Source organism: Acomys minous (genome assembly GCF_964271855.1).
Source record: "Acomys minous genome assembly, chromosome: 8".
In the NCBI taxonomy this organism is placed as follows: Eukaryota; Metazoa; Chordata; class Mammalia; order Rodentia; family Muridae; genus Acomys; species Acomys minous.
Genome location: NC_140489.1, coordinates 59,111,682 through 59,238,097, shown reverse-complemented (window position 1 = coordinate 59,238,097; position 126,416 = coordinate 59,111,682). Strand labels below are relative to the sequence as shown.

At 41.5% G+C, this 126,416-nt stretch overlaps 1 long non-coding RNA gene across 1 annotated transcript; it reads left to right on the top strand.

The window, feature by feature from the left end:
* The first annotated feature begins 16,908 nt into the window (after nt 1–16,908).
* Nucleotides 16,909–117,503, top strand: LOC311603329. Its single transcript, XR_014781049.1, has 5 exons — nt 16,909–17,306; nt 77,035–77,099; nt 106,434–106,578; nt 116,526–116,624; nt 117,412–117,503. It is a non-coding gene; the product is annotated as an uncharacterized lncRNA (long non-coding RNA).
* The last annotated feature ends 8,913 nt before the right edge of the window (nt 117,504–126,416 follow it).

The following is a 126,416-nucleotide window of genomic DNA, read 5'->3' as shown; positions in this document are numbered from 1 at the left end:
GTTATGTAATTTGAATTTAAGGTGTCAGGTTGATGGGCTGAGAGTAGGCAGTGAGTCAGAAGCCATTTCTGTTTCACTCAATTAAGAAAAAACAGTGCATGCACTAAAATACAACACAGACTTCATGAAACGCAAGCAAAATGGAATAGGAAAGAGGGAAGACAAGGACCGAGGAGGAAGACACTAGGATAATAGAATGTTCTCATAGCTGGAAACAGCTGTGTAAGATAAGGGAGGGAGATTTCCATACCTCTTTCCAGGTCTGAAGAATCTCTGGAAAATTCTGTCATTGCTATATACGTCCCATGAGAGTCTGGTACTTATTTCACCATCTTCGTAATCATCACCTTTGTAACTGGGATGACAGGGCGCTGGCACACTGGAACACTGCAGGCTCAAGGAGGTGGAGAGAAACTGTGTGTTGACGTACATGTGTAGTGCTCAGAGGACAGCTTGTGGAGTTGCTCTCCATCATGTGGATTACGGGGATCAAACTCAGCTCACCAGACTCCTTGGCAGAGCACCTTTACCTGCTGAGCCATCAGCCTCCAAAGCAGACCAGGTTTGAAGGGTGGTGCCTCGAGGCTTGGATACCCTGGTGGAGGCCTAGACTGTGTTAAATAGGACAGTTTCACCCCACAATTAAAAGTATTTTTTTTTAACATTTCATTTATTTGCTTTACTAACTCTTGTGTGTTGAAGCCCATAATCTTGTTTACAAAATGAGGAAACTATTATTTGTGAACGTTAAAGCAAATGCCAGGCTCTGTGGTTCTTACATTTCTCTTAAATGACATTATAGTTTTCTATGCTATGTTGTAGGATCAGTTTTGATTACAGAATTTGGTCTTCAATTTAATGGTGTAATGGGTGTAAAATTGGGCCTGTATTGGGTTTACTAAATATACATTAACTGAATATACATTTACAGCTATGTATTGAGGCATAGGTAGATTGGAATTGAATGGTTATAAGCTGGTAAACCATTATAGTGGGGACTTGTTTTAATTCCTTCAGGATTACTTGTTAATGATATTTTCTTGAAGGTAAATCAGATGTGGAAAGACAAAAACTACAGTAGCACAATGTAGTTTTTATTAATGTTTATCCTTTTATTACTGGAATATAAATAGTCTTCTCGTCTTGCCAAGAACTTTGACTCCTTTGCTTATGGAGTTCTCTCTCTCTCTCTCTCTTTCTCTCTCTCTCTCTCTCTCTCTCTCTCTCACACACACACACACACACACACACACACACATCATAACTAATTGGTTTATGTGTTAGATTATCTGACGTACAAGGGGAAAACTACACACACACATACACACACACACACACACACACACACACACACACACACACACACACACACACACCCCAAAGTTGGCTTCTATAAGCTGAATGTCTGAGTAACATTTTTCATGGGAGAACACTGTATTTTTTACCATTGTAGTCTACAATTCAATCCATTTGCTCCCTGCTGTTGGCGCATGACTTGAAACAGAGTTTTTCCTCAGGCTGCACTCTGTGTATACATATGTAAGACTGTCTTAAATGCCTCCAAGGCTTAATTAGTGGAACATTACAGGAACATGGGAAATCCCCCTGTGGTGGGTTCTCTATTATACTGCCGTGCCTGACATGATTCAAACATGGTTTCTCCACTTTACCGAAAAGCTGCTGTGTAAGGTGGCTGTGAATTAATGTGGGCCTCTTCAGATTCACATAGCAATGCAGGCACAGTATAACTAACAGATTCTGTTTGCTTAAAACCCTTGTCACTTTTGTGGTCAGGGCCCACGGAGGGTCCACAAAGCATAAGGACCAATCCTGCCCACAGGACAGTACAAAACTGCAGAAATTTTAATGATACGACTCCTCTATGCCAAAGCTTTTATGATGTCAGAACCAGCACACAATCAGTTGTTTATTTCATTAAACCACTGTGCAGGAGGGTCGTGGAGAGCTGTTCTGAATTTGTTGGGGAGTGTTGGGTTTCCAGCATGGGTCTACCACTCACTAGCTGGGAGATCTCGGGCCAAGGTGCTTTGCTCAGCTTCTCTCCGTTAGCATTTCTTCATCACATGGCGAGAACAGTAATTCCCATCTGAAAGGGAGTGAGAAACTTGAATGAGATAGTGTAGACAAAGCGCTAGAGCAGCCTTAGTAACAGGCATTGCTGATGGCGTCCCTGCTCCTGTGAGCCTTTCATGTGCTTAACTGGTCCCTGGAGACTGAGGGCCCAAGTAAACTCGGATTACAGGCACTTTCAGCTGCGCCTGTGCTGGTGATCCGTACTCAGCTCCTCATGCTTGTCAAGAGGGACTCCCCCACACTCGCCTCCTTGTGGCATTCTTTTACTCTCCTCACCTGCTTGCCAGAGTCAGACACAGCAGCCCATGTCAAGCCGTGTTCGTAGAGTCAGGGGATTCCGCTAGAGCCAAGGTATCACTGGGATTGTCTTGGCCAGGCATGAAGGCTTCACCTCTAGCACAGGATTTGAAAATAATGGCGTGACTTGGATTCTCTGAGTTTAAGGCCACATCTCTTCCATGCCAGGCATACAGAAGTTTGTTGCTTACATTGAGGAATTCGTCTGTTAAAAAAAAAAGGTGACTGGATGGCAGAACCCAGAAAGGGCAGAGGACTTCTTAGTCCTGAGCATCCAAAACCACCGTTATCCTCTGGGTTATACTTACCTTCTCAGGTCCTAATGTAGCAGTCCAAGGCAGCACCTTCTCTCTTTTACAGACACGACCACTTGTTGAGCACTAGCCATCCTCATTCTAAACCTTTAACGCCAGTGCAGTTGAGTTATCTGACTATATTCCTGCAATTGTCTTGGTTTTAGGTCGTGCATGATACCCAAACGTATCTGCTCTGTTTTTAGTCCCTCTCAGCAAATACCATAATTGATAAAAAGTAACATTTACCCATGTCCCTAGTCTCCTTACATCCAGGTGTGATCTGCAGAATCTCAGTAAGCAGGAGCTTCTGAGACTGTGCCCTGAATTCCTCTCTCTCTCTCTCTCTCTCTCTCTCTCTCTCTCTCTCTCTCTCTCGTCTACCTTTGACACACAGGCTCTTGCAGCCCAGCTTTTATTTGTGAAGAAGAAGAGCCAATACCCCAGAGCTTTTCTATTCAGAGAGTGATTCATAATCTGGCAGGTTAGCATTCATCACAAAATCAGGCCTTCTCCCTGACTTCTAGATCAGAAACTTCTTTAAAAACAAAACAAAAATCGACAACAATAACCAACATTTCTGGAGCTGTGGGCATTCTGTTTTGAAGACATTAATCCTTTCTGAGTTTCATTTTCCAGCTGGTACTTCTACATGCAGCCATTATACCTAGGGCTCAGGGACAAGGGGCGTGGAAAGATTGTACCAGCCAGAGGAGCAGGATGCCTGCTGCTGATTCTAGACGTGACAGGGACACAGCACCCATGAAATCTCAATGCTGTGGCTGTCTATACAAGACCTGCTCAAAGACAACACCAGATGGCACACCGACACGGATGGAGGAAACTCAGACCTTGATCAAGAGCTACAGCCAACCAATAGCGCTGAGAGAAGAATCTGTTTTCTCTAGGAATGAGGTCACTGATAGGACACAAATGGTCAGCTTTAAATCTATGTGCATATGAGCAGCACTAAGTGGACTCAATAGGTTTGGTATATAGACACCAAATAGATTTGGTAGATAGATTGAGGTGGATAAAATAAGTATATATACATATATGTATATATACTTTAAATAATTATATATGTATATACGTACTTTAATTATATATATACACACATATATATCAGAGATCATAAATTTGAGAGATGGGAACATGAGAGGAGTTAAAGAGGGGAGGAAGGGGATGGAAATGATGTAAATACACTATTCATATTAAATTCTCAAAAAATTAAAAATTTACAGTAAAAAATGTAAATTTTAACTTCACATTTGTGAATTCTATTGTAAACAGTGCCACATTTTATCACTGTCACTCACAGTAATGTTACGTTTATAACTCTCCTGGAACTGGGAAGGATCACTGTCAATATCTCAACAGTTTGGGGGTGCCCCGGTGTCGGGAGATGAGAACTCATAATGTGTGCCAGCTCTCTGGGTTAGGACACGACATTTTGCATTTGAGGGTGAATTTCCCTTAGAAACATTTTTAACCAGAGCCTCAGGTGATTCAAATACACATTAAAACCAGATGATCCAACAACAGGGAAAGCGCTGGGTTTCCCAGTGGACACATGGAACATGGATGCCCTGGTAACTGGTCCTCTGATCTCAGAACTGTTACATAAAGGACTGAAGAAGCCTTTTTTTGTATGTCACCATAATTTGGAGACTATTTGTTATAATGTTTCAGTCACTTATCATATGAAATGCAGTTTTGTTATCTTGATTATAACTGGACTTAGCAAGTGTACCATCAGAATTCTGACCAGAAGTAGGATTCAGCTTGAATGGTTTTAATAAAGAGATTTTATTTTATTTGTTTTTTTTGAGACAGGGTCTCTCTGTGTAATAGTTCTGACTTTTTATTTTATTTTATTTTACTTTTACATATGCATTTATATTATTACACATATACACAATAGACTACATATAGCAAGAAGGACCACAAAACAATTAGGAATTATATTAATGTTTTATTCATAGTGTTTTGCCTATTTGTATTTGGGTAGCCTTGGAGAAAACATCATTCCCATCTTGATGAGTCTACAACTCTGAATGTCAATCAGTATCTATCATATCTCATCTCTATCAACCTAAACACTTCTATCTAGACCTAAAAACATCTTAATCCCTGAGCAACTAAGCTTAATTGAAAAACTAAACTATCTGGTCTTCAAGATTCTTCACACACATTAAATATATTGCTCCTCTAATAGAAGGTTGTACCCATATAGTTCAAGTATAATACAAGGTTTACTTCCAATGCCTTGTAGGTGCTAATGCAGGCTGTTTAGGATAATTAAGTAATACGAGTTAATTGTTAGTTGATCAACTCATGGTCATGTCAATTACTAGTCTATTTTCATCACAAGAATATACTCCTAGGTTTAACAGATGGGATTCTATAGATAGATACAGCAAAAAAAAGTTCTGACTTTTTAAACAAAAGGTAGGCTCAGGGTTAACTGTGTTACCCCTTTTCAAGGGAAGGAGACCGCCTGATTGGTGGAGGAAATCGGGTGTGTGTGTGTGTGTGTGTGTGTGTGTGTGTGTGTGTGTGTGTTAGAACGTGAATATGTTGGTGTTTAGGGGGTGGTACTTATAGCTCGGAAGAGACTGAAGGAAAGGAGTGAGGGGAGAAGAACAAACCCATGAGTTTATTCTGAGACAGGAAGGAAGGAGGCGCCAACATCAGTCTGGTTGAGTGCCGGGGAGAGGGTAAGCATGCGGGGGCTCTTGGCTTCTTTCGAATAGGAGGTGCGGCTTTGTTCTCAGTGAGAGGGGCTATTTCCTGTACTAGTCTGAGGAGATCGTGTATAAACTGGGGTGACTGCAAGTACTTTGAAAATCTCTACTGCTTTGTTTTGAGAAAATGGTCAAAGTATCCCCTCCCCCACGCCAAACCGGAGACAGGGTTTCTCTGTGTAGCATTTGCTGTCCTGGAACTCTCTTGGTAGACCAGGCTGACCTCAGATTGCCAGAGATCCGCCTGCCTCTGCCTCCCCAAAGTACCATTCTTGTCTGTCACGAAGTCATGATTTCTGGCAAGGAGTTTCCGACCTTACAGGTTGGTAGAGACTTTCCTCCGAGTGTAATAGTGAAAATTACATCCTACCTTAAACTATTACCTAGTATTTGTGACATCCAAGTTTCATTACTAGTTCTCCATCTATGGCCAAAATGTTGCATCCTGTACCAGGGCTTAGGCTCATGTGTTCATCTGGTTGATTCACAGCACAGCAGAGTAGCTCGCTTTTGGCTTACTCATTCTACCTCCCGGGAACTTACCTGTGGGAACTGAGTGGGAAGTGCTGTGACCAGAGCAGAGGGCCCGCACACTCTGTGTATTGCATGCCAGACAGCCTGGGAAGACGGGCCTTCTACCTACTCAGCCAGCTCCAGTGGGAAATGTTCAGCTCCCTGGGATGCTGCCACTTTATAATCATCTCCACACTAACGGGCTTTTGCTGGCCAAACCATCGGGCCAGCCTGTGGCTTCTCCTCAGCAGCTGCTTTAAGGACAGGATTTCTTTTGTAGAGACAATGGTTTTCTCTGTGTTTGAATGAATGGATTTGAGATCTCTCTTCTAGTGTTGAATTATTTATCCAGTAAAAAAAAAAAAAATGAAGCCAGGACATAACAGTCTTGATTTCTGGGCAAATTTTGACTCTGTTCATAGGACAAGTTAGCCCCACTTTGTATTTGGTGTATTATATGCACTTCAGATTTTTTTAAAAGGTGAAAAAAGTTGTGTGTGCGTCTGTCAGTTAAAGGTGCACAGGTGAGTGCAGTTGCGTGTGGAGTCTAGAAGAGGGCATCACCCCCTCTGGAGATGGATTTGCAGGCATTTGTGAGCTGCCTGATGTGTGTGCTGGGAACTAAATTTGGACTCAGTGCAAGAGCAGTATCATCTCTTAGCTGCTGGCCCATCGTTCTACTTCCTGGGTTTGTTTTGTTTTAATGCTAGAATACATGAGCAGATGGTTTTGGAAACACTGTTTAATATTTTCAATAATATTTGCATCAGAGTAAATTTAATTTTTAATATATTAGACATGTGGGCTTTTTGACATTAATAAAGCAAATAATTTAATGTAAGTTCTTGATCTATTTTCTTCTGCTACTAACTGCAGGAATAAAATAATTGGTCCTCCTTGGGATAATTGCCTTGCTGTAGAATGTTTATCTTCCATTTTTATTTCCTGTTTTCCTGCTACTGTGATGGGATCAGATCTAGGGCCTTGCACTCACTAGGTAAGCACTCTGTCACCTTCCCAGTCCTTTATGTTCTATTAGATATGAAACAGAACTGACTCCGATGTCCATCAACTGTTGAGTGGATAATGGGAATGTGGTACATGCACACAGCGGACTTTTATACAGCCATAAAGAAAAGTGAAAACTTGAAGTCTGCAGGAAAATGTGTGGACCTGCAAAACATTCTACTGAGCCAGGTAGTCCAAGCCCAGAACAACAAAGAGCCATATGTTTTCTCTTACTGCTGTTAGGGCTCTGATTCTTTATTTTTGTGTGTTTACCTTGGAATATGCTGGGAAACCAAGGCACTAAAAAGGAAACAGATGGTTCTCTTAAGGCAGAAGAGACAGTGACATACAGGTTAAATAAGTGATGAGAAGGTATACTGAGGGGTGAAAATGGTCAAGAAGGGAGAGAAGTAGGGGACGGGAGAGACAAGGAAAAGGGATGTAAAGCAAAGGAAATTTGAGGAAAATCACTTGGTAGACCCAACAGGAAGCATAAAAAGGACTGTGAAGCCCTGTAAGACTACACAGCGCAGCTCACAGAAGCAATGGTTAAACAGAAACCCCAGCGTAAGTATGGGACCCCTTTATAGGAGTTGCTTGTCAGAGAGACCTTCAAATCAACACAGGCTCTTTCCTGTTGGTTACCTACCAGAAATAGCTGCTGGTGTATACGGCAGATGATGGTGCATACTTTGGATGCGAGGCATAGAAAGTCAAGCTGGACCTGGACTGGAGGGTTCTTCCTTGCTGGCTGGCTCTCATGGTGCTGGGTGATGCAATTCAGACCATTAAGGGATACAGGAGTCTGGGCTTTAATCCAGCTGTAAACTCTACAAACTACAGCCAGGCGAAATGTGCCGGCTAGTGCAGTGATGGCACAGCTGCTATGGGAATAACCACCTGCCCCTTAATTGAATTTGGGGCTTTGATTAAAAGAAGAAATCCATACCTAATACTGTTAACTGGCAAAAAAAAAAAAAAAAAAATGGTCCATGACTGAAAAGGTCTTAGGCCACGAGGGGTAGGAACATAAGGAGGCTGCTTAGCTGAGTTGACACAGCATCAAACGATTTCCTAAATATCTATGTTTATACAGTAAACAAAGGATATCCTTATCCTTAAATGGAGAAACCTCTCCATGCAGGAAACAGAGATAAATTTAAAAAAAAAATCCCTTGGCTATTCAAGATGCTGAGAAGAAAGGACAGTTGAGGGTGCAGCCCTACACAAGATGCTTATACAGCTCCCTTAAGGCTCCGAGAGCATAGCTGAAGAGAGGGCATAAGAAATGTAAGAGAGGGCTGGAGTGGATTGGAAGTGGGGCTCCCCTTTTCTGAGGACTGGGGCACGGGATGAAAGGTGGGACTGGGAGGTGACGAGGGATGGAGCTATGACCAGTATGTAAAGTAAATTAATTAATAAATAATAATAATAAAAAAGAATGTATCTCAGAACTTGAGAGGCAGAGGCAGGCGGATCACTGTGAGTTCGAGGCCAGCCTGCTCTACAAAGCGAGTCAAAATGCCATCTCCTGGGCATGGCATGGTCATAGCAAGCAGGAACTAACAGCAACTGTGCATATTGTCACTCAGTCCACAGATGGCAATGTCCTTCTAACTCCCAGCTGTGGAGGGAGAGGGAACACGTGGAGCTTTACCACTTTTGCTGTGGATCCATCGGCAGCCTACAGAGTCTGGGAGAGCGTAAAGCATAATCCCCATGTATTCACCCACTGGAGAGCCCACCTGGCTCTTTTGGTTACTTCCAAGTTCAAGATCACACAGACAGTCCTGGCTAAATTCTGTAGGATACTCCACAAAATGAAAGTCAGTAAGCGGGGAAAGGATCCGTAATGAGGAAAGAGGCCTGTTGGGGCGAGAAGAGCTAGGTGAGGGTCAGGGGAAGAATGAACAAAATATGAAGTGTGTATGTGTGCAGTTGTGAAAAAACAAATTTTACTGTAAAAAAAAAAAACCCTCCAAAAACAAACAAAAAACCAAGAGGAAATTTCCAGGTGATAAATATGTAATTAAACAGATCACATTTCCTGTCATCCAGGATGACACATGCCTGTAATCTCAGTTCTGAAGACACAAAGGCAAAAACTATTGTAAATTTGAGGCTAGCCTGGGCTATATTGCAAGAGTTTTAGGACAGCTTGACCTATATCAGGAGACTCTGTCTCAACAAATAAGCAACAAAACAATCAATCAATTATAACAAACAACCAAAACAACAGAATAATCAGTAACCTCAGTGACAGAATCAATTCTCCCAAAACAAAACAAAAAAACGGAAAACCGAATCCTGGTCACTGCTTTCACCAGACCCTCTGAGAGGGTGGCTTGGGAAATGAAAAAATGGAAGGAACAAGAAAGAAATGAGCATGCAGCATGCGCTGCTGCGGTGTGTTTCCGTCTTATCTTACAGCCATCAACAATGTGCATGCTTTGGGGCTTGTCAAATTGCTACAGAAGAGATGCCAAGTGCTGAACAGATTCAATTTTAATACAGCAAAGATATTTTATTCAAGCCTAAGAGCTGGTACAGTCTGATTTCCAAAACTCAGAAACACACCTGCTATCTGAAGTAGGACCCGAGGGCTACATGGTGTACTGTAAAGCTGATTACATTGGCAGGATTACATTCTGGTTAATTTCTGTGCTGCCAGTAAGCCCAGCATCTTCACTACCTGTGCTAGCTACAAATGGAAAACTCTGTCTTTCAGGGCAAGGGACGTGGTTGAACTAGTTTGGAACATTCTTAAGTGAAGTGGTTTGGGACGAGGTCCCTAGAGATGATGGGTCGTGGTCAGGGTCTCCTTTATCCTCAGCGGAAGCTTCTGGAGGTTCTGTGGTGAGACTTTGTGCATAGGCCAGGGTCTGTTGTTGCTATCAGCTTTTGTGTGTGATTGTTGTGGAAGAAGTGGTTTGGCTCTTCAGCTCACCTCCCTCAGGGCCGAGAGATGACTGAAAAGGAGGGCCCCGGGGATGCAGAAGAGGTAGGTGTGTACTGGAATTGCAAAGAAGGACGATGATTCTGGAAACAGGCTGCTTGCAGGATGGAAAGAACTGTAATTAAAGTTAACTAAGACTTGATACCCTATGAGCATATACAGAGGGAGGAGGCCCCCTCAGTCACAGTCATAGGGGAGGGGAGTAGGGGGAAAGGGGGAGGGAGGGAGGAATGGGAGGATACAAGGGATGGGATAACAATTGAGATGTAATATGAATAAATTAATAAAATATCTTTTAAAAGTTAACTGCACGCTCGAGCGAGCACTGCTTTCTGACGGTGGAGGGTGTCCTGGGAGAGAGAGAGAGAAAGCAACGGGCAGGGGTGAGGGGCCTGAGGAGAAGAGGTAGAGCCACAAGTGTGCTGCAGCAAACTGGGGTGGGGGTGGGGCAAGGCAGATTTACAGAGTGACGTCATGCATATTGAGGCAGGATAGAAATATGAAGAACTGTGGGACATGATGACTAAAGCAGCCCCTCACTCTGGGGTATGGTTTTAGCTTCACATCCGTAGAGTGGCGAAAACTCCAGCACAAATAACAAGTGCTGAAGGCCTCTCTCCCATTCCAGCTATAAAGCTGCAGTTTTTATGGGCGTCTCACTGGCAACCTCCTTCACAGGGAAAGACATGTCTCAGTTACATGAGCAACCCTAGTGGCTCCTAGTTTTACGGTGTCGGATTATAATCCTGTCCAAGGGAACCACCCTATAATCTCACTTACCAAAAAGATAAAGAAATAGAAAGAAAAGGTTTCCTAGCAACCCTTTGAGATGCTACTCGAGAGCCATGGAAATGATACGCATTGTTAATGCTAATTGCAAGTGTCCTTCAAGGAGCCCACATGCACTTGGGTATGTCTTACTTCCTTTTCGAGTGCTTCTTTTTCTCCTAACTTTTATGCTTGAAGTCTGTATTATAAAATATCTTTAATACTTCTTCATATTGACTAGTATTGACATCTTACAATTTTTAAAAATATTATGCTTCTTTATGTGTGTAGGTGTCTGTGTGTGTGTGTGTGTGTGTGTGTGTGTGTGTGTGTATGTAAATGCCCTGGAAGTCAACAGCCTCAAATCTCCTGGGGCTGGCCTGTCATGGGTGCTGGGAACCACACTCTGCAAGAACAGCAAGAACTCTTAGCCACCAAGCCAGCTACTCAGTGCACTAAAGCTTGTTTCTATTTCAAAGCCACAAAGCATAAGGTTTGTCCTGAGTTAAGGCCTCTAAAAGGCTAAAGGTGCTCTTTAGGCTGCTGAGGGTGACAGTGTGGAGCCGTGCCTCTGTTTCCTCACCGCTGACCCTAGGACATTAAAAAAAAATTATGTATATAGTGTTCTGTCTGCATGTACATCTGCATGCCAGAAGAGGGCATCAGATCATATTATAGATGGTTGTGAGCCACCATATGGTTGCTGGGAATTGAACTCAGGACCTCCAGGAGAGCAGTCAGTGTGCTTAACCTCTGAGCCATCTCTCCAGCCCAACCCTAGGATATTCTATGAAATGACTTTTGCATTTTTGCTTGACAGAAAAATTCCCATGTGTTCTGGTGCTGTTTGCTCATGTAAAGGATGAAAAGGGTGCTTTTTATGAAATGGCACTTGATTAATGAATGATATCTTTAATTTCTGGATTGGCAAACAACTTAATGCAATGAGATGAGGTAGAGGGTAAAGGCTATGGGAGACTGAATGCATATCAGTCAGACTGGGGAATATGGTGGCCATAGAGATGTGGCTATCTCACCCTGACGCGTCATTTCTTCATAGAGTAAAACCTTCTGTTTTGGAGGAAAACTTCTTCCTTCCTTCCTTCCTTCCTTCCTTCCTTCCTTCTTTCCTTCCTTTCTTCCTTCCTTTCATCACTTTACAGCCTGATCCCAACCTCCTCCCTCCTCTCCTCCCAGTCCCACCCTCATGCCCTTCTACCCACATTACTCACCCCCCCTACTTCTTTTCAGAGAAGGAGAGGCCCTGAAAGTGTACTCACCCTGGCACCTCAAGTCACAGCAGGACTAAGCATATCCTTTCCCACTGAGGCCTGACAAGGCAGCCCACTAGGGGAAGGAGATCCAGAGGCAGGCAACCGAGTCAGAAACAGCCTCTGTCTAATTGTTAGAGGACTTATATGTTGATCAAATTGCACATCTGCTAAATATGTATAAGGGGTTTAGGCCCAGCCCATGCATGCTCTTTGACTGGTGGTTTAGTCTCTGTGTGTACCCATGGGCCCAGGTTAGTTTACTCTGTAGATCTTGTGGTGTCCTGGATTTCTCCGGCTCTCCCTCTATCCTTCCTCCTACTCTTCCACAGAATTTCCCAAGCTCAGCCTATTGTTTGGTTGTGTGTTTCTGCATCTGTTTTCATCGGCTGCTGGATGGAGCCTCTCAGAAGACAATTGTGCTAAGCTCCTGTCTGCAAGCATAGCAGAGCATTATTAATAGTGATAGGGGTTGGCTCTCTACTATGGGGTGGGTCTCAAGTTGGGTCACTCAGTGGTTTGCCATCCTGAGGGGACATTTTTAAGACAGGGCATTTATGGAGAGGTGAAACAACAGGATGCTCTAAGGGAAGGTGAAAATACTACAGGGAAGCTCCTTTTGTCTGAAAGTAAACAACTCAAACTAACTCTAGGAAGTCCCTGAAACTGACAAGATTTGATAGAGCAAGCCCCCTCCTTTCCCAAGAGTGTATAAGCTTTAAAGACTGCTGAGAGAAGACTTTCAGATAAACAACAGCCTAAAAGAAGTCCAGCAGCTTCCAGCCTAGAAGGAACAAGACAGATGAGCTGCCTGGAAGAGAGGTTAAGACCAAGTGAGCCACCTGGAAAGGATGTTCTTCAGTCTGTTGAGCTCCCAGCTGGGCTCTGGTGATGCAGCTGTCTTTGAGTCATTTCTGCTCCTATAAGTATCCCCAACAAAACTCATGGTTCACCAAGTCAGACTTTGGTGGTAGCTGTACTTTGGTCTGTTGTCAGTTCTCTGTCTGGGGCGAGCAGACGTTGGTCGTGTTTCCTTGGGCACTGTGGTCTGAAGGGGTGCGTTTCCCTCCAGAGTCATCAGGCTGAATGATATCACTAAGGCTAAGAGATGGTGCCTTCTGCAAGTGGTTAAGTCATGAGGCCTGTCACCATGCATAGGGCAGTGGCCATTGAAAAGGACGTATGAGAAGGAGTCCAACCTCTCTTTTTGCTCTCTTGCCCTTTCTCCTTCTATCATGTTGAAGACACAGTAAAAGTAGAAAAGTAAAGAGTGACCCCCACCAGATAGCAAATCTGTTGAATTCTTGATCTTGTAATTTTGTTTCCCAAACTGTAATTAAAAAGGTTTTGCTGATATTTTGTTATAATGGCACAATCAGGTCAAGACACTGTAGTAAAAGACAGAGCAAAAGTACTTTGGATTGATCCTAGGGTAGGTCAGCTTGGAATTATGTTTATTATCCTTTCAAATAACTTTTTTCCTTTCAAGGAAAGCGAGGCCCACATCCAGATGATACAGCCTTAGCATGTGAAGAACTCTAAGATGAAAGTCCAGGCTGGGTGGAGACAGGGATGCTGTGGATGCAGAGAAGAGAGTGTAAATAGAATCCCAAGAACACAGAAAAAACCCAGAAAATAAAAGCAAAGATTTCATTAGAGGTTGCAGTGGGGTTCTGAGAACCCAAAGAGGTTGGATTGCATCTACCAGCAGAGGCCTGGAGCAAGGAAGGGGCGAGACTGATTTTATATTCCCCGGAACAGGTGGGGAATGCAGACATAGAATAGGGAGACATCTGTTGAGGCCCCCAGGAGAACTGTTAGAGCCACCATGGAAGACCTGGTGTTTCTCACTCCCCTTGCATGGCACGCCACGAGCTACCATCAGCGCTCTTGCGAGCTTTCACTCTCTGTCTACTGTGCTCCCGTGATTAGGCAGAAGACCCTACATTCTCACTTCTTACTCAGTGATACAGCTATCCCTGCAGTTCTCTGTGCTGAAATGTAGCCAGTTTTCAAAAAAAAAGTTAATCAATTATTTTAAGATAACATTTCCGTTGCCCCACTAATGAGCTTCTCCAGTTCATAGTAAAGATAAAAGTAAGCTTTGGGCTATACTTTTGTCTAATATAGTTGAACATAAAAACATTTTACGTGAGGAATTCTGAAAACTTTTCCAGTAATGACATCTTTTTTCCTTTTTTTTTTTTTTTTGAAGATGATGCCAGTTTTATTAAAATAGAAATAGAAATGACAACAATTGGTATATTTACTGGGTAAAGTGTGTATTTTCCATTATAGCTTACAAATATCTTCTAACCACCAGTGTATTTTCTGCTTCTACAAGTGACTTGTAGATTCCACATATAAACGAGACCATGTAGCATTTGCTTTTTTGTGCTTGACTTCTCTCACTCAGCTTAGTGTTCTTCAGCTTTCATTCACGCTGCCACAATGACAGAACGCCCTTCCTGTTTGAGGTCTGTAGTCTTCTATTGTATGTGCCACATTTTCTTTCTTCTTCTTTTTATCAATGGACATTTAGGTTGCTGGTGGGAACAGTGCTGCAGTAAGTATGAAAATGCAGACATCCTCAACACACTGTTATACTTTCTGTTGATATATAAAATACATATTATTAAAGAGAAAAACAAAGTTGTAATATTCTTTTCCTTATTAGACAGATAAATTTCCTAATACAAGGGGAAAAAAACCTTTTTGGGGCTGATGTAATTTTCTTTTTTGGCTTCCACTGTCTGAATTTATTCCTTGTATTAATGGGAGTTTTTCTTCAAATTAGAAATGATTGATAGCTTCCCAGCTTGCCGTGCAGCTATAACGAAGACATGTCACTAAGACTTGGCCAAACATGCGTGTCTGTGCCAGTCTCCAAATTTGGAGATGGCAGCAAAGAGGGGCAGAGAAGGAGGGGGTTCTTTGGCCAACAGGAACAGTGACAGCAGTGTTCACTTTACAGGGCAGTGGGGACAGCACTGTACAGGTTGTGTAAGTCAGGCATTTTCGGCATAGCACTGTTGCTCTGGTTAGTGTGTGTGTGTGTGTGTGTGTGTGTGTGTGTGTGTGTGTGTGTGTGTGTGTGTGTGTGTGTATGTGTCTTTTAAAACATGCGTGATTGTTTTGCCAGCACCCCACGTGAGCAACTGGTACCTGTGAAGGTCAGAAGAGGACATTGGGTCTCTTGGAGCCAGAGTTACCGATGGCTGTGGCCAGCATTGGGAATTAAACGCCAGTCTTCTTCAAGAGCAGCCAGTGCTCTTGACTGCTGAGCCACGTCTGCAGCCCCTCCCACAGTGTAGTTTTTGTGGTGGCAGACTGGCTTCCTGGTCCCTCTTGGTTCTGCTCACTTTCTGACCTTGGCTTTACTACTCTCCCCTACAACTTTGCTAACTTCCCAGGGTCTTCTAGTAAATTCCGTTTCTCTTCAAATAAGCCAGAGAGAGTCTGTTCCTACTGTGTATTGTGTTGGTGCACTACATTGGCTTGAGAAGAGCTTGGCTTTTTCTTTCAAGCTCTGTAGCTCATAAGAGTTACCACCAGCTCTGATTTGTTAATGCTGAAGGGACTTCTAAGATGAGGGACTTTTCAGCGAGAAAGCTGGATATGTCCCTCTACTGAGCTGGCTGACCTTAGTAGGTGGCCTTGACCATGGCTCAAACCTGCTATGTCTATCAAACGGACACCTTGTTGCTGTAGAAGTCCAGTTAGATGGGTAATGTGAGAACATGCTGCATCATGTAAAGATCCATAGACCCACACAAAAGCAAGGTGACAATACGGGTGAGAGTTCTGCAGGAATCCTCTGACCTCTTAGTCATTGACAGAGTGTGAGTCCAGGAGCATCGACGTGAGCACAGTCTGGTAGATTACGTACTATACGCTGACTTGCAGGCGGGGTCTCATGTAGCCTAGGCTGGCTTTGAATGCTCAAACCTCCTCCCTCCATCTGTCTCCCAAGTACTGGAATTACAGGTTTGTATTAGTATGAATAGCAGAAAATCTTTTTTTAAATACAGATGTTCTGTAGCTTTAGTGGTAGAGCACTTGCTTCTCACGCATGAGATTCTAGGCTCAATCCCTGCTGCCATCTCAAAAAAAAAAAAAAAAAAAAAAAAGAACTAAAAAATATAGAAGCCCAGCCTCCATTCTGACTTATTGTGTAAATATCCCTGGAGAAGAAGCAAAGCCACTTCGGTCCTGGGATTAATCCACGTTAAAATTCAAGGTTTCTGCCTTTGGAAGAGAAGGCACGGGCACCACTGCCTGCTCTTCTCACTGTGTCCTCAGCACTGGAGAGCCCATTTGTAGTCCTTGCTCCCTGTAGCCCCTTCTGTACTTTCCACGCCCTCCACGCCTGTTCAATCCTAAGTACACTGTGGATTTGGAATGGGTTAAAGGCATTAAACATTTCATTAAGCCAGAGCCCAAAAGACCCAATTGTCTCTAGAAATGCTCTTTGAGACACACCCAGGTATGCCTTCCTAGATTTATAAACACTCTTATAGACATTCTCAACTCTATCAAATTGACAATCAGTGTTAGCTGTCACGTGACTGGGGATGGGTTGTGGTCAAAGGCCCAGCGACACTGCTTATCACCTACGTACCTGTAGAAACTAGATGCTCAGTTGCCACTCCAGGCCCACGGAGTGAGGTGCATTGGCCCTACATCTCACGAGCATCTTTTTACAACTAAGTTAACACCAAATGGGTTCCCTGCCAGCATAATGGGTTTTTTTTACTACAGTTCCTTCCCTCCTCCAGGCTCACAACAGAGATTCAGGACACAGAACAGTGTACCAGGCTTTGTTGTTTGTTTTATTTTTGAATGGGGAGAATTGGAGGAAATGGCAGGCAGAGCGAAGAACTAACCCTTCTCTGAATTGAATAGGATGTCCCAAACTTAGGCTTCCTTGGCAGTACTGCCATGCTGGGATCATCGTACTGCCACGATGTTAGACCTCTCTACAGGCGGGCAGACCCAAAGGAACAGAAGGGCAGAGCCGAGCTGCCAGGTTTCTATTTCTAGCCCATTGCTTTCCTGCCTTCTAGCTCTTGCTTTATAGCAAGTCAGGTCATCTCCCTAAGCAGCTCCACCTGGACATTTAGGTGTCAGGGTTGTGTTTCTCCCCAGCAGTAGAAGTCTCTGAGAGGACGTCTGTCTACAAATCACATCGAAGAGGCAGCCCGGGTGGCCTCAGGCTCTGCGATGATGCCTCATGGACTCTGCCCCGGGGAAATCCCTCTTTATCCTTCCCAGCTGACTGCTTCCACAGCTGCTGAGTTTGGGGAACCCAGCTGGTGGCCACATCTGCATGGGAACTTCTGGAGGCAGGAGCCAACTGGTGAGTCGGGCATTTCTGAGGGGAGAGGGTTGCCTTTTGCTCCTCGAAAAGATCTTGTTACTAGGAGTCATCCTCACTGGACAGGCTGCTCCCCCCCCCCCCCCACACACACACTCATAGGTTCCTCACCTCCATTACATGGAGCCACTGTGAATTCAGACTGGTTGCCTTAATGCCCAACAGTGAGTTGTTAGTGATATGCAACACTGGGCATTGAACCCCAGTGTGTCTAGCATGGTCTACCGCTTAATTGGCCATAATAATTTTATTATCTAGGTTTTAAAATGAGACAATTGGCAGGGTTTTTTTTTTCTTCCCAAAGTGCTTCCAGGTTGATTACATATGTAAAGGAGAGGGGATATGTGATATCTATATACCCAGTAACTGCTTTTTCAAATGACATTCATTCCTCTTTATTTTATTTGAAAGTGTAGGGAGTTCAATGTAGTTCAAGGAAAGCATTGTGGTAAACAGCCAGATTAAATGTGAGCCCTGTAAAGAGCAGCAGCTTGCAGAAATATTGCTATAGATACTAAGACCAAATCCTGCCTCGGTACGAACCACACATAATTGAATCATGTTCAATAGAAGGCCATTACAAAACCGAACTTATTTGCAATGCTAATGTGGGGAAGACAGCTGTCACGGGGAATTAAATATGATCATTCAGAGCTTGAATAAATGAGGCGTCCATTATCTCCTGGCTGTGTTGCAGGCTGCTCGAAGAACACAAATAAATGATACTGTTGCAGGGACCAGCCCATGGTTTTGTCTTTTAAGTCCTGGAAATATGAGAGCTCTGGAGGTGGAGGCAGGGAGACAGCGATACAGAAAAAAGACTTGGCAGATAGATACAGGCAAGTAGGCAAAGAGTTTTTTGCCCCCCCCTCCCCCTAAGGACACCATGAATGCACAGACATAATCAAAATTCTATTTCCTGATGCCTGAAATAGATTTTAATTCTATTAAAGATTTTTGTCAAGATTCATCCCATCTCCCTAAGACTCAAATCAGCCAACTCACAAAGGAGGCTGAGTGTGAAAGGGCAGAGTAGGGAGTAAACAAAGCTAATCCTTTTGTCCCTTCCCCAAGGCTTCCCTCCCATCCAGACGGATAATAAACATAACAGGACTTTCTCATGGATAATCAACCTGCCAACAAGCATAAAGGGTACTTGGATCAGCTCTAGTTTAAAAAATGCCATTAATTGTCCAATTAACAGAAAGACGGTTTTCCTTTTATTAGATCTGAGCAACCTGCCTACAAATAAGTTTTCTTGTGCTAATAACATGAGATACTGAACTGTCATCTTTTGACACATAATAAAGTTAGGGACTTTTTTTTAAAAAAAAGCAATTAAATATAAGGCCATTTCTTGATAGACTATCGAATGCAGGTAATTCTAGAACCAATGTATGAGCTTACAGTGCACTGTGTTTGGGAGGAAAGCAAGGCTCTGTGAGAAGAGGCCAAAATGACATGCTTAGGGATCATAGCTGCTGGGCTAAAACAGCTCCTTGGAAGTAAAGGAGATCATCAAAAGTCTCTGCTCCTGTGTTTAAAACTTTATTCTTCCCTGTAAGCTGCCATCCAGATTAGTACACACACACACACACACACACACACACACACACACACACACGAATGGTAGTGAAAAGTGGGAAGTCTCTTTGTATCAGTTTTTGTATATTGCAAGAAATGTAGCATTGAGGGTTTTTTGGGGTGTATTGTGGTATATGAATTACATTTATGAAATATATAAATTCAATTCAAAAAGGTCTTGTATTTGTAGCTTCAAGGAGCTTTGAGTGTCAGTGAATTCTTCCTGACAAGTATGTTTCAGGTCCTTGCATGACATTTTAGAAATGCAACGCAGTAGGAATGCTTAATGGGAATCCCAAGAATTGGCACCGTGACTGAGCTTATGTAGAGGTTTTCCTCCCATACGCACAAAATATCTCTCCTTTCTAGCTGTGTGTGTGTGTAACTATAAATTTTGATGATTAAAATTTATTTTTTGGAAGCATGTCTGTAATCCTAGCACTGGGGGAATTAATGTAAAATTGTGAGTTAAGGGCCAGCCTCAGTTACATAGTGAACTTCAGACCAGTTGGGCTACATGAAACCCTGGCTCAAAACAAAAACCAAATAACAACAAAGATAAACCAAAAATAAACTGCATAAACAAACAAAAATATCTATTCACTTGAAATAAGACTATTGGGATACTTAGACTGTTAGATAAAGAAGATTAAACTCAAGATTTTAAAGGAATTTTCTAGAATCCCAACTTGGAAAGAAGGTTGAGAAGTCATGAATACCCATATTGTGAGAGCAACTCAGATGCCATCATGTACTTGGAAGTTCTTTCTTACTAGATGCTTGAACACTTTAGTAAACATCTGTATTTATAATAAAACCCTCAAGCAATATAATGTTCAAATAGCAATTGAAAACACCTATAATCCTAGCTTTCCAGAAATGCCACTGATAGCTTTCTTAATTTCACCTCAGTACTTTTTATTTTATACATGTAAATATTCACTTACATTTCCTGTTTTATATAACCAATTTAGTGTAGATTGAGTGTATTTACCTAACATGTTAAGGTGTTTAAAAATTTTCAGCACATATTAATTATACATCATAGGCTTCATTATGACATTTGAACACTCATATATAATGTATTTTGATCATATTAGTTCACCATTACCCTGTCATGTCTCCCTCCCACTCCCCCTGAATCTTACTCTTTTCCCAACTAGTCCTCTTACAGTGTCTTTTTTGGTAGCTCAATGAATTGTTTTATAGAAGCATGGGCATCTTACTGGTAAAAACCGGAGTTTGATCCTCATTATGGTAGGGAAAAAGGACAATATTTATGGCAACTTAAAGACTGGAAAACTATGGTCTATTGCCAAAGCCCTGCCCCTTTCCCTCACCTGTTTGTGTCAATGAAGTTTTCCTGGGATGCAACCACACTCACTTGCTTAGGGATTGGCCATCTGCTTTAGTGTGACAGTGGCAGAGTTGAGTAGATGCAACAAATTGTATTGTTTGGTGAGTTGAAAATACGTTGCCCTTTACAGAAGAAGTTGGCTGACTTTTGACTTAACCCATCATTTTTCTGGGTGTGAGGATTGTTTTTTATTTTTATACTATGAAAACAATATTGCAGAGCCAGCAAGATGGCTCAGTGGGTTAAAGCTCTTGTCACCAAGCCTAATGGCCTGAGTTTGAGCTCTGGAACCTAAATTGTGGAAGTAGAAAATCAACTCTCCCAAGTTGTCCTCTGACATACTGTGGCACACGTATGTACACACACACACACACACACTGTAACAAAAGCAATGCTACAATAAATGTGCTGCCATCTCTTCTTGGTGTATCCATCCTCTGTCTCTTGTCCTGCTTATAGGGATGGATTCCATTCCAGAGGCCTTGGGCCATGTGTATCATTGTTAATTCTGGGGTCTAGAGCCTGAATAGGTAAGGTTTACAGTCACAAATCACCGATGGGAGAGTTAGGTGATGTACATGAAAGTCTGCTGGGAGTTGACAGTCAAAAGCTAGTCCGTAGTTGGTCTTGGATATTACCATGTGTACTTTTTTCCCTTTTTGATTTTAATCTGCATCCTTTTGTTGTAATAAACTATAACTGTAAGTGTAAGAGTTCAATTGAGTTTTATGAATCCTGAAGAATTATAGATTATATATGGTCCAAGGGATCTTGTCAATCTTTCCTTGTGTATGAGGGAGCAAACAAAGGAGGGAAGGAAGGAGGAAAGAAGAATGGAGTGGGGAAGGGAAGAGGTAGGATGGAGAGATAAAGATGATGAGGTAAAGACCGAAGAGTTGATGATGATGATGATGATAAATAAATAAGTAAGTAAGTAAATAAATACATAAAGATTTGTGGTGGTTGGTGTGAGAATAGACCCTATAGGTTCAAGTGTGAATGATTGGTCCTTAGTGGAACTGTTTTTGGAGGAGTTAGGAGGTGTGGCCTCATTGGGGGAGGTGTGCCACTGGGGACAGAATTTGAGGTTTCAAAAGCCATTCCCATGTGCGCGCTCTCTCTGTCTCCTCCTTGCAGATAAGGATGTAAGCTCCAGTGCCATGCCTGGCTGACTCTTGCCGTATTCTCTGCCATGATGGTAATGGAATCTAACCCTCTGGAACTGTAAGCCCCAACAAACTCTTCCTCCTAATAGTTTCTTGGCCGTGTTGTCTCTTCACAGTGAGGGAAAGGTAATCTGGCGTCATGATAGAATCTACCACAGGAGTATGGCTGTGTTGGCTACTCGTGGCTATCAGTTTGACACATCTGGGAAGAGAGAACCTCAATTGAGGAACTGCCCCCACCAGATTGGCCTGTGGACATGTCTGTTGGGGGCATTTTCTTGATTGCTTAATGGTGAATGAAGCCCTAGCCCTGGGCAGATGGTCCAGAGTTATATAAGAAAGGTCACTGGACATGAGCCTGAAAACAAGCTGTTAGCAACATTCCTCCTGTTCTCAGCCTCCTGCCTTGCCTTCCGTTGATGATGGCCCTATTAGTCAAATAAACCCTTTCTTACCCAAGTTGCTCTTGGTTGGAGTAAGCTAGGACAATGGCCAACTGCAGTTTTGATCAGGTCAGGACCATCAAGCTTGACTTTTCCTGGGTTTGTGAAATCTTAAGATTCAAAGCTTCAGGGGGCATGAATTTCAGGCAAGCACACTGCTATGAGGTGTTTGGAGTAGCCGGAAGGATCTGAGGGCCAGGGCAGGGAACCCTTGAGCAGTTTTGGGGAAACTGGGTGCACACCTCATAAACATTTACTTGCTAACATCGACCTTCGCTCTGAATTGTGGGGATGTGAAGGATAAGAAAACAGCTTTGCGCTTAGGAGTTTACATTATGTAAAAGGTCCTTCTTCAAACTGGCATTGAAGCGTTGCAGGAAGGAGTCTGGTGGCATAAAAACAGCAGCTGTCTACTTCAGGACTACTAAGTCTCAGCCTCCTTGTCTGAAAATGGCGGCGATGGTGGCTATCTGATTATTATGTGGATCAAAGGGAGGAATTTTCATGGCGAGCCCACAGAAAACATGCAGTAAGTGGTGGATATTGTTTATGGCTAAAAGTGAGAGTCCTGAATCTTGGCCAAAAATGGTAACATAGATTTGCAACCTTGGCACTTACTTGGGAGGGTGAGGCAGAGGGATCTCGAATTTGAGGCCAGCCTGGGATGCATTCAAATTCTAGCTACTTGTCTATTCCTCCTAGTAGGACTGTCCTCAGTCACATTTATCTCCTGTGGTCACACAAGCCCTGGTGCTCTGCTACCACCATCTTGAAATGCACTCTGGCAATGAGAGGCCTTGTGTATTCATTTTTGCACCAGGCCCTGTGATATGGGGCTCAGTTTATGCAAGGAAATGGAGATTATATATATATATATATTATACACACATACATATCCTGTTGTTTTTTTAGTAGTCTCATTTATCCTTCTCCATTGTCTCGTCCTTTTGGTCATGCTATCACATGGTACTTGGCAGGACCACTTCACTTATTTTATAGAAAGAAAACCAATGCCATGTCCTACAGGAGACTAACAGGTCCTAAGCACACACAAACCTTGTGTTTTGCAATGATGTACCATCCCTGAATATTTCAATATTTTCTACAGTGCACTTAGTGCTTTGTATGAGGAAATCATTGCATTTAAAATTGAAGATATAACAAAAGGCAGAACAACTCGTAAACTTATATAATAGGAATACAGTTACCCCTTGAAGATTGGTGCTTTGATGTAAAGTGTGGTATGAAAGCAAACTTCAGGACTGTTAAATGCCCTCTTATAACTAATTCTTGCAATTTAGGTCCCTGCAGTCTAGAGCAGAGGAAAATAAAGAGCTGTGTCCCACTAGAGAAAGTAAATTTGAAGGAAATATTGAAGCAAAAGGAATAAACCATTTATGAGTACTTCAAACACAATGGCATAGTTGTCTCTCTAAGCAGAGTGCTTGTATTTAATTTCCACCCGTCAGCAGGTAGGAAGAGAAATGGAGAAGGCGAAATAGCTTTACAGAGCAACAGAGGCCTGTTGAGGTAATAAGAGGTCTGACGTAAGCATATGTTTAAACTGTAGCAATTTAAATATTTTCGTATTTGAATTTCTATCTTCAACACTGGAAAATTAAGTGTTGGGTATGAGGTCTAGTACCAGATGGAGTGCTGACTAAATGTCTTTCAAAATTCAGAGGTATCTAAACAGGCCAGTAGGTTGTGCGTGGCTTGTAGGGAGGATGTGCTTATGGTTACCTCATGGTAAGGTGAAAGTTGGCCTTCAGGACTCTATGGTTGTCTGTGTGCAAATCCATCAAGATCATATAATTTAGCAAACTGGCTTTGGTTAAAAAGTCTGAGAGAAGCTATATACAATGCTTGGAAAAACCCAAGCTGATATTAAAAAAAGACCAGTGGGAGTGTAATTTATAAAAAGTAAAGACCCTTGAGATAAGAAGTGGAATGTTTGGAATTTATTGAATTAGAGAGTGTTCCTCCTGCCTGTCACTATGTGATCATAAAGGAAAAGAGAGAGGGGGGATGCATGGAGCCATGGTAGTTGGCTGTGCGTGATGAGGAGTGAGGAAGGTGGCGGGTGTGGAAATAGGGACCTGCTCTTCAATGAAGAGCTTTTAATTCTGCAATTAATAGGATGTTTTATTTTGCACCAAATTTAAGCCTTTGGAGCTACCCCCCCCCACTTGAACTTTAACAAATAAGAGGAAAACGAGTGTTGGCATGGGGTCTGGGAGCTGTGGTGTGAGCAGAGCACGTGGTTTTAAAATTCATTGTTCATTAGTTCATGTTTGTAGGCTGAAAGCTTCCCAAAGGTCAACAGTGTAATAATGCTTTTTATTACCATAATTATTACAAATAGTTACCTTGTGCCACTTTGACTGTGCCACTTTGAAAAATTACTTTTGAAAATAGTTTTTCAGTCCTTATCCTCTCTCTCGTCAGAGTGGTGGAGGGAAATTACTGGTGCTGGGTGCTGCAGGACGCAGGAGGATGCAGAAGTGGCCTGCTGAAGGCCACACCCTGTGTGCGTGCTGGGGGAGGGGCCAGCCAGCGAAGAACTTGCACGGGCGTATATAATGGTTTCATTTCTGTAAGTAGCAAAGTGATTCGGTTTTTATTTGCATGGTTTAGGGTTGAGTCTGGGATTGAGTGAAGATGCTTGTGGAGTGTAAATTACAAACCCTATTTTGGGGAGTGCTTATGTAACACAGACACACACATTCACACTAGCACGTTTGCATATGTGCACACATACGGTTAAGTTTTTCTTCAGTGCTACTAGCCATCCCTTGGTGTGGAGTTGGTCAAACTTTTAGGAAGAAGTCCAACTGTGCTATATGGCACTAGCTGGGATTTAAAGTGGCAGAATGAGCTAGGCTTAATTTTAAAAAATGTATTATTATCTTATTGGCATTCGTGTTCGGTCTACATGTATGTCTGTGTACCATGTGAAGGCCAGAACTGACGGAGGCCGGAAGAGGTTATTCAATCTTCAGGAGCTGGAGTTTCAGATGGATGAGAGCAGTCAGGTGGGTTCTGGAATTGAACCTGAGTGCTCTGGAAGAGCAGCAAGTGGTCTTAACTGCTGAGACATTGCTCTAGCCCTACTCTAGACTTTAGATTTAGCCACTTTTATCTTTTCTCATAAGTTCAAGAGAAATGAAAGTGGCTGGGGAAACAGCAACGTTGAGATATCCCTGCAGAAGGATCTACTAAAAGCCTGCAATCAGCAAAGTTTAGGGGAACGCATAAGTAGGAAGATTAACGCTGCCTTCGTCTGCTGGAAGGTTTTGTGGGTTAGAAGGTTGGTCCCTAGTGAGGAGATGACGTTTGGAGTTAGTAGGGCCTCTAAAAATGGGGAGGTGATTAGTTTGTTGTCCTCAGATGGGATTAAAGTGCTTTTAAGGGAGCCTGAGTTAATTCTTCTGATAGCAAGTTGCTATGAAAGAACTGGTGGTGCCACACATCTTTAATCCCAGGACTCAGGAAGCAGAGGCGGGCAGATCTCTGAGTTCGAGGCCAGCCTGGCCTATGGAGTTCCAGGACAGCCAGGGCTACGGAGAAAAACCTTGTCTTGAAAACCAAACCAAACAAACCAAAGAGCTCAAATGGTGTGACTTTCTTCCTTACTGTGTGACCTCTCCTCTGTATACACGACATGGTGTCATCCGTCATGACTCAGCCAGGCGGTCCTCTCCAGAGGTCTCAGCACTGTGTTGTGTAAATTTTTCACTCTCCCAAATGGTGGCCAGACAAATTTCTAGAGTACACAGCCTCAGATATTTTATTACAGTGACAAAAAAGAAATGGACTACTATTAAATCTAAAAAAAGAAAAAAATGACTTCTACGGGATATGAAAAAATTTAAGAGAGTTTATATTTTCATGTTAATGAAATATAGGCATGTGACTTGCTGTTAATATTAAGTGTGCTGAAGTATTCCACCCCAGGAATTTGCTATGTTCCAGTCACTCTGGAGCTATATTATCATAGTAGACTAATTTATACTGGTTACCCCTAATAATAATTTCCTACATAGTGTCTCTGGAATATGATGTTTCAGTAATGTTTCTAACCTCGGGATTACCCAGTGAGGAGAAGTTAGATAAAGAATATTGTGAGGTGGAAGCTGAGGTCAGATTGAAAGAGCCCTAAAGCTCGCAGATCTACAACCCTGGAAAGTCACTCTGGTGGCACTGTGGGAGCTGCATTAAAGAGGATGTAGTATAAGAAGGTAAGAAGACCAACTGGGGCTGGAGAGATGGCTCAGTGGTTAAGAGCACTGCCTGCTCTTCCAAAGGACCTGGGTTCAATTCCCAGCACCCACATGGCAGCTCACAGCTGTCTGTAACTCCAAGATCTGACACCCTCACACCAATGCACATAAATTAAATAAAAATATATTAAAAAAAGAAGACCAGCTGTGCTGTCTCCTGATGAGAGATGACAAGCTGACTCGCGTGCCAGTAAGAAGATAAAAAGGGTTAGTACACTTGTTTCCTAAGCAGAATTCAAACCTTGGTGCAAGATGGATGAGAAACTGAGTGATGAGTGGGCAGAGACCCATCCTCAGGTGGCAGGTGATAACCCGGTGTTTCATCACTGACCATGAAGCACCTGATAGCAGAGCTGTCCTGGTGGGATTCAAGGCAGGCCCAGTAGGCTGCTGCAACGAAGTGCCACATACCAGGTGGCTCACACAACATAAACGTGTCATCACCAAGTATGGAAGGTGGAAGCCCATGGAGGTGTCATTCCTTCAGAGAGTGCTAGAGGAAATTTTACTTAAGCTGCTTTCTGACTTCTGGAAACTTCTTGTGTGACTCTGCTTTTCACACGATGTTGCCCTTTTATGTCCTTTATATTCACAGATTTTCCTTTTAGCGGGACACCAGGCTTATTGGTTGGATATTTCCCCATCGTATTGTATGATTTCACCTTATGAAAAATTTTAATACACTCTTTATAGTATTCTTTTAAAATAGTATTTATGACAGGCAGATCTCTGTGAGTTCAAGGCCAGCCTGGTCTACAGAGAGAGTCCAGGACAGCCAAGGCTACACAGGGAAACCTTATCTTGAAAAGCAAACAAATAAACAAAGATGTATGTGTGTGCACATGTGTGCTTGTGTGTGTGCATGAGAGCATGCAATATGCATATGCGAATGTCAGGAAACAGCACTGTGGGGTTATTTCTCTCCTTCTAACTCAGGTCTCCAGGCTTGTGCAACAAGAACAATCTTATATAATCTTATAATATGATCTTATTTGGAAACAAGGTCATATCTGAGATAATGGAACCTAGAATTTAAACATGATTTTGTGTGTGTGTGAAGGACACATCATTCAATTCATAATAGTAAACTAGGTAAAGTTATAATGATTGACCTAGGAGATGCCAAGCTTTAGGGTCCTATATGTATTAAAGACATTTTCACAAATTATCCTTTGAGCTTAGGAGTGGAAGCATTTGTCTGGGGGAGAAGGAAGAATACAAAATCCTCAAGCACTTTAATACAGCACAAGAAATATGACATCTTGGAATGTGAGAAAACAGCACAAGTAAACAGGTTCATCTTATCTTCTGGCCTTTTCTCTGGAGAAAGTCTCTTTTCTGCACTTTGCCCAGTCCTGAGTCTCTGCATTGCTGCCACTGCAGAAAGAGATCAAGGCTGTGGACAACATACATCTGTGGGTGTAAAACACAAATACTTAGGCAGTTTTACAGCACAGCCAGTTAGCAAAATATTAGTAGCCCCTCACCCTCTGTGGCGTATGACCTCCAGAGTCATAGACCTTTGACCAGGTTCACAGTATCAAGCATGAGTTCTTTCCCGTGAGCTGGCTCAGACTCATCAGGCAGTGGCTGGTTATCCCCATAACTTTCATGCCCCTATTGCACCAGGGATCATATTTTGCCTGGCAAGTTGTTGTTGTGGCATTCAGAATTCATGGTAGTTGTGTTGATGTTTCTCCTCCATAGCAGCCTGTACAACACTATGAAAACTGTTTACTTTTGTGTTTGTTTGTAGACAGGATCTTAGACTATGTAGCTCTGGCTGGTCTGGGCTTTGCAATGTAGGCCAGTCAGCTCAAACTCACTGCCTGAAGAGATCACAAGAGAATATCAGGCCCCCTGAGACTGGAGTTACAGATGACTGTGAGCTGCCATGTGGGTGTTGGGAATTAAATCTGGGACCTCTGGAAAAGTGAACAGTGCTCTGAAACATTAGCCCATCTCTCTAAGTTCCTACTCAGTGTTTAGACGTCTGAACTCTCACACAATCCACACATGAACATAGACAAGGAAATTTAGAGTGAAATAGGACAGAAGTCACATATCACACTGACAGTCTCTAGATTTGTGTGTATTAAAAGGCTTATTCAATTGTACTGAAGATGCAGCCTTCCATACCGCCCCTTGGGAGAACCTAGAACAAGAAATGGGCTGACTCACAGTCAAACACTGGGCGAGGCATAGGGAGTCTTGTGGAAAGGTAGGGGGAGGAAAAAAGGCCCTGGAGATGACAGAAGCTTTGCAAGAAGACCAACAGAGCCAACTAACCAGGGTCCAGAGCGGACTGCTGAGACTGAAGCACCAACCAAGGACCTTGCATGGACTGGTCCTAGGCCCGCTACAGAAATGTAGCTGATGGGCAGCTCAGGTGGGCTTCAGGTGGATCATCTAGGTTGTGAGTGTGTGTGTGTGTGTGGAGAGAGAGAGAGAGAGAGAGAGAGAGAGAGAGAGAGAGAGAGAGAGAGAGAGAGAGAGAGAGACATGGGCTTTGTTGCATGCATTTTGATCCCTCCCCCTCCTCCCCGCCCTCCCGGTGGGACTGCCTTGCCTGGCCACAGGAGAAGGAGACAAGCTCAGTCTTTATATGACTTGATGAGCTGGGGTGGATCAGAAGGGGGGCTCCCCTTTTCTGAGGAATTGGGGCGGGGGAGAGGGAGGGAGGGTAGGGCTGCAGGATGAGGAAGGATGGGGCTGTGACCAGGATGTAATGTGAATAAATAATTGAATTGTAAAAATAACAAGAAAAATAATAACAATAAGAAGAAATGGGCTGAGTAGAAAACCTCAGAGGGACTGGAGCTGTTCAGGACCTGGCAGTGAGACGGCAGTGGCATGGCGAGGAGGAGGAAGAGCAAGGCAAATGCCTGAACCAGGCAGGGGAGGGCACCCATGTTAACCGTTGGCGATGGCTAAGGACCTACAAGTGTCTCTTTGGTTTAGTGCCCTTTCTGCTCTTTGAACGGACATTTGATTAAGAAGTGAAATTAGAACAAATTTTTCTCCAGTCATTACAGGCAACAGAGTCACTGTAAAAATATAAAAGAGAATTACTGTCAGTTTTATTCTGAGCTCACCACAGTCAATGTGCTGTTGGGGAGAAACACCAATTGTGATCAGTTATGCCATCCGTCTACCTAAGTTGACCTTAGCAATGCATCTGGAGGCAAATTTTATTCCTCAGTTCTGAGCACTGGGCCCTGGTCTCAAGGTTGTGAGCACATACTGTTCCTATGTACACATCCATGCTGGAAGGAGACGCTTTCAATTGCCTGTGCATGCATGCAAACTGGCAGGAGAGTGGAGTGGGAAGGTTTGCAGGCTAGGTTGAGGCATGTGAGGACATGCGATGCTATTTGGTGAGAAAGAACTGGTTTGTTGCCCATGCCTGCTTCATAGTCCTTTCAAAGAAGAAAATTCCATTAAAGGCAAAGCAATTAAAATGTCAAGGTGCCTATTCTCTCTCTCTCTCTTTCTTTTTTGGCATTCCTTGGAGAAATCAAATCCAAGACCAATGGTGAAAGGTGACTGTACTGTATCCACTACACAGACTATCTCTTCTAATTATCAGCATGAATGTAATTACTTACAAGCATTGGCTCCTATGATCGTGTCCCTTAGAGCATTTCATCTTTAGTGATTTCCTTGATGGAAAGCCAGTTGGAAGCATTTGTTGCATAACATTGCTCAACCAGAAAGAAAAATACGTACTTTTCAGAAGAAAGATCTGTATGCTTTCTTTTCAATGGTACTTACATTCTGCCAGAATTTGATTAGGAGCCATCTTGGCACAAAGATTGCTAATGACCCAGTCAAATAACTTACATAGATTAAGCAGTTTCTTGGAAAAAGTACAATGTAGCAATGGTGTTTCTTTTCCAAGAACTATTGAAGTTCGGCACTGTAACCACTTAAGGTAGATTGTTAAATGCTTTAACTTCTGAGGGCAGATATGGGAGGTAATGGCTTCCTGCGGGAGTCTGTAGCTTCCGAGGGGGAAATGGTTTTAAGAAAGATTTTTTTTTGATTTCCGGCTTACATCAAAGTGTAGACTCCTAAAGCAGATTAGAATTTTGGAGGCTGTTAGTGGTGTGAGAGAGTACCTCGTCCCCTTCTTGAGAAATGAGTGACCTACCCAGCTAAATCTGACTCAGTTGTTAAGTTGTTGGTAATAGAGGCACAATCAGTTGCCAGGTGTCAAGTTCCTCCTCAGAATTTTTAATATTGCCGTTCCTTTCTCTAGGAGTTAAAAAAAATCATAGAACACTTTATTTTACATCATTCATAAACAAATTTGAGGTGTTACCTTTATGGATAGCTAAAGTCTTATGAGTTAAAAGTTTTTTTTTTAAATATAGAATTGGTGGTGTTCACTATATGTGGGATGGTGTCATTATCACAAGCATTAATTATTTGATTGTGATTGCATCAAGTCCAAGGTTGCCCTCTAGAGTAACTGAGGTGAAGTGACTAGTACAAGCCCATGACCATTTAGTTTTTTTTGTCCATGTCTCTTTGGGCCATTTCACCACCTTCTTCCATTGACCACCATGTTACTCAAGGGTGCTGGTGACCCCTCTTCCTGAAGGTGAATCAAACACAAGGCTTTGCAGCCACCATGCAGTGAAGGACTTCACCTTTGTGTTTGTTTGAAAACTGAGTCCAGTAAAATGACACACTACTGATAATTGACAATCTTAGGGGTCCTTTGGAGATGTGACCTGGCGATTTTAAACAAATTAACTTGGCATTTCCACCATAGACATCTGTAGAAGGATTTGATTGTTTACGTGAAGAAGTATATATAAGGGTCTCTGGGTTGCCCCAGCCCCTCCTGGTTCCTGCCTCAACATCTCTCCTGCCTCCAGATTGTCTCTTGTCTCTATAAGTCCTGAAGTTAGCCAATGGTTCTTAAACATCAACAATTCACCTGTAGTCCTGTGAAGTTACAGATCCTGGGGCCCCACATTGAGGTTTCAGATTTAGTAAGTATGGAGTGGGTCCTGTTGCAAGGGACACAGCTGATGCTGGACTGAGGGAATTCTCCCTCTCCATGTTCACTGAAAAAAGGAACCAATGACATTTGGCTCTGCAGGCATGTCTTGGTAGAGAACTTTGCCCAGAGCTGCCCCGTGTTCCCAGGGCCTGCCGTGTGGGTCGGTGGCCAGTGGCTTCTCATACTGGAGAGCAGTCCTGGTATGTAAGTATCCTTTCGTTTGGGAGTCTTAAGAACCCACATGGTTTTTAACTGGATCTTTTGGCATGTGGAGTTTCTTGAATAACTTTCAAAATCAAGGAATAGTAAGCATCTAATATTCATCTTTACTTCCTCTGCCACAGAGAACTTGAGTGCCTGGCATTGATCTCTTCTTATATCCAGTCATCCTGATCCGTTTAGCTCTCTTCTTCCTTATTTGCATGCATGCATATATGTAAATGTGTGCATTGCTATGTGCGCGCGCGCACACACACACACACACACCCCCACCCACCCACCCCCACACACACATACTCCCCACATTCCATAGGGATTTAGACTGATACCACCACCTCATGACAATGCTCCTAGAAAATTCAGCCTCTAAACCACAATTAGCTCTGCCAGCCTCCAAATCTCACCACTTCATGTGGAATTACTGCCCCTAATCTTGCTTCTGCAGATTTCCCCACTCCAAGTCTTTTTTCTTTTAATGAGCCTATACCAGGAGATTGTATGGCACAGTAGAAAGGATGTTACGACAAGGGGCACATGGTTTAAGTTATTTCCACCACTTTGCAGGATTGCTGATACGGCTCACTTAATGTGTGTAAGCCACGTAGCATGTAGCATAGCATGATTGGCTAGTGCTGTTTAAAAGCCTTCCAGTACTTCAGCCACTCATGGGGTAGGTATTACTTGTCACCCAAATTTGCTTTGGTACCAAAATCTCCAACCTCCAGTCTTTCTCTAGAGCTATTTATAATGGGGAGGCAAGATGGCAGGAGGAGGCTAGAATCAGAGCAACTGGAGGAGAGAAGAGAATGGAAGGGTCCCTGAGTCACTGAGAGCAACTTGTATCATTGTACAATGAGGGTGCTGACGTGGGTGATCCCAGGCTCACTAGTTATCCAGTACCAACTATTCCACTCCTCAGCTCCAGCTGAGTCTCTGCATTGCCATCATCAGGACTTATAGTTAGCTCATTTTCACAGCTCATTCGCTCTTTTTGGCAACGCTGCCTTCGACCAGCTGTTTCTTACTCCTAAATTCCACACTCCAGTCAAACTGAACTATCCTGGTCTGGGTTTGTTTTGTTTTCATAGTATATTTTCCTTTCTAATCTGTTATTTGTTTGTTTTGGTTCTTATCTGTTTCCCTCTCTAGTCTATAGCTTCTTAGAAGCAGAGAGTTTAAAAAAATAAATTTATTCCTCCGTGTGTATGTGTGTGTGTATGTGTGTGTGTGTGTGTGTGTGTGTGTGTGTGTGTGTGTGTTTTCACAGAGATCAGAAGGGAGTCAGTTCTCTCCTTCCAACACGTGGGTGCCAGGAACTGACAGCTTGTCAGGCTTCTTGCTGAGTGCCTTTATTGGCTGAGCCATCTTGTTGCGATGAAGGCAGAGGATTCTGTCCATTGCTGTACCTGGTTCCTAGAGTGGTGCTTGGCCATAGGAGACGTACAATTACCTTTTGTTCAACACATTATCCTCATTGCCAACCACATACATACTTTTAGGGTCACCCTGTTTCTGACATTTGTGTCTGAGACAGGAAGTAGATTGGAATAAATACATAATTTGGAAGTCACATCATTTTACAGTAAGGGTTTCATATTCTTAGAATCTGGTCTCATATTCTATCAGCCTTCCTTGTCAGTAACCTTGCATGCCAAAGAGTACTTACTGTCTTCGGAGTGTGTGTCCATTTGTCTGCTCGTCACCTTACTGGGGCTTCTGTTCCACTAAATTACTCTCTCCCTTTTCCTCATCGGCTTATCACATGAGGCCTCATCTTACTTTCAACTGCAATAATTTTAACTCTCTTCAGGCTAGTTCAGCTGGACTAGGATGTAAAAGCTATGAGGTGGGAAACTGAAGGCAAGGATTCTGGTTCCAACGGCATCTTTGGCATCAAGTGTCAGAAAATTAGTCACTTCAAAAATACTTCTCTAAAAATTAGACTTTACATTTTCGACAGTTTTAGGTCCACACAGGATTGAGCAGGAGGCAGACATTTTCATTAAGAGTCTAGAGATTATTCCTGTTCTCCTTGCGATGACAATACAGTTGGGAGACAAGTCACACATACATGAAACTTGCCATTTTTTAAGGTTTAAAAAATTATTAAAGGTAAAAAAGACCTAGCGTGATCTTTTTTCCCTGGCAGACAATCTATCTAAACAGGCCATTGTCCAACTTCACGATGCAGTGCCCTCTGAGGACTGATGGAAACGCTGCCGGTGTGTGCTTACTCTGTATCATGGAATCAGTCTCTGGTGGTTTGAGCAGTTGTGGGAGGGTGAGAGACCTGGCCATGTTGCCATGCGTGACTCCATGGCTGCTGGTGGCCATCTTGCTTTCAGAAGCCCAGCGAAAGGCACAGTCTTCCCTTGCCGCCCAAGTGCCCTTTGCCTGTGCTCTTGCTGCCTCTCTTCTCGGTCTACGTGCTGGTTTTCTCCATGGCTGCGCTCTGCACTCTGGCTTCCCATCTGTTTTCCCCACTGCCCGTCTTGCCCAGCCTCATCCGTTCTTTCACAGAACAGTGCTGTGTTCCAAGTCTCAGATCTCAGCGCTCTCCTGCCTGAAGCTGCCTGAGTTCAACTGAGGCCCCCACCCTGGCTTCCTGGAGTTCTCTCTGTGTGTACTTTTCCTTCCTCATCCTTGATCCTTTCTTCTTATCAGGAGTGAAACTGTCACAAGAGGTTTTGTCACTCCCTGGTGCTTTAAGTCTTTCCTACTAGATTCAAGGCATACTTTCCATTTAGGCCCAGTGCCACTGGCCTGCCAGGAATTCTGTCTCAGTTAAAGGGTCTCCCTCCTCTCTCCCTCCCTCCCTCCCTCCCTCCCTCCCTCCCTTCCTCCCTCTCCCCCCCCCTCTCTCTCTCTCTCTCTCTCACACACACACACACACACACACTCATACACATACACACAGATACTCACACACACACTATTTTTCATTTGTCTGTTGATGGGTGCCCAGCACCCTTCTATAACTTCTCTAACTGCAATGAACATACGCATGCAGATTCAAACAAACAAACAAACAAACACACACACACACACATACACACACACACAGGTTTTCTTGGAAGCCTTTGCTGAATCGTATTCCTGGTCCCTTCATTTCAGGACATCCTGTTTCCTTCACAGACCTGTTTCGGATAACAGTGGTGTGTTTGTCTCTCCCTGAACTGTGGGCTCCCTGATATCAGGGGCGGAATTCATTTCTATCCCCACCATCTCCATGGATGCCCTCCTTGTACACCGCCTGACATCTAACAAGCCTTACATCATATTTTGCTACAAGACAAATTATGACTAGCTGCTGAAGCGCATGGCCCGTAGGAGAGAGCTCTATGGCTGCAGAGGCTGGTGAATCAGTGGAAGACAGTTTTTTTTTTTTTTTATCGAAGGTGGCTGTGAGGTGCCAGTTGCCCTCAGGATACTTTCGCCAAATTATAAACTACCTGGCGCCTCCAAAGTTAAACTGTTCTCTGTTGTGTTGAGCTTGTTTACATTTGTGAGGCAGGTGGTCTATTTCATGAAATCATATTCATAACGTCGTTCATACTTGCCTCAGTTGAAATACACATGAGGATTTCACTCTCGTCCTCACAGACACCTGTGATAAAGACAACTGCAGTTGATGACCCTCCTTTCCTAAAGGCCTTAGACTTAGATCCCTTATGCATAGCTGGACAGTGGATGGCGGCTCTCAGTTATAAATCCTTCTCTGCTAGTTAGTGGCTCCTCAGTCTGGTTGGGTGGTTGCAAAGGGCAACTTTCTCTGTAGCATCAACTAGGAAAAGACAATTATTCTAAATCATGCACAGCGGGCTGTTTAAATAAAATGCCTGCCTGACGGGAGATACTGTATGTAGTGCTCTGAGCAGCGCATGCTTCTGAAAGAGCAGCTGCCTCTCTTTTCATCTGACCCAGTACTGATTTGCCATCCTTACTGGGTTGAATGGCCCTGCCTAGTGGCCTCAGAACATGGGCTCCATGCCTGTTGGCAGCCACGGCTGTCTGGGCGCCATTCCGTTTTATCCCTTTGATTGTTGAGCTGTTTTGTGTTATTGATAAATTACAGGTATGTTATTCAGAGAGAGGATGGGGGCGGCTCAGTGTGAATGGCAGTGCCCTTGGGCCCGAAGCTCACTTGGACTCATCTATTGAGACAATCCTATGTAGTGGAAGGTGCGTTTTAGAGGATTACTTATTAATCACACAACAGGATAGGCGTTACTTGACCGCTAATTATAACACTGGATGAGTACATAAGACTCATCATGATAAACAATATTGTCCCTGTAGGACCCTTCACAGGAAATCAGTCCTGTCACACAAATGGTTATTTACATAACACGGAATCTTTAAAAAAAAAAAAATCCAAAAAATCCTAGCAACAACCAAATAAGCAAAAGTGTGTATAGAAGCTAATAAAAATTAGTACCTTAAAAAAATCACTGCACGCTATGTTTTCTGTAATTATATCAGGCCCTAGAGTTTTAACCATGTAAGAGTAATTTTTTTAGCATTTTTGCCGTTATTGTCCTTTTGATTTACTTAACTATGTCTAACTTGAACAAACAATGTTAAGTGGGGAAACAGATGCGATTAAATAGCCTGTAATTATGTTTTTAGTCAACTGCTACCATCACAGACTCCTCCTGCTACTCGGACCAGAAAAAAAAAGTGACCTTAACTGATTTCACCAACTGCTTTGCCAGGCCCTGATGCAGAATAGATGGCCTTATTAAGCAATCAAAAAATCAGCCGTTACAGAGGGACGGTAATCAACAGTGTTTATACAGCTCTCACACACTAGCCCCACAATACACAATCAGGACCATGAATTCTGCTAATTGGGTACCTTCTGCGTCCAGAGGTGCCTGCAAAGGGAAACAAAAGGGACTTGGAAATTAGTGTTTGTAGCAATTAGCTTCTGTCTAAAGGCTTAACCCAGTTCAGGGAAACCATGATTCAAACAGGGATTATTACAGCAACTCTGCTCTTTAAATGTCTTCTACCATTATCTGAGGCAGGATTCAGCTTGGCAAAAGTAATGGAGATTTGTCTTCTCTTTTCTATTTACTTAAAATGATTTTTGTTTTGGACTTTTCAAAAAAAAATCAAGCCCATTAAGCCATTTTCTGCTTTAAATTTCCTGGCATTCAGTTTCTGTGTGTGTGTGTGTTTTGTACCTATGATCTTGTTCAAGAGCAGTTGAAAGACTGTTAAATACATGTATTGTTGGGAAGCTCTGCTTAGAAGAACAATGCAGTGGAGTTTGTTGTGCCATTATTTCTCTAGAATGATCCACAGTTTAGTGGGACCCACGGAGTAGAATTATTATTGGGAAAAAAGACAGCAAGTGTTTTATTTGGAAATGTATGTACAAATTCACCTTTTAGTAACAGTACGGAACTGTCCAGACCGAGAGCGCTGGGCAATTGGAACATATTTTGTCTTTGTAAACTAGCAGGGTGTACTGAGATGGGCTGCACTCAGTGCAGTGGATTTTATAAAATTGGTTACAAAAAACAAAATAATCAACAAAACAAAACAACCCCCCGAAAAAACCCTTTCGCCTTTTCTTCCCATTCAGTCTTTAGCATTTCTGACGTAATCCGTCCCACAGAGCTCTGTGCTTCGCTGCTGTTTGGTAGAGACTCCCCGCTGTAGATGCTCAAATGGCAAATTAACAGTAGCATGATTCTAGGGACCTCTTGACCTCCCAGGGAAAGCATCAGCTGCAGGTTCTCTCTTTCCTGAAGCCCTCTGTGCTGTTACAGCAGGATCCTAACAATGAAAAACACAGAAAGAAAAGCCCGGGCGAGCCGAGGAAAAGCCTGGTGCAGGGGAAGACCACAGAAATAAAGAATCAGAGTTTTCATTCTTTCTGATTTAAAGGCTACAGGAGCAAATGATAGTTTGCCTTTCAAAATATATTAATAACCCGTTCTACTAATGACTTAATGATGGTTGAGCTATGTGTCAATAAGTGTGCTACAATTTTTATTATTAATGCTAAATTTTACAGTATTAAAATTTAGAGAAATCATAGAAAGAATATTGGTGCTTTGAAGACAATCAGAATGATGAGTGTGATAGTTTAGAGTCTCTGTAGCAGCATCTCCCTTCTGACTGATTGCATTACATAATGCTATTAGTGAGCATCAGTGTGCGGTGCAATCAGTCAGGGGGAAATGAGTGAAATGTGAACTAATGAGAGCTAATTGTATCATATAATAGCAAGGACACAGAATTCTATCAATTAAATTAGTTTGAGATGAAACAAATATGAATATAATAATGTTTATAATAATGAGGCAATTAGCGGTAATGAAATAAATGTTAACAAAGACCAGGGTCCCTAGCCCATCTCTGCCTGTCTACTGAGTCCTCCAAACTTTGAACTGTGTTGTGTTCACGGAGACCTTTTCAGCACGTGTAGGAAACACACAGAAATAAGGACTCCGGGCCTCGTAGTCCCCACACTTCTTGATCTCACAACTTTAAGTGGCTCTTCAAGGCCTGGACATCACATTGCAAATACGCCATTCTCTCTAGTAAATAAGTCACATCTTGCCCCCATGGAATGCGTGCTAGGCTTTTTTGATTCAGGTACAAAAAGAACACTTGGTGTATACATTGATTGCTGTCTTCTTGCTATCATGGATGATTGACTGCTTAGGGCAACTGCCTCTCTGTTGCAAAATCCAACCAAATTCTCCTCATTAGTCACTTCCTTGTTGTTCCTTTTAATGTTCCTGCCACTCAATACTCTGATCCTAAGAGTCACAATAGGATGGCAAAGCATTCAGATAACCTGGTCAGGAATACACCCCACAGGAGAGCATGTTGAGATCTAGCTAAGGCATAGCAAATTACTGACATCAATAAAACAATCAGGAGCCATATTCTGTATTAGATATGAGTCTAAAAGCCAGCTGTGTTGCTGATCAGCTGGGTCTGTATCATGAAAGCTATAACAACAGTGTGTGTAGAAATCCACCCATTTAGCTCAGTTTCCCAAGGAGTGAGACTTTGTTTTGTTTTGTTGAGACAGAGTTTCTCTGTGTATCCTTGGCTGCCATGGACTGGCTTTGCAGACCAGGCTGGCCTCGAACTCACAGAGATCCACCTGCCTCTGCCTCTCTGAGTGCTGGGATTAAAGGTGAATGCTGTTGCCGCCGTTGTTGCCGCCGCCGCCGCCGCCGCCGCCGCCGCCACCACCACATGGTGGAGTGAGACATCCATACAACTTACTGATGAGTAAAAATGTGTTTTCTGTGGTTCATGCTTATTTTATTATCCCACAAGGATTAGTTGAAAGGTTTTAGTAACTTCCTGGTTACTTGGGTAGTAGTTTGGCTGCTGATTTTAACCTTGATCCGGCCATGCGGTACCTGTGGATGATAGCTGGGCTTCATGCTGTGGCAGTCTCCCAACGTTCTTGTTTGACTGCCTCATTTTTATCACTCATATCACGGGTGCTTTTGCCTTTGTGTGACATTAAAAAGACATCAGAATGAGCTGGAAATTAGTCACTTGTAAAAGGTTATGGATTTTGTTCAGCTGGTTTCTGAGACTGACACAGAGTTCATGATTAGAAGAATGAAAACAAACATGAATTAAAAATGTCACTAACCTATTTTTGGGCCCCGAGAATCCTGGAGTCCGCGTGACAGGAGGCTTGCTTGTTTTCATTACTATAAAGAAGATCGAGACAAAACAGCAAGAACTTGGCTATTTGCATCGTTTAATGAATGCTCCTCACACTTGGGTCTCTTTGTCTGAGTCCCAGTTTCTAAAGGTTTAGGGGTGACAGATGTGGGTGGTGTCACATTCTCTTATAAACCACAGAGCAAACGTCTGCCTAGGATGCTTGCTCTTCTGAATTGCACTCGGTGTAAAGAGCAAATATACAGCTGTGCATGCATAAGGTGGACAGTTATCTGTTCTCAGTGTTCGCCAGCACCAATTGGAAAATGTTCTCCAGAGATACCATACCCGATGCAGTGTGTTCTTCTGGGCATTTTTTTTTTTTAAATTCAAGACAGGGTTTCTCTGTGTAGCCTTGGCTGTCCTAGACTTACTTTGTAGACCAGGCTGGCCTCGAACTCACAGAGATCTGCCTGCCTCTGCCTCCCTGAGTGCTGGGATTACAGGGGTGCACTACCATGCCCAGCTTCTCGTGGATATTTAAGATCACATTGCTCATCTCTAAGGCCCATGAGTACAAATCTAATTTTATCTTTTAAAACCTTTGTGGTTGGTAAACAGTTGTATTCACACTCTGTGTCCTAGAACCTCACTAGACTATGGGATATAAAATTAATTCAATCTGTTTGTGTGAACTATAGATTGTCTGGAGATTAAAACACGATATAGGTGATAACGCAAGGCAGCCAGCAAGACTTTGCTCACACTTTACATTTCTATTACGTTTCCTGAATGTGCTTTTCCATTGGGGGGATTGGATGTTCTTGACCTAAATACGAATCACCTTGAGGCATGGGAGATCCATTAGCCTGTTCCCCCGGCTCCCTTCATCTCTTTGCCTGGCAGCTCCTGACCTGGCACACTGATGTGACAAGCTGTGCCACATTTCTCCTGCAGATTCCATGTGTGACTTGAGAAAATGTCTTATGGTCACTAAGGAACTCTCAAAGCGTGTCCTCTCCTTTGAGCTGGGAAGGGTGTAGCGGGTAAGGGATTTTCAAATGATATGACTAGTTCTTTTCACAGTTGGATATAAAAGATGCTAAATTGTCCAGTTAGGAAAGAATAGTGGATTTTTCCTCCCAAGACCTGGTGAGAAAAGTCAATTCAACAGACACAGCAAGCCAGGTCCCTCCCAAGAGAACTTGGGCGAGAGGGTAGATGTCTGATGTGGGATGCGTAGCTTGAAGAGTTAGATGGAATTGTTAGCTTGAGGAGTTGGAACCAGTCAGGAAGTCCCCTTGCCTTCCCCTGCTTGCTGATGGTGTTGGTTGTGTATAGGTTAGACTATTTATTCTTTATCCCAATACAACTGGCAATGAGGGAGTGGTTCCCTGCCTCACTACATTGAGAAGGGGTAGCCAGCTTTTGTTTCATAGTTGGCAAGCCACCTCAGATAAATGAGGCGAAAGGTTCAGTTAAGAGCAAAGAGTGCCGAGGCTTGGGAATGGAGCAACATGCATTTCCACCCTGAAGTACACCAGGATTTAAAAGCATCCTTTGGTCAGGGAGATGAAGTAGAGGACCACTGCTCTGCAGCTATCTCGATGGATCCTGGTCACCCAAGGCTTTACTACCCTCTGTCCAGGCCATGTTTCAGCAGTACAGTGCTGGCATGTTAGGCCATGGCCTTTTTTGCTGATAGTCTGCTCTGAGGCAGAACTTTTGCACCAAGATGCTGTGCAGAGCACTCTGAAGGAGCCCTGAGTGCACCCCACCTCTGCCGTAGAGAGCTAGTGTTTGATTTCAAGCACCTGGGCAGAGCAGAGAAGCACACTGGTGACATGAAAGAGAGGGGTAGTCATTCTCCTTTTTCTTTTCTTTGTCTCCACACAGCTAGATAAATACCCAGAAAACTGGCTAAGAAAGAGTGGACCACAACTCCCCCCTCCCCCACCCAGCCTTAAGAGCAAAGTCTGTTTCACACTAGGGAAGAAGCTGGTGGCAGGTGAGGTAAAGGGCTGGAAGAAAGTCAGAGCAAGAAAGTGAGAATGAAGTTTTGTAATGACTAGATGTCTTGAGAGCTTTTAGTAACCCAGGAGTAAAGCCACAGGGGATCGGGCACAGATTGAAATGAGCATGTACCATAAAGAAGGGAGGTGCTTGACAGAGTGTTCCCCAGGAGAACCTAGAATTGGGGGAAAGCAGGAGGAAGGAGGAAAAAGGGAGAAAAGACAAGGGTACAGCAAAATCAGATTGCTTTAGGCTGATGAGCTCTACGATAAAACATTACAACATGCTAGTAGTAAACGTCTTTAAAAGATTGTATGATATTTTGTTGTTTGGTATATTTGACTCCTTTTTGATTTTTATGTTAATTTGTAAATGATTAAATAATCACAAATTTTATCTTTTGGCAGTCTATCTTCTATTATTTCTCTGTTATTGTTATCGTTGTTGTTGTGTTTGTGTGCGATGCTTGATGTTATATGTGTGTGGGTGCACGTGTGTCAGGGTGTGCACGTGGAGCGCAGAGGACAATTCTTCTGGAAGTTTGTTCTTTCTTTCTCTTCACTGTGGGTTCTGGCTTATCAGTTCGTTGAGGCTAGTGCTTTCACCCACGGGGCCATCCTCCTCTTAAAGGTGTTGTTATTAAATGTATTTGTAAAGTCCAAACTGTATCTTTTCACATCTCTTGGGTTCTTGTTTTATAGTCTCAGTGTTTAAAAATATTTTAAATTATTTTTAAACTCTTTTTTTCTACCCTTACTTAATTATCGTTTTGTCTTTCTTAACTGTCTATATTCCTGATTATTTTGTCCCTACTTTGTCATTATTAACTTTATCTTAAAAAATAAGTAAACAAATAGTTTATCATTCTTGTTGTATTTTTATCATGCTAAAATCATAGGGATAGTTATGAACAGAACTGAGTGGACAGTTTTGACTGCTGCCTTGAGAGAAAAATGTCCCATCTCTCGCCCTTCTTTTCTGTTGTTGTCACCCTCTGCACCACCCTAATTTTACTGCTATCTTGAGAGAATGTTCTAGAAATTATTTAGGCTAAAATGCTGTTACGTTATCCTGCCAGTTTCATTGTGGCTATGGTGTGTTGGCTTTGCCAAACTTTGCTTTTTCTTTTTGTTACTATTAACTTAGCACAGAAAGCAAATGGCTCTACTGTGACATTTCACACACACACACACACACACACACACACACACACACACACGCACACACACACACACACACGTGCACACACTTTGTTTTTGTTTACTCTTCTTTTCCTCTTCCACTCTTTTCTTCCCCTCTTCTTGCTCACCTTCCTCTCTCCAAATAGCACCCCTATGCATTCATGACATTGTATTCCATTGCCTTCTCTTGTTCCCTTCCCTGCTTTTACACCTCCTCCTTCACGTTGGTTCAACATGTATTGTTTGTCTTCCAGAGCCTAGCGTATTTTCCTTAACGCAGTGATTCCTAGTTTCATCCACTATCCTGTGAATGTTATGATTTCATTTTTCTTCACTGCTGGATGAAATTCTAGTGTGTCCATCCACCACAGTTTCTTTATCCATTCACCTGGTGACGTCTAGACTCATTTTGTATTTAGGCTTTTGCGAATAGTGGAACAATAAACATAGATGTGCAAATATCTCTGTGGTACACTGACTTTGAACTCTGGGTGTCTATCAGGAAGTGGTGTAGTTGGGTTATATGGGACTTCTATTTTTAGGTTTTGAGACACTCCATGTTGATTTCCATAGCAACTGTTTATATTTTAGCCAACAGTGTTTATTTCCCCTAATCCTTGGCAGTATTTGTTGTCATTGGTTTCTTTTGATGATAACTGTTCTGTGGTTAGATGGAATTTCAACACAGGTTTAATTTAAACTTCCCTTGCTAAGGGTGAGCAGGGTTTTTGTTCTTTTTTTTTTTTTGAAACTTTATTAGTCATTTTTATTGCTTTTTCTGAACACTGTTTTTTAGTTCACTTGTATATTTATTGATTGGGTAGAATTTTGGTGTTTAAATTTTTTTAGTTCTTCATAGATTTGGACATAAATTTCCTGTCAGGTGTGCAGTCAGCAAAGGCGCTGTCCATCCTGCAGCTGTGCCTCTGCTTTTCTTCACCCTGCAGATGCCCTTTAATTTTGTATGGTTTTCGTTAGACAATTCTTAGGGTTTCTTCCTTGCTGTTAAGTTTTTTTGTTTGTTTTCAGACAGGGTCTCATGATGTAGCTCTTCCTGTCCTGGAACTATTCCTAGACCAGACTGGCCTCTAACTCACAGAGATCCACCCGCCTCTGCCTTCCCAGTGCTGAAAATAAAGGTGTGGGACATTATACTCAGCTGTTAAATATCTAGTTCTGTCACCCAGTGCTGGGCAGCATTTGTCAACATGTAGTGCCCGTTTGCAATGGTTGGAATGCAAACATCTGGCCCTGGGATTTGTGAAATCAGTTCCAGATTATTTTTGCAGTTTTGACTATAATCAGTCTTTCCTACTTATTATTGTAGAAATATAGGTATGCGTTTTAAAACTTATTAAACACTATCTTTGAAATAAACGTTTGTAATTATATTGTTCTAACATTCTCTTCAAGCCATTTTAAGAGACCTACATTGGGAGACTCTAAAAATTGTTTTTGTTTTGCACCTTTAAACTGCCTGTTTCTAACAACTTTTGATCCGTATCCCAGATAAGTGACTCTGTGCTCTTTTAACCTTTATTTGAATCAAGAATGATTATCCTATTTTTAAATGTTCCCATTAAGGACCCTAAAATACAGTGTCTAAAACTTTAACAAAACAAGTAATTAAGTGCAAAATAGTCAGGAAAATGAAATTTGATTATAATATTCTCTTTAGAGAATGCTAACTAGGTTCTTAACAAGTTTACTATCTTGGTAAAAAAACTTTTAAAAACAAAGGTTTAAATTCATTCCCACAAAAATCCAGTGTTGTATATATGTGTGTAAGGATCTGATTCATCCCCAGGGCCTGGTTAGTGTCCTGGCTGTGGTTCAGTTTCTTGGGGACAAAGTCATGTTAACTGAGCTCTGGACAATTGCTTCTCTAGCCTCAAGTTGGCCTGGATGCTGCCATGCTCCCCACCATGATGATAATGGACTGAATCTCTGAAAGTGTAAGCCAGACCCAACTTAAATGTTTTCCTTTTTAAGAGTTGCCTTGGTCATGTTGTCTCTTCGCAGTAATAAAAGCTTCACTAAGACAGTCTGGCTTACAGTTCAGCGGCTTAGTCCATCATTGTCATAGAGGGAAGCATGGCAGCCTGCAGACAGACGTGGTGCTGGAGAAGGAGCTGAGAGTCCTACATCTCGATCCACAGGCAGCAGAAGGAGACTGTGACACACTGGTTAGACTGCAAAGCATCTGATACCTCAAAGCCCACCCTCACAGTGACACGTTTCCTTTGACATGGCCACACCTCCTAATAGTGCTACTCCCTAGGGGCCAAGTATTCATACACATGAGTCTATGAGGCTATATCTATTCAAACCACCACATTTCATGACTGATGGTAAACTAGAGCAGTAATGAAACATTTACATTCTTATTTGGAACTAGATCTAATAACACACAACTTGTTACAGTGTATATTGTTTCAACAGTCTGTGGTGGCAGATGTGTGCTGCTGGATGATCTTAAATGACAGATGTCTCCCAAGTCACCTTACCACTTCCCTATAGCTGACAATGTGATTTATAGGAAATTTCAGAGGTAACTTGATAGTGCTTGTAGATTAAATGCACATTTGTATTTTTGAAAATGTACACACTGGTCTCTGTACCACCTACTTAAGAATATTTGCAAGACACCATGTATTTGTATCTTACCATATTTTAATAAAAACGATTTTGTTCCTGGTTATAGATATTTAACTTAATAGCTATTTTCATAAAGGGCAGAGGGTTCAGCATGTACTTAACCTATGCTCGGTCCCACCAACATTAAAGACCGAAGACCATATTCATAGTTGTGGGTAATGGCAGGGCGTGGCATGATGTCCAGAGTGGATGTTTAGGGAACTGCTTTTTTTTTTTTAACATATAGTGAGAATTTGACTTTCTTAGTAATTTTAGAGGCAAATGTGGTCATAGATTCTAAAATAAAAATGTACCCATCCTTGCTAGTACTGCTTTTACTCTAGCAATGTTTAAATATGTGCCTAATGATGTACAGGGAAATAAAAATGTATTCATCTAAAGGGAAGTCATTAAATGAAAACATGAGCGTGTACACCCACACGGATATAATTTGCTTGGTTTTTTTTTCTGTACATATTGATGTATGTGTCTAAATGTTTTAAGGCACTAAATGTTTTGAGAATGCTTGCATACCAAATCCTGAGCAACAGAGAACCAAGAGCCAGGAGGAAGCCTTAGCTGAAGGGCCATGAAGAAATGAGGTACTTTTTCATGTTGTGTATTTTAGTACTGTCTGAAAGACTTTCAAATATCTTTAAAATATGTATGAGCTATGAGGGACTGGTAAGATGGTTCAGTGGTTAGAGGGCACTGGTCCCTCTTCCAGAAGATTTGGGTTTGATTCACAGTACCTACATGGTGGCTTACAACCACCTATAACTCCAGTCTAAGGAGATCCAGTGAGTGCCTCCGGCCTCCTTGGCCACTGCATACATGTAGTCCATGGTCATATCTGCAGGCAAAATAAACATATATAAAATGAAAAGCAAAGGAAAACTAAGATATAATTTTTCTTCTAGCTGGTACACTTTATCATGTTTTATTTTCCCAATGGTGTAAGGTCTGATGACTCCTACCTACTATTTTATAAATGCTAGCTTGTACATTTTCTGTCACTTTTAAAGTGAGCAAGATGAGTTTTATAAGCAAATGTTTAGAAAGCATTTCTTTTTTTTTTGTTACAGAGTTTTTGAAAGAGTCAAAACATAGTAGCTATGTGGTCTGCATTCTCTTGATACAAAAATAAATGTGAAACTAGGTTCAGTTCTTAAATAAGACAGTTGTTGGCTTAACATTTAAGTGACTACAGTACCCTGGGTGCATTATCATTTATAGAATAGATATTTGGTGCATTCATTATTTCTACAATACAAACTAGAACCCCCCGCCCCCCACAGAATGAGGAGCCAAAGAAGAAGTGTATTTTATTTAGTATGATAATCCTCTTCAAGTCCCCTCTTCCTGCTTTTGATCTAGGGGAAAGCAAGCTGGGAGCCTAATGAGACCAGAAGACTCGATGTTAAAAAAAAAAAAAAAAAGAAAGAAAGAAAGAAAGAAAAGAAAAAAAAATGTATTCTGGCCAACCCGGTTTTGAAGTAAAAGTTAATTAAGAGCAATACACAAATAATCCCTGCAAATGGTGACATTTAAAAATGCATGTTGAATATTCTGAAGCAGTTATGTAAATCACCCAGAGTAAGACTCTAGAGGGAAATGTGACACATGCAGGCTTACCTTTTAATACCCTTTGGTAATGTTTTCATTAGACATAATGTTTGCCGGGGGACTGTGTACTTGGAGGTAATCTGATAACAGAAACAGTCCTAAGAAGTGGGGAGCCGCAGAAGCAGAGGTTGCCCAGGGCTGAAACCTGTAAGGGCTGACAGTAAGATGAGAACGGCATGACCTTTTCTCTATGTGAGGTGTGGAACCTGCTTGCAGTTTAAGAAACAGAGCCGAAGAGATATGAATGTAAATGCGTAGTGAGGCTTCATGCTGCCCACAGACTCTCTGTGACCTATTACTAGAGGCCATTCTTAGTATGGCATGAAGGAAGATTTACACATGTCTTACTTTTGCTCATACAATGAGCAGAGAATCAGTCTTAATTGCTCTGTGTATCCCACACATCTCATACAATTATAATGTTAGAACTGTGTAATGCTTGTGAGAAATTACGTTTTCAGAACAAAAGAACCAGACACTGACACTGGATCAGACCTGTCAGGACTCATTCCTCTCAGCATGCTGGACACTGACATCTTGCATCCTCCTTGCTCCAGCCCTAGACCTCTCTGTTGCTGTTACCCATCAGAATTGGACAGCTTCCTGGGCAGCAAGGTAGAAAGCTTCTGATCCCATTTGGTACAGCATTTCAGTCTGTTCCACACAGAACTCCTATTAAGCCTGAATTTCTCTCAACACTTAGAAAATGGACCACAAATGCAATCCTTGGCTTGCTTAACCATTTCCCCAAGTTTTTGGCTCCTTCTAAGGTATTCTACACCCCAATTCAGCCTGAAGAAACCTTAAGAGAACAATGTCCCATTCCCTCTAAGGGGGGGGGGTTGGGTGGGCTTCTGTTGCTCTCTTGGTCTACAGATGCTTATTTTCATCAGGAGGTGGTTATAAGTAATTATTGGTCTTATACAGAGAGAAAACTAAGCTTAACTCAGGGATGTCTCTCTTTTCCTTTAGCTTTCATTGGTAGGCAAGGAGATTGGAGCTGAAAAGAAAGAATGGGGCATACAGAAATATAGAGGGAGGATAGAACAAAAGGCAGATGACTGAACCTACTTCTTAACTCAAGGCCTTAATGTTACTCACAAGGAAGGTTATCTCTAAGTCATTGGTATAGAATTTTGTATATTGATGCAAATCATGGTCATATCAAATACTAGTCTGATTTAGCATAAGAATATGTATCCTAAGTCTGTCAGATAGATATGATTCTATAGATATATAAGGTAAAATCATTAAATAAGGCCTTCAAAAGCCCCAGAAATCCACGGGACATGGCATTTAAAGATGTTTTTTATTATTCTAAAGCTTCTTTGACAACAAGACAAGTTAACTCCTGACAACACCCAGCTGACCTCGAAGAAGATGATGAGCATCAAAGAACCTCCTTATGGAGATGGCTTCAAATGTGGCAAACCAGCCACTGGGCAAGATATCCTAGTTTCTGCTGCAGACAGAATTCTGCCTAAAAATGGGTAAGCTTAGATGTAGGCAGAGTCGACAGTCGAACTCTGCCTAGACAGGCTAAGCAAAGCCTCAATAGTTCCTGCCTTGCAAATAAGTCTGGCAGAGATATTGGGCCAGAAGGCCGAAGATGAGGCTCTGGCATTACAGAGAGTGTTGGGTGACTGTTCAGGCAGTAAACTGTTTCAGTCACTTTTTTTTTCATTTTGGAAACTGCCAAGCTGCACTACTGGTTCACTCAAGCATTTAAGTTTTATTCCTTCTCAAGTCTGTGACGGGGGTTGAAGATCAGATAGTTTAGTTTTACAATTAAGTTTAGTTGGTTAGGGGATACGATCTTTTTAGATCAAGATAAAGGAGATAATAGAGATGAGATATGATAGATATTAAATTTCATTCAGAGATTTAGACCCAACAAGACAGGAAAGATGTTTACTTCAAGTTTGACAAATACAAACAGCCAAATCACTATGGATGTAACATTTATATAAATCATGAATGTCTCATGGTTCTCCCTGCTGTATGTAGTTTGTTTTATTCATGTGTAATAAAATAAATGTATATGTTAAAAATAAATAAATAAATAAATATTTAAAGGAAAAAAAAAAAAAAGAAAGAAACAGAGCCGAGAGAAGCAGGGGAAGCAGCTGTTTAATTGAGGGAATATCCAACCAGTGTCTGGCCCAACCCAAGACCCACCTCATGGGAGAGAGCCAACCCAACACTATTAAGGATACTCTGCTAAGCTTACAGACAGGAGCCTAGCTGAGTTGTCCTCTGAGAGGCTTCACCCAGCAGTGTCTTGAAACAGATGATAAGACTCAACAGCCAAACAATAGTTGGGCACTAATAGGGAGTCCTGTGGTAAAGTGGGGGGAAGGATTAAAAGGACGTGGAAATGACAGGAGCTTCACACGAAAACCTACAGAGCCAACTAACCAGGGCCCATAGGGCCATGCTGAGACTGAAGCACCAACCAAAGACCTTGAAGGGACTTGCCTAGGCCTTCTCCAAAGATGTAGCCAATGGGCAGCTCAGGCTTCATTGAGTCCTCTAGTAGGGGGAATGGGGACTGTCTCTGATGTGGACTCTCTTACCAGCTTTTTAAAAAAAATTTTTAAATTTTTATATATACATTTATATTATTACACACATATAAAATAAACTGCATACAGCAAGAGGACCCACAAAACAACCAGGAACTATATTAATGTTACATTCATAGTGTTTTGGCTGTTTGTATTTGGTAACCTTGAAGAAAACATCTTTCCTATCTGGTGAGTCTAAAATTCTGAATGAAAATCAATTATCTATCATATCTCGTCCTTATCAACTTAGACCTAGAAGCCTAGAAACATGTTAACCTTTAAACAACTAAGCTTAATTGTAAAACTAAACTATCTGGTCTTCAACCCCCTCAGAGACTTGAGAAGGAATAAAGCTGATTATCTGAGTATACAGGGAGAGCAGATTAGTTGCTTTCCAAATGAGAAGATGACAGAGACATTTTGCTGCCTGGACAGTCACCTAGAATTCTCTATAATGTTGAAGCATCCTCTTCAGCCTTCTGGCCCAATATACCTGACAGACATATTTGTAAGGCAGGAACTATTGAGGACTTGCAACGGATAAAGAAACTGTGGTACATTTACACAATGGAATACTATTCAGCTATTAAAAACAAGGAGATGTTGAAATTTGTAGGAAAATGGATGGAACAAGAAAAGATCATCCTGAGTAGGTAACTCAGACCCAAGAAAGACATGCATGGTATATACTCACTCATAAGTGGATATTAGCCACATAATACAGGATAACTACACTGTAACACAGAGACTGAGACATAACCAAGGACCATGTATGATGAGGACCTAGACCCTCTGCTCAGATGTAATAGCACAGTCTCCTTGTGGGTCCCACATTGTGAGAGTAGAGACTACTTTGGACATGCACTCTGGCCACCAGACTTTGATCATTTCTCCCTGTCAGAGTGGCCTTGCCAGGCTACAGAGGAAGAGGTTACAGGTGGTTCACAAATCCAGTGTTTAAAAGCCGAGACCATGTAATTAACCAGCAGTGGGATAAGGAGCTGATTGCTGGCATTCTGGTTTTAATTTACATGAGATAATCTGCAAGTTTGGTGACAACTCCTGCCAAATCTTCCAGAATTGGTGCCTCTAGAAGCAATTCTGTTCACACAGCACACAGTTCTACCATGAGGTTCCCCTCTCCTCACCCAAAATATGCTGGTTTTGGTCCTTTTACATTTCTTCTGCTGTTTTCTTTTTTCTCCCTCATCAGTGTCCTTAGCAAACTCCTCATAGAATCTTCTGGCTTTGCTCCTGTTAAATATCAATTTTCAAGATGATCTGTTCTCCTTTTCTCTCTCCCTCTCACTCTCTCCCTCCCTCCCCATCTCTCTCTGCCCCCCCCCTCCATCTCTCCCATGCCCTCTTTGTGTTTGTGTGTGTGTGTGTGTGTGTGTGTGTGTGTGTGTGTGTGTATGTGTTTTGAGACCACCTTAAAAATGATGAATTCTCCTGTATGTTGTTACTTCTGTTCTGGTTGGGTATTATTTTTGGGTAATGGGGAGGAAAATTGGCCTAATCTATTTTATGTAGCTCAAATTTTGATTTTTAGACTCTTAGAGACTTGAGGACTGGGATATATGCCCCATTTTGTTGTCAACAAAGCCTAATCAAGACTACATTCTTTGCTAGCAACATTGAAAATAGATGATTCTAAGTTATGGCTTGGAAATAAACTCCTTTTGTTTCATTTTAATTTGTAGTGTTCTTTGCCTTCATTTCCCACAAATATTCAGGGAATTTTCCATTCTGAAAAAAACTTTACACACTAATTAAGCTATTTCAAGTAACAGTATTCGTGATCTATTGAGGGAGTGTTAATGGGTTGATATGTGCTACGATTCTAGGTTCCTGAAAATAATTTACAACACTCAGCCTACGCTCATCTGTGCATGTCTCAATCACAGGAAAACTAATTGCTTTTGGATTAAAAACATTAATTTAATGGGACTGATTTATTATCTAGACCTCGACTTGCAAGCCCATGGGTGGGGCTTTTGTTTTGCTTTTTAGCTCTTTGATTTTCCTCGCTACAAGCTCTCATGGAATAGGGCTCATACAACCGCTCAAAATTAATTTTAGACTGAAAGCAAAACCACAGGTTCTCTGACTGACTTATAGTTGCAGATCAGCTAACATTTACCAGCAGGATAAGCAGGGTTCAGGGTGCCCAGGGAGCTGATTCATGTTGAATAGCTTCTGTTTAGAAACTGGGACCTGCAGATTCATCATGTACATAAACTTGTTGAAACTCTAACTGAGAACAGAAGGCAAAAAAAAAAAAAACCAAAAAAACAAAACAAAAAACAAAAACAAAACAAACAAACAAACAAACAAAAAAACAAGTGGGAGAAATATTTAAATCCATGGATCCAGAAAAAATTCAAATCTCACATTAAATTGGATTTATCTTGCTAACATGACAAACCATTATTTACTTAACACAGGTAAGGCACGTGAGTTTGATGAGAAGACTGCTTCCTGAAATAATATTTTCATAGTATATTAAATATAAGGGTTAAGGATATGCCCCGGGGGTGGGGGTGGGGCGTCTTCTCAAGCTATTGCAGTATCCAAGGACAATATAAGTAGTGAATATTAAACTCCTACTCTGATCTAGCCAATGGATAGGACATTCTTCACAGTTATGTGGAGAGCATGGACTGACTTAGACATGAACTCTGGTGCTCCATATTTGACTGGCTGGGAATGGATGTGTTCTCAAACTCTGTTTAGAACCAGTAGTTTCCAGTTCCTTCAGCCAGTTTTATTCATGGTAATAGTGACCTCTCAATGACTCCTAATGGTGCTCTGCCATACCCATAGCTCTTGCTCAGCCGTCATCAGAGCAGCTTCCTCCTAGAGCAGTAGGGTAGGAACAAACACAGAGACCCACAGCTGGACAATTTGTGGACAGTGAGACCTTGGAACATTCAGCCCTAAAAGGGTGTCTCTGTCAGATCCTTCTCCTCAGAGCTCAGGGAGCCCTGGAGAAATGGAAGAGGAAAGATTGTAAGAGCAGGAGGGGATGGAGGAAACCAAAGAAACAAAGCGTCCTAAATTCAGCAGCACCAGAGACTGCCTGCGTGGGTCTGGGTCAGCGCCATCCCAGCACTGAGAGAAGAGGTGAGCACAAGGCCTGTTCTCTAACCCAGAAGCTATCTCCAACTGATAATTACTTGCAAATGAAAAACTAGTTCTCTCCAACAGAGTCTAACTGAGGAAACAAACTACTCATAAAGGCAGGGCCCATGCCCAGCAGTAGGTGGCCAACACAAAAACAAACGCAATGCTGTCTTTGGGGCTTCTTTGTCTCATAATAATCCATTAGCGCTTAAAAAAACTTTATATGTCCTCGTGTTTTATTATGGCTTCGAGTTCTGTGTTTTAGTGGACTCCTGAGAATGCAAGCATATATATCTCTGTCTATATGTGTTTCTTGTGATTTTTATTTGGCTCTTTTTCTTCGGTTTTTGTGTCATTGTGTTTTGCTTGTTTTGTCCTATTCCAATGTGCTTGTTTTTGTTATCTTATTTTATTTTTGTATTATTCTTTAGATGCTTATTTGTTTTCTAATTAGAGACAGAAGGTGTGGGGTTGGGTAGGAGGGGAGGTGGGAAGGTTCTTGGAGGAGCTGGGGCAAAGAAACCATAATCAGGATATATCATATGAAATCTATTTTCAACGAAAATGAGAAAATAATTTAACCTTATTTTGAAGAATCAGAAGCACGGAGAAATGTTTCCCAGTCCTCAGGGATGGGTCCCATGCAGTTGGGGTTCCAGAACCTGTGCTCTCAAGCCCTGTAGAAGAGGTGCTAACATTAGCCAACACTGGGCTCAGTTTAGAAGATTTACTAGAGCTTTGCAGTCTATCCACCCCACCCCTAAAACAGGTTTAGTTTAGGCATCATCTTATGCGTCAGGAATTCAGGAATTTGGCATCAACAGTGATACAGATGGGGTTGGGGGAGTCAAGTCTTTCCTGGAGCACAGAGCTAGCAGTTTGGTATTGGATGTCACCTGAAAGGTCACCTGGGATCATTGAGCAGTGGTGGCTCTCCACAGGGTCTTTCGCAGAGTTATTAAGGTCACCTCACAGGATGATGGCTGGTTTCTAAGGGTGAATCTTCCCAGTGGCAGGAAGTTTTAGGGCGTGGATCTGGAAAAGTAGCACAGTTAATTCTTGCTGTATACAATGGGAGAGGCCACCTGGATTCAAAAAGGGGCCTGTTTAATGGAAAGGATGACAAAGAGTTTGCAGTCATCTGGGATCTTCCCTGTGCATCCTGAGTAAATCAGACAAGACCACTGTGACCTCCATTAAGATTTCCCAGACTTATCTGTAACTTCGCTTTCTGTCAGGATAATTGCAATTGAAATATTTTTAGAAAGTATGTGCTTTTTTTTTTCACTTTTAAAGTTTACTTTCTTTTTTTTTCTTTTTTTTTTTTTTTGGTATGTTGGAGAGGTAGGCATTGAGACAGGGTTTCTCTGTGTAACCCTGGCTGTCCTGGAACTTGATCTGTAGATCAGGCTAGCTTTGAATTCAGAGATATGCCTTCCTCTGCTTCCTGAGTACTAGAATTAAATGTGTGTGTTGTTGTGAAATTTTTGGTCTCTTTAAAAACTCAGTGTGTTATGTAAACATGTTTTTGTTTTAATCCCAGGTGTGGGAAATGGGGTGTGCTTCAGTTTGTCCACAGCTGATAGCAGCATCCTGAGAGGGCGTATGATTTTTGTCAACAGGAACTTCCTTGTGTGGAGATGTGGTCTTTGCCAGCTGGGAAAAAAATATGAGAGCCCAGAGAGAGAGGGGAGGGGGCCTGTGAGAAGAAAGCTTGGAGGAGACAGCTGAAGGAGGGAGAGCAGGCTGTGGGTGCTCTTGCTGTTGCTGGCTGAATATCCCGATAACATGGAGATTGGTGTTGCCCCCCAAAACCCGATGGCCCTGAACACCAGGGTGTAGCAAAGAGAACTATGCTGCTTCTCAGAGGCCACAAACCTTCTCTTTCTCTGACATGCTATTAGGGTGTTGGAAGGGATCGGGGTGGAGAAGGGAGAAAGAGATATAAGAAACCAAAATAAAAATAGATTTTAAAAGTACGCCAACAGTGTGTTACCATGCCTGGCTCAGTTTATGATTCTTTCAGAGAAGGGTGCGTTATTTTTAAGTCTGAAACACTCAGAAAAGAGTTAGTATTTACTAAGCATTTACCAATTTGCATTTTAATTTTTGTTCTAAGGCCATGATAAAATTCAACAAACAGTAAAGAATTAACTACAGTTCAGAAGAACAGGTGGCTTAAGTTATTTGACAGTATGAATGCTCTATATTTGCGCTTAACTGAGTCACCTCCCAAGCTACCCAGCAGTGTTTTCTTGTCTGTTATTAAACTCTGTCTGTCGACTCAAGCAATAGAGGCTTTGTCTAGCTCATTCATTAAACTACATCTGCAGGATAGATGCAGTGCCCTGGGAAAAAGCATGTACTCCAGTAATATTTGAGGGAGTGGAACTTGGTAAGAAAGCAAGTGATGTTGACGTATCTAAAATAACACATAGCCAATCTGTTTACTAACGGATGCTTTCCTCTTGAGAATCTAAAGCATTGATGTCCAACGGAGCAGAAATCAGTGCCGGGGTATGCACTTTGGTATATGTTTCCTATTTTAAATGTTTAAGAACATTTGTAAAACAGGAGCCTGTATCATTCTATTCTTATAAAGACATAAAAAATGTACAGTATAGTGAGGATATATATCAAAGGCAGCTTGTCGCTATTTCAAAGGGTAAAGTCTTTGTTTTTTTCTGGTGAGAACGTGATTTAGTCTAATTGTTCACTGTTAGGTGTGCTCTAGTTAGATAAAATTAACAGTAATACCAGACACTTGGCCTAAAGTACCATTGAATCATTTTGACCTAGAGTTTCTCTCTTCCTTTTTATCTTCCTTCTCAGAAATGATTAAAAAAAAAAACCAAAAGACTGAAAACCAAAGAGAGCCTCTTAAATTGAACATTGACCTTCTCAGAATGAGGCAAAAGCCTGAGCTTCTACCTGTGACCAGTGACTGGATAACTGTGTTGTTGAAACAAGTCTTTCTCTCCTGAAGTTTTTGTCTGAGAGCTCTAGGATTATTTGGCCTTACTTTAAGGGTAGAAATATAGCTTATTGACATATGGAAGGAAGTGCTATAAGCTAATGGCAGGAGGAATCATTCAAATATTTAATTTATAAACTAGATCCATGATGTTAATTCAGTAAGAAGAGCCTGGAAACCTGCCTAACCATTGTTGTCCCCAGTCACCATGACAAGCTAGGGTAGCACAGGCTACAAACTGGTGAGACTCAGGACCCTCATTCACTTGCACTGTTGCCAACTTCCAGGCCTAGCCTTGGCTGTACAATTTGTGCTCCAGCTTAGTATGGTGAGTGCTGAAGACTCTGGCCTACCCATGCCATTCTCTTATTCCCAGACCTAGCTTAGGCAGCACTGCTTGCACACCAGCCTAGGCAGACCCAGCATTTGTCCTTTCCACACACTTTAATGATCACCACTGAGCTGGAATTACCCTCATTATTGCAATCCAAAATGAACACTGAGTATCTAAAAGATTTACCTACCAACTCCTCAGACCTGATCTGTTTCGGGTTTTTGTTTTGTTTTATTTGTGTTTGTTTTTGTTTTTCAAGACAGGGTTTCTCTGTGTAATCTTGGCTGTCTTGGACTTGCTTTGTAGACGAGGCTTGTCTCAAACTTACAGAGATCCTCCTGCCCCTGCCTCCCGAATGTTGGGATTAAAGGTGTGTGCCACCACCGCCAGGCTCAGACCTGATCTGAAGTGAACCAAACTTTGGAAACAGCAAAGCAAAACCAAACTTGAACTTGAGAGCAGCAACCTAGCATCTCACACCAGAAACACAACCAACAAAATAAAAAGCATGGGAGAATGGCAAAGTAGAAGGATCCAGAGGGTCCTAGAAACCTACAAGTAGAACATTATGATAGGCAGATTTGGGCCCAGGGGTCCCGCTCAAACTAAGGCACCAGCCAAGGACAATACAGGCGGTAAACCTTAAACCCCTACCCAGATCTAGACAATGGACAGAACATTCTCCACAGTAGAGTGGAGAGTGGGATATTACTTTCTCACATACTCTGGTGCCTCACCTTTGACCATATCCCCTGGAGGGGGAGACCTGGTGGCACTCAGAGGAAGGACAGCAGGTTACCAAGAAGAGACTTGATACCCTATGAGCATATACAGGGGGAGGAGGTCCCCCTCAGGAACAGTCATAGGGGAGGGGAATAAGGGGAAAATGGGAGGGAGGGAAGAATGGGAGGATACAAGGGATGGGATAACCATTGAGATGTAACAAGAATAAATTAATAAAGAAAAAAAATTCTACATGCCCAGGTCACATCAAAACCACAAACAATATGAAAGATCTTGATGGTATTTCTTTACAAAACCTATCTGTCCTATAGAAATGGTCTCCAGTGAGAATTTCCTCAATGAACCCAAGAACACAGAAGTTAAAAGGCCACTCACAAACATTACCAAAGAATTTGAACCATTTAAAGAAGACACCAATAAACACCTCACTGAACTTAAAGAGCATAGAAATAAGCCCTCAAGTCAAGTCCAAGAAAACACAAATACCACAGCTGACTAAGATGACAAAATTCAGGATCTGAAATCTTACTTCAGTAAAGAGATAGAAATACTGAAAATAAGCATGCCGAAATGAAGGTGGATTGAGAAACAAAGAATACAATTAGAAAACCCAGGAGAAAGCGTTACAAGTAGAGTGGATCAAGGAGAAGACAGAATACCAGGGCTGGAAGCTAAAGTAGGGTAACTGGACCACTGAAACAAAGAATATGAAAAAAAATTTAAAAACACATGAAAAGTATATGTAGGAAATTAAGGAGACCATGAAAAGAGCAAACCAATAAACTACAGCACAGATGCAGGAGAAGAATCCTGGGACAATGGTATAGACCAGATAGATCTTCAACAGGACCATGGCAAACTTCCCCAAGTTATGTGAAGATCTGCCAATAGAGACAAAAAGAGAACACAGAGCACCAGACAGACAGATCAGAAAAGAAACTCCCCATGGCAGGTTACAGCGAAACACTAAATATTCAGAGCAAAAAGAGGATACTGAAAACTGCAAGAGAAAAATCACAAGTCACTTGTAACGGAAAACCATCGGAGTCACAGACAACTTCTCAGTGGAAGCTATAGAAGCCAGAAGAGCATGGGGCACTGTCCTCCAGGTTCTGAAAGGCCACGAATGCCAGCCTGAACTTCTTCACCCCACAAAAACTGCCTGAGGTAGTTGAAAGAGAAAGGGTTTCCATGATATACACAGGCTAAAAGGATTCATGTCCACCAAAACAGTCCTACAGAAAATACTGGAAGCAAAACCCCAGACTGAGAAGAGGAATAAACAATCAAGAGCCAACAAAAAGAAAATAAATGAAGTTAAAGCTATCTTCCAAATATCTATCCTTACACGCACCTAAGTATAGCTCTCACTGCCCCCCCTCCCCCCATCAAAGAAGCTTCTGTTTGCACCTATGGAGACTAGTACAGAAATCCGTAACGGGTCAGGATGCAGGGAATAAAGGACTCTGGGGTGGCCTAACCCAACCTAGACAGATGCAAAGCCACCCTATAGCTAAGGGTCAGGTACAACCGTGGAAGAGGGGGTAGAAAGATTGGAAAAGCAAGAGACCCAGGACAAGTAAAGGCACTTCTTTCCTTTCCATTTTTCTTTCTTTTCTTTTCTTTCTTTTTTTCTTTCTTTCTTTCTGTCTTTCTTTCTTCCTTCTTTCTTTCCAAGCCTCATGAACTGAGTTTGATTGCCCCAAACTCACATGATAGAGGGGGAATATTGGCATGCATATGTTGTTCTTTGACCTCCATGTGTGGCCTATAGTATGTGCACCAACCCACAATAAAAAAAAAAAGAAAAATTATTTTAAAAACATAGTCTACATATTAGGAAAATTCAGGCATTTGAAATGAGGTTTCATAAAGATAATCATAATGATAAAAATTCATACTTTAGTGCCCACAGCAGGAAATGAGAATAAAGCAAAGGGTGGCAGATCTGAGGCATTTTCTTCACTTTTCCACCTAGTTCCCAGCTCCAGTCAAAATGTTCCAAGATTGAAATGAGCGATGATGAACTAAGACATTAAAAAAACCCCAAACAACAACAACAACAACAACACAACAACTCCCCCTAGTTCCAGCTTCATCAAGGCCAATTGCAAATGACTTATGTCCCAGAAATGAGGAACACCTTCATCCCAGCCTTTTGGATGGGGGTAGGTTGCATTTCATAAGCATACACACAGAATTATGAAAATGAGCATGTGTGGAGGTTTAATAGCTAATTTTCCAAGTTGATTATCTTGGCCAGTTCATTGGGATGCTCTTGCTTCTTTGCTAATTTAATTGGTTTCATCCTTTTTATTGTCTCCTTAAAGAGCAATTAGGGAAGATAGCACTCCATTTTGCCTCCTACTTGCCCTTTTACTAAATCATGATTCCACCCTGTGCCAGATAGTTACAGGCATATGAGGAGATGGCACTGGTGAAAGGCAAAGTGGGTGAAAACACTTGACTCAAGCTTGAGTAAGCCAAGAGAAAGTTGCCAATGGTCAAAATGGTGTGTGTGTGTGTGTGTGTGTGTGTGTTGAATACCTTACAACAACTCATTTATTCACATATTGAGAATTGTGAAATGCCTATTTTTGAAGTGAAAATGCATTTATATCATACCAACTGGCACGCTGCAGCTATTTAAAAGCTAGTTCTCAACCAAGTAAAAATTTAGAACCTTTCTGCTTTGTACTTCCTCCTTTAAAATTACATGTTTGTATACATAACAAGCTGCTATTAAGTGCTATAATGACTTTTAGTGTATTGCCACTAAAAGGAGTTTTCCAAGTGCTTGTTTTTATGCTGCCTTATCTTAGGGAAGCCAAAAGGGAGTCTAGTCAACATGTAACACTTTACTAATAAATTTGCAGTCTACTCTTAAAATGCTGTATGTCCTGGGAAGGGTTGTGTAAGAGGCCTCAGTTCTACACGTATTGATTTTATAAACAAAAGAAGTAGGAAGAATGGTCCCTGCTCTCAGGCAACCATGGTATCGATGAAAACGGACCATTAAATAGGAGTCACCGGACAGATCACATGTACGGAGGACTCTGAAGATTGAGGTGGTCCATGAAGTTAGGGCTACAGGCTCCTTGAGGTCGTGAAATCTTGCTTAGAGACAGTGTTTTGGCACAGCGTGGAGACCAACCCTGCAAGTTCTCTATAGCTGTTAGTCCTTATAGCTCTGAAAATTCACATAATTGTCCCTTTTATTGTCCCTTAGTCTTATGTCATATGCTGCAAGGTATGAAGGGGAGAAGTAGAGATGCCAGCTTTGCTGGGAGGTGAGTTATTAAGAAGAAAGGAGACATTCCTAGATCTTTGAAGTAGTGTTGTTTTCCGGTATGCCCTGTTAAATGATCGTGGAAATCTATGAGAATTTAGAATTACAAATTTCCTTTACCCCCCCGCCCCCATTTTCTTCTCTGTATGAAAGAATTCTTTCTGCTACCTCAGTTATAGTAGGAGTGTCCCAGCAGTAAAAGATGGGACCTCTCCTAGGAAGGTAAACAAAGCGTAGGAATGTAATGGATACTTACCTCAGCAGCTCCTGCCTCCGGCACAAGACTTTCTGATATTTCCTGTAAATAGAATGTCTATCAGGTGAGATGCCCTGGTGTATACCTAAAAAACAGAAGGTGCTTAATATTTGTAGAACGAGTGTGCACTGAGAAATCTGGAAGGCTACTCGAGGCTTGGAGAATAGCAGTCCCTCCCTCCCTGGCTTTGTGATGTGTTGGCAATGGGGAAGTAAGTGATCTGCAGTTAAGTGGGAAGAGAAGACAGTGTCCTCATGGGAGATCCTAGTGTGTAGATAGAGGGTTAAAGGAAAAGGCTAGGAGTTTGGGGGGAGTTTATTAACTTTGGAGGTAGAGTTCTAGCAGTATCCAAGAAGTGTTCTCTGGGAAAGCAGCCAAGGAAAAGTGAATTCCAGGAAGAAGTATAAGCCTGTATTGGGGTGAGTGTGAGAGAGGAGAGTTGACCAGAAGGTTATCTTTTACAAACTCGGGAAGATCTGTGTGTAAAGTGCAGATTGGACTCAAGCTTTCACTGTGAGATGGTTTCCAGTCTTCAGAGCCAGGGATGCATAAACCTGTCACCTTACTCAATCTTATAGTCACCCAGAAAGGCCTGACTTCCATAGTGGTTTTCAATATAGATTATTGATAGCATGAACTCATTAAGAGGCACAAGGGCAGGAAACATGGGGCACAGGGTTCAGTGTTCATTGCTTCCAGTTGCTAAATCTGCTGTAGGTTGCTGAAGTCTTTATGTCAAATCAGTTCAAACCATCATTGTGGATTTTTTTCCCTATGGATGATGGGTTCAATTTGATCTAATTACTTCAAAGGGCAGAAGTGAGGACATGTGGTAGAAATTAAGGGAAATTGATTTCACTTAGAAAATTTTGAAAGCTAAGGTTGTTCAGCATCACTGAATACTGCTTTTAAACAGAGCTATGTCCTATAACACGAGAATTATGTGAGTAAAAACGAATGACCATATGTCAGGGATGCTTTCACGAGGATCTTTCATTGGGAAAGAGTTTGGTCCTTTTTGCTATAAAGCTTAGTTTTAAGGAAAAAAATTAAAATACAGACAATATAATACAAGCAAGCCAGGAAAGCAGACATAGATACTGTATTGAGGTGACTAACAGATAAAAAGGTCTCCATGTATAAATTATATTTTTATGTTACTACTTTTAGTTTATGATGCAAGAAAAACATTTCAGGCTGTTTTCGTCTGTAACATACCGGGCGGTAGGAACACATCTGAAGAAGAAAAGAGAAAGATGAGAGTTGAACACTTCCATGGAGTAGCTGGTTCTTTAACAGAAAGAGATGAGACTGAGGCAGGCACCCTTTCCTTGAGGGTGGCAGAAGCGTTAGGCAGTGGAGGTTGCTGTGAGGCTGGTCTGTGGGGAGTGTTGGGAGGAGGCAAAGTGATTGGACTCACTCAGGCTCTCTGTGTGCGCTTTCCACAGAGATGATGGGAACAATCAATGGCCATTTCAGGGAGCGACACACTCACTTAAATCCCTCTTGTCTGAAACCCTCCACTATCCTGAGTTCCATTGGCTTGTGAGCTAAGAGACCTGGGAGTCCCAGCTGCTTTTCCAACAAGCTATGTGGTCATGTCGCACCACTTAACCTCTCCCGACTTATTTCTCTCAATTATAATCCAAGGGAACTTGGTTAAAACATGCTTCCTAAACTTCAATTTGCAAACGGGATGGAACTGAGATGCAGCTTTGACTACCACTGTCTGGGGTAGGGCTTGAGGTCCCCAACGATGCTCATGCTGCTACCACCAAGCCTTACTGTGAGTAGTAAGTGGTAGGATAACACAGGTCCTTCCACAGCCTCAGCACCGCACAATGAGCATAGGAGATAGTCTGGGGAAATAAGTACAAAGCCATAATTATTAAGACACAAACTGTCACCGAGAACACAGCATGCCAAAAATCAACAACACGATGACTGCAACTAACACATATATTTCAACAATAACTTCAAATATCAATTACATCGGTTCTCTAATCAAATGTCATATGCTGAATCAATTAAGAAGCAAAATGTGGTAAGGGATCACATCCAAAGACACAGGTCTGGGTGATCCAGCTGGAATACAGACATGCCTTTAGTACACACTTTTAATCCCCCTTGCTAGAGTTTAATACACACCTTTAATCCCAAACAATGGTATCTGATTCAGGGGGAAAGTGACAAATCAGAGAAAGATTTGACAGAATAAGTCACAGATAGGATGCATCCAACTCTTATGAGAACAGGCAGGAAAGATAAGCTACTTAAGAGCAGTGCAGAAAGACAGTATAGGAGGATTTGTGGAGACATTAAAGGGGTGTTCATGGAGACAGTAGAATAGAGTTTGAGAGGCTAGTACAGTTCAGTGCAGTTCTGTTGAGTTCAGGCAGTTCAGTCTGTGGAGTTCAGAGGCAGTTTTTCCAAGCAGACCAAGTCAATGAAAAACAGAGAGAAGCCAGTTTGAATCAATCAACTTAGAGAGGAATTTAAAGCCAGAACAGCTGAGTTGAACCAGCCAGCCAGAGTTCGGACAGAACTAGATAGGGTGAGCTTATTGAGCAGTAAGTCTCAGAGGCTGAAAACATTCTAGGCAGATGAAGGCTGGAAACTGAAGCCTTCAAGGTCTGGTCTTGCCGAAGATTAGATTGTAAGGAGGGTAGAAGCTTCCAGGCCTAGACCTAGGGACAGTTAGGTAGAAATGCTCTGGGCTCAGGCCAAGATGTGTATTCACAAATCTTGGGAACAGCTCTCATCCCCTCATCTGAGGAAATTAAAGCATTTACACTATAGGGGTCCTCCAGATCTCCAGAGGGAAGGATGGAGGGGGAATGGATCTGAGGAAGAGGAGAGGTTGGAGAAGTTCTGAGGGAGGGGAAGCTGTGACTGGGACATATTGTATGAGAGAAGAATCTATTTTCAAGAAAAAGTTCACATACACACAAAAAGAGTTCTCAAAAGAAGAAAAAAGAATGGCTAAGAAACATCTCAAAAACGCTCATCATCCTAGCAATTAGAAAAATACGAACCCAATCAACTGAGATGTCATCTTACCACAGCCAAAATGGCAAAGGGCAACAAAGCAACAGCAAATGCTGGAGGGAATGCAGGGAAAAGGAACACCCCATTCATTGTTGGTGGAATTGCAAACTGGTACAGCCACTAAGCCAGTCAGTGTGGAGATGTCTCAAAAAGATCCCAGCACTCAGGAGGCAGAGGCAGGAGGATCACTGTGGTTTGAGGCCAGCCTGGGCTACAAAGTGAGTCCAGGACAGCCAAGGCTACACAGAGAAACCCTGTCTCGAAAAACCAAAACCAGAAAGAAAAAAAAAATAAATGTACCATATAAGTATACCATTCCTTGACATATGCCTAAGGGATTTGACATCCTACTTCACAGATACTTGTTCAGTCATGTTCAAAGTTGCTCTCTTAGTAATAGATAGGAGATAGAAACAGCCTAAATGTGCTATAGCTGGTGAACGGATAGTGAAAACGTGGTTCATGTACACTGTAGAATACTATTCAGTGGTAAAGAAAAATGAAACCCTGACCTTTGCAGGTGAAAGGATGGAACTAGGAGTGAGGTAATCCAGACCCTGAAAGATACATTGCATGTTCTTTTTCATTAGGGTCTCCCAGCTGCATGTTTTCAAATGAGAGTACATAGCCTGGGATAACTACTTCGGAAAGTAAAATGGAACCATTGCCAGGACAGGGGCCGAGGTTGGGAGTAAGTGAGAGGAGAATAGCATGGTACACATAATCTGATGAGGGAAAGGAGGGAAGAGGATCTCCTTAGGGAGGGGGGGGGAGGTAAATACAGGAGAAGGAGGGAGAGAAATGTAAAATAACAGTATGGATGGCTAGGAAAGCCACAAGGAACCATACTATTAGCTATTTTCCTTAAAAAACTATAATGCATGCAATCCATATCCATGTTGATATATGTAATGTGTATATTTATACATATTTAGTCTTAATAAATTTTTATTCTCTGGGCTGATGGTGCTCTCTCCAAGAGCCAAAGGCCATCTAACAAAAATCCCAGCATAAGACATAAAAAGTCCTCTTTTGAGGTGTTGGACAGAGATTTCCAAGAGACGCCAAAATGTACAGCCTATTGTTGTTGCCCTGGGTTACCCTGGAGAGGTGGAAGGTAAGTCCCTAAAGCTGAAAATACCATGTACTTCAGAAACAGGGCCCAGAGGCCTCTGAGTCGGAATTGAACTGAATACCCCCTTCCTGAGGACTAGCTCCCAAAGGAAAGAGCAAACCAACAGTCCCACTCAGCTATGGTGCCTATGAACCACATCAAAGACCTTCATGGTATGATAGTTCCATGGGTACAGTAGTGGCACCTGTATCTTGGCGGTAACCAACAGCTCTCTAATTGCACTTAAGACCTACTCAACAATAGGGAACTCACACCTGGTACTGGAAACCAGTACTACTCACCGCTAGTGAAGCCATATCTACTGGAGGAGAATCTACAACCACTAATTTACTAAACCAACACAATCCCTAACAACAATCTGTAGACATTTGTTCTTATACTCACTGACAAATGTAGTCTTCACCCTTGGTCAAGAAAACTTCTTTGCAACAGATGGAGATCACTCCCAAAAACCATAACCAACCGACATGCAGTGTAGTGGAGCTTAGCACAAATGGATTCACTGACAAAACACTCTGACAACTAAGGCTCATGGAACATTGTTGAAGAGGGGCCAGACATTGTAAGAACCAGAATTTTTTTTTCTGGGAGTTTGTATCTTCTAGCAACCTCAGGAGCTACAACTATAGAGTCTCACCAGTGTGACAGCCCAAATGTGAGCTGAACAAGGATGACATCAACAAACACGCCAGACTGGACAGAGAACACCCCAGAAGGCCTCAACCCTGCACAAGAACTACAGGCAACTAAGGAAAGCCAGGAGGAGGGAAGACGGACCTCCCCAGGGAAGAACACAGCAACTGGTCCCTCAGTGCCAAAGGCCATCCCTGTAAACATACATACAAACAACATGTTATGGACTCAGCAGGTTATATTTGGGAATATACATGCATAAATACATATATGCATGCTATAACAGCTAATGAATTTGAAGTAGAGGAGTACATGGGAGGGTTTGGAGGGAGGAAAGGGAAGGGAGAAATGTAATTAAAATTCTTGGCATCGAATAACCTATCAGGGGAGTCATTCCCGGAGGAGAAGACTGCTTCTCCCTCTCTCAGCAGCCAATGAATGTCTGTAGCTCTTTATCTGGGGATGGGACCTTGCAAGGTTTTCCCTAATTCATGCTGGCATGTTAACTGGTGGTATCATGTTCTGGGTCTCGTTTAGGCAACCATATTACTGAAATTTCCTGGGTTCAGCTCCCCTGTCATATTTTGAAGACGCTACCACACACCAGAGGTCCTGCTCTTAAAAATCTCTCTGCTCCCTTTCATGAAGTTCCCTGAGCTTTGAGTGTAGAGTGTACTGTGGATGTACCAAATGGGGCTGGCCATGACATGGTCAGTTGTTCTCCGCATGTTTACCAGCTGGCTGAAAAAGAAGTGTCTTGGTGCGGAGTGATAGTTATGTTTGCCTGTAGGTATAAGGGTACAGATGTAAGATTCAGTTAAAAATTATACTAGTTTAGGGAAGTGGCAGTAATCGGTTCTCCTCTAGAGTCCATGGACTTACCTTAAACTCTTATTTAACCTGTTTAGACAGAATGACTCTCTGAGGGAAAGATCTTTGGGTGGCCAACACTGAGAGACGAGGAGGATGCACCAGGCATTCAGAAGGCCTGGGAGGGATGTAGGGACTAGCCCTGGGGGCTGTGGGACACCATGCCTTGGCAGTGTTGTGCTTCTCAGTTCCTAATTCTCTTGGCACCCACTCTTACTGCAGATCTGCCCACTCCCTTTGGAAGTTCACAGGGCTGTGGATGCCGTGCACTGGAACCGCCCATTTTACAGCTTCTGTCTCTCAGAGCCAGTCCTAAAACCAGTGAGAGAGCATTCTGATTGGCTGTGCCAGGTGGCTGCTATTCTTAGATCCATGAACTATGGGTAGAAAGGTATGATCATGAAAGAACATGCCAAATCCAACTGTGACTGGCACTAAGAGGAGGGCAGTTAAGTCCTCAGAGAAGGGTGAGGTAGGTGTGTTAGACACTGATGCTGATGGATGGACAAGAGCTACTGATGTGTTGGTCACTGAGTCTGGAGTGGTTGACTCCTTGCTTTGTCTGGTACTCCCTGTCCACCACTACTGGTTATGGTTCTGTGCAGGGTATTCTAGTCTCATTTGGTAAGCTGCCCTCTCTACTTCTTAGACAATTTGCCAGTGTCTCCTGGACCTCACAATGCCCCATACTAAGTGGTGGCCTGTCTGCTTCTGCAATTGATTGGCCTGAATTGCAGAAGGAAAGGGAAGGCACAGGCTGAAGGACACTATGAGGGATAGGTGCAGAAGATGTGTGAGTGTCCTCAGACGTGTCTCTACCCCATTCCTCTCTCCTCTCTGGCTCTAAGAAACATGTGTGGTACACACAAGTAGACCGTAAGTATGATAGGAAGCAGGAACAACAGCACCTGTGCCTTTGAATCCTGGGAATCTCTGGAGAGAGTTCTTACACAGAGCGAATGAATAACAAATACCTGTAGGCTTGATCTCAGTTTAAATCAAATTTAAGCCATATATTTAAAATGTCAGACATGTAGCTGGGACTAATTATGATTTTAAATGTCCTCAAATCAGAACATTTTACACCTATGACACATGTGAGAATAATCGAGCGGAGTCTTATTTGTTACCACAGAAGGTATCTCTGAGAAGACTAATATACATCTACAGCAATTTTAATTAAATGCCACCAACAATTGAGTCCGGGCCTCACTTAAGGCATGCGTGGGTTTTGTGATTCAAACACATTGTCTTTTCCAAGCAGATACTAATGAGTCCCGTGAAGGCAACAGACTCTAGAACAGAGGCAGAATTGAAGCAAATGTGTTCATTAGGCTTACTTGTCCTCTGATGACACACAAGCTGCATCTTCAGTTGGACGCATGGCCAGACCCAAACTTCTTTAAAGCAGAGGGCTTAAGTGCAGCACAAAACTTTATAACAGGTAGATTATGTCATCATCTGCTGTAGAAAGTAATCTTCCCTTTGTGTATGCCGCCATGACGATCCCTGTAGATTATTTTTATTTTCCGCAAATGGATATTTTTAATTAGCCTTTCCTGTTTTATAGTGACACATTCCCACTGTGAAACAGTTAAACAATTCAGAGATGAATGTTAAATTTTAATAATTCAAGATTCCTGCAATCCTGTTCTTCAGGGATACTGTTCATGGCTGGGTGCGTATTTGCTTGTTTTCTTTAACGAGCCCTTGCACAGAATTCTATATGCTGAGCATTCCCCAGGCACTTTACCACCGTCCTTCATTCAGTCCTCATGACCTCCCTGTGTGGGGGGGGCATTATTATTCCTTTATTTGCAGAGAAGGAAGTGCTCAAAGATGTTTATAGGTTGCATGAAGACACAGTTTTAGTGGCCGTGTTGAGATTCAAATGCACGCCATCTTATTTCAGGACCCCGATCTTAATTATACCAGTACCTAGACACTCCTTTAGATGTCTCTTCATACCGCATGCTTCCACATTGAGTTTCCTTCTGTACTCAGCTTGCCCTCATGTAGCTTAACATGGCTCCATCAGGTCCATTGGGAAGTCCAGTATGCCTCTTGATATTTATGACACTGGTGGTGCCATTGCCTTTCAGGAGATTATTCTTTGGAATGCCAATCCTTTGCAGTAACTAGTCCATGCACCTGCCGTCTGCATTCTTTATCTCTTCAGACATTACTCCTTTTCCACACAAGAATCACTAACATAAAGTCCTCATGCATAGAAATTTTTTTTGAGTATTTGGGGATGTGACAATTACAAGTTAGAAAATAAATGAAAATAATGTTTGTTTTTAAAGAAAATATATATTGTATGGGTGTTTGGTCTGCATGTATGTCTGCGTGTTACCAGCTTGACTGGTGCCCACAGAGGCCATAAAAAGTCATTGGATCCCCTGGTGGAACCATGTAGGTGCTGCAATTGAACTCAGATCCTGTGGAAGAGCAACCAGTGCTCTTAACTTCTGAGCCATCTCAGTGATCCGAAAAATTTTTTAGGTACTTTATTTTATTTATTGTATATGAGTACACCACATGTACGCCTGGCATTCTCAGAGGTCAGAAAAGGGCATCAGGTCCACTGTAACTAGAGTTACAAGTCATTGTGAGCTACCCTGCGGGTGCTGGGAACTGAACCTGGGTCTTCTGCGAGAGCAGCATGTGCTCTTTGCTCCTGAGTCAGCTCTCCAGCTCCAATGCAATGTTTAAATGATTGTTCTTTGAGCAGGAAGAAAAATATTGAAAAATTTAAAATAAATCTCTTAGGGCACATTCCAACCCCTGATATTATTTTGTTATTTCATGGATTGTTTTCAGTTGGACTCTTCCTTTGGATTGCATTGTCTTCTGCGTGATATACTTTAGATCTTTTGATCTTTACTGAGTGTCTTAACTGCCTGATTTCCCTTTCCTTATTTTGTAGAACAATTCAGCTCCAGTTTCTAAATTGACCACTTCAATTTTGCCCAGTAAGATTTATCACTCACAACAAAAACATTTTATGCTGGGAATCTGTTGTTTCTTCAGTGCTCTTCAATGTCAAGGGCAGTGGGAACAATTTTGTTCTCCAAATGACATTTTTGTTGTGGCAGAAAAATAAATATTAACCACAAATTTCAAAAGTGCCAAGGCTGAAGAAAGTGTGTAACTCTTCTTTTGGAAGCTATCTTCCTTTACTTGGACAATGTAGCGTGGAGGTATCCAAGACTGCGTGGTATTTATAGTGCATGCACAACATGTCATAGTCCTTTCTCTCCTACTGTAATGGTAAGCACCTGATGACCCAGATTGGCTTCAGGTTTGGAGTTTTACTTCCATGGCCACATGAGCCATGGGCTCTACTCTACACTTGCACTTGTGTGCATAGGGGTTGCCGGAGCTGTCCATTGTATCACTGTACTGTCAAAAGCTCAGTAATCCAGATGTTCATCAATATGGGATCAGGTAAGTAAAGTGTAGTAAAATTGTACAAAGAAATATTATCATGACAGCTTGTATCAACTCACCTGGGTATTTGTCCGAATTCTTTTATTTGTAGAATTCTGCATTAGAACTGGCCACAAGGGAAGTGAGAGACTTGGGCGTGTGTGTGTGTGTGTGTGTGTGTGTGTGTGTGTGTGTGTGTGTGTGTGTGTGTGTATGTGTTGTGCTGTGATTAGTATCAAGTCTTTTTTTTAACATAATTGGTTCTGAAGAAGACTTGTTTACACTGAATGTCCTTCCTTCCCCATCTTTCCAGCCTATCTGATCTTATCCAACACTTGTATAGAGTGTGATGCTTTTGTTTTACTGAATGAACCCTGGGTGATACAAATAAGCAATCTTTTGAAATGACCAGGAAGCTCCATAGGCCAATTGATCTCCCAGTTATAAGTAAAAGGAGCATGGTGTTAAACTGATGGAGAAATCAAGTGAGGTTTCTATTTCCCCATTCTCCCATGCTTCTCTCACCTAGAGTCCTAATAGGATGTCCTCCTCTCTGTCCCACTTTCCTGGTAAGTGAAGACTTTCATGGGACATGCCCCTTTGGCTAGTGTCCAGATATAAGTGAGTATATACCATTTGACTCTTTCTACTTCTGGGTTAACTCACTCATTATGATCATTTCTAGTTCAAGCCATTTGTCCACAAATTTCGGGAATTCCTTGTTTTTAATAGCTGAGTAGTATTCCATAGTGTAAATGTACCACAGTTTCTTTATCCATTCTTCTACTGAGGGACACTTAGGAGGTTTCCATGTTCTGGCTATCATGAATAAGGTTGCTATGAACATGGTTGCGCAAATGTTCTTGTTGTGTGCTGGAGCACAGCAATAGGCTGGTTGCTCAGTGAAATCGAATTGAAGAGCCAGATATGAATCCACACACATATGTCTCTTGATTTTTGACAAAGAAGCCAAATCTATTCAATGGAAAAAGGATAGCATCTTCAACAAATGGTGCTGGTCTAACTGGATGTCTATGTGTAAAAAAATGCAACTGGACCCATATTTGTCACCATGCACAAAACTCAAGTCCAAGTGGATCAAAGACCTCAACATAAAACCAGAGACACTAAATCAGTTAGAAGAAAAAGTGGGGAAGAGCCTGGAACACATTGGCACAAGAGACAACTTCCTGAACAGAACACCAACAGCCCAGGCCTTAAAGTCAACAATTAATAAGTGGGACTTCATGAGGCTGAGAAGCTTTTGTAAGGCAGGAGATATTTATTATTTTGAATACATCCTGTTCATGTTCTTTTTTTCTTTTAAATGTAATGAACATATTTTATAATATGCAGAACATACCTCAGAGTATTGTTAAAGTTTATGGGACTGGCTTTTTATTTAAAAATTTTAAATTACATTTCTTTTTTTACATATCCATTTGTAATATTACACATAAGCAAAATAAATTGCATATAGCAGGAAGAGCCAGAAAACAATCAGGAATTATGTAAATGTTACATTCATAGTGATTTGGCTATTTGTGTTTGGCAACCTTGAAGAAAACACCTTTCCTATCTTGGTGAGTCTAAAATTCTGAATGAAAATCAATATCTGTCATATCTCATCTCTATTAACTTAAAACATCTATCTAGATTTAAAAACATCTTAACCCCTAAACAACTAAGCTTAGTAGTAAAACTAAGCTATCTGGTCTTCAAGCCCATCGAAGACTTGAGAAGGAGTAAAACTTAGTTACCTGAGTGAACCGGAAGTGCAGGTTAGCAGCTTCCAAAATGAAAAAAGTGACAGAGACAGTGTGTTGCCTGAACAGTCACCCAACATTCTCTATAAATAAGAAGTAGAAGGTATGTAGAATGCACTCCACAGTGTGGCTTCCCTCACTCAGCAGAAGGCGTGTGAGACTTGTCTGTGGGTTGCACATCAATTGCTTATTTTTTAATGGAAAAGTAGAACTTCTGTGAGGGTCTACCACCATCCATCTATTTTCCTGTGGGTAGATGTTTGAATGGTTTCCAATTCGGTCTTGTGATCCCACAGAGCTTTGACAATAGCTAACAAGGGATTATTTGAGGCTATAGTTATTAGTATAGGCTGAGGCTATAGAGATACAGTCATTCTGTATCTGAAATGACTGTGACTTGAAGAAGTTCAGATTTTGAAATACTTTGGATTTTAGAACTTATGCATGACCTCATCCTTCATTTTAAAAAAATCTGGAAGTTAAAAATTTAATTTTTACAGGTATAGGTATGATGTGAGTGTTCAGCGTGTGAGCGCATGCAGTGTGTGCCACAACCCATGTGTAGAAGTCAGAGGTCAGTCTTGGGTATTGGTCCTCCTCACCTTGCACCTTGTTTGAGATGGGCTCTTTGCTCTTCATCAGTGCACGTGCCAGCTTAGTTGGCTTGAGGACTACTATGGCCTCCCCATCTTTGCCTGCTCCATCACTTCAGGAGAACTGAGATTACAGTTGTCTGTGGTACCGCATCGGGTTTTCCATGGACCCTGGGGATTTGTATTCACACTACTTGGCAAGTGCTATGCATCCCCCACGCCCCATCCCACCCCAAGCCATCACCCAGGCCCTGAATCTGAAACTATATAAGATTCCCATGATGCTCAAAATTTTCCAACTTTGAAGCATTTCAGGTCTGGGGTTCTTCGATCAGGGTTGCCTAGTCTTACTATGTTGTGTTATGTCTGAATGTAATTTTCCCAGGAAACTTAACTTCATTATACAAAGAATCACAAGTCGCACGAGAACTTGATTTAGACTTCCCATACCAACCATGTCAACAAGAAAGAAGACAGATTAATTCACTCTTATATTGTGGGTGAAGAATCCTACTGAGTTTTCAGGGACACCCAGACTCACAAAATTGGTTACTTGGTGAATCCAGGAGCAAAGACCTGGTGAGACAACTTGAGATAGCAGTATTCCTGCTCAAAACTGTGAGCCACCTGGACCCCTCGAGGAAGACAGACAAATTCCAAGTACAGTTTTTGAAAGTATGGGAGGCGACAGTCAGACAACTCTAAGCTTTTTCCAGAATATAACGTAGGGGTTCTGTGATGTGATGAAGATGTTCTTCTAGAATTATGGATGCTGAAACACCCTGCATCTCATGAGTCTACAGTCAAAGGTGGTCCCTTCTGTTTGGGGATTGGACATAAATGATGTTTTACTTTATTTTTCCATTTATAACTTGGTCATGAAAACTGTGATTTAGAATGTTCTATGCTCATGGAACTCCTATCTGAATTTTTTTTCCTTTTTTTTTCCTTTTTTTTTTTTTTTTTTTTTTTTTTTGGTTTTTCAAGACAGATTTTCTCTGTGTAGCTCTGGCTGTCCTAGATTCACTTTGTAGACCAGGCTGGCCTCAAACTCACAAAGAGCCACTGCCTCTGCCTCCCAAGTGCTAGGATTAAAGGTGTGTACTACCATGCCTGGCTGAAATTTTTGTTTGAAAGTTTATTTATTTATATTATTTTTAGGGTACATTTTTTTTCTTATATTGCACCTACTGTTAATGAGGAGGGGCAGCATAATGAATGAATGAAGAATTTATAATTATGTTTCTTAGAATGGTACAATAACATTTTAAAGATGTTTTTGTAGTAGCTTTTCCCTGATTTCTTCTCTGTGAGATAATTCTTAATGTGTTAAATTCAGTTAATTTGCTAATGAAGACTGACATGCATTTTTCAATAATAGGATTTTCATGAGGGTGGTTAAAAGTTATATTATGAGATTTGTTCTTAGGATAGCTGTTGAATCAAATGCTGTTGATGAACTTTACAATTTAATCTTAAATGTCTATATTAATGAAATCCTTAAAAAAATGACATTTGCTAAGTTCACTGGTAAGGAGGTCCTACTGAATAAAACTAATTTATTTTAAATTAATTATTTATTTGGCATTTGGATTTTTTTAACTGTAAAAGGGAAACTGTCTCAATTGTAGAATATACATAATGTATATTAACAACAATAAAATTAACCAGGTTCTTCTTATTTAATTAAAATATCTTTTGAGGATTTCATACATGAGTACTGTATTTACTTCATTTCTAGCCATTTCTCCTCCAACTCCTTCTGTGTCTTCTCCTCCTGTATCTCCCCCAACTCCTTTTCAAATTAATGACCTGTTTAATGATATGTCTCTATATCTGTATATCTGTGTGTGTGTGTGTGTGTGTGTGTGTGTGTGTGTGTGTGTGTGTATATATATATATATATATATATATATATATATATATATATATATATATATATATATATGCATTTAGTGTTGCTCATTTGTGCACGTGTTTAGGGCTGACTGCTTGGGGTTGGTTAACTGATGAGGGGCCTTTTCCCTGGAGGAGACTGATTCTCCTTCTCTCAGCAGCCATTAATTGGTCCAAAGCTCTTTATCTATGGATGAGGCCTTGAGAGATTTCCCCCATCTGCGTTTGCATGTCAATTGGCATTGCCATTTTTCATTGTTGAGGCAACCATATTATTGAGAATGTATGGATACTGTTCCCCTAGCATAAAACAACAACAAACAAAACAAAACAACAAAACAACAAAACACTATGCCACAGCAGATGTCTGAGTCCTCCGGCTCTTACAATCATTCTGTTCCTTCTTCCATGACGTCCTCTGAGCCTCAGTTTTAGGGGCTGTGTTGAAGGGGTACCAGTTAGGGGCTGGGCGCTCCACGGCCAGTGGTTCTCTGCCCCTGGACCAGCTACAGCTTTCTGTAATGGTCTCTGTCTGGTACAAAAAGAAGCTTCTTTGATGAGAGTTGAGAGCTACACTTATTTGTGGGTCTAAGAATAAATATTTACAAAGCAGTTAGAGATTACGGCGTTGTAGGTGAGTAGCTACAAAAGGCTCTCTTCTAGGGCCCATGATCTCATCAACTATGGAGTAGTCGTCCAAATGTAAACTACCAGGTATAACTTCTCTCTTATTAATTAAGCCTCACAAAACAACCCTGGTGGAGGTCACTGGGAGGCTCTAGTGAGGGGAAGAAGAGGGCACAAGTGCCATGAAGGTGGAAGTGGAATAAACAGAGGGGGATTTTAACTGGGAATAGGAGAGAGATAAAAAAAACACTAAGAATCTGGCCCCCACAGGTTGATTATTTTCCCTTAGCAGGGCAGCCTTTCCAGGCCACAGAGGAAGAGGATACAGGCATTCCAGATGAGACTTGATAGGCTGAGGTCAGATGTTAAGGGAGGAGGGCTCCCCTTTCTGAGGACTAAGGGAGGGAGGGAGGGTGGGAAAGGGAGGCAACTACAATTGGGATGGAAAGTGAACAAACTAAAAATAATGAAAAAAGAATACCTGAAAAAGCCATAGGGAGACATTTTCTGGTGACTTAAAATACACCATATTTAATATATACTTTTGGTTTGAGTGAAGTTTACTTTAAATACATTATATGTATAAATTTGAACAAAGTTATGTCAGTTGAGAAGTTAATTCTCCACCCCGGAACCATAGACTATTTAACAAATGGTCCAGTGCCGGGTATGGAAAACCTCTTTGAGCTGTTGGTCAGAGGAACGGAAGTAACTTTCAACATGTTTTCAGTATATGATAGGCTGCTGCCATGGCCCTCAGCTATTTCCTAGAACTCGAAGGTAAGATTCTACTGCTGAAGACATCACACAATTCAGACCTGGAGGAATCCAGTTATACCTGACCTGGAAGCTTCCTCCCTGAGGAAGGCTCTCATAGTATCCAAAGCAAGCTGCCAAAGGGAGAAAGGCAATCAATAGCTTTATTCATCTATAAAGCCTACCAATCACAATAGCCTGCAGGTAGAGATATCCCCAAGGGTACAATAATGACAATTACATCTTGGGAGTAACCAACATCTGTCTATTGATTCTTATTTTCTTTTTTACCTTTCATTGAAAAATAGTTTTTTTTTCCCAAATAATGTATCCTGGTTATATTTCCCCCTTTCTCTGCTCCTCCTGTTCTCACCCCACTTTCTCTCCAATTTGGACCCACCCTCTTTCTGTCTCTCATTATAAAACAAGTAGGTTTCTAAGGGATACCAATAAAATAATAGAATATAAAATAAGATAAGATAAAACAAAACATTAACACATTGAAATAGGTCAAACAAATAGAAGGAAAAGACACCAAGAGAAGTCACAAAAAACAGAGGCTCACTCATTCACACCCTCAGAAATCCCATAAAACCACTAAACTAGAATTCATAACATATACACATAGGACTTATAGGGTAAGAAGAGAGAAAAAAAACACAAATAAAATAAAATTAAAAAAAAGATAAAATAAAAAAAGAAGGGAAAACACTGGCACAACATTGTGAGACAAAGATCCTCTCAAAGATGCCACTGAGTTTGTCTTTTGTAGGCCACCTACTGTGGGGCGTTCAGAGTCTCCAGTGAGACTCTGCTGGAAGAAACTGAGCTTTCATTTGCAAGTGGTTTTCAGTTGGAGATAGCTTGTAGGTTAGGGATGGGAGCATGTGTCCACTTCTTTCAGCTCTGGGACCCCATTTGGTGCAGACCCTTCCTTTCAGGCCCTCTGTATGCTGCCTCAGTCTCGTGAGTTCACACGTGTGCTGATCCTCTTGACTTCAAGGGCTTTGTTTTCTTGGTTTCCTCCATCCCCTCTGGCTCTTAGACTTTTTATGCCTCTTCTCCTGTGGGATTCCCTGAGCACTGAAGGGAGGGATTTGATGGAGACGTCCCATCTAGGGATGAATGTTCCAAGGTCTCTCACTCTCTGTGTAATGCCTGGCTGTGGGTCTCTGCATTCGTTCCTGTCTGCTGCAGGAGGAAGCTTTTCTGAGCAAGGCACCGATCTATGATATAGCAGAATGTCATTAGGTGTCATTTAATTGCTATATTTTATTTTAGAGCAGTAGTAGTTGGCTTTACCCTAGATCCCTGGGCTATCTAGTCAGGTTCTTGGTTGAGGGACATTCTGGTTGTTTCCAATTTTTGCCTATTATAAATAGAGCAATGAACATAGTTGAACAGGTGTCTCTGTGGTAGCATGAAGTATCCTCTGGATGCATGCCCAAGAGTGGCATAGCTGGATCTTGAGGTGGAGCCATTCCTGTCTTCCTGAGGGGCTGCCACGCTGATTTCCATCGTAGCTGCATGAGTCTGCACTCCCACCAGCAATGGTGACGCATTCTCCTTACTCCAGATCCTCACCAATATGAGTTGTCATCTGACAATTGATTTTTTTTTAAAAAAGCAACTCTTCAAAGAAAACAATCATTTGAAATATACTCTGACTTCAATTTTTAACATCTATAACAATGTTCTCAGTCTAGCACTGAGCAATTTAATATTGTTGTGACTTATTTATTTACCATTAAAGTGGGATTTGTTATTTGCTGAGTACAACTTACTTTCTTATTTTTTTCTTTAAGTGAAACTATTAAGTATGACAGGAAAATAACTTAATTTCATTGTGATGCTCCTATTATATAACTATGCCCTCTTTCACATGAGGCAGCTTACTAGTCTGCTCTCATATTATAGGCCTGTCTTTTCTTCTCCTCAATTCTGGCTTTGTATCTTAATTTAAAGCATTCTCAGTTAACAATGTTCTTTAAAGTAGACTGATTGCCTTTTTATCTTAATGCATGTCTGCTTGGCATTATTGTACTATAACTTTTTATATGTTTTTAGTCACATGTTTATTATATCATCACCATCATTATAATAGTCTATATAGATGTTAAATGAGCTACTATTTGTGAAGTAGAGAGTACAATGTCTGACACACAGGAAAGGCTTACTGTTTCTATTTTAAGAAACAGTTTAACCTCTAGGATCTTGACATCCAGGTTGCTTGTGGCCAACAGACTCAGAAAACCCAAAGATTCATTTATACCTGACCTAAAAGCTCTCTGGGAAATTTTGAATCATTAAATGATGTTGAAGATATGGTTCTAGAACGTTCCCAACTGTCAGATGAGTACTTGTGAGGAATGGAGTTCCATAATGAATCTAGCTCTTTGAAGGATTTTGGCTCAAGGTTTAGGTATAAACTCATTGAGTCAACAGCCATGGCGGTGTTCTCAACTAGAGATTCTTGTTCTTTCTGCAGGAAATGCTGACAATCCACCAGAAGATTTCAAGGTTCAAGGAAATCTTGAATCCAGTCATTTGCAGGTATAGTAGATTTCAGGAGTTGAAATGTGAGTTCTCACTTGGGCTAAATCCTATGGCTCCACACAAGAGGGACCCTGTGTGACAGGTACTGTGTCCCAGGTTAGTAAGGCTGCCTTCCATGCAGTCATGCTTTCTGGCATTTATTTGGTCTGTTTTTGCTTGTTTGTTTTTTGTAAAGTCAACATGGCCATCCAACTTTCTTTTGACCCACAAGTGCTGTATGATTTAGGGGGGCTATCTCCAAGGGAAGGACTCCCCAGAGTTCATCAGATCTGAAAGCTCAGATTTGGGAAAAACAACACATGACTCCCAGCTCAACACTCCAGAGACTGTCCTCTGCTTGAGGCAACGGTGTGCCAAAGTTGAGGAGGTGGAACTGAATTAGAGAACAAAGGAGTGTCTAATCTGCAGATAATTATAAAAACATTAAAACCGTGCACAAGCAATTCTAAAGGAAGGCCAGTGAGAGCACGCATGGGCCTCTATCACCGCCTTGCTGACCCCACCATTCCTACAAGTCAATGATGTGATGGCCGAGGTAGCCATGTGACAAGGCAGTTGCCAGTCGAATGGCCAGCTCCTCAGCAGGCGCAGCTCAAATAGCAGCTTTAAGAGAGAAACCCTTTGGGGTGACTTTCAGAAGGGTCCCACAGATCCTGCCACCAGACTTCAGCCACCAATCAAAAGACATAACCGTCCAGCTTGTCAGGCAGGTCTGTCAAGAGACTATAGATGCAACTGCAGTGGACTAGTTTTAGAGTAGTGCTCCATGTGGCGATTGCTAAGCACAGAAGGGAAAGGTGTGCAAGAAAAAGAAAGCCTTGCTGATCTCTGTCTTCCTTCCTCTTTCTGGGGATGAAATAGTGACCAAGTAGCCTTTGCTGAGTGGGGTAGCTAGAGATCAGCTTATCGTGGTATTTAACAGAGGCCAGAAATACTTGATTTCACCACTAGATGGAAATTATATCTCTGTGATGTTGCTAAGCAACAAGAGATCAGAAACCCATAAGAAGTGCCCATAGAATGCAGGGCATTGAGTGGCCTGTCCTACTAAGTTCCTACAAAACCTATCTGAAGGAGTAATAGCCAAAGTGTTAGTGTGGTGGTGGCAGCAGTGGGGTGTGGGTACGATCATGAAGCAATGATGCCAGCTTACTCATCTGCAATAGTAAACAGCCGGAACAGCCGATGCAATTCACAACAGTCATTATGTGTGACTTAGAAGAACAGTTATCATTAGAAATAAATTCAAATATTGAGCACTTTGTCTCCTTTTATTCTCATACCCTTTGAATAAGGAACTTGTAAGTGCTGGAATAAATTCTCCTTGGAATATATCAAAGCTACAAGTGTTTATTAAAAGAGCCAAATATCTAAGCTTTAAAAGAATATTATTATGTCATCAGTGAATTCAGGATATATATATATATATATATATTTCTATTTGAGGAGGAAAATCAATTGGGCAGTGGAGGCCTACAGACATTTTCTTTGCTGGTTCGCAAAAAGGCCCAAGGAACAGGGAATCTCACCCAGGGCTTTCTGAACAGTGACTAGTAGGCTGTGCAGTGTGAAAACACAAATGCTCAGAATAAGGTGTGCACCCTTTAAGTGTTCTTTACCAGCGTTCGGTTTCCTATCCAAGTACTAACCAGGCCTGACCTTCCTTAGCTTCCGAATCCCGATGAGATTGTTCATGGTGGGTATGGCTGTAGACGCCCACGGTCATTTTCATTATTTCTTCTGGGTGAGCTTTCATCCCTCCATTTTTCTCTGATAATTAGTTTTTATAAATTTAAAAGCAAAAGGAGAATAAAACAAAACAAAAAACTAAGCCCAATAGAAGATATCTAGGAACCAAATTTTGCATTTCGTTTACATGTTTTTACCAAGACCTGTACGTCTCCATCCCTTAGCTGCCCCCATCCCCTGCCCATTTTAACTGAGGCACCTGGTGAGTTCTCAGATCTTTGCTGAGATAGGGGCATCTAGGGAGATGACCATACAGGACAAGGGGCAAGCAGAGCGTCTCCCCAGCCTGCCAGCATTGCTGTGGTGAGTATTTGTTTGTGGAGCTCTGACTAAGGCAGCTCCATCAAATCCCACCTAAGTGGTCAGAGCACAAATGAGCCTGCCGGCGGGTAGTCCTACCCCATTCACAAGCTCTTTCACAAAAATTTCCATCACTTTTTAAAAAAAATACTGTTTTTGGCAAACATTTGATACTTGAAATAAAAAATGCATGAGTCACCTACTGGGATAGACTCAGTGTGTGGTTCATTGAATTTAGCTAAGTCGTGAGCCATCCATCAACAGTCCTCTTGGTGAACGTACTTGTAATAATTTCGTACATTACAAACAAAAATAGGTATGATTTTCAAGATTCTTGAAGCTATTTCCCTTAGGGATTCTTTGAATTGTGTTTAGTGCTTTTTGTTTTGCTAGGTGTTGGCCTTGTTTACAGACAGATCCAACACTTCTCTCTCATGTGGTGACGGAACTTTGCTTTGGAGACTTCCTGGAGTTCTGAGTTGAGGGGAAATAAGAATCAAGGACTGGCGTTTGTTCTTGACAGGCTACTGGTTTTTCGGATTAACCTTGGCATCTGAAAATGACGCCTGTCCTCTTGGAAGAGTCAAATTGCTGCAGAGTGCTATAATAATGTTTTGTGTGTTGTCTGAGGGAGAGAGCAGGGCAGAAGCAGGGGGTTGAGTGTCTACTCACTACCGCCCTCTGTTGGACGAACTCTCCACTGCCCAAAGTCAATGAGTGCTAGCATTTGAGGGGCATGTGAGCCAAGAAAAGAACACGGTTATTGGACTTAAATCAATTTTTAAAAATTAGTTGGCTGGATTAAACTAAAAGAGGCTTGTTAAAGAAACAGAACAAAAGGTTTCTGCCTTAAGACGTCCTTGTTCTCCCTCCAGTGGCTGCCAGAGGCAAGCTGTGGCTGAATCACTGGAGTGCTGTCCTCTTGGGAAGTGAAAACAACCCCAAGGGAAAAAAATGTCCCAACTTGTTATCGCTTTCATTAGTGGAAAAACAAAACAAAACTCACACAGGGCTTTTGTTTTTGTGTACAACGAGGATGTTTTTATATGGGTATAAGGTATGGAATCAAGTTCTTCACAAATTATGCCTAATAGGCTTGGGTCTATAGGATGCATGAAGGTGGTCCACCAATCTGGTCGGGGCATTTTCTTTGTTGTGACACACACGCCGCCTTTATTTACATTTTCCAGCGTAGTTAAACGTCCAGGACATACTACTGGCTTCATAACTTGGGAAAATTGTAACTCCGGCGACATCATTTCTCTTGTGCATAAACGAAGCCTTTGAAATAAATGATATCTCTCAGTCATTTTGTTTCTAGGTTACCTTTTCTCCCAAGATGCTAGTGTCAGGGCAAAAGGCCAGGCACACCGAGACATGACGTATTCAGCTGGGAAAGCAGTGCGGGCTAACTTAAGCTTTTGCCTGTTTAGTGCCCTCTTAGGTGCCCGGGTCTCAAGCTGCACAACTATGCGTGCAGCCTGACTCCCCAGAGCCAGCAGATGGCGCACTTGCACAGCCCACACATTTTTCAGATTCCCGAGATTAAAAGCATTTATTAGCATCCAGAAATAACATCAACTATGCTTTGAATAAATTGTAACATTTTCCAGACTACTGAAATTACAGCACACCATGAGCTGGGGCATTTGCTATTATATAAAATTATTAGAACTATCATTAATTTATAGTGCTTCCTGGCGCTAATTGTCCCTTTCAACTAGGCATCAAGAAGCTATTTATAAATGGGATTATGTTTTCAGGTGGAAGAATTAGGGAGAACGTGAACTGGCGAAGGTCAAATAATTTAGACGTATGTGTGGATTGTCTTTAAGCGTTATTACTCCCCTTGTTCTTCCTGGTTCTGATCTCCACTGTTCTCGGTTGCACAGAGAGCGTCTGTGCGTTGGTGTGTTGACTAGGGATGGGGGAGGAGGCCCCTTCCCCTTTCACCTGACCTCCTTAGCCTATGTTAGAGTGCTCCGTTGTGATAGTGCTGCTTGTTTGCTTTGGATTTGCATTATTTTGAGAACTTACTGACTTTATTCACTGAATCCCCCCCCAACAACCTGGTGAAAAGGTCAGAAATCAAGCAACTTGCCAAGACTACAAACAGATAACGGCATTTTTCTAGATTCTCACATCCATAAGTACATTAAATTGATTTTTGGCTTGGACATTTTTTAGCCCGTTACTTTCACTTATGCACATGTGTGGGTCTCAGGTCTTCTGGAGTTGGAGTGGCAGGCAGTTTTAGCTGAGGTGAGTTGGGAATACCGAGAGGAGAACTTGGGTCCTCTGAAAGAGCAAGCAGCAAGTGCTTTTAGGCACTGACCTTTCTCTCCAGCTCCAAGTCTTAATGTTGAAATGGTGGGAACGGAACGTGTAAACTCTTGTTTTATCATGTCAGCTTGGTCAGAGTCACTCTTGTAGGCTTAGAGGAATTTTTTTCTACAACCTCACATTTTGAAGAAATAATTCGTTAGAGGTGGAAATCAGGTGTGACAGAAGGAAGAAGGTTGGCAGGCCCAAGACTCACATGAGCAATGGCTTTGCAGCCATCCCTGGGCCCATTATCCACAAACAAGTGCTGGGGGCGATGGAAGTTTTGCTCTAACATATATTCATTTCAAAAGCATACATAGTGGATGCTGCATGGCAGGTTCATTCAATCTTCATTAAAATGGCGATAGACACTATTTACAGATGAGGAGACAGTAAGTGACAGGCACATTTCTGCCCTGTCTCTGGCTTCTGATGACAACCACTATCTGCATCCCCTGGGGAGTAGATATGCTGTCACAGTGGAGGCTGCTTAACCAAAGCCAGAGGCCAATTCAGACACCTAGTGTGGAGTTTCCTTCAGCCTAACAGAAATCCTTATATATAAATCATTTCTAAAATAAAAAGTGAGAATAAAATTACCCAAATCAGATATTAGCCTTGATAAAGGAGGTTAGAAATTATAAAAGCCAAGACACTTCAGAGTGACCTACAAATGTTTCCTTTTCTTGACCACAGTTACACAACCTGTTGCCCTCCCTCCTCCCTCCTCCCTCCTCCCTCCTCCCTCCTCCCTCCTCCCTCCCCCCCCCCCATCTAGACAAGAGAGCAAGCATGGGTTTTGCTTTTTTTGAGTCTAGCACGTCTTTTTTTTTTCCTATTTCCTTTCAACATGACGATTCCCACTTCCATCCGTTTTTCATGATTTTATTCTTCTGTAAAAATAAATAATATTCCAAATATCTCACATTTTCCTTACCCATTTATTAGTATCTAGGGTGAATCTGTGTATTATGACTAGCACTGGCATGAACATAGGCATGCAGGCATCTCTGTTGTGTCTAGGAATGGCATAGCCGGACCGTATAGTAGCTGCTGGTTGTAGGCCTAAGGTTATTGTGTAATTCAAATGATGATTTCTGGACCTGCTCCACCCCCATATCTGGTTGCAACCCTTGTTCTGAGAATCTCCTGTCTCAGTGTTGTGTAAATATTGCTCCCCAGTTGTTCCCTGATATGCCAAGAGAGCAGCTTACAGCCAATCACTGATCAGGGAGATAATAGGGCTGGACTTCCTGCCAGCCAGGGGAGGAAGAGTGAGAGGAAGAAGTAGGGGACTCAACCATGGGCAGAGGCCTGAGAGCTGGAGCAGGGAAACTACAAAGTCTAAGTATCTCTAGGATGTATGTTGGGAGGAAACCAAATTAGCTTAGAGGGTTAAGAACAGAGCAATAACTGCTCAATTATTGTGCTGTGAAGCTTTTTGTTAAATAAATGCAAAAGAGTATCAATTACTTCTATGATAGCTGGGTTAAGAGATGTGCACAACCCTACTAATAATTTTAAATGCATGCTTTTAAGGTTTATGACATTGAGGAGAGCTATGGAAAATTTGTTAATTCATGTTCACTGACGACTTAACAAATGAAAATTATGCCAAATTTTCTGCCACATTTTTTGTGAATATATGCTATCTTCCTCTTGCTATAATTGCACCTTACCTCCCTGTAGTGTTCCTAGGAGAGAGACTCCAATTTCAAGGTATATGTGAATCACCTTGGGTCTTGCTGAATCCAGATTCTGACTTTGTAGGTCTGGGAATGGTGCTTGATAGTCTGTGTTTCTCAACACTCACTGCTGCTGCAGCCCATAATGTTATGTGGATAGAGGCAACCTCAATCCTTCTGTACTGCACAGCCCTCTCCCTCCCCTGCTCCACAGCAGTGGTTGTCAGTGTGATTCAGACTGAGCTAAACAAGGCTCTCACTTTTCCCACTTACCTGGCTCATATATGTAGACAATGAAGCCAGTTTATTGGGAGATACATAAAGGAAGAAAGAAGACACACACACACACACACACACACACACACACACACACACACACACACACACAGAGTGGGAAAAGGAGAGAATCAGTTCATGTATTATTATTATTATTATTATTATTATTATTATTATTATTATTATTATTATCCTGAAGGCAAGGGTTTTCTGAAACATCTCAGTTTAGCAAGCAAGGTCCTTTTATAACTAAGCCAGTGTGAGTGATTCTGGTTCAAATCTAAGAGGCTTTCCACAGGCTCATTTTTTTTAGACAGTTGGCCCACAGCTCTTGATGCTTTTTAGGGAGTACATAGGTGATGGGGATGTGCCTTCAAAGGTTGTACCTCATCGCTGGTTCTTTCTCTTTGCTTTCTGTCTACCAGGAGGTGAAGAATTTCCCATTACCATGCTCCCTAAGTCCACAGGGCCAAGTAGCCATGAACCGAGCCCTTTGGAGACAGGAGCCCAGAACATCTTTCTTCCTTTAAGTTGTTTTCCTGGTTATTTTTGTCACAGATGTGCAAAACTAGCTGGTACAAAAGGGTTCTGCCAGGCACAGGCGTGATTTAGATTCAAGATGAATGCAGCAGGAGGATGGCTGCCTTCCTGAGGAAGGGAACAAGGAAAAGATTTTGAGGCTACCAGCAAAAGGTCTGGGAAGACCTGTAAGAACGACAGTAAAAGATTCATTATTGTGGCCTGGCTGCTGACTAGTTCCAACAGATACCAGCCACAGTGACACTCCAGACCCTAGTTCAACACAAGCTTTGATCACCTGAATGTCTTTTGTAGTCATCGTAAGATGTGCAATATTTTGGGGGGGGGGGTGTGCTGCTGAAGGTTGTTGAGATTATAATGTATTTGTAGCATTTCCCCTTCTCATTATTCCCTTCAAACCTTCCCATGTATCCCTCCTTATTTTCAAATTCATGTCTTCCTTTTTCACTAATTGTTATTGCATGTATAACAGGTAGTTGTTATTACACACACACACACACACACACACACACACTCAGGCACACACACACACACACACACACACACACTCAGGCACACACACACACACACACACACACACACACACACACACACACATGCAGGCACACACACACACATTCCTAAATATAACCTGCCTAGTTCATATAATGTTACTTTTATGTTTTAGAGCTGACTATTTGTCTCTGGACAAGCCATTGGTATGTTCTTCCATCGGGATGATGATTTTCCCAAGCTCAGTATCCCTCAGTTGCCTGCAGCTCTTTGTGTAGGGTTCAGGCCTCTTGGGCTTTTCCCCATACACTTTGGCATGTTAACTGGTGCCCTCCTTGTTCAGCCGATGTTTAGGAAGTCATGTTGGTGCGACTTCATGGGTGCAGCTTCTGACGTTACTAGGAGATAGGCTCACAGCAAACTCTGTGGCTAGTACGATCTTTCCTCCTCATCTTCCACAATGTTTGTGAGTTCAGCATTTATCCACCAGAACTGGGCTTCATAAATCTGCATTTTAATTGGTCGTGGTTTTCTGTAGTGGTCTCATCTGTGTAAAAGAGAAGCTTCCTTGGTGAGGGGCAAGGACTGCACTCATCTGTGGTTATAAGGACAAGATGATTGTTAAGGAGCGTGCTAGTTTAGTAAGGCAGCGGTGATAGAATTTCCTCCAGTATCCATGACTTTACCAGTGCCGAGGAGTTAGCTAGGAGTCCACTAACAGCACGCCTCTCTCTTGTTAAGTATATTAGGGCTCTTGAGTTCAGTTTGAGATGTATTGGTTACTACAAGGTATGTGTGCCCCTCCTGCACCCTTATGGATACTGTGCCATGCTGATAGCCTGTGTGGTTTAGGTCTCATACTGGGTAGAGCTGTTGGTTGCTTCTCTCCCTTGGAAGCTTGCACAGGGCCTTTTAGTACCATAAAAGGTGGTGCTCACAGAGGAAGCATTTTAGTCACGTCCAGCTCAGGGGCCTCTGGGCCCTGTTTCTGAAGTGCATGGTGTAGTCTGGTACTGAATTCTTTAATCTCTGCAAAAGAGTTTTTATCTGTGTCACTTAAATGCATTGAACCTAATTTGAAAAAAGCAAGGGATATCACTGAGAAACCAACAGCAGGGGAAGTGGAATCTGTTCTTTTAAAATAGCATTTTATTGGTGTATATTTACTGTAGCTACTTAGAGACTTCCTGAAGTTTTCATACACTTTAGTCATACACTTTAACCATATTAACCTCCTCCCCTTTGCTACTTACATTTCTTCCCCAATAGAGTTTTGCTTCTATTTTTATGTTCTGTATACATCTGGTTTTATATATCTACATATCACCTAAGATCCACAAATGACAGAAAATGTGATATTTGTCTTTTTGAATCTGACTTTTTCTCTTAACTTTAACTTTTTCACTTAACTTTAACTTCAGTTGCATCCACTTTCACTTACGTTTAAAACTATAAGATGTCTCTTATTATTTTATAAAGTTTAAACTTATTTTCCATCAGTTCTTATATAGGGCATATATAGTGTCATGCCAGATTATAGTCTTCATGGTTTTTAGAATAATCAACAAAGCTTTATCCCATATAATTAACTTCACTATACCTAGAAATCATTTCTATTAAATTGTCTTACATTATTCTGAATGCAGTAAGTGGATAATTGATTGATATTACAAAAATTAAAGTCTTTGGACTGTAGATAAAGTCAAGAGTAACATTACAATTTGGTTTTATTAAACATCATAGGAATTTGAAAGAAGCCCAAGAAGAGTCAATTTCTAGGAGTTATAATGACAGTGGACTCTGCACTTAAATACGTTGTTAACCTCTGCAGGAACCGTAAAATTTTTATGGACTATGGATTGGCGGGTGGGGAGGGGGACGGCAATGGGAAAGGCACACATTCCATGCTTCGGAGACTCAGTTGATATACAGGAGCACTGCACTGGAAGTCATCCAGAGACCTTGGTTTTATTTCAACACTTCCCTGCCGTCAGCTCTGCACTCCATCTTCAACCCCCATGCGTAAGGCCTAAGAATTTTGTATGGACGGCATTTTGTAGTGTTTATCAGATGCAAGTGCTCTGGGATGGGGCACTGTCCACTGTTCTGAAAGAAAACAGTGGCAAGCTCTTGAGACAAAGATTCTAAAGGAAAGAGCAAATTACCCTGATATGAGAAAAGAACACTCTAAAGCAATCCAGAATTATTGCAGACCAGGACACTGGGTGATTCAATTTGGGACTATGGAAATGTTACAAGGAGTCTGGGATGGATTTCAAGACTTTTAAGTGAATAAATACCCCACACACATATGCTTTTCTTTTTTAGTCTATATATGTGCTATTTTAATGAACAAATAGCAGTTCTTTTTGTTAAATGCATTTATCTTTATTTTATATCCATTGGTGTTTTCCCTAAATATATGTCTATGTTAGAGATTTGGATGATATAGACAGTTGTGAGCTGCCGTGGGGGTGCTGAGATTTGAACCCAGGTCTTCTGAAGAGCAGACAGTGCCTTTCACTGCTGTGCTATCTCTCCAGCTCCAAATGACAGTTCTTTAGGGTGAAAATGAATCCATAGTGGCTTTCTCCTGTGCTCTTAATATAGACATAATATCTAAATGTAAAGTACTATAAATCTGTTAGTCTTTTCCTTTAAATTTTAAGCATACTAAAAAAATGGGATTAAAATAGATTTAAATTTAAGTACAGGTAACTTGGACTTAAATAAAAATTGAAATTCAGCAGCAAATGTGATTTGGGTTCTTAAAAAAAAACCCTCTATAGATTGATGAGTGGGTGCTTTCTCTGTATCTTAGGACTGTGAAGAATTACCTAGAGGCAAGACAAGGGTTCATTAATTAAATTTCTGTACTGGACACGCAGCACGCCTGACAGTCCTCTCATTATGTGCCCCTGAGAGGGATACTAGTTGTCAGCGGCCTCTGTAGGATAATTTTCCTGCTGCTGTAACTGCCTGAGAACAGGCTTTAGGGCACTTTCTCATGTCTATTAGGTAAGCCATTTGAGAGGAAAATGGTTTGGCACTGAAGAGAAAGTCAAAACATCTCATATAAAAATGCTAAAATAATTTTTATGACAAGAAAAGATCCATCCAAATGTAAATAACTTTTATCCAGTGCCCTAGAGACACCTCACTTTTGCTGTCTCTTTCCTCAGGTATATTTTTCTATCTATTAACACAGGGAATATTTTATGTGCCCTGATATGCTATAACTGAATTATAGAGTGAATAATTCAATTGTTTTTCGTAAGTACTATAAGCTGAAAAGTTCAGCAATCCCTTGTGGCTTTTTTATTGGGTGAGACCTCTGGGTATTGTGGACAAACCCCACCCATTCTTATGCTAATTAAAAATGAATAAATTAATAAGTGGAAAAGGTTAATTCTCTAAAGTTTTGCTGAAATAGACAGCTAGCTGTTTTTAAGTATTTGGGGGGGCGCTGTGCATCTCTGGGGCAAGCTGGAGACCTGTGACAGGGTAGGCTCCTGGGAGGACATGGGGGTGACTCTAGCTGAGCCTCCAAACTGTGGGAGATATGGAGCCTGAAGCGGCTGTCTCCTATAGCCGGGAAGGACGTTCAGTGGAGGGAAGGAGACACCAACCCCAAATCTTCAATCCAAATTTACCCTGCCCACAGGGATAAAGATGGAGCAGAGATTGAGGGAATGGCTAAACAATGACTGGCCCAACTTGAGACCCACCCCACAGAAGAAAGTGAACCCCAGATACTATTAATGATACTCTGCTATGCATGCACACAGCAGACTGTCCTCTGAGAGGCTCTACCCAGCAATAGATTGAAATAGATGCAGAGACCCACAGCCAAACATTAGGCAGAGCTCAGGGAGTCTTGTGGAAGAGTAGAGGGAACAATAAAAGGACATGGAGGAGACAAGAACTCCACAGGAAGATCGACAGAGTCAACTAACCGAGGACCATGGGGTCTCACAGATACTGAACCACCAAGCAAAGAACATGCATAGATTGGACCTAGGCCCCCTACACATATGTAGCTGATGGGCAGCTTAGCCTTCATGAGGGTCCCCTAGCAATTAGAGCAGGGCCTGTCTCTCACATGGACTCTGTTGCCTGCTCTTGGATCACTGTCCACTAGTTGGGCTGCCTTGTTGGGCCTCAGTGGGAGGATGCTCTTAGTCCTGATGCTACTTGTGTGCTGGGATGGGTTATTGTTGTTGTTGTTGGTGGTGGGGCTTACCTTTGCTGAGGAGAAAGGAAAGGGAGAGAGGGGGAAGACAGTGGGAGGGTGGGACCAGGAGGAGAGGAGGAAGGAGGCTGTGATAGGGATGTAAAGTAATAAATAAATAAAAACTTAAATAGTATCTCAAATCTTAATTTCTTATTTTATAATGACTCTAATGCTTAAACAAAACAATGTGGAATGCAAATTGGTAAGAAAAAAGTCTTAATGCTTTGCCTACATATTACCTGCCCACCTGTGACTCCTAACACACCCTTCCTACTCACCTGTGACTCCCACCACATCCCGCCTGCTCACCTGTGACTCCCACCACATCCCGCCTGCTCACCTGTGACTCCCACCACATCCCGCCTGCTCACCTGTGACTCCCACCACATCCCGCCTGCTCACCTGTGACTCCCACCACATCCTGCCTGCTCACCTGTGACTCCCACCACATCCTGCCGGCTCACCTGTGACTCCCACCACATCCCGCCTGCTCACCTGTGACTCCCACCATATCCCCCCTGCTCACCTGTGACTCCCACCACATCCCGCCTGCTCACCTGTGACTCCCACCACATCCCGCCTGCCCACCTGTGACTCCCACCACATCCCGCCTGCCCACCTGTGACTCCCACCACATTCCGCCTGCCCACCTGTGACTCCCACCACATCCCGCCTGCCCACCTGTGACTCCCACCACATTCCACCTGCTCACCTGTGACTCCCACCACATCCCGCCTGCTCACCTGTGACTCCCACCACATCCTACTTGCCCACCTGTGATTCCCACCACATCCTACCTTCTCACCTGTGACTCCCACCACATCCTGCCTGCCCACCTGTGACTCCCACCACATTCCGCCTGCCCATCTGTGACTCCCACCACATTCCGCCTGCCCACCTGTGACTCCCACCACATTCCGCCTGCCCATCTGTGACTCCCACCACATTCCGCCTGCTCACCTGTGACTCCCACCACATCCTGCCGGCTCACCTGTGACTCCCACCACATCCCGCCTGCTCACCTGTGACTCCCACCATATCCCGCCTGCTCACCTGTGACTCCCACCACATCCCGCCTGCCCACCTGTGACTCCCACCACATCCCGCCTGCCCACCTGTGACTCCCACCACATCCCGCCTGCCCACCTGTGACTCCCACCACATTCCGCCTGCCCACCTGTGACTCCCACCACATCCCGCCTGCCCACCTGTGACTCCCACCACATTCCACCTGCTCACCTGTGACTCCCACCACATCCCGCCTGCTCACCTGTGACTCCCACCACATCCTACTTGCCCACCTGTGATTCCCACCACATCCTACCTTCTCACCTGTGACTCCCACCACATCCTGCCTGCCCACCTGTGACTCCCACCACATCCCGCCTGCTCACCTGTGACTCCCACCACATTCCGCCTGCCCACCTGTGACTCCCACCACATTTCGCTTGCCCACCTGTGACTCCCACCACATCCTGCCTGCCCACCTGTGACTCCCACCACATTCCGCTTGCCCACCTGTGACTCCCACCACATTTCGCTTGTCCACCTGTGACTCCCACCACATCCTGCCTGCCCACCTGTGACTCCCACCACATTCCGCCTGCCCACCTGTGACTCCCACCACATCCTGCCTGCCCACCTGTGACTCCCACCACATTCCGCCTGCCCACCTGTGACTCCCACCACATTTCGCTTGCCCACCTGTGACTCCCACCACATCCTGCCTGCCCACCTGTGACTCCCACCACATTCCGCCTGCTCACCTGTGACTTCTATTACACCCCTTTGACCATCTGTGACTTCTAGCATAACTCACATGTCCACCTGTGACTTGAACCACACCTCATCTTCCGTAGTGCTTTTTCAAGCCTAAAAGCATAGGGACGCTAATGTCCTCAGGGAGGACCATCAATCACTGGGGTTAAGACTCAATGAGGAGGCATTCCAAGGCTCATGGTACATAACTCCTCTAACGGTCTCCAAGAGGAATCAACCCCAGTTGCCTCCAATCCTCAGACATCAGTGTGTCTTTTATTGCCCCTTGTTCCATATATATCTCATGTTCTCTACTCTCTCACTCTAGTGTTCCGAGGACAACTCTCAACTAGATTACCTGTACCAATGACCCTGTATTAGGTGCACAAAATGAGGCTCTATTAGGAAATTTCTTTGTATATTTTGTTTAGTCACTATGCCAATAGAAAGAAACAAATTGTTCCTTAACAAATTAAAAGATACAGCTGCTTTTATGCTCATTATGATAAGAACCATTGTCAAACTCTAATAGAATTATTTTTAACTCTATCAGTTAGGGTCCACTAAAGAAAAATACTACCTGCTCCATGTAAACAAGACAGAAGTTTAAAACAAGACCCGATGACAAATATAATGGAAGGTTAACTAAAGTAGTAAGTCCAGTAAATGAACAGCATCCTTAGGTTTCAGGAAGATGTTACTAACAGGGCCATGGAGTACCCTGTCTTTCAGGATCAGCTGCTGGCAGGTCACTGCTGTTATTCTTGCTACCGCATCAGTAGAAAGTGTTTCTCCCATTCTCCAGATCTCTAGTCTTCCACCAGTGGGTTCCCCTACAGAACCTACCTGCACTCAGCTGGCAAATGTCTAGTAAGTACAAGTTTTGGGGCTTTACTCTCTCAGTGCACATAGTAAAGCACAGATATTGTGGACATTGTGAATGAAACCACAGAGCAAAACAAGTGTCTATAAAACTTAACCCAATTCATATATTGTGGAAGTGCTCTTTACAACGTTTTTACTTCAATGTAAGAAACAAGACAAAGATGTGCGCTCTCTTTAAATTTTTTTCTTTTTTAAAAATGAAAATAGGTTCTTCTCTCATGCAATATTGTCCAAGCACAGTTTCCCTCCCTCCACTCCTCCTAGCTCCCCTGCCCTGCCCCAGATCCATTCCCCCTCTGTTTCCTCTTCAGAAAAGATCAGGGCAATGAGATATGATAGATATTAATCTTCATTCAGAAATTTAGATGCAACAAGATCAGAAAGATGTTTACTTCAAGTTTGCCAAATACAAATAGCCAAGTCACTATGAATATAACATTTATATAATTCCTGATTGTCTCGTGGTTCTTCCTGCTGTATGTAGTTTATTTTACCCATGTGTAATAATATAAATATATATGTTAAAAAAGAAACATAATAAAAAAATTAAATTAAAAAAATAAAAGGCCTCCAAGAGAGGACAGCCAAACAGGAAAAACAAGATATAATAAGACAAATAAAAAGCCCTAATATTGAGGTGGGACAAAGGAACCCAATACAAGGAAAAGAGACCCAAGAGTAGGCAAAAGAGTCATAAACATATCCACCCCCTCTCTTGGAGCCCCACATATACGATACATACCCAGGCAGGCCCTATGTTTGCTGCTTCAATCTCTGTGAGCCCATATGAGCCCTGCATAGTTGATTCAGTAGGCTGTGTTCTGGTGTCCTCCATCCTCTCTGACTTCTACAGTCTCTCCTCCCCTTCTTCCAAGGGGCTCCCTGATCTCTGAGGGGGAGGGCATGATGGAGACCTCCAATTTAGACTCTCTATCTTTGCATGATGTCTGGTTGGCCACCAAAACCTATTCTATTTCCCTTTTTCAGGGAAGTCTATGCATTCCTTCCTAGAGCCTTCCTCTTTACCTAACCTCTCTGAGTCTATGGAGTATGTCTTGATAATCATGTGCTAAACAGCTAATACCCACTTACAAGCGAATACATGCAGGTTCCTGCTATTAAGGCATTTCCGGATAACCTCTGAGCTCGGTATAAGATGATGGATTCCCTTTCTCAGCTGAGTTCCCTTTCAGCCTGATCTTGGGAACCCCAGGTCCTCTAAGCATTGTCACACAGCCCTCAGGGAGATTACAAGCCCAACCCTTTCCTGATAAGAAACTGGTTCAGCAAGAGCCTTGGGATTCCTGGAGACACCCACCTAAAATGTCTTGGTGTCTTTGCTCTCTGAAGCCTGCCCCATTGCCATGAACTCAGTGCATCCCACTGGAACTGGACCTGCATCTCACTGGACCCACCTTCTGGTCAGTTTCAGGTTTTGCAATGAACCTCTGCCATCAATATAGCAGCTTAACCGAAGGGCTGTAACACTAAGGTATCATCACAGGCTTTCGGAATGCCTGAGTTTCCACTGCCATCTGATACCAGCAATCTTTAAAAGAGCTGACTGTAATACTCAGTGGAAAACTCATTCCCCTACCCCCACCCCTACTCCTGTGAGACTAGGAGTCTCACCTAGTGCACAACCTCTCCCTGAGTGCTCTAAGATGCTCCTCAGAAAGGAACAAGACTTTTGATTTCAAGGTCCCTGTTCCCATCTGGAAGCAAACAGTGCCTGCCTGGACTGGCCCACTGGATGGGGAACCCAGGCTACAGGCAGATGCAGAATAACAAATACATACCATGTTTGTCTTTCTGGGCCTGGGTTATTTCACTCAGGAAGAATTTTTTTTTTTAAATTTCATCCATTTGCCTGCAAGTTTCATGTCAGTTTTTTCAACAACTGGTAATACTCCATTGTGTAGCATAGCCATTAAAGGCTAGTGCACAACAGAAACAAAACTCTTATTTTTAAAAACTGTTACTGAGATCTAATTCACATACTGTTTAATTATTCATTTTTTCCTGGTCACTGTAGTTTTAGAGGGGTTCAATCACCTGAAGGGAAAAACAAAAACACTCCAGCACGCATGCCCGGCGAATCTCTCCTTTCATCTTTCTCACCAAGCAATTATTAATCTAATTTCTCTCTATATACATTTCCTCATCTTGAGATTCCATATGAATGTAATTATGCCATATTGGGTCTTTGGTAATTAGTGTCTTTTACTTAGGGTAATATTTTCCTTTTTTAATATAGTTTATTAATTTATTTATATTATATCTCAATTGTTATTCCATCACTTGTATCCTCCCATTCCTCCCTCCCTCCCATTTCCCCCTTACTCCCTTCCCCTATGACTGTGACTGAGGGGACCTCTTCCCCCTGCATATGCTCATAGGGTATCAAGTCTCTTCTTGGTAGCCTGCTACCCTTCCTCTGAGTGCCACAAGGCCTCCCCATCCAGGGGACGTGGTCAAATTTGGGGCACCAGAGTTTGTGTGAAAGTCAGACCCCACTCTCCACTCAACTGTGGAGAATATCCTGTCCATTGGCTAGATCTGGGTAGGGGTTCGAAGTCTACCACATGTATTGTCCTTGGCTGGTGCTATAGTTTGAGCAGGACCCCTAGGCCCAGATCCACCCATCATAATGATCTATTTGTAGGTTTCTAGGACCCTCTGGATCCTTCTATTTCCCCATTCTCCCTTGATTCTCTCACCTAGAGTCCCAATAGGAAGTCTTCCCCTCTGCCCCGCTTTCCTGGTAAATGAAGACTTTCTTGGGACATTCCCCTTGGGCTAGTGTCCAGATATAAGTGAGTATATACCATTTAACTCTTTCTGCTTCTAGGTGAACTCACTCATTATGATCATTTCTAGTTCAATCCATTTGTCCACAAATTTCGGAAATTCCTTGTTTTTCATAGCTGAGTAGTATTCCATAGTGTAAATGTACCACAGTTTCTTTATCCATTCTTCTACTGAGGGACACCTAGGCTGTTTCCATGTTCTGGCTATTATGAATAAGGCTGCTATAAATATGGTTGAGCAAATTTTCTTGTTGTGTGCTGGAGCATCTTCTGGGTATATTTCAAGGAGTGGAATAGCTGGGTCTTGAGGAAGCCCTATTCCCAGTTTTCTGAGATAGCACCAGATAGATTTCCAAAGTGGCTCTACTAGTTTGCATTCCTACCAGCAATGAAGGAGTGTTTCTCTCTCTCCACATTCTTGCCAGCATGTGGTGTCACTTGAATTTTTTATCTTAGCCATTCTGATAGGTGTAAGATGGAATCTCAGAGTTGTTTTGATTTGCATTTCCCTGATGACTAAGAAAGTTGAGCATTTCTTTAAGTGTGTCTCAGCCATTTGATATTCCTCTGTTGAGAATTCTCTGTTTAGTTCTGAGCCCCATTTCTCAGTTGGGTTATTTGGTTTGGTGGTGCTTTATTTTTTGAGTTCTTTATATATTTTGGATATTAGACGTTTGTCGGATGTAGGGTTGGTGAAGATCTTTTCCCAGTCTGTAGGCTGTCGCTTTGTTCTGTTGACAGTGTCTCCTGCCTTACAGAAGCTTCTCAGACTCATGAGGTCCCAATTATTAATTGTGACCCTAAGGCCTGGGCTGTTGGTGTTCTGTTCAGGAAGTTGTCTCCTGTGCCAATGTGTTCCAGGCTCTTTCCCATTTTTTCTTCTAACTGACTTAGTGTCTCTGGTTTTATGTTGAAGTCTTTGATCCACTTGGATTTGAGTTTTGTGCATGGTGACAAATATGGGTCCAATTGCATTTTCTTAAGGTAATATTTTCAAGGTTCATACACATAGTATAGACTTTTTTGGTATTTTTCTTTATATTGTAACTACTTTAGTACAAAAAGGCTTGAATCCTGGGAAAAGACAAAATTATCATTTCTGATTATCTGATTTGTCTACCTTAAAAAGCTGAAAGGCATAATATTAAGGAGTGCTGTATGGAAACCTGCCTATATACCAACCAGTAAATATTTGAAATACTATTTATTTATAATGTCAATAAAAGCTTCTATACTTCTGAATATTAGTAAGATGCATTATACAACATGTACAAACACACAGACACATAGAGATACACCATGTAGCTATATACACATAATCAGACACATACACACACAGACACATATATACATTCCAAAATAAACACCTTTCTGTATCAAGAATAGAATGTCTAATCTCAGTAAAATGTTAATTTAGAAATAATTTTACTTATGAATAAAAATTAGTAAATGGTGATGAAAATAAAGTTTCAAATTATCATTGAATGAGAAACGTGGATAATGATTTGGAACCCTATAACCTATTGGACCTTGATATGCTGTGTTCAGGTGATGCTATTGGGAGGCCTGTTCTTTTCTGAAGGAAAATGGAGGAGCAGTGGGTCTCGGGGGGGGGGGGGAAAGGGAGATGAGGGAGACTTGGAGGAGGGGAAGAAGGGAAGGCTGAGGGCAGGATGTATTGTATGAGAGAAGAATAAAGACAAAAATGTATAATGGAGTTTAAAGTCAATAAAGATGATCAGACCACAAACTAGAAGGGAGAAAAGTAAGATTTAAAGATTTTTTTGTTATTTCAAAATTTGTGTGTGTGTGTGTGTGTGTGTGTGTGTGTGTGTGTGTGTGTGTGCGCGCGCGCGCGTGCGTGCGTGCATGTGCATGTGAGCATAGGTGCCTGCACAGTCCAAAGATTTCAAATGTCCTGGTGATGGAGTTTACAGGTGGTGCTAGGAACCCAAATCAAGGCAATTGAGCTGTCTCTCCAGGTCTGAAGTGAGATTTACAAGATGGTCACCCAGCCAGGAAAGCAAGCTGAAACTTTGTGCCACTAAAGAGGCTGTTGTGAAAAGTGCAAACTTCCAGCTACAAGGCCATGCAAAAGAAATGGATTGTCTGTGAAACAGTATAAAACTCATGCTTCTCCTCTGCTGACAAGCTATCCCTTTTCTCTTGCCTACTCCATCTCACAAATCAAATCGCTCTTGGTTGCAACAGGACTGCGCTTATAGTGGTGACTTCACATGGAGGCTCTTTGTTCTCAGCAGCAGCAGCAGCAGCAGCAGCTCTCAATATTTCCAGCAAATGCTGCTCTGATTCCAGAGACTGCAAACTTTTCTTTGGAGAAATAGATGAAAGGGAGAGAGTTTCAGACTTTCTGAAGAATAGCCAGTGGGCGACTGCTGGGTTCTTGGCATCATTGATTGGTTCTCATGCTAAATCAAGGACCACGACAAAGTTCCTGTGCACATCAAACATTAATTCCAATGGAGGAGAAGCAGGAAACATACATATCCAAGATATAGAATGATTTCAGCTAATAACAAGTATTCAGACCACAGGGGGCTTTGGGCACCAAGATGAAGAGCTTGGAGATCATTTGAATCACTGTGGGAAGCCAGTGGAAGAGTTGACGCAGTATGGCAATATGATATGGTTTATGCATTCTATATATTCTTGAACTTGTCACTTAAGACTCGGTTAGTGATTTCGAGCCTAGTGGTACCATTAGAGAGGCTCCAATTACTAGCTCTAAATCACATTGACCAGAAGTGCTGTCATCCTTAGTAAAAAGTCAAAGTCAACGTAGCAGGAACCAACCCAATTTAAAAATGAACAAAAGATTTTAACAGACACTTCATAAAAAGATGTATGAATGGGCAATGAGCATATAAAAAGATGCTCATCAGTGTTAGTCAAGACAATGCAAATTAAATCACAATGAAGTGCTGCTACACACACCAGACGGCTAACACTGAAGACATTGTGTTGAGTACTGGGGAGAACGTGAAGTACCTATGACTCTCATGTACTGCTGTTAGGAAAGCGCTGGCTTGGTAGTTCCTTATAAAAGTTGAACAATTAGTTTTTGATTCAGCAGTTTCCCCCTAAGCATTTACCTAAGAGGAATGAAAGCATGTACTCACATTGGAGCGTCTACACAGTTTATGGCAGCAGTACATTGTCCAAACCTGGCGACAACTCAGATCTGTGACCAGTGGATGATGTGCTTGTTCCATTGCAGAACATGGAAGTTCTCCTCAGCATCACAGAAGAATCAACTACTGCAGCAGACAGTGTGGAAGGATTAATTTTTATCTTAACAAGGAAAGATAGATTCATAAATAGCAGACAATGTGAGGGCCTACTTCTATAGAAAACATGAAGTGACAATTCACAGTGACAGAACACGGGACCCATGATGGGACTATGATGTGCTTGAGTAAATTCTCTGGGATGTTGGGGATGTTCTGTGTCCTGAATGTGATAACTACATGGATGCATGCATCTATCTAAAATCATCAAAATGCAAACTATTGTTTTAAACTTTTGGAACAATTTCTTTATGTCAATATCTTGTGACCAATATTATAGAAAGTATTTAAGTTATTATATGGGAAACAACCCCCAACTCCCACATTTTAATTGATTTAAAAATCAACAAAGCATGAATTAATGACAAACATAACTGCTTATCATGAGTCCAGGCCCACATTAAGACAAAACATCAAAATGAAAACTTAATGCTTGTGTTTTAGTGGGCATGTGTTGAAAAGCAAAGCAGGAAATACATTTAGTGTGTTTTCACAAGGGAGTTCTTATTTCTCAGAGAACCCTGTCAACAGTCAGGTTTTGGCTTGGAGAACAGCTGCAGGCTTGGGCTTAGTTGACACAAGACACATGTCTTTACATCTCTCCATCCCTTTCCTACTTCGTCCTCAGTCCCTAGGGCGTCTTTTTTTGTCTTCCACCACAAACTTTGAGCATTAAGCCACAGAATTTCCTGCGTTGGTTGTATAGGCACATCATTAGGCTTTACTAGTTTGAACCAGAGTAGATCCAGTTGGTATAACTACCATTTTTTTTTTTTTAGGAATGTTGGCTAGTTCACCTTCTTATGCTCTTTTGATAATGTCACACTGTGTATGATCATTTTGAAAGCCTTCCAGGACTGAGCTATTCTTTATGTTTTGTTTTGTTTTGCTTTGGACATCATTCAAAATGTATGGGATACAATGTAAAATTTCAATACGTGTGCACCTTGCATAATAATCATTTCAACGTGTACAACATTTATTATTTCCTCAAACATTGCTCATTCACTCTTATTTTTGGTTTAGTTTCTGTGTTTTCCTGGGACCGATTGGTATATTATAATTCTCTCCATTGATCATGGCTTTCTTAAGCTGGTAGAACTACTTAACATATACTTTAAAGACAAATAAATATCTCACATGGGACTCAGAACACCATAGATGGCACAGATATATGTGCTATGGCAGAAAAATGAATCGTAGTCTTTTCCCTATCAGCACCCTAACTGGGGGTATGCCTAAAATTGGGTCTAGCACTTAAATAAGTGGCTGAGTTAAATATTTTGACTTGAATTTTATCACTTGTCACAATGATCCAACTGGCAGTAGAGTGGTGGGTTGCCAAGAAGGCAGTTAATTATCTTTCTGTCTCCCTGTGTATTAAATCTTGTTCCCTCTCCCTAAAGAGAGGTGATGCTATGGCTCACAACTACTATACTCTTGCAGAGCTCTCCATATCAATTATGAGGGTTCCGTGTTTTGACATTCTTTGATAAGATGTTATGACACTCTTTGATAGAAAGCCGTTGTCCTATTGAAGCGGAAACTTCATCAGAAGCACTGAGAATCAAGGGTGTGCTCTTGACACCCGGGATGGGAGGGGACTCTCTGCTCACTGGTCCAACAAAGGGCCTCCCCCATAAGACTTCCCATGTGATCCAGCTTGTTTCCTGCCTTTATTTTCTACCTCCCACCTTATTTACTACTCACAGGGAGGGAAGGCTGATAATATGGTAAGTGACTTACTACTGAACTTAGGATACTCAACTCTTAGACGACTCTGCAAGACGTCTTTTTGTGAAAGGTGAAGTTAACTTTTGTGCATTCAAGGGCAAAGAGATGATGGCGACTATTCTTTCATTATTTGCTTGTTTTGCACTTGATATGAGGTTTTGCTATGACCCTGGCTGGTCTGAAACTCCTGGGTTCAAATGATCCTCCTATTTTCACTTCTACTGTGCTGGAGCTACAGGGCTGTGTCCTTGTACCCAGCTTGTTACCTCTTACTTGAAATTGTGATTTTTGTTTTGGAAATGTGAGAGCGATCGGTTTAAGTGAAGTCATGGCACTTATCGGAGTCATAAAATTTAAACTAGTCTCCTCCAATAGTAATTTCCATACAGAGAGGCTTCCCTGTGGTCTCTATCTGGAAAGTGTGAAGCTTTATCTCAGATCTGAAGCCAAATTGATAATTCCTTACTACCTGAACTTCCTAGATAATGGTTGTATTTCAATGATCAGGGCCAAGAATTACATAGATTACTAGTTTAATCACTTCCACTCTTATTTTGTTTCTAATGTTTTCTCTTTAGCTTTGAGTAGATCAACTCATGTAGCAAATAGTAGACAAAACAACCTTAAATTAGAGAAAGAAGAGACGTTCTTCCCCTGGTCCACTTGATCAAGAAGTTAAGGTTGAGCCTATGGGTGGGCCCTTTTAGTATGTGCTTTATGGTAATTTGTATAATTAATTCAGCCATCCAAAGCCCCGTACAGTCCTTAACTCTGAAGTCTGTTTTTCTGTTTTCATTATCTTTGTTGCTACCCTTGAGTCTGAACAGAATCTATTTAGACCTATCCTGGGGACTTGTGTTGTCCTAGGTGACTGTCTTCAGGAGTGGCTAATGCGTTTTATGACAATCGTGGTATCCAAGTGCTGCTTCTGCTCTTGGAAACATTCTCTAGTTTTCAGCTGGAGAGGAACTGTGTTTTTACGTAGGGTCTTTCCTAGTCCACTAGCATTTTCTTTCTTCCCTTTTGTGCCATCTGGGATATTGCCATCCACATTTGGGATGGGTTTTGCCTTCTCAGGAAACCTGATCCCAGAGGCATTTAGAGGTACCCCTCATTAATTTCCTAGACATTTCTTAATCTAATAAACTTGACAATAAAAATCAATCATCACAGGCCCTCCCCATGTTAACTCAACAGTAAAGCACATCTCTTTAAACCATATTAATTCTACACGAGGTCCTCAACAGGCTTGTGCCCATCTCATTATGCAAAATGAAGTTAGTCCATCTCTGGGAGTCTCTACAGGTTCAACAGTACCAACCATAAGTCCACATTCCTGAGGGTCAAGGTGAACTCTTAGCTACAGTCCCCAGCCAAAACTACAAGCAAGCTACATTCTTACAATACATAATTATACACTGTAATTATTACCACCCCCCCAAAAATGTAGGGGTGAGGCAAAGAAATGAAGGTGGGACCTAAGTGACACTCATAACTAGCAGGACAAGAATATTATATTCTGTAGTTTCATGCCTGGCAGCCAGGGCATGTTGTGGTGTGAACTGCACACTAGTGGGCTTGGGCAGACCTGTGCTATGGCCTCCTGCTTGCCCCTGACACCCACTTTCTAATATGTCTGGCTCCATGTGTTTCCTGCAGCTCTCTTTAGCAGGTGTTTGCGTTCCTATAATTTTCAAAGTACTATGCTGTCCATTTCAGTTTAAGCTTCACTTTTACAGCCTACCTCACCACTCAGGGGTTGCCTGCAGAGTCCACAACCCTGCTAGATATGGCCTGCTCTCACATATTTTCCTTTGGAGTTTGGTAGAAGTTTCCATTGTTTTATGACTTTTGTATTCTGTATGCCTGCAAAACCATCACCAAATGGATACACTAGTTTATGCTGTCACCTAGAGAAGCAGCCAGGCTCCTCTGGACCATAGTTTGTAGTGGCTTCTGAATGACTGGGCAGATGGAACTTGAAAACCACTTCCATAGGCATCGCTACTGCTGTGCCTCCAGATACAACCGTCTAAAAGCTCCTGTAAGCATCACCTCCTCTGCTGCCAAGAGCTCCCTTTCCCCACCTCGGTGGTTTTTCTTATATATCAGTTATGATGCTCTGATTTTGTCTCTGTGGCTGTGATAAACACCCTGACCAACACGAACCTGGGGAGAAAGGGGTTTATTTTCACCTTGCAGGTTACAGTCTATCACTGAGGGAAGTCAAGGTAGGAACGCAAGACAGAGCTTGAGGCAGGAACAATGGAGGAACACCCAGAACAGCTGCTTCAGTGGCTGATATTTGGAGCTACGGAAAGAGTAAGAAGAGATCAGCAGTGAGCGGCTTCATCACTCAGGGGAGTCAGGAGCTGGTATATTATTCTGCCCCTGTGCCACTGCCCTGAACTGAGTTATGATACTATTTCTAGCTATAAGGGATGTTGAGAAATGTAAAAAGAGAATGGCCACTGGTCAACAGCTAGCAGTGTCTGCTACACAACTTCTTCATCAGTATTAATCCACATGCAATTACTGTTTTTTTTCCCACTCATTCATACCATGACTGACAATATAGAGATGTGACTGATTATCTTTAAAGACAAGAGTTAACTTATATATGTTTGTCTACCATTTGTCTGTCTCATTTTTCTTATACTTATGCACTTGTCTGCAATTTTGCCATAAGTTTCAATCTTTCAGGATTGGGTTGATTTAATGTGTGCATTGTTTATCTGTTTAATCTATTATTGGAAGAATAACTGTATTTGAATAAATAGCTAGCAGTTAACTAAGAGTATAAATAATTAGAAAGCACTTGTCCAAAGTGAAGTGCTATAGAAATGCTAAAAAAAAAAAGTGATGCCACTAAAAAAATAAAATTAAAAAAAAAGAAAAAGAATCCGAGGAATGTGACTTCAAAGGAAGTGTTAGGTTGAAGTGTTTTGACGTGTATGGAATTTAAATGATCTAAATCGGTGTTTAGGTACTCACGTGAGAGACTGTTGTAGCTACTCAGGGGAAATAAGAGTCTGTTCTGCCCACTCAATGCTTAGATGCTTCCGTGGAAAATTTGTCATCTTCAACTATGTTATTAAAAAAAACAAGGATGGTGCTGTCTTGATTAAATTCTCTGAAAGAAGGACATGGCCTGACAACGGATGCAGAGTTTTTAGGCTGCTTTCCTTGTTTAGCCTGGCCTTCTGGAGTCTTGATCACGGTGTGATAAGATGCCCCAGCTTGTGTGCTCATGTGGTGACTTGGTGAAGAGAGTCAGGCCCGATAACGGGCAGTGAATCGTTCCTGGAGTTAGAGATCTGCGCTAGACAATGGTCTTGTCTCGTAGATATTTGCTAACTACAGGAGGCCTTTCCAACGGCAGTGACTTAGTGATAAGAGTGAAATGTAAAAGAAATGAATGCATTCTATTGCTTATATTAGCAGTTTTAACATAAGAAAGGTATTTGCATAAAAATGTGTAAACGTTTTGAGATATCAATAACCTCCACACTAAAAGGACCTTAGAATACTGAGGTTAAACTATCTTTTCTAATACGCTACCTGGCAGAGGGGTGGAACCGTAGATTCTGGGATAGTACTTAGGGTTGACTTCATATCTATCCTGTGATCTTGAGCCACAAGACATTCTATTTCTGTACCTCATATTTTTCTCTTTAAACTGGTAAAATGGGAACTTGAATAAAAATAGTTCACGTCTACTAGGGTTGTACGAAATAAGAGGAAGGACATAAAATGCTTACCATAAATATGGAAATAGCCAATAGGTATTAGCAGTGATTTTCTATTTTTCTTTGCTAATATGTATGTTGAATAGTATTTACCTAAACAGCTTTGAGATAGAAGTGTTTCAGGTATCTGGGATTTTGGAATATGTGTAATGAGAAATATTGGAGGTTAGATCCAAGTGTAAGCTCATTTGTCTTTTCTACATGCCTTACACAAGCAGCTTGAAGAAAACTTTAGGAACTGTTTTTGGTATGCCTGCATTTGGATTGCCAGTCATCTTGTAAAGCCAGCTTGTGACAACATGTTAGTGCCATGTTTGAGACAACAAGATTTAGATGGGGGAGCAGTTTGGATCGTTGAGCTAGAGGTGCCTGTATTGTGTGAGGGAAGCATTGGATCTCTTTTCAGCTGGTGACCTTAAGGTGCCTCTCACTGGGCTTCCATGGAATTGCTCATTCTTGCTGTGGCAGTGTGGCTTAGTGGTCAGGCTCAGGCATCCTCCACTAGTTTCCTGCCAACTGCCCTGGAGAGGGTTGGTTAACACAGAGTGTCGCTGAGGTGTTTAGCAACCCGCAGCTAGAGCTCGCCTGGTAGCTCGCCTGGCTTTGTGAGGTATTTTGACTCTTTAAAACCACAAACAGAACCCCAAAACAACAAATTCCAGCCCAGAATGCTAGAAATCAGGGCTTACTAGGTTACATTTCCCTGGTATCCTGTAATACTGGTACATAGTAGATGCTGAATATTAAGTGCATAAAAGCAAGAATTACTTCTGTATAGTTTGTATTAGATTTGTTTTTCTTTAGATGTTGCTAGTGGCAGAAGATTATTATATATTCCCTCTTTGCCTAATATGAAACCTGTAAGCAAAAATGAGATTTATATTTACCAAAGAAACCAATGAAAAAACCCTTTCGCAAACATCGATTAGTTCTTGCTGGGTGTGGTAGTGCCAGCCTGTGATTCCAGTACTTGGAAGACTCAGGCAGGGGATGAACCAGAGATTAGCCTGAAATACACATAGAGTGAGACCTCATCTCAGCAAACAGACAAACATTAAATAATCCTTGCCTACTGTATGCTTTTATCAATTCCCCTCTCCCTGAAGTGATGAAGGAGCACGAGGCTAAAATAAAATGTCGGAGAACCAGCACAAGAGCCAGGGGAATGTGCAGTAACCACTTCAATTTAAAATGTAGATCTGCAGATTTATCATCTTCTTTCAAGGGATGCTTAGCACCAAATGTTAAATTAAAACATCTCTGTGGGCAATTGAAAATACAGAGATGACGACGGCACTAGAGGCTCTTCAGAGAAAAACGTTCTATTTCACTATCTCTTATTATTTAGAGGTGCAATGCTTAACTCCCCGTGGAGCCTATTCTGAAGTAAAATCTTTAAGGCTTTCCCAGTGGGGCAGAGTTGAAGAGCGTGGTTGTGCAGTAACAGGGTAAAGTTTTGGGGGTTTGGCTAGCAATATAGCTCAGCGGGTAACGACCCTTACCACAGAGCCTGACCGCCTGAGACTCACATAGAACCTGCAGTACATTACTGAGGACACCAGCAACTTGTCCTCTGAACACACACACACACACACACACACACACACACACACACACACACACACGAGAACAAGAGAGAGAGAGAGAGAGAGAGAGAGAGAGAGAGAGAGAGAGAGAGAGAGAGAGAGAGTTCTCATAGCAACTGCCCGCTGGCCCTGCTGTCATCAGTGGGGTCAGCCCTCCCTACCCTTGTATTTGAACCAGAGTGTTGCAGTTAGTCTCCCGGTATGGCCTAATAATGTTTATTATTAGCTCTATAATTATTATTACAACAGTATTTTCTAACCTGCTAGCAATCAATCAAGACACAGACACCTGTTATATTTTAAAATAGCCTTAGTTAACCTGGGGCAGGGCAGATATTAATTCCCTAAACTACTTCCCATAGTGGGGCAGATATCCCATGCCTGCCCCAATCCCATGCCATCTGCTTCTAATAATTTCTATCAAGCTACCTCCCATCCATAATCCCAAATACTTGTTAATTATCATCATCTGGACCAAATCTCCATCCACGCCTGCCGTGTGCTTCTCCTCCATCTAACCCATGAAAGTACAGCCTCCTTCTTCTTTTCTTTCCTCAGCTCTCTTCTTCCCCAGAATATCCCTGTCTCACTAAGCCCTGGAACTTTAGCCACACCTATTCCAATTGCCCTGCCCAGGTGTGATGACCTTTTATTGGTCAAATGGGTTAGGCTCTTAGGCAAAGTCCAGGTGCAACAGAGACAGCAAGCAGTAATTATTAGCATTAAAATACATCAGACCAATCTCTAACACCAGAGCTCAGACCTGTGCAAAGCGGGAACTGGGCAGGATGTGGACCTCTCCTTGTTTTCCCAGAGCACTCCAGCCCACCCTTTGACCTGCCTTTTTCCTTCAGCAAAAGGATGGAAGTGAGTTCCTTTCAGAACTTGTTGAGCTGTTTCTTGCTCCTGGGCTTTGGCAGGATATAGCCTCTGAAGTATAATGCATGAAAAAAAAAAGAGCCTTTTTCTGGGAAATGAAAACATGATTTTGAAGTAGTGTGTAGTATTGAAATGCAGCACTCCGTTTCTCTTGGAAGCAAGGCTTGCAGGAGGCTCACTGGTGCAGAAGGGTCCTCAAGGAGAAGAGGCTCAGAAACAGCAGGCGTGGGATCTCAAGAAAGGGATCGCTCATCCTATGAAACAAATTGCTCTAATTAAAAAGATGTGTCACTTTAGCAAGGGTAGCTCGATCGACAAGGTGATGGTTGGGAGAAACGGTGAAAAGCCTGCACAGATATATCTGCTCTGCCGACCTGATTATCCATCACTATTCGAGGTGGGATGAAGGAGCTGTCTGTCTGAAGATGAAGGGTGACTGCTGGCCTTGGGCCTTCTCTTCCCTAGGAACAGAGGTCTCTGTGAATCCCCCTCTCCTTTCTTTTACATGGCAGCCACAGGGGATGTTCTTCAAGAAAAACCCTGATGCCTCCATTAACTTGATGCTGTTGTGCTTATCGCCACAAATGCCTATGGAATCTTGCACTTGTTAATTTCTGAGTTAATTTTTCTCTGGCCTTTTAACCATGGAAGACCACCACTATAATTGACGCATGGCAGGCATTGAAGTGTACCCGGTATTTGAGCTTAGAAACCACTCTGAGTGGAAGCTCTTCTGTCCGTTTTTGTTAATTTGTGTATGCCTACTCCTGTTTATTTGAAGAATTCAAAAATTGCATATGGGCACATGTTTTTAGAAATGCTTAAATTTAGCCTGCTTTAACCAAGCCACTGTTTATCTGGATGGTGAACCCCTATTCCATTTCATAGCAGAGAGGAGCCATCAAATCCAAAAGGGTATTTTGAAGCAAGATGTGCATGCTTGGGGACTGTAACTCTCTGTAGATCTTGAAAATACTATCCCAAATTTCAATTAAAACATGAATTTTATTTCTTCCCCCAGGTGCACCTGAAAGTTTAATACACATACAGGTCACTTAGGATCTTATTAAAGTGACATTCATATTCAGCAAGTCTGGGGCAGGGTCCTGAGTTATGCATGCCTGCCACCTTCCAGATGTTGATGCTCAGAGGACACACTTTACCAGGTGAGTGCTTTGACACATCTGCTTCTGCACACAAGCTTCTTTGGTTCCAATAATTCCACTGAGTGACAGAAACTCAAAGTTAATCTCACTTACCAGCTTTAAGTAAATTTTATAATTTGGGCAATAGTGAGTGGCACTCAAATTCTCTTTTCTTAAAGGAAAGACTACTGAGATTTATAAGTCAGTTCTCCATGGTGTTATTCTCTGTGCCTTTACATCACCTCAGTGGTGGTCTAAATGGACTTTGGAGTTTCTCCTTTGTTCTCTTAATCATGTGAAATTGAGCTGTTCATTCTATTATAGAGATCAATTAGAGACGAGTGGGCTTTGAAGAAATGTACTCCATTTTCAAAATATCTCCTTATCATTGGGATTCCATCCAAATCTTTGAAGAATATTTAACAATTCCAGTATCTTAGATAGGAAAGTTCCTTACCTGTGCTTTTTTTCTACAACACATAAATATTTTAGTTATGTAATAATAAAATAATCATTGCTTTAATTTTGATTGTTTAAATGTCATCTGTCACATTATACTATTAGTTTCTGAGGGAAGGGTCTGTGCATGTTTTATCATTGTGCATCTGTGGTAGAAAGACCTGGCTCAAAATGGGCCTCTAAGAGGCTCTATCCAGCAGCAGCAGATCCAAAAAGATGCTAAGATTCACAGCCAAACATTATGGGGAGTCTTGTGAAGAGTTGGGAGAAGGATAGAAGGACCCAGAGGGGACAGAATTCTACAAGAAGGCCAACAGAGTCGACTAACCTGGGCCCTTGGAAGCTTACAGTGATTGAAACACCAACCAAAGAGCATGCATAGACTGCACCTAGGCCCCTGACACATATGTAACCGATGGGCAGCTTGATCTACATGTGGGTCCCCTAGCAAGTGGAATGGGGGCTATCTCTGACATGGACTCTGCTGCTTGCATTTAGATCACTTTCCACTAGTTGGGCTGCGTTGTCTGGCCTCAGTAGAAGAGGATGCGTTTAGTCCTGTTTCTACACCGATGTGCCAGGGTGAGTTGGTATGAGGGAGGGGGAGCTCCCCTTTTCTGAAGAGAAGAAGAAGGGGAAAGGGGAAAGAGGGTGGGAGTGAGAGGAAAGGAGGGAGGGATTATAAAGTGAATAAATAAATACAGTTAATCAATAAAAATATTTGTAATAAGATTATAAGATAAAATTCTTTCTATCCTTAGCCTGATCCACCTAGGGCATAGCCACCACAGGTGAGCTGTATTTTGTCCCCAACCCCCACACCTGACATCCCGAGGAGACCTGTGGGGGCCCCAGCAACATTTATCAAAGAGCCCTGTCCCCCTATTTCCTAACTGCCTGTTCTACTTGAGGCGCACCCAGTAGAGGCCTGTGGGAACCCAGGAACATTCAGATTAGACGTGAGCAGTGGGCTCTTCCCTGAGCTCCAATGTCAGGCAGAAGGTTCTGCACGACTCACTGAGGATCCCTGCATCAGGAACATTTGGAAAGCACCACGGGCAGCCCGATGGCTAAAGGCTGGTGTAAGAACACAATCAACAAGAATCATGGCAATATGGCCCCACCATAACCCAGCTATTCTACTACAGTAAGCCTTGGATATCCTAATACCGCTGAAGCACAAGAAGTTGACCTTAAATCCAACATTATAAAAATGACAGAGGCCTTTAAAGAGGGAATGAATGAACACCTCCAAGAAATATGGCAAAACACAAAGAAACAGGTGAAGGAAATGAATAAAACTGTTTAAGACCTGAAAATGGAAAGGAAAGAGAACAGAAACAATAGATGTAAGCATCATCAAAAGAATTCAAGAGACTGAAGAAAGTCTTGGGTGTAGAGGATATGATAGAAGAAATTGATACAGTAAAGAAAGTGTTAAATCTAAAAAGTTCCTGAAACAAAACATCCAGGATACCTGGGACAGTATGAAAAGAGCAAACTTAAGAATAATAGCACAATCAGCAGGTTTTAAGAGTAGCCCAGCTGTACTTGGCAGTTGTTACTCTGGGCAAGTTAGATGACAGGGTACATTCGAGTCAGAGCAAACTTCCTCAGGGCTTAAAATCTAAAAGCAATTTTGTTTTTACAAGTCTTTTCAACACAGCAAATTGTCTTCTGAGCATAACATTCACAACCACATAAGAGGTGCTGGGACTGGAGTTAACAGTTGTGGGCTGCACTGTGGGTGCTGGGAATCAATCCCAGGTCCTCTGTAAGAAGAGAATATGATCTTTCCAACCCACAGAGTGGCGGATTTGCTGAGAGTTTACCCTGAGCTCCCAGGTGCATATGCTTTGTCTTCAGCATACCTTTCCTTGCGAACCAGAGAATATTTTCAATAAAATCAGAGAGGAAAATTTCCCCAACCTAAAGAAAGAGATGCCTATAAATGTACAAGAAGCATGCAGAACACCAATTAGATTGGACCAAAAAAGAAAACCCTCCTGACACATAGTAATCAAAACACTAAATCATAGAACAAAGAAAGAATATTAAAAGATGTAAGGGAAAAATGCCAAGTGACTTACAAAGGCAGACTTATCAGAATTATCCTTGACTTCTCAACAGAGACTCTAAAAGCTAGAAGGGCCTGGACAGATGTCTTTCAGCCTCTAAGAGACCACAGATGTGAACCTAGACTATTATACCTAGAAAAACTCTCAATCACCATAGAAGGAGAAAACAAGATATTCCAAGACAAAACCAAATTTAAACAATATCTATCCACAAATCCAGCCTTACAGGAAGTACTAGAAGGAAAACTCCAACCTAAGGAGGTTAACTATATCCAAGAAAACACAGGAGACAAATAATTTCTCACTAGCAAAGAAAAAAGAAAGGACACACACACACACACCCACCCACCACCACCACCACCACCACCACCATCATCAAATAACAGGAATTAATAGTTATTGGTCATTAATATCTCTCAACATAAAAAAGGACTCAATTTCACAATAAAAAGACACAAGCTAACAGAATGGATGCAAAAAAAAAAAAACCAACAAAAAAAAACCAACAACAGGATCCATCATTGTGCTGCTTGCAAGAAACACACCTCAGCATGATTTTCTAAGTAAATGAACCCAAGAAGCAAGATGTAGTAGCCATTCTAATATCTAATAAAAACATACTTTCAACCAAAATTAATCAAAAGAGATGGGGAAGGACATTTCATACTCATCAAAGGAAAAATCTAACAAGAGAGTGTCTTAATTTTGAACATCTATGCTCTAAATGCAAGGACACACACATTTATAAAAGAAACATTACTAAAGCTTAAACTACACTTAGAACCCAACGCATCAATAGTGGGAGACTTCAATACCCCTCTCTCACCAATGGACAGGTCATTGAGCAGAAACTAAACAAAGAAATAATGAAACTGACTGATGTGATGAATCAGATGAAACCTAACAGATATCTATAGAACATTCCATCCAAACATAAAAGAATATATCTTCCCAGCACCTTACAGACCCTTCTCTAAAATTGACCACACAGTTGGTCACAAAATAAGCCTGAACAGATATAAGGAAATTGTAAAAACAAAACAAAAAACAAAGAAACAAACAAACAAAAGCCATTGTATCTTATCAGATCACCAAAGATTACAGCTCGACTTCAACAACCACAGAAACAACAGAAATCCTACAAATACATGGAAGCCGAACAACTCTCTATTCAATGGTCTCTGGGTCAGGGAGAAAATAAAGAAATTAAAGTCTTCCTCGAATTCAATGAAAATGAAGGCACAACATATTCAAACTTATGGGACACAATAAAATAAATGTTAAGAGGAAAGTTCATAATATTAAATGTCTTCATAAAGAAATTTAAGAGATCCCATAGTAACAATTTAAAAGCACACTCAAAATCTCTAGAAGAAAAAGAATCAAACACACTCAAAAGGAGTAGATGGCAATATATATATATATATATATATATATATATATATATATATATATATATAAATCAAACTCAGGGCTGAAATAAAGAAATTAGAAACAAAGAGAATAATACAAAGAATTAAAAAAAAAAAAACCAAGAGCTGGTTCTTTGAGAAAAGCAACAAATTAGACAAACCCTTAGCAAAACTAACCAAAAAGCAGAGAGACAGTATCCAAATTAAGAAAATCAGAAATGAAAAGGGGGACATAACAACAGACACTGAAGAAATTAAAAAAAAAAAAAACTCATTATGTCTTACATCAAAAACCTATACTCCACAAAATTGGAAAATCTAAATGAAATGGATGTTATTTTTCAAGATGGGTTTCTCTGTGTGGCCTTGGCTGTCCTGGACTTTCACTGTAGACCTTCCTGGACTCAAACTCACTGAGATCCACTTGCCTTTGCTTCCTCAAGTGCTGGGATTACAGGCATGCACCGCCCTACCTGGCTGAACAATTTTCTTGATAGATACCACTTATCAAACTTAAATCAAGATCAGGTAGCAATCAAAATAGACCGATAACCCCTAAGAAAATAGAAGCAGTCATTAAAAGTCTCCTAACTAAAAGAGTTAAAAACAACAAAAAAGTTGAGGGCCAGATGGTTTCAGTGCAGAATTCTACCAGACCTTCAAAGAAAAAGTAATACCAATTCTCCTCAAACCGTTCCACACAATAGAAACAGAAGGAACACTACCAAACTCATTCTATGAGACCATGGTCATGCTGACACCTAAACTGCACAAAGACTCAACAAAGAAAGAGAATTTCAGACAACTTTTCCATATAAACATTGATGCAAAAAATACAATAAAATATTCACAATTCGAATCCAGGAACACATCAGAAACATCATCCACCATGATCAACTAGACTACATCCTAAGGATACAGGGATGGTTCAACATATGGAAACCCATCTATGTATCTACCATATAAACATACGGAAAGAAAAAAAAACCCACATGTAGTAGGTGTAAACATGTTTTTGTTTTGATGCCAAGTCTGGGATGTGAAACAGACTTGTTTGACGATGTGTGGTGTTTGTCCACTTGAAACAGATTTGTGAGAGGACACATGGTGTTTGTCCACTAGAGGGGGACTGCAGCTTCTGAGGGCACAGTCTTTGCCAGCTAATAAACATCTTAATATGGACTCTGATGAAGACAAAACCAGAACCATATGATCATCTCATTAGATGCTGAAAAACATTTGAGAAAATCCAATACTCCTTTATGTTAAAAGTCTGGGAAAGATCAGGGATACAAGTTTTATACCTAAACACAATGAAGGGAATATATGGTAAGCCAATAGCCAACATCAAATTAAATGGAGAGAAACTTAAAGCAATTCCACTTAAACCAGGCACAAGACAAGGCTGCCCACTATCTTACTATCTATTTCATATAGTACTTGAAATCCTAGCTGGAGCAATAAGACAACTAAAAAAGATCAAGAGGCTACAAATTGGAAAAAAAAAGAAGTCAGAATATCGCTGTTCATAGATGATATGATAGTATACATAAGTGACACTTGAAACTCTACTAGAGAACTCCTATAGCTGATAAATACCTTAAACAAAGTGTCTGGATCAAAAAAAAAATATCTAAAAAAATCAGTAGCCTTCCTTTATACAAATGATTACTGGGCTGAGAAAGAAGTTAGGGAAACAATGCCCTTTAAGATAGCCACAAATAATATAAAATATATTAGTATAACTCTAATAAGCAAGTGAAAAACCTGATTAACAAGAACTTCAAGCCTTTGAAGAAAGAAATTGAAGAAGATATCAGAAGATGGGAAGCCCATGTTCATGAATCAGTAGGATTAACATAATAAAAATGGCCATCTTACCAAAAGCAATCAATAGATTCGATGCAATTTCCATCAAAATGCCAATGCAATTCTTTACAGGCCTTGAAAGAACAATTCTCAACTTTATATGGAAAAATAAAAAGCAAGCCTAACTAAAACAATTCTTTACGTTTAACTTCTGGAGGTATCACCATCCCTGATTTTACATTGTACTACAGAATAATAGTAAGAAAATCCACATAGTATTGGAGTAAAAATAGACAGATTGATCAATGGAATTGAGTTAAAGACCCAGAAATAAATTCACATATTACTGGACATCTAATTTTTGATAAAAAAGCCAAACCATACAATGAAAAAAAATGATGCTGGTCTAACTGGATGTCTACATGTAGAAAAATAAAAATAGATCCATATTTATCACCTGTACAAAACTCAAGTCCAGGTGGATCAAAGACATCAACATAAAACTATATATACTAAATTTCATAGAAAAGAAAGTGGAGAAAAACTTTAAATTCATTGGTACAGGAGACAATTTCCTGAACAGAGCAACAACATCTCAGGTACTAAGATTGGCAATTAATAAGCGGGACATAACGAAACTGAAAAGCTTTTACAAGGCAAAGGACACTGTCAATAGGACAAAATGGCAGCCTACAGACTGGGAAAAGATCTTCACCAACCCTACATTTAGCAGAAGGCTAATATCCAAAATATATAAAGAACTCATGAAATTAGACACCAACAAACCAAATTACCTAATTAAGTATGGGATACAGGGCTAAACAGAAAATTCTCATCAGAGGAATCTCGAATGGCCAAGAAGCACTTAAAGAAATGCTCAATTTCCTTAGTCATCAGGGAAATGCAAATCAAAATGACTCTGAGATTTCATCTTATGCCCATCAGAAGAGCTAAGGTAAAAAACTCAAGTGAGCACATGCTGTTGAGGATGTGAAGCAAGGGGAACACTCTTCCACTGCTGGTGGGAGTGCAAACTTGCACAACCACTTCAGAAATCAATCTGATGCTTTCTCAGAAAATTGGGAATAGCTCTACTTCAAGACCCATCTGTACCACTCCTGGGCATATACCCAAAGGATGCTCCATCATACAACAAGAATATTTGCTCAACTATGTTCATAGCAGCTTTATTTGTAATAGAGAGAAACTGGAAACAACCTAGATGTCCCTCTACTGAAGAATGGATAAAGAAAATCTGGTACATTTATACAATGGAATACTACTCAGCTATTAAAAACAAAGACAACATGTAACTGTCAGGCAAATGGATAGAACTATAAAATATCATCCTGAGTGAATTAACCCAGACTAGAAAGACACTCATGGTATGTCCTCACTTATAAGTGGATGTTAGCCAAAAAGTACAGGAAAACCATGCTACAATCCATAGACCCAATGAAGCTAATAAGAAGGGCCCAACAGATGCTTGAGTCTCATCCAGAAGAGAAAATAAATAGACATGTGAAACAGATGGAAGAGGGAACTGGGTGGGGAGGGTAATGCAGGTGGGCATCAGATGTGGGGAGAGCAAGGGTAAGGATGGTGGAGAGGACTGGGAGAAAGAATGGAAATTGGTGGGGAGCCCATCACAGGCACAGAGGAGGTTCCTGAAAGTCTATGAGGATGATCCCAGCTGAGACTCCTAGCAGTGGGACTTAAGGAGCCTGAAGTCGACACCTCCCATTGTCAGGTAGGACTTCTAGTGGGTGGAGGAGGTCACCAATCCACACATAAAACTTTTGACCTAAAAGTTGTCTTGCCTACAAGAAGTGTAGGGATAAAGATGGAGCAGAGACTAAGGGAATGGTTAACCAATGGGTGGCCCAATTTGAGACCTACCCCATGGGAGAATGCCAACCCCTGTCACTATTGATGAAAGTCTGCTATGCTTGCAAGACAGGACCCTACCATACTGTCTTCTTAGAGGCTTTATCCAGAAGCCGAAGAAACAGATGCAGAGACCCACATACTTCATTTGGGGTTCTTTAATGCTTATACCTCCCTTCCAATCTACCAACTTAGATAGGAGAGAAAAGAGGTTAATGGGAACAGGAGAAGTAGACCTTGTTGAATTCAGTTCCTTGGAGTGATTCCCCTGGTGTAGTTGGCAGGATTTCAGTAGACTAGCAAATCCACCAAAGTTGCTGCTGGAACTTGAAACAGCAGCCAGAACCTGGAGCCTCAGCCTGAGCCTGAAGCTTCAAAGCTTTTGCCAGAGCATTTCTCTCTTGGAACATCTTAAAGTGGAGCAATAAACAACCAAACAGTACCAAGACCCCAGCCTCCTATTTTGAATATATATATATATATATATATATATATATATATATGTACACACACACACACACACACACACACATACCTCCTCCCAGAGTCTGTACTAGGATGTGTTTCAGGTCGCAAAAACCAAGCCCCCCATGAGGTGGTTCGACTTCTAAGTGGATAAACATCACCTGTTCTATCACAAGTCTGTTCCTTACCCTACTCTTGGGATCAAAACAAAAACATGTTTACATCCACTACACCCACAGCCAAGCAATAAGGCTCAGCATTATCTCTCTTCTCTTATAGATGGTTTGAAGTGGTATGGCTGGATTTATAAAATCAAATGCATGTCAAAATAATTATCTCCCACATTTTAGATTGTAAAGCATCCTGTATCAACCACTAGACTTCTCTTCCCATTCTTTGATGAGACTGGGGACCATTTATTGAAGATGCATGGCCATAAAATAAAACTGGCATTGTCACAAAAGGCTGATTGGCAGTTCTTTCTTCTGCACTATCAACTTTCACTGCTATCTCTTGCCTTCTCCATCCCTCTGCTGCCATTCTTAGCTACCATGGTGTCTGCATTCCATCATTTCTTGGAATTCTCCAGCTTCCTCCTAGTGTAAGCACTCTACAGTTTCCTTCTTGGCATCATCTGACGGCTCAGTGCATTGCATCCATGATAAAAACCACAAGCAGGCAAAAACTACTTGAGAGGAGTCTGTATTAGGAGTCCAGTGTTGCAGTGTGTGTGTGTGTGTGTGTGTGTGTGTGTGTGTGTTGTGTAGTTTATTGGAGGGAAACATCCAAGATTAACCCTAAAAGTGTAGGACATATCTTGGACATTAGCAGAAGGGGACGTGGCATGTAGAATTATAGTTTGCGCGACCCAGAGCATAGCTTCCACATTCTTTCTCCCTTTGATTTAATTGAGGACAATTCTCTACAAGACTTTGAGCTGAGAAACCTCAGGGCTGCTGTAGGTGAGGTCATTGGGAGGTTACTCAGCTTGTCTCCCTTTGATATAGGTTCAAAGAAATGTGACCAGTCCCGAGACCTCTGGACACAGAAGGTGACACACCCAGAAGCAGAGGCTGGAGCATTCTTGCAGTTGGAGCATAGCTTCTTCAAAGGGTCCCTGTAACATTCAAAGCAGCTAGGTTACCACAGCGACAGTTCATTGGCCATCCAAGCGGGCTGCTTCCTACTCAAAAGTAGCTAAAACCAGGGTCTGACAGCAGCTGTCAATCAAACATCCCAACGGCCTAGCTTACCGGAAAGAAAGTAAGCATAATACGGTCCTTACATTGAAGACACATTGTTCACAGTGATATTCTGTAGTATGTAACTGCTTAGCTTCCCACAGGATGCCTCCAGTGAGAATGGAGTCCCTCTGTGCACAGCTTGAATTCCCGAGATTGAAGGATGGCTGCCTAACAGGGCCCTGTAATCCATAGTGGACCGTGGTGTGGATTAGAAAAAGAAACAAATGCTTGGATTATGTTTAGCCACTGAGGTTTCTGATCAATACATTTCCTGAGAGTGTGTAAAAGATCTTTCTCATCTGGGCAGAGGGTAGCGTATGAAAGAAGACAAAATGAGAGAGAAGGGTTGTGTGGTGTTAAGAGAAAGGACTAGGCCTGCTGGTTCCGTATTAAGAGGAAGGGCATCTGTGTTTGTGTTGGTGCAGCCTTCACATGCAGAACTTCTCGTTAAGGCTAAACAAAAACTAGTTTTCTGGAATATGACAAGTGCTTTATTTCCACAGTGGCCACCTAGTCTCCCATTGGTGGGGCACGACACTTAGCTGTCTGTATTTGAAAACTTCAGTTACTACTGGCTGCACAAGTTTGACTCTCCTCTTTCTCTTTCCCATAAGATTCCTGTTCTTCTGTGAACCAAACGGCACAAAGGAAGGTTCCTGAGCAGCCAGAAGGAGACAGTGGAGTGGAAGGAAGAGATTTCACTGGTGCCCTAGGTAAAAGAACCCACTGTAAAGCAACGAGAGTCGGGGAGAATATTTGCTATAAAATTGGTTACCTTTTAACTAGAATACCCAGACCAGCTCCCAGTGTGAAACTATCCATCAGGCTCCTGTGCTCTGCATAGAGTGGCCCACATTTCTCCCTCCTGGCACCTCCAGAAGCCTTTGTTTGCATTATCACTGGAGTGTTGTCTGTTTCTTCTAGAATGTAATCTCTGTGAGGAAAGGACTGGGGCCCGTTAGCTCATTATCTGTGCCTGGCACATATTAAGCTCAAAATAAATGTCAGGAGAATGAATAAAATAGACGATCCTCAGATTCTCAATTGGTTCCTAGAATAAATATTGATGGAAGGTGCGCAATGAGGACAGGGTGGTAGGTGAAAAATCTTGCGATTTGAAAGGAACTACAAGCACCATATTGCCTGCGGGTTTTCTTAATAGTCTCACTGTATTGAAAAGAGAATTTTGTTTTCTTTTTCATTCTCTTCACAGTTTTGCAGTGATAAGTACCCTTGATACTTCTGAAGATAGTATTATTATATAAGAAAACTTAGATGTTTCTCTCTCGTAGGTGGCCCTGAATTTATCACAAAAGATCCTTGAATTTGTTAAAATATTGGTCATTGTATGTGGATTAATTAAATTACATGGTTTTAAATAAGTGTTCGTGCACACTCTTCTAATGTGTGTGTGTTAGCATTATATATACCAATTTATTTAAAAGCATCAATGAATTCATAGTGACTTGAAAATAATTACGTGTTTGCTTTTATCTGCAGACATGTAACTATAATACCGATGGTCCTCATGCTTAAATGATGAAAAATTCTAGGTTAAAGAAGTCTAAATCTTCCAACTCTACTATAAGGTGAGTTTTATAAAAGTTATTAAACTAGAGATTATTTTGAAGTATCAGTATTCTAGTTTTATATTGTATTTCTACATTCTCGTGGAAATTGCTTTCTTAAATCAAGGCCATCTTCAAAATTGCATTTGATTCTTTATGTTTCTTTGATTGCTTGTCCATCCTTTTGTTCCACAAAGACTCTTCGTGGATCAATTACTAAAGGCAAGAATTTTTATGAGTTAACTTTAACTGAAAAAGTAAGACAATCTTTTTAGGTATGAATGTTTGTATTTGTCCATACGTGTCAATTTAATTATACTAGTAGTGGTTGGAGGAAGGGGGAAATGTCTTTCTAGTCAGAGTTTTTACAACCATCTCTAATGTATTCCATACATGTCTCTGAAGTAATTTTCTTAGACTTCCTACTTTGATGTTTTAGTCTCTGCTGAAAGAATCTTCAATGACTCTAAGTTCTCTATGTATTTTTATATAAAGTACCATAGACCTCCCAATAGAACAACCCACTTTTGGTTTTGTTTTGTTTCAAGACAGGGCTTTTCTGTGTAGCCTTGGCTGTCCTGAAATCATTGTGTAGACCATGCTGGCCTCGAACTCACAGTGCTCTGTCTGCCTCTGCCTCCTTGAGTGCTGGGATTAAAGGCATGTGCCACCATGCCTGGCTTACTTTTATATCCTTATTTCTCAAAATTTACTAAAACATATACTGTTGTGTGGATGTTAATCATTTAGTTGAGAACAAGACAAAAAAGTGAAAGGGCTAGGGCTGTAGCTCAGTGGAGGAGTACTTGCCTTGCATAAATCATTATGTTCAATTTCCAGTCCTTACAACATTACAAAAACAAAACAAAAACAAAAAATAAAAAGCTCCTCCTCCACCACCACCACCCTTGGATCAACATTGGTTGTACTGTTTGCTGCCAGTCATTGGGCAGAATGCCTAATAATGTTACATTTAAATCCAAGAAGTTGCCCAGCAAGACATGATTATTGTTCTTTGATATTAATAGGTCTGAAAAGTCAGGAGTTAAGTAATTGACCCATTGTCACACAATAAAAATATACAGCCTGGAGAATGTATATATTTCTTGTTTTTAAAATAATTATAATGATTAATCTTTTATTATGGAATAAGCAATAATTTTTTAACATAGTTGACTTTGCAAACAAATAATAAGCCCACCTAAAAAAACCAGAATGTGGATGCAATCCCATAGAAATTAACCTATTTTCACACTTTTGTGCTACGAAGTATTTCAAATAAAGTCTAACATTTAAGGTAGAATAATTATGTTGACAGTAGAGGGTGTGGGGACAGGGACACCAGTGAAAAGCCAGGGCCCCTTCTGGCCCTCTGACTCGGCTAACCTCTTAGCATTGCAGAACTTCACATTTCTATGTAGCTCAGGCTGGCTTTAACCTCATATTCTCCTGCCTCAGCTCCCAGATAGTAAGACTCAAAGTTGAGGAGAGTACTAGAGGAAAACCCTAGAACACCTGTGCAAAGCGCACAGACAACAAAGGCTGGAACAAGAAACGGAATTACAGAAAACAAAAGACCCAGCCTGGGTAGATGATGGCTTGGTAAGTGAACTGCAGGAAGATTGGTGTTTGAATCCTGTGCACCAGTGTGAAAAGGAGGCACAGTGGTGTGTGCCTGTAACCTCTGAGTTGGGTAGGCAGGGCAGGTAAAGACAAGAGGATCGCTGGGGCACCTCAAGCATGTTGGCCCAGAAGGCAGAGGTGGATGGATCTTTGTGAGTTTGAGGTCAACTTGGTCTACATTGTAAAATCTAGGTCAGCCAGAGCTGCATAGTGAGACCCTGTCTCTCACAAACAAACAAACAGACAGACAGACAAACAAACAAACAAACAGCAATATGGAAAGTGATAGAGGAAGACACCCATTATTAACCTTCAGCCTCCTCAAGGGCACACATGCCTGAAACACATGTCTGTATACATGCAAACAGATACAGCACAGATTGTCTATAGCAAAGAAACAACACATTAAGAGGGCCTATAAGAAAGGAGAAAATGTTTGCTTGCTATTCATCTGAGAAGGGATTGATTCTACAATAGGCAAGGAACTCAAAGAACAGTTGAAAAACATCCAGTTAAAAGTTGGGTTAATACCCTAAACAGACAGTTCTCAAAAGAGGATATACAGAAGGCCAACAAGTATATAAAAACAACAACAACAAACAAACCCTGATTGCCAGCCTGTAAATCTAAACCTCAATAAGGTATCATCCCACCTTCTTCAGCCTAGCTATTGTGAAAACAAACAAGCAAACAAAAACAAAAACAAAACTACAAGTGTAGGATAATGAGGAAGGAGGACTCTCACACACTTTTGGTGGCAATAAAATTCAGCTTAGTTACTAGGGAACATGGCAGGGAATTTATCCCCCAAACTAGAAATGGAACTGCCATCTGATTTAGCAACCCCAGTGCCATTTGTTAAAAATGAAATCAGGATCAAAGAGACACTTGCAGGCCTGTGTTTGTGGCAGTGCTCCTGCAGTAGCTAAGGTACAGGATCAGCTCAGGTGTCCATGGATGGAGCAGCAAATGGGGAATCTGCCTGAAACTCAGGACTGGCTTCTTCCGATCTCTCTCTTTATCATAATATGCATGGCATGGCTGGTTGTACAATGTAAGGATAGGTCTGTACTAACCCTGGAAAACAAAGCCAAGGACATTGTATAGATGCAGTCTAAGAGGGCAACCATAAAAGCGCCGTAGGTACTGGTACCCTGCACCACACTCCTCTTGTATTTGGTGTAAACTTTGTGAAGCCATGTCAGCCATTTAATGATGCTGCTTCTGGTGATGCATCAAGAATAAAGAGTAGCAAAGCCACGTGAAAAGACGAACAGACTTTGGGACAAACTGTCCATATTACTTCTTGAAATCATTTCACATATTAAGTAAAAGATAAAAATTATGAATATTCCCTTTGAAGGTGAACCGAAAGTTTGAAAAAAAAAATCTACGATTCAAGCTCATTCAGTACTCTTATAAAAATAGAGGTTTGGAATCATGAAAAGATTTCTAAAACCAAATGAATTTTTAATTCTGAATATATTCTTACTCTCTTCCTCTCCTTCCCTTCCTTTAACTGGACCAAGCTCCACGTTGACTTCGTCCATCTCTACACACCTCGTCTAGCAGCTTGTGGAGGTAAACGCTTTGTCCAGGCTCTTTTAGTTCTGTAACAAAAGTCTTATTTCAGATCATTTTGTATTGTTATTTTGAGATTATAGATTGTGAGGTGGATGCAGTGACTAGATAGAACTCAGTTTTTTTCCCTTGAACTGAAGTTTTTTACATGTAGAATAAGAATGAATAAAACATTTCAGAGTCCAACAGGGAGAATAAAATCCTACCTGTTCATTACATTTATTTTTTCTTTCATACTACCATGTTTTGCTAAATATACACATACTAAACTATCTTCTAAAATTTTTTAACCTTTATTTTTATTTTATTTGTATGGGTGCTTTGCTGCCATGTATGTCTGTGCACCATATGCACGCAGTACCGACACAGGCCAGAAGAGGGCTTTGGGTCTCCTAGGGCTGTAGGAGCTAACACATGTAGTCAGCTAACATGTGGGTGCTGGGAACATGTAAAAGATCTGAACAGTCATTTCACAGGAGGGTATGATCTAAATAAGCAGACAAACAGTGCCCCAAACCACGAGCTATTAGAGAGAAGTGAATCTTCAGTTCTTACCTATTAGAATGCTAACATTAGAAACACAATGCTAGGTGCTGAGCCTCACATGGCATCACGGGACACACACAGTGGTATAGCACCCTCTGCAATGTTACCTGGCAATTTCTTATGAAATCAAATAAGAAATAGTTTCTAGAATGAATTTTGAGGGCGACTAATGGGACGTCTCGACACTCGACAGAAGCAACAGCTGGAGAGAAATTAGAAATAATTTTGAGAAAGAAAGAAAATTATAAATAGTCATATGAAAGGATACCTTGAGTTCTTCCAAAATAAATATAAGCTGAAGGGAGATTTTTAAAGTTATCATGTAATTATACAAAAATGTGCACGAGAACCTACCTCCACTAATCTTATAGCATTTTCACACATTACATGCTGCTAGAGCAAGCTCAGGTTCAGTATCAATTTATTAATGTGGCATTCCAAAAGCCAAAGAAAAGCTCTTTGGTTGTTGTAGGCAGGAGGAAGCAAAGAAAACTCATTAACTCATTCACCTTGCTTTTCCATCCTGGTGACTAATCTGGCATTGGCTTTTCCTCAGTTGTCATGGGATGGATAGCATGAGCTTGCATTTTCCTAAGCCATTTTCCATGGATTTAGCACCCACGAGGGAGGGATTTTCTAAAGATTTAAGTTCAGATCCATTCTCTGGCTATTTAATACTCAGATTTGGTTTGACAACAGCATTATGCAGGAGCCTTGCCAGGTTTAGATTTGAGTGTGGCTTCAGCCCACTACATAGTTTTTGCTTATCTCTACCTAGCTACTGGAATCAAGTCTCTAGGGTTGTTAGTCTGAGAAGGTTTACATATCTGTGCTGTCTTTAAATAGTGAAAAGCAGCCATTTTCTTTCTGTTTTATAAACAGATGTCTCTAAGCCAGACACACATTGCCTGTCTTGATTGGCTTCCTGGACACACTACCCTCCCACTGTTCAAGCTCATCTTCCTCAGTCTCTGGCTATAGAAATCCTGGCTTCCCTGAGAATATGTTTTTTTTTCTTTTCTTCCAGATCCCCCTTTACTCTTCATCCTAGCCTGTATTGAAAAGGGCAAATGATTCAGTTGATGATACAGTTATGGATTTTTCCAGTACCCTTCATCTTTCTCCCAGATAATACATATTGAACAAAATCCTAACCATCTATTTTAAGAAATTGTGTAGAATCATGATTAAAAGCTGAACTGCAGAGTTCTGTGAATTTTCAGCTCCCACATACATCTCATATATTTCCCTCCTGTGGAACCTCCCGGCACTGTGAGAACACTGAGCCAGGCAAAGCCAGTGTTATTGCTCTTCAAGCACTGCTTTCAAGGGATTAATTAGGTTTCTCTATATTAGTCCTGTGATGTTTCAGGACTTTCAGTTGTATATGTGGAGATATATTTATAAATTAAGTTCTAATAATAAATAACTTAAATTCTAAAATTTTAAATTAATAAATTTTAATTAGAAATAATTAGAAAATAATACCTATCATTAAAACTGGACATGGGCTATTATTCAAAGTTCACTGAAATAATTGTGTGGCTGACCAAAGGAACGACTACATAACTCATTTCCTGTATAGAACTTGAGGATTTCATAGCTATGCTTGAACAACCTGTGGCTCTAGGTGTCAATGACATTTTCTAAATAGAAGGCTCTCCTGTAATTACTTAGATCCCAAGAATAGAGAAATAAAACAAATATTAAACAAAGTATAGTGTGTATAATTTTCTTAATAGATTGTATGTAATTATAACTTTATTTCTGTGCATGAATAAGACTAAATGATAAATTTTCCCCATTCAGTATTTTTTAAGTGTAGCCCATGATGAAATATGCAAAGTAATTTGTATATTTCTGTGAGTTATAACCAGATGCATTAAACTCTCATTCTTGTTTTCATAATTGCTAAAGCAAAGGGTTTAAATTAGGAAAGGAGCAGTTGAGAAAGAAAATCTTTAAAGACTGTTCACTCCTTTAATTTGCTCAAAAAATACCAAATATTTAAGAATCATAGCATTAATGTTACAAAGTCATTAATAAAACCTAACAGTCAAACAACTGGAGCATTTTATACTGTCGTGAAGAAATAAGAAAGAAACGTGGGGAAGTTGTAGCATTTCCCACTGTTAGTTTATAAATAACAATATTTAAGCACAAAATATTAAACCAACATAATTAAGGCACTTATACTTCAAGAGTCAGTTAGCAATAATATTGAAAGTATCTAAATTACTAAATGGTAGAGGAACACACTCCTGTGTAGTCTAGCTACATGAAAATAGAAATGTCTAAATTGAAGTCAATACCATGTTTTATAAAAGACCAACCAGGATTTGGCAATTGGTTTGAATAAGATGCCTGAAGTACAAAGTTGACTGTCATAGACTGACCCTCCAGGCCTCTCAAAGCTGGGTTCCTGCTTCTGTGGTAAGTGAAGATGCTTGAAGGCTTGTGAAGAGCCAGTGAACAGGAATGTATTTCATGATAGTTTTTCTACTTCAGGAAGAGAGTTAAAAAAAAAAAAAACCAAAACAAAACAGGATGGGGACTTAAAAGTACACCTCCACTCCCATGCAAACACTTTGAAGGTTTGAATGCAGAGTGATGAAAGTTGAGTTCATCAAGTCTAGTCATACTTGAGCAGCTGCAGTTTCCATATTGTAGGAAAAAAAAATGATAGTCTCGTGACGAGTTCAGATGTATACCTCAAGATAATCAAAACTTTTATCAGGGGACTGAGACTTTCTATAAGGAAAAAGATAATAATTGGAGATTGCTCATTGTGAATACGTTAGATTTGTACAGACAAAACATTCATGAAGTGCAATTATAGCTAGCATTGCTATGTTAGTATGAATGTTAACAGCATGTTTGTTTTTGAAATGGGTTATGCATTCTGATAAACGTCTGCTTTAATCTAGTCATCTGTGTATCACTTGTCTAAGCACTCTCATTTAAGACGCCATATCCCTTCTTGTAGCAATAAAGGGGTAAAGCAACATTAATATTAAATAATTAGAAAAACAAAAGGGGAATGATTAAACATATTTACATAATTGAAATAACACTGTGTCGCAGTGGGAAATCGGGACAATGTTGTCTCCTTTCAAAGTAATTCATAATTCAGATTTTTAATTATGGCATATTCATTCATTTAAAGATGATTCTGGATGAGAGGGCCACTAATGAAATACAATCATTAGCATCTAAACAAAGTAATTTACAAAGTCTCCTTTAGGGGAAAAGATTCCTAGAACATCATCAACCACACAAGAGATGCAAAAACAAGCAATTAAACCACAGACAAGAAGTACAACAGCCTTATAGATCGGTGATGTACACATGAAAACAGAACTGATTACAATGATTAGACTAGGGTAGTGTGGTTAATTTGTATTTTATGTAGTGATTCCATGGGCAAATGCACCCGGACAGACCCATTACACACAAGAGGAACTACGTCTCATTAATACTCACTCAAAACACATTACTCCCGATCCCCAGCAACCTTGAAGTTTGAGTTGTTGACTGGATATCTATGTGGGATCAAAAACCCTGCCTACTTAGTAAGACATCTTCCCATTTCCAGAAGCTCCTTTTGCTTGGGACTTGTTTATTGCAAACCAGCAAATAGCGGGGTCAGGAAAGCATTTTGTGAGAGGCAGGTGCTGCCCTGAGTTTTCATTTTTTTTTTTTAATTCAAATCCTTCTTTAAGCTTCCAGTGACAGCAAACTTCCAGTCTCACTGGGTCAGAGATTTTACTGGCTCTTCCTCCACACCCGCAATTACCGATCGTTAAGTATGCAGCACCGCTAAGCAGATCGGATAATTCTCTGGGTTTTAATGCCTGTGTGCAGACAGCATCTTGTTAACTGGACTCAGAGACAAGCTGGTTTCCAACACGGCTCCTCAGGGCACATTATGATCTTGTTTAAAGTCTATAACTCGGCTGGTTGAATTTCCTTTGTGAAGGTGGCAAGTGAGCTTGGGAGTAAAAGGAGAAGAAATCAGAAGGGTTGTGTTGTGTTGGAGAGGGGTGTGTGTGTGTCGAGGGAGCTGGCACCCCTGGTGGAGGCTGAGCGGCCCTGAGCAACTACAGAAGCCAAAATATGCTCTATTGGGCACTCGAGGGATAAAAATACTGGTTAATTTTCAACAGTGCCTCCTTCATTTGACTTTACAATTTACAACAGCTAACATTAATGCAGGAATGGCTGGGTTGAGGAGGAGTTCAAAATTAGAGCCCCTCTTCTCATTAGCCCCAACAGCCTGACCCAGGGTGACTGAGAAGCAATTTGTCGCCAGATTTTCATTTTGCTTCTGTTATGGCTCCTTGTAAATGAAGCGCAGCAATTTATTGTGGCACCTCTAGGAGTCAAGAACATAATGTGTAAAACACATACAAAAAAAAAAAAAGATCTTTCTTCACATTCATTAACACCCAGCACACAGACACTGTTCACTTTTCCCTCTAATGAAGGAGGGGGATCTGATCTAAAGCTCTCCACCCTGTGAAGAAGCCCTCTCCAGGCCATTAGGCGGAGGCTGAGTTGGATGGAAGAAAGGTCATTGACAAAAACGGAGAATGGCGATATGAGAAGAAAAAAAAATGGATGAAAGGAGAGATTCTGTAAGCCTTGAAGAATGGAAAATACATTTTTGGCATCAATGATCAACCCTTCTTGTCTCTCAGTGGGTTTTCTTGTTGTCAGAGAAGAAAAGAGTATCTGGCTCTTTATTTAACTGGAAATTGCTCTTGTGTTTGGCCAATTCTCATTTCTTCACCCTTGATCTGACCTGGTAAGAGGCATTAACTTAGACTCATTTGAAGAACACATTGTCTCTGATCTTTAAAACATGCTTGCTTATTTCTTCACCACCACCCCCCCACTACCCCTGCCCACCCCCCCCCCCCCCCGCCCTGAGCCTTTACAAAAAAAAATTGTCATGTCTGTGGTTTTAATGTGTTTTGATTATGTGACAGGCTGCCCTCACCCAGGCTGGCTGTGTGCTTTTCTCATACTTTCATGATTAATTCTGATTAATGGTTTGGATTTGTGGGGCCTCATGAATGGCACCTTGAGATGAACCTAATAATATATTACTATATGATAATAAAAAAATCTGAGGAGAGGATAAGATCACCCGTTTGGGTTCAGTGCTGAACCTCACTGTGCAGA